This window comes from Emydura macquarii, unplaced genomic scaffold (genome assembly GCF_026122565.2).
Source record: "Emydura macquarii macquarii isolate MOO-44397 ecotype Brisbane River unplaced genomic scaffold, CSIRO-AGI_Emac_v2 contig_2768, whole genome shotgun sequence".
In the NCBI taxonomy this organism is placed as follows: Eukaryota; Metazoa; Chordata; order Testudines; family Chelidae; genus Emydura; species Emydura macquarii.
This window is the reverse complement of record NW_027132905.1, coordinates 21,631,240-21,775,418: the sequence shown is the minus strand read 5'-3', so window position 1 is coordinate 21,775,418 and position 144,179 is coordinate 21,631,240. Positions and strand designations below refer to the sequence as shown.

The following is a 144,179-nucleotide window of genomic DNA, read 5'->3' as shown; positions in this document are numbered from 1 at the left end:
GCTGAAACAACTGTAATATTGTCTGGTAATACATTATGGCTGGTACCATAATGTGTCTGCTTAATTGAACACACACAGTATCGGTTTTTCTCAGTTTTCTTTTCTTTGTTGCTTAATATTTTTATGGATCAGGAATTACTACTTGTGTTACTTTTCCTGGTTAATGTTATGATCGGCTTGATTTGGAGCTCTCCTTTCAATTGGATCATGTGAGTGGTTTTTAGTCCTGTTCCTTCTTTTAAAAGAATACATTTTATCTAAACCCACTAGCCATGAAGTAACTGCATGTTACAATTCAGCAATAATGAAAATATATAACTTTGCCACTGGGCCTTTTCACTATCATCATACAAAAAGTCAAGGAGAAAGATGATAATATATATTCAACAATTATGGTTATAGCCCAAAAACCTACACAGACAATTTTTAAAAATTCAAAATATTATTTCATTCTGACTTCCAGTGGTTGTGTCCAGTTTATGATACCATTTTTGTATTGATTCACTGTAGTGAGTAGAGATGGAAGGCTCATCCCACCTTGGTCAGGGATATAAAACAGTGACACCTACTGTTTTCTGGAGAACAGGTGGAAGGTTCACACTGAAGTTAGTATTGGTATGTTTCCACTGCAAGTATTCCTCAGGGGTAATGTTTGGAATAGTGGCATTTGTTTTTTACAGGGACTCCTGCCAGTAGAGGCTCTCTCAGGAATGCACTGCATCAGTGCATCTCCTGGCTGTTCTGATTTTTCTCCCTTCCTGGTCAACACCGTACATACTATTACTTATTTAGTGTCTTTGGGCCAGGAAATGTGGCCATTGGTTTTTGGATGCCCAAATTTCAGTATCTGAAAAAGGATGAATAACATAAACCCACAGCAATGAAGCAAATTACACTGACCCAATCCCACTCGTTCAAATTGCACTGGTTCAATTGTCTAGTGCAGAGAAAGCTACTACATCCCCTCCTCTCAGACGTGCTCTCACTGAACCAACTGTTCTTTTAGTGGCCATTGTCCTTGGGAGGCTTCCACAGTTAAAGGACCATCCTGAATATTCAATTATTAGGTATAATGTATGTCTTGAAAATATATAAAGACACCTTCCCACAAATTATAGTATACACCATCGTCATCAAACACCTGCTGATTGTCGCAGTGTTAAGGTGTCACCATTTCCCCCATTGAACATACATAGAGTAGATTGAACATGACCAGATAGTATACAATAGGCCCTGTAAAACTAATCACTTTTCCTATATGACTGATAATGGATCTTGCTGAGATCATTATTCATCTCCACTTCAATGGACAAAGAAAAACACATGTGTGTGCACAGGAACATATTAAGAGATGGAGAAAGAAGGAGAGCAGCATAATCATTCTAAGTCACTGTGAAAGTTTTAATGGACAGAAAAGCGTGCCAAAACTCCACAAGCACTAAAAAGGAATGAAGAAAAGGTTTTCACATCATTCACAGTATGGGTAATTGGAAAATATCAAGCAAGAATCACACACTACTTAGAGGCTCCAAGACCACAAATTAATGAACATGTACAACCCTCCCCTGTGAATGATTCCTGAATGATCATGAATTAAATGCTTAGAGAACACCCAAATACCATGACTTTCACTCCAGCATTTACTTAATGTCATTTCTTTAGTCCATAAAGGAGAGGAAGCATAATTCACTAAGCTATTTAGTCTTCTATAATGCACTTGAGTCAATTCTATATTTGGCTGCAGAGAAAGATGCCAAAGAATTAATCATCACCTGGGCTTCTAGTTAAAACTATAAAGGCCAGTTTTGCTCATTGTGAATATTCATTTAGCCTTAATTGAATCAGCACTTAAATACCACGGTAAAACAATTCTCTATCGGAATTCTCCCCCATTCCCAGCTTCTTACCCCTTCCATCCTCCATTAAACTGTTTTCTGATTTAAATTCAAAGTACAGCATAAATTTGTCATGCATTTTTACTGCTGTTACAATGAGTATAGGTGGAATGCAAGTGATACAGGAAGGACTGTTGGAAATGAAATGAGATTTTTGTCATTGCTCTCACTCTGTTAATCTGTTTTGAAATACAAAATGCATATCCCACAAGTGGCGCTTAATATAAAACAATGAAAAATAAATGAAATAAATTTTTCATAATGTTTTTGAAACTGGCATAATACATACAGCAGCTGACATTTATTAAAAAATAAATCAGAGGACTACTAGCAAATTACAATATCAAATAGAACAAATTTAGGTTCAGAAAATTTTTTAAAATGTAATTTAAAATCAAATATAGCCATTATTTTAAAACTGTAAACTAAGTACAGAAGATATTTTTTTAAAATGAATTAACTCTAGCTAAATAGATAAAGATTGTGTAATTGGAAGGAAGAAAAATAAGTAATGTCAACTGTTCACTTTCACCAAGAAATATCATGTATGAGTATGTCTAATACCATGACAATATCTAATTACAATGGTTGGGTATTATATGTTACTGTACTTTTCTTCATAGGTGTGTGGTTTTTTTTTTTTAAAGCAAGACTTTATTTTTGTGTGTTAAAAGTACTGAGTAACTCTGTGGGAGATGGGATAAGACCTATCCTCTAATCCCCAAAAGATCACAATTAGGGAGAATCACAAGCATGTTGTTTCCTAAAAGCCTATTCCAGCAGAAAATATCTATGAAATTCTGAGCTGTGCAAGATCCAAAAGGCCACAGATGCTTGTTTTGTAACAAGCTGACTTAGCCAGGATAAGAATCTGCTTACTGTAGAAGGACATACAAAAATCCTTGTACCTCTTCAGCTCTTTGATGACAACTTTGTTTCAGAACTGCACCCGAGAGAGCCAGCATTGGACCAGGCACTGTGCTATTTTCCATGACTAATGTCAGACAGAGAAGAGCCGTCCAGAGCAAATTCTGTTATAAATCATACCAGTGTAAATTCAAAGTAACCTCCCTCATTCCCCACTGAAGTTAATGAACCATATTGAGAAAATACACGGTTTTAATTAAGAGCAAAATATGGACCATCCCTTTTATTAGGAGGCAGGAATGTTCAATGAGCACATTTTCTTGTGTCCCTCCCTTTTAAATTCCATGAGAATGATTGTGATATCATCTCTGTCCCTCCGATCATAGGAATGTGGCAATATGCAGCTGGTTTTGAGGAAGACAGACAGACGTTTGCAGCTTCTGATTCTTGAAAGTTTACAGAACTTCTGAGAGCTAGTAGCCACAGAGGCTATTTTGACATAGGTAGGTCCTTAATTAAACTGTGGGCTTTCTCCACTCATAATACAAGATACATAATAGAACTGGCATGTTGTGCATTTTCCAGATATACCAGCAATGACATACATACAACTCTGCACAGATCAGATCTGGCACATCTGTCTTTAATTATGTATTTACTAGCTATCTAAGAAGCTAACAGTTTAGGGACTGGGGACTTGGCCTATACTGTTGATGCAGATAAAGGGAGAGAAGCCCACAGGCGTTTCTGCAGTTTCCAACTCATAGGATTTGATAGAAAGATAGATAAGACAGACAGACAGACTTGGACTTTATATTTTGGGACAGATTTTGCATAAGCAATTGCACATATAAGTGGAGCAATTTTGTCCACAAAACTGGGAGCAAGTGGTGAACAGGGAACTGGTTCCACAGAAGAGCTCAGATCCTCTCCCCCCAAAAGCCCACCCAATAGCACCATATTCTATTTTTCTACCATAAGCCTGAGTCTGTGCAGGCGTCCACTGAAGTGAATGTGTACATGGTGCCGTCTGAGTTTACAGCACTGTGCTCCAGCATTCTGTACTTCTCAAGTCTGTCCCCCTGTTGTGTTTCCCCTAATGTTGTGTACTCCCTAGTCCCTTAGTGCTTGGTATGCCCTTGTTCTGTGTCCACAAAACCCTTTGTCCCTGTGTTCACCCATTGCTCTAGGAGTCCCCCAGTGTTCTGTGAACACTCATACCCCTCCTCAGCTATATCTGTCCTCTGCCCTTTGGGTCCAGTCTCTCCAATAAAGAGTATTTGTCTACCCGCCTCTCAGCACCACCTTCCCTCCCCACCACACTGGAAGAAGGTTGGTGGGTGTTCTAAACCACCTTACATGTGTCTCAGACTTGCAAGAAGGTTTCCTCCCACTACTGTGAATGCAGCCATCAAAAAGGGCAGCAGGAGTCCTGGACTCTTCCCTCTGCCTTCCACTGCTGGCTGCCACTTTAAAATGGAGAGAGATGCTCTTCTCACAGCTTCTCTGGGAGGAGAGAATGCCCAATGATGCTGCTCCTGCTGTACCTAGCATCACTTTGGGTGGTGAGTGTGGGGCTTGGCAGGCTACCTCAATTCTTTCATGTCCTAACCTTCGACTGCTTGACTTAGCAACCTTAATGTTCTTTTAACATAGTTTTTTTTCATGTAATACATGCAAGGAACTGTGTAAGGTCTTGCATATAGAAGTACTTTAGAATGGAAACTGATTTACAATTGCAATGTATTAGCAATGCTGATTGATTGATTAATTTTTGTAACTTCATGCTGGCTGCTCCTGTCTTATTTAGTACCTATGTTTGTAATTTTGTATGCATTGCCCAAAAGTAAAAGAACAAGAAGCAGATTTGTTAACTCTCACACTGACTGATAGGTTTCTATTAACATACCATTCACATCTTTGAAATATTGGGATGTTTCTGGCATGTAAGGCAGTACTAAAGTGGAATATGGGGGAGGGAACCCTCACTGTACAGTAAATGAGAAACATTCTTCATCTCCACCTCCAGCTCTTCATAAAGTTTTCACTAGAGATAAACTGTCACCTATACTCCAAAAAGCTGTATTTTCTAATAGTCCTTACTCACATTTTATTCAGACCTTATTCTGTAGATGCCTTCTGAGAGGACAAAAATACAACAAAAAACTATGACCCAGGCGTTGACCATAATCCAGGCCTATAAGGGACTGACTACTCAGATTTCCCTCCTCTGTGGTTGAAGGTGGAGTCAAAATCTGCACAGAGTTGGGGCCAGAGAATGACACACATCCATACAGTGACTTTATGAAAAATACAGAAAAGTGGTAATACAGTTTAAGGAGTCTATTATTTGGCAACCATGACCAACAGAGATCCTGCAAAGGAATGGAAATGGGGTGGCAGGCCCCCAAGATGGTGTCATAGGCTTCTGTCTAGATTATTGGCCTCCTGATTTTCCAACAATGGCTAATTCTGCTTGGAATGATGTGTGGAACATTCCTATTAGGAGATCAGACCAGTCCTGAGCATATTACTATGGGGAAGGGCAATTAGAGCTGAGGAATAACATCAGGATTAGACCCCATGACATGCTGACATTTCTCAGCATGAAATGGGTATGAGCAAATTCACAGTTTTGCAAAGGAGAGACATTTTCTCTATTTTTACCCTCAAAAAGCTTTTGTAAGTATAATTTGTTCCTGGATCAAATTCAGTAATAAAAATATCAATTTTTACACATTAATATTTTAAGAGGAAAAAATTTGAATTGCTCAAAACAGAAGTTACTGTGTGATCTGCTACACAACTTAGTATGTTTGGAAGCAGCTAGAGAGATAAATGTGATCTAATTCTTATGCCTATCTTCCTACACTCAGAAAAAGACCTTTTGCAGAGGTCTCACATGGGCACAGAACTGAGTGGTTAGAAGATTTTGCCTTCCAACCCACCCAACCAATCTTTATGTAAAAGATTACATTTAAAGACGCAGTCTGTTTACATCCACAAGAGAAGATTGTTTTATACATAAACAAAGCAAAGTGAATACAGTATGTCCATCTCTACTTGTGCAGAGGTTTATACACAAGTCTCTGTTAGACAACAGAAGCTAAATCCAAGCTGATTGAACTGTAATTTTCATAGGAGTTGATTTGCTACATGGGTGCACACATATCAAACTACAATTTCAAAGAACATATATATTCGCTGTACCATACTCATGTACATTCCACTGTAACCAACAATAATTACACAAATGTATTCTGAAAATTTCACTATGGATTAAGCACACTGAACACATCTTCTCCTTTGTAAATATCTCCAGCAAAGGAGACACCCCAAGGGAAACACAAGGAAATAGTGAAAATTGTAGTGCTTGTGACAAACTATGGTCTGTATCATAATCATAGCCATAGAGTTTAACCATCAGTAGGACATTCTTCTATTTCAGAGTGAAAATAATAAAATTATTGTACCAATTTAATTTAAACTAATATGCATTAATATCATGTAGGAATTCAAGAACACTCAAAGCATGATCTTTCCAAGGCCATGGATGAGATTCTGGCTCCTCTGAAGTCAATGGCAAAACTCACATTAACTTTAATGGGTCCAGGATTCCACCCTATATACCAGTCAGTTAAAACAATGATCACAAACACAATCTTCAGACAAAACAACAAGTATAAAACAACTTGGCAACACCGCCATTAAAAACAATGGCACCTCTTGGACTATGTCATTGTAAGAACTCAGGATCTAAGAGATGTCCAGATCACCCATGTCATCAGAGGAGGCGACGATTGCTGGACTGACCATCACCAGGTGAGGTCAGTCGTGTCCATCAGGATTGCATCAAAACATAGAAAACAATCCAAAGTCACTCAGGGCTGGTTCATACTTACCGCATGATTCGGCGGCAGAGTAGTTTGCGTAACTGACATCGACTGCTCTGCTTCCCTTCTGTGCGCTGTTCTCACTGCGCTGAGCATTCCCGTCGGCTCAACGCTACGCTACTTGAGGGGGTGGACTTACTCAGTCGACTTCCGGATTGATTGAGCAGGTCTCACTGACCACTCAATCGATCAAGAAAGTTCAATCTGGCGGTGGTGATTTTGCCACCGTCTGTCTGAACATAGCCTCAGATGGCAATACAACATCCTAAGACTTTAATCCTCAGTACACCAAGAGAACTTCCAAGCACACCTCAATGTAAAGGTGATGATATTGTGAGATAGCGAGAGCAGAGGACAGCAGGAGAGTGCTGGAAGGGAGGTATGTGAGCCCGAGAATGCTCAGGGCTCTGTTCCCTGCGGACTGACTAAGTACCATCAGGGGGCAATTAGGGGCAGCTGGGGCCAATGAAGGACCAGCCAGGTGCTTCATAAAAGCTCTCCGCCCCAAACAGTCAGGACACAAGCTGGAGGAATGGGAGTGCTGTGCTGTGAAGTGAATAGGATAAGGGGTGCTGACTTGCGTGGAGGAACCGATCAGAGTGGAGAGTCCTGTGGACAGAAAAAGGTACCCTGCTCGAGGAGCCGGAAGGAGGGGGGAAGATTGGCCCAGGGGAAGACAGCGCAGCTGGGAAAACAGTGCCAGTAGCAGAAGCTGCTGCTCATAGGGCCTCTGGCCTGGGACCCAGAGGAGCGGGTCGCCCGGGTCCCTACCCACCTCCTCAGGGAAGGCGGATACTGGACACGCCCTGACCCACTACGAACAGTACAAGCATGGGACCCACTAGAGGGGAGCGGACTATTTGCCACAATATGCACACCTGGAAATGACAATACAAGTGTTGAAGAAGATTGGGAAGCCCTAAAACCATCCATGAGACTTTTGAGGAATCGATTGGTCTTGCTACCCACCACGATCAGGACTGGTTTGATAACAACATTGAAATCACAGCCCTCTTGGACCAGAAGAGAAATTTTTTCTGCAACTGACAAAACCATCCATCATCCAGTCAGAAGCAGAGCTCTGTCCTTCAGCTCAAAGCTGAGGTTCAAAGGAGAAACCAAGAAATCAAAAACATATGGTGGGACAGCAAAGCAAGAGAAATCCAAGCATTTGCTGACAGACATAATATGCAGAGCTTTTTCTGAGAGACAAAGACCCCTTACGGACCAAGCTCATGTGGCCTCACACTGCTGAGATCTGAAGATGATAGCACCCTTCTTAAAGGCAATGAATCCATCAAAAAGTGCTGGAAGAACATTACTGAAAGCTTCTAAATGAAGAATCGACTGTGACTGATGACATCATCGACTCCATCCCTCAGTGCCAGTCTGGGAAAATCTTGCCAAACCACCACCATCTGGGGAGGTCCACAAAACAATTAAACAAAGGAAGAACAATAAAGCATCAAGTCCTGATGGCATACCAGCTGACGTACTGAAAGTTGTGGGGAGAAACACTGACAAATGAGCTCAGTTTGCTGTTCCTCAAAATCTGGTGCACTGAAGAAATAAATGCCCACTGACTTATGAAATGCTAACATCATCACTATTTTCAAAAAGAGAAATAGGACCGACTGGGGCAATTATGAAGGCATTGCCCTCCTCTCCATCGCTGGGAAGATTCTTGCTAGAATCTTATTGAATTATCTACTCCCTCTTGCAGAGGAAGTACTCCCAGAGTCTCAGTGGGGCTTCAGACCATCATGATGCACCACTGATATGATTTTCTCAGTTGGGCAGATCCAGGAAAATGTCAACACCACTACCAAGAGCCGTATACGATCTTTATAAATCTGACCAAAGCCTTCGACTCTGTCAGCCATGATGCGTTGTGGAAAATCATGTCAAAGTTTGGTTGCCTAAGCAAATTTACCACCATTGTATGATTTCCCGCCGACCAGATGACTACCTCCATCCTGAGCAGTGGTTCTACCTCTGAGCCGTTTGTCATCTGAACTGGCGTAAAGCAAGGTTTTGGAAAAGCCAGAACACTCTGTGATGGGGCATCTGCCCCACACTGGCAATTAAGGGGTTAAAAGCAGCCCTAGGGAGGCTGCACAGGAGGCAGCTAATAGGAGAGGGGTTGGGAGGAACAGCCAATCGAAGGCCAGTAGGCCCATATAAAAGGAGCTGCAGGGCAGATCAGAGCAGTCTCTGCCTTAAGCGCAAGGAGTAAAGGCTGCGTCTCTTGCAGGCTGAGAGGCCTGCAGCACCTTAGACAGTGGTACTGCTGGGAGTGGGGAGTAGCAGGCTCTGAGGATGGGCAGAGAAGATGCTAGGGAGGGGGAAGTGTCCCAGGGATACAGCAGCAGGGAAAGAAGTTCAAGGCACAGCAGGAGGCTGTGATCCACAGGGTCCCTGGGCCGGGACCCAGAGTAGTAGGTGGGCTAAGGTTCCTCCCCCACCAGTACCCACTGGAGAAGTGGTGGAATAAGTGACTGCAGGCGCCACTGAATAAGTGGTGGGATTGAGAAACTACAGTGGCCACTGGGAAAGTGGCTGAACTCCTGAGGAGCCAAACCTCTCCCGGAAGAAGGGAACATGGATTGCGGCTTGTCCGGAGGGCTGAGTCATGAAGAGGACACTGTGGGTCCTAACAGCTGCAGGAAGGGCTACAAGCCAACTGCAGTCAGAGGGTGATGGTGCGCAGACTGCAGATGTGGGCATCATCTTGAGCTAATCCCCAGACAACCAGCAGGAGGTTCCAGTCCAGCAGCAGTGATGGTGCGAATCCGTCACATACCCATTCTCTTTTCCATTTTCCTAGAAGCTATGAAAATGCTAATCCAAGACCATCTTCCACAGGACATTGGCATCCAATATTGGACTGACCTCTTCAACCTCTCTCGCCTCTGTGCTAGAATTAAAGTAACATTGGCAACAATAACCAAACTCCAGTACACAGATGATTGTGCTGTAGTTGAACATTAAAGGAGGATCTACAAACAGCCTTCAACTGATTCTCTGAAGCTTACAAAAGCTTAAGGCTAACCCTGAACATCAGCAAAACAAAAGTTCACCACCAGCTTGCTCCTGGTCAATCATCAGACCCAGAAAGGAAGAGCGACACTGACAGAAAGTTACCGGAAAATGTAGAACACTTTGCCTACCTTGGCAGCCATCTCTTACGGAGGGTAAACATAGATGTCAAGATTCTGCAGACTCCTTTATGCCAGCCTTGCCTTTGGCAGACTGTCCTGCCGGGTGTTCAATAACTATGACATCCGAGCACAAATTAGACTTTTAGTTTATAAAGCAGTGGTAATTCTAACTTTTCTCTATGGCTGCAAGACTTGGGTGACCTACAAAAACATCTGAAAAACCTGGAATGCCAGCACCAGCACTTTCTTCGGAAGATCCTCACCATAAAGTGGGAGAATCTCTGTACTAACATTGGCCTCCGTGAGGACACTGACAACTTCAGTGTTGAGGCCCATTGATTATCCAGCACCAACTGAACTGGTGGATATGGCTGATGCATGCTTAACAAAACAATTGCTGTATGCTCAACTCACCAAAGGAGAAAGGAAATGCGGTGATAAAAGAAATGCTTTAAAGTTACCTTCAAGGCAAACATCTAGAGATACGGCATTGACATCACACACTGGGAGACAGTAGCCCAAGATAAGGCTAACTGGCAAAGACTTGTCAGAGAAGGAATGACAAATTTTGTGGAAAATCTCCTTGCCCTAGTCGCAGAAAAATGCCAGAAAAGAAAGGACAGACAACTTTCATGCAGTAATCGTGGCCCAACCCTGCCTTCCAACATGACCTGCAATGTCTGCCAACAAATCTGCAGCTCAAGGATCGGATTCCTCAGTCACCAAAGGAGCCATATAAAATAAAACCCATGAAAGAGATCATGCTTGACTCAAGAGATCGCTGGCAATGATGAAAGCAATGTAAAGCAACTTACATCTGCATTTCCATCTAAACCATATCCCTTCTCATATAAAAAAGGCCAAGGTCCAGTCTTTGGTGTTAAAAAATGAAGAGCTTACTCCATGATTTTGAAAAATATTCCATGCAGTCAGACCACTGTACCTGCTTGCAGGACCTTTGACTTCAATGGAATTCTGCATAGCACAGGGATCCATTAGGGATTAAATATATATTTACAAAGCTGGGGAAAATGGTCTGATTTTCAGAGCTGCTGGCCATCCACAGTCCTTGTTGAGGAAGGGTTCCAGATTGTGTTCTAGACTATACAGCCTTTGGTACTATCAGTATACATTGGCAGGTGTTTAATTAGTAGGACTAGATGAAATTTTTGGGAAAAAATAGATCAACATTTTTCCCAGCTCTAATAATTAGTCAGCATTGTTTCCTAAATGCAACAAAATGATATTTTAGAGTATAAGAGACACAAAATAATGTAAGGGTTTTGGATAGTTCATACTAACTGCATACCCTGATGCACAGAAAAGTCCATTTCGTACCAATCAGATTTAATTTATCGGAGTCTTCAACAAAAAGCATGAAGACAAGAAAAGAATCAGATTTTCCTGTTTGTTCGGGTTTTTAAACTATAATTTGCTCCATTAGCTGGACAGATACTAAGAATGTCCTTACAGAAAACAAGCTGGTAATAAAAGTTAATGAAAACTGCATCTTAATGGCAAAAGCTAGTTTGCACAATCTCTCTGAAATGAACACACAAAGTATTTTTAAATTTAGGACTTGTTGATACTAACTTTCGTTGCAGTTTAAACGGCTGCCTCAGCATCTAGCTGAAGAAACTGGATTCCTTTTTTCAGTACATAGTAGATTGACTTGACTGATCATAGCAGACTGAATTGTGTTTTTGTAAGGCTCTTCAACAGGCAGCCAAATAAATAGCTTTTCCCCTGCTGCATGGTTTACTGTTTGCTTAAGCAAAAATCCAATTTCTGGAGAAGACTCCACAAGGGCTAAATTCCCTGCCATTTACAAGTGTCCCATTAGAGTAGCTTTCTATATGGAAATACATTCCAAAACAAGGAGAGAAACACTAGGTCTGAGGTCCACTGTTCCTGATGTGTTTTATTATTTCTTTTTCATTTGAAGAGTAGAGCTGTGCTCCCATGAGAAACAGAGGGAAGGAGAGAGTAATATTTGAATACAAATGTCTCAAGAAACTGGAGCATCTTTAAAATAAAATTCCTCTCTTTCTCTTTATATGTATCAGGGACAAGCGGAGAACTGACAGATTCAGACTTACACTGCCTTTCATTAAAAGGCTTTTAATTAGGAATTCAAAATACACACACATACACCCTTTCTACTAGAAAAGTATATATTAGAGATGTTGGACTTGATTACTGTTTCCTTTGGTGGAAGCTTTTATTTGAAAACAATTGCAATTAAAGGATATGAGGAGGTAGACTATGTGCAAGGCTTATTAGCGGCAGTATGCTGAACTACTAGTTACTAGAGTTATCACATATCAAGAGAGAGAAAAGAACAAATCAAAAGCTTTTAATAAAAGTCCACAAACATGCATTTAATTCAGATCTAATAAGACAGGTGTTCTATGTTAGCAGAATTATAATTGACGATTGAAAACATACTTATTGAGGTTTAACAGCTATATAATGGGCACCGACATTCATCTACTACATAATTAATACTCAAACATGTTTTAATAATCAATTGATATTTATTTAACATTATTGTCTACTTAACTCTTCAAGTTATATTTAATTGAATTTTTTCTTCTTTTGAGTTCAAAGAATTGTATTAAAAATAAATGTTAAGCACCACACACAGTGCTACATGCAATTCTAAGATGACCTACACAGAGAGAAAAGATGGCTATTCAGGGGGCTAATCCTGTAGTCCTCATTTTGGCAAAACCCAACTGAATTTAATACTCTGGGATAACAGAGAATTCTCTAGTAGCATGAGTACATCAAGGGACTAGGAAGCATGTGGTCTTCAGAGAGGGCTGCCAGCTCAGTGGCGAATCCCAAAAGGATACGTATGGATCTTTATAGTGACTACGTTGGGTTGGAGTTCAACTACCTGTCCCTTAGATGTCTTTCCATGAACTCAAAAGAAGAAAAAATTCAATTAAATTTAAATTGCAGCATTAAGTAGACAGTAATGTAAAATCAATATCAATTGATTATTAAAACATGTTTGAGTATCAATTATGTAGCAACAGAGAGAGCATAAGCACTGGGGCATCTATGGTGAGAGATCAAAATGGTTGTTCTTTCAATTTGTTGTGTCTGGGGTTTGAATGGCCATGACCATGGTTTATGCAAAACATCAAGTTAAGCCAAATTTGCTGGGTGTTTGTGTCTGCTCTCTCTCACAGAAGGGCATATAATCAATAATAATCTGAGGTCTTCAAAGATTTACTAAACAGGCCTGGGTGTCCTTAGTCACCTTGAGATGGAAGGGAGACTGAAAACTCTTGGATGAAGCAATCATGAGCAGGCCGAGGAGCAATTCCAGGCCCCAGGGCAGAACAGGGTCAATGACCAATCTAGAAAGGGATGGCTGAGGTCGGAGCGAGCTTCCGCTGGAAGTTTTTTACTGATTTATTAAGCACCATACAGGTTCCCAGGTGGCTGAGGCAGCAGTATCGGCTCTCAGTCTCCCGGTTCCCTTGGACTCCCCAGGGAAATTACTGATGAACCCAGGAAGCTGAGTAGCAGATACTACCTCCTTAGCCACCCGGTAACCTGATTGACTCATAATAAATAAGCTTGGCTCAGGGGAGGGAGGAGACCATGAGCGGTGGGGGCCCCTGGGGAAGGGGGTGTGTGGAGGGGAGGAGGATATGTATCTATCCTCCCATCTGCTCAGGCCCTTTTAAATTGCTGGGCCCCTGGGCAACTGGCTCCCTACCCTCCATTGGCGGGCCTGATTATGAGTACTGGGAGAGTGTGTTTATTTTGTTTGACGACACTTATGGGCACCAGCATACTGGACCTCAAAATTCATTTTAGAGCTCAAGAAGGAAGCCTTTAACTGATCATTATTAAAGCTGTATTTTGTTCCTTGCTCAGTCACCTTTGGTAATTAGAAAGCAAGCTCAAAACTGTGCCCCCTGACTCAGCAGTCCAGTTCTTTTCAGCAAAGTCTGTGCTTAATTTTACATATAAACATGTCTGGAGCATATGCTTAACGTTAAGCAGACGTTTAAATGCACTGTTGAAGAGAAAGAGATTTAAGCAGGTATTTAAATGTTTTGCTGATCTGGGAACTTTGGGGTATGAGTGGGGATCTGCTATGTATACAATATCCTTCCCCCAAAATATCATAAACCACTTGAAAATACCATTTATCTATATCACCATCATTTATAGGAGATATTAGTCTGTTTGACCTGAGTCAGAAGATGAAGCATGAGTTGTAGCTAAGTCAAGGTCAAAGTTCCTAAAATTCCTGTTTGGATACGGTCATTTAAACTATTTGATTTATAGGGCCAAAAATTGGATGTCATGTGATGAGCAATTGGAAATTTCACATCATATATCCAAAGCATCTAGAAACATATTCAGAGCTCTTTGAGAAGAGAATGTGGGCTGGGAAACTCACCAGAACAGGATGCACTTTGTGCCTCAAATTATGTAAGAGTAGCCATTCTTGCAGATTGTTCTGGTTTGGCCAAAATGAAGAGGGATAGAAAGGTATCTGTGTATGTGTAGAAATTAACTGAACTTTTCAAGCCTCAAAAATGGTTTGACTTGATTTAAATCAGTCACTGTCTTATCCAAACTGATATTCTCCCTGGTAATGGAAACAATAACCACCACCATGCATATGTTCATGAAGTTCATGTTCATCTCGAGGTAGAAACAGTGACCTGTATAAGATCTTTTATCTTTGGAAAATTATGTAAACCTGAACTCTTGATCTCATTCAAGATACCCTGCAACATTGGGTCAAATCCTGCTTACTTTACCTGCTTGCTCAAGACACTTTGACTGCACATGACAATAAAGTAAACAGATTTGCCCCTAGAAATATTATATTCTATCTGACGGATGTCCTTGCCAAATTTATATCAGGCTAATTAGTTTCTACCTGTCAAAGAAGTCATCTGCTATTTCATCTGGTTATAGTGTTGTTTTTCACTTCCTATTCTAATCTATGTGTTGTCAAAGAGCTATTATTTATGGAATGGTTAAACTTTATATATATATATATAAAGGCAGGAAAGCACTTTGGGACCCTTCAACATGAAAGTTACTAAAATTATGATGAGTTATGATAAATTATTATATTAATATAAGATGATGCTGAGGTTAGTCTCTGAGTTCTCACAGAAATAACAAGTCTTTTCCAGTCAGACCAATACAAAAAGATCATTTTCTAGGAAAGTGTGCATGGGTTCTGGAGTGCAAGGCTTGAGGTCTCAGTTCAGTGACACATGTGAGCACATATTTAGCTCATCTTTCATGGAGTTTAATAATATTTGGAAGAATTCGACCCTTTCTAACCAGTTTGGCTCATCTTTACTAGGAAATGATTTTTTTTTTTTAAGTCTTTTACTTTTGAATCAGATTCAGAGTTTAATCATTTTATTTTTAAAACTTTGAAATAATTCTTGAAGTAGATGCTAAAAAATCAGTGCTCGGAGATGGTACATACCACTACAGAGTCCTCAAACTTATGGTTAAGGCAGTAATAATAAACACTGAATTACATTAATCTTGTTCAAAGAACTTATCACAGCATCTCCTTCTCTGCAGTTACATTCTGTAAAAGAGCTAAATTTGATTCAAAAGGATTTTTTTTTCAAATTTTAACAAGTTTTACAAATGTAAAGTCTCTTAGGTACCTTGAAATCTATTTGAAGTATAGGAGGAAAAATAATTCTATTTTAAAATGTTACAAAAACTTAAATGGGCATAGTTTTTTTTCTAGAAAATATCATTAATAAAAATAACCTAAACCACCTCTCCTGAAAGGGTTCAACCATGATGTACTTAATACTAGAATTTCCTGGGAAGCCTAATGAATTGATATAAAGTTACTCGATATAATTACACACCTCAGTAGCACTCTTATTCAATAAAGAGTTCAAATTGCCTTTGGATATCACTAGGTGTATCAGCTTACCGTAGTTAAAGTAACAAGTGAACTATCTTATTTGGAAAAATACCAATAACTCCTGGCAACAGTGGGTTGCTAGTATTAGACACCACCTGCTAAGTCTTCATTCTGAGCTACATTAACTCCCAGTACCTGAAACAAATTTGATACGTTTTAAAGGACTTTTAATGGATTTTTCTGCCCATGTACAATATTCTTGATTTGTTTAACTGCAAAATAGATAGTTTTGAGCCATGTATATATAATCATTGTTGTTAACATTTGAATGATCAATTGCCAGAATAAAGCAAGAGAATAACTTAATTTTTTGGACAATCAATGTTAGTACAATTTAAAGTGTTGGAAATTGTTTTTATTTATTTATTTTTGAGCAATGATTGTAGTAGGAACATGTGAGCATCAAAATGTATGAATAACTGTGGATTATGCTGCATAATTAAATATCTATGATCATTTTCACCAGCATAATCTTGCAGAACTTTGGTGGTTAATAACTATGGACTAGATTAAATCTTCAACTACAGCTCATGTAACTCCATTAAATCAAAATGACCCAATTGTTTCCTTGTGGGGAGACAACCACTGAAGTCAATGGAATTACAACATCAATGAATTTGGCTTAGTGGGGGATGAACCGGGTGTCTAACAGGGGACAATTTACCCTGAAGTTAGTTAGTGCTATTTTTGTTCTATTAAAATTTATGATGGTATGGTTGGATGTCAACAGCCCAACATGCTATAGTGTAATAAGAAAAGTGGAAAAGAGACATTTATTATAACAATTTTCAGGATTTGGACCTGTTTTGCTCAAACAAACAATACAACTCTTGATGTGCTGTCCCCAGAAACTGGTAGAAACAGAACACACTTAGGATGATATTCACACAATTCCAGAAGGCAATTTAAACCTCATGATTCCCTTCCACTTGGTGGTAAAAGTGGGAAGCACTATGCCATTGAACCACATGAGTACTGCAGGAGGATTCTTTCCCAGTCTTGAATAGACTAAATACAGAGGTGTACATAAAGAAGAGCTACTAGGTGATATCCTGTGCCCACTGAAGTTGATGGCAAAACTTCCATTGACTTTCATGGGGCCATGTTTTTGAGTATCTACTGATCCAAAACCACCACCACTGAAGGTGAAGAGAGGTAGTAGTCACTACTGCCTCCTAACAGCTGGCATGGCATCCATGGGAGGTCTGTGCTCACATGCTAATGGGGTAATTTCCATCCCTGCTTAGTCACCTGCACAAATTCCAAAGGTAATGAACAAGTTGGGTTATTATAAGTTAGATACTTACACCTTAAGAGACTCCCTTCCCCTCAGTTAGATCTCCTTAGCCCTACCTATACTCACTAACATGAGTGTGTAGAAGAGGGGTCTACATTCATGCAACTTACATGATGAGGAGCTAAAAATGTATTAGAAAGTGGAAATTAAAGTAGAGTTAGGGTTGTGCTCCTTTCTTCTAGGCCCTCAGCTTAAGAGCTACACCATTAAAAATGACCAAAAACATGGGGGAGGGATTGACAAATTTTTCACAATTTCAGGATGTCAAAATCTAAAACTGACTCAAACTGGGCAGGAGGGAGGAAAAGATCTATGGCTTTGTTTGAAAAACATGAAAAATGTGAAAATTTTGACAGAAAATTGAATTTTGGAAAATTTTAACTGGGCCTATACACCATTTTAGATTCTTACATCAGTGATGTGGCTGATAAAATTTAGGAAAGACAACTTCACTAGTTTGGATACATACAGAGGAAGAATGAAGAGGATCCAGTAAAGATAGTATTGCAGGAGAGGGTGATAAGAAAAAAACCCTGCCAAAAGCTGACTGACTGCATCAAAGAAGATGATTAGCAGGTGGATCTTGGTGCTGCCTTGGACAAATGAAGATGGAGGCTACTTGCCTGACAACCCAACCCCAGATGATGGGATAAATGCCTAAATGCTTGGATACTTATGTGAAGCTCATCCAAAATTATCCAGGCCTCTGAGAAGTTTGGCTGGTAGTCTCATGAGATAAATACTTTTGGTGGTATTTCTAGTTTTGGATCATGTGGGTGAACTTTTTGTTTAACAAACTACTTGCTCGGTAGTTTGCGTTCTCCATGTTAATCTAACCTGAAGATAAAACTAGCACTTTTCCAAAGAGAAAAAAAGATAGTAGCTAAAATCTTATATTCTTGTGTTAGGTCTCTTCAGCTTAAAGCAACTGATATTTAGAAGCTAGTGAAGTTTATTTACTTTCTCCAGTATGACAATACTTCAGTAAAAGAACTTTGGACTGAATGCTGATCCTACTGAAGTCAGTGAGAGTTTTGCTTTTGACTTTAATAGAACTAGGTTACCTTCATCCTTTTTTTTGGAACCGGAATGTGACTTTGAATGGATATAGACATATGTATCTACGTGAATACAGTTGTAGATATACTTGAATAGTCATATGACTGGAAGTCTTAAGACTGTCAAACAAAAAATGAATTTTGGGCATTCTATTTTAGGGCAACTGGAAGTGTTTGTGTTCTGTACACTGTAAAATGGAATGGCATGTGTTCCTCACTCCAAAGCATGGCAGAAGTTACTTTCATATTAAAATTTGCAGCCTTTTAAAGTTTCCATAAAATGAAGCGAAACTAAGCAGACCTTTGTGTTAGAATAGCCTGTTGTCTAAGGTTTATATCTCAGGTTTGAAAACATTGTTCAGATGGTAACTAGGCATACAAAATCTCAGCCTGATATGATGATGTTTTTATTATGATAGGAATGATAGTCTTGTGTCTAAATCACGACACTGGGAATTAAAAAAAAAAAAAATCTGTTTTTAATTCCCAACTATGCTAAAAACTTCCTTTGTGACTCTGGACATGTTACTTGACCATTCGATGACTCAGTTTCCTCCCATAGTATGGTGATAACAAGACTTCCCCTGTCTCACAGGAGTATTGTGGTATTTACATTTTTAACATCTGAAAAGTGCTTTGAGATCCCTGGATAGACACGTTGCCTATAGCACAAAGCGCAATGTTATATTAATAATAATAATAAAACTAAAATTAACATTTTCAAATGTATTTTAATCAGAGTAACTAAAATTATCATGATTTTTTACACTCAAAAGCTGTTATTTCATATTAAACAAAATTCTCAGTTGCTTAACTCATTACATGAATAAATCTTTGTTTTGATATTATAACAATATGTTTTGAAACTGACTTGTTTCCAGTGTATTGGTTTATATGCGTATTATACACTCACTATGAACAAATTCTAATTGATTAAACAAACAACAGGGTATCACTTAATCAGCTTTTTTATTGTGGTTCATAATTTCTTACTATTCAAGGACATGGTATATTATATTTTTGACCATAAATCTCCTGTCCTTTGCCACTTAGTTTCAACCTTTAATGATCTCAGAGTGTACATGGTGTACATGGAATTGGAAATGAACGAAAGGAGGAAAATCCCACTGCCCATTCTTGACACCTACTCTCAAGGTCACAGTTGGTAAAATCCCATTTATTATAGGTAAGACTCTGAGACCAGTACTCTACTGCGTATTTTAAGAATGCTTTGTGATGTATAACATACAGCCAGTGCACCCATATGACCATCTAGAAAATCCACAGGAAAAAAATAAAAAGAAGGAAGGATGACAGTAAAAGCTATATGCACGCAAGTCAGCTATTTTTGAACAGGTTCACAAGTGCTTTCCTGATCAAACTGAACCATAAAGTCATATACTATAATGTTCCTGTCATTGACGTATAAAGCTCCTTGTCTCCCAAGAAAATTCAAAAGTGGTTTTTAATTGTGTATGTATAAGAAGAAAGATAGTAGGTGGTTAAGTTGTTTGATTTTGTCAGGAGATGAATTCAAAATATTTTCAAAGAACCTACTGTTACTTTTTAATACCATTTTTCTTGGCTGATTAATGAAGAACTTCTGAAACAATTTAATCTAACTAGGGATGTGAACGTTCGTTTATATTTTTCAAGGCTGATTACTGAAGAACTTCTAAAGCAGTTTAATCTGTTCAGGGATGTTAAACAAATACATCAACATTCATTTGTATATGAATGTTTTGTGTCTGCCACAGCTAAACTAGAGGAATGCTGAAATAAATAGGATTCAGAAGTCTCTCTCTATTTGCTCAAGAGCTAAAAAAATGTCAATATGTTTCATATTATATGGAAGCTTCAAACTGCTTACTAAGATAAATGTGTTTCAGATTGAAGTTTTTAGTAGCTTTAGAATGCAGTTTATGCTCTGGCATTTTGCCATGTAGTGATCTATACCCTCATAGCTCACTATTATGCAAGTATCAATTTGGCAAGGAGACCGGAGTGCTTAGTTTTTCTCTAAGGACAATCATATGTCTCAAATTTTTTTACACCAAATTATATTTGACATTTAATTTGAACACAACTTAGCTTGAAAAATATTTTTAAAAACCTCTTGCGTAATGCTGCTGCTAAGGTAAATGTGTTTCATTTTAATTTTGAATTTTTTCATTTAGTTTCATATGGAGTTGTATACAAAGCATATATATAATTTGGATAGAGAAAAATACAAATAGATATGGAATGGTAAGAGCATCAAGGTAAGCTTTGCCGTATATAAAATTAAATAAAGATGGTAATCAGTTGTAAAAATGTTAAAATTCATACATGCATCTCTCATTAATTAATTCTTACAAAACAAGACTGACAAGTACACATGCATTCAACCATGTTGTACAGGGAATAAATACTGGAGAATGACATATGAAACATAATCAAGTTTGGAAGTTGGTAATTAATCTGGGAAAGGTCAGTTCTAAACTTCATGCTTCTTTTCAGACCCCTTAAATTTAGCAAACAGAGGTCAGAACCACATTTATGACAGAGCACATTTAACTTTCAGTCCAGCCATATCTAGGATTTCATTTAACATAGACCTATTTTATACTGATAGAGCAATCCCTCATTTCAGAAGCAGCCTGCATTGTCTCCCTAACTTTGTGTTCATTACTCAGATTCTGTTAAACATGAGTGGTATTTTGTTACCCACGTAGTTTTGAAATCCTTTAAAACAAAAGTACCTAATCCAAAACTCTGACCAAAGACTTCCACTGATTTCACAGGGCTTTGGATTAGGGTTTATATTAGTTTATTCAGTACCATATTGATAAATTATATAATGAAGCATTGCTGGATAGTCCATTTAGTTTATAATGTAACAAAATGAGATGCCGAGATGGATAGCATGAGAAAATGTCAATGACTTGGGGAGCATGTTACCTTTATCTGAAAATGTTTGCTTTTCATTAGTAAGAGAGAGAATTTAGGAGAAGGCGTTTTGCTCTTTGCCTCCTTGAATCTCATATTAGTGTTGAGAATTGAAAAGCTGTACAAAAAAAGTGTGCAGGCTGTAAAGATATGCTCAGATATATTCAGAAGAAGTTTGGTATCTACACACCCAGGGCCCGCACCTTTTTCCACTGCAAACAATGCCAGAGGACTGGGCTACCAGGTACCGGGTTTTGACTTTGATTGTGAAAGGGTAATGATTTTGACTGACCATCAGGAAACTGCTGTTACTGAAAGTTAAGGAATGTCTGAGAGATAATATTTCTTGTGCAGCTGTGTGAAAAGCACTGGCATACAAAGCAAGACAGGCAAAACTTTTGAATTAAAAAATAAATAAATGATTTTTAGTGTGTAATTCAATAGCTTGGTGAACTAAGTGGTCTTCTTATCCTCAGAACAGTTACACTGCAGGGAGAAGTGGTAAAGGATTCCAGAGACATCTCTGACAGTCTCTCTCAACCCTGATCTGTGGGATCTTTTCTGGGAATAAGAAGATAGTTCATTCAATCCTCAACCATTCTGATGAGATTACTAACAAAGGATTGTAGTGCTTTGGTGTAAAGAACACCAGTCCACTGGGAATTGGACAAAAATAATCAGATTAATTTAACATAGGCCACAGAATAGCATAAAGGTGATTGTATTTTTATAGTCTACAGTGTTGGATTTGAATTGGGAGCCACAATCTAAAGATTTCATTATCCCTTTCATCAGTGTACTTGTACTTTCACCATAAACAAAAAAAAGTTTTCACAAGCCAAACTGCTTATGGCTTAGTGAAGAGGAAATGTGTAGTCCAGTAGAACAAAGAGATATAGAACAAAGAGTAAATACTGTTTACTGCAGAATGCTTTTGGCCAGCTGAATCAATTCTGGAGATATTGAATTTAAGACTGTAAACTCCTCAAAGCAGGGACTATGTTCTATTATGTATTTATACAGTGCCCAGCACAATGGAGTCCCAATTTTGATAACTTCTCTACCAGCTTGGATCTCTCAGATTTGAGAATAGCAGCAACAACTTGGTTAAATAATCCTCCCACACACACAGCCATGATTCCTTCGCTCTGAGAGAAATTCTCTCTCAGCACCAGCATGGGGACCGAAAGGCATGTTTTTTGCCTCCCCTTTCCGGGGCTGCCATGTTCAGTTTCTGGGTCAGGTTAGCACACACCTACAGACTGCCCTAACTTGTGACCAACCTGCAAAAGCCACAATGAGCCCTTGACAACTAATGGCCATTATTATAATTCACTGTCAGTAAAACACTGAGAATGACTCTCGGTCACATTACCACTCCTGGCAGGGACTAAAAGCATACCAACAACACCTCATGATCCACATTATCGAAGGCAGCCAATAGACATAGTAATATTACAATGATCAACTGCTTTGTATTCAAACAATATGACAAGTGTTAACTCTGTGCCATACCTAGGTCAGAACTCTGATGGACAATGACATCAACATTTTTTGAGATTTACCTTACCACAACCTTTTCCATTATGTCTATCAAAAATGGAAGATGGCATATCAAGTAACAATTAGATGGACTGTCAGGGTCAGGAGATGGCTTCTTGTGTGGAGACTGAACATAGTTCCCTTTAAAGCACAGGATACCCTGCCTTCTTCAAAAAGGAGTGTGACCATCTCTGCCAGCAAAGCACCCATTGATTTCCCACTGGCCTTCATCAGTCAGGAAAGTCAAAGATACAAACTGGTATGCAGTATAGTTGTAACCATGTTGGTCTTACTGAAGACAATTATCAGAGAGACAAGATGAATGAGGCAGTATCTTTTATTGGACCAACTTCTGTATGTGAGAGACAAGTTTTCAAGCTTACACAGAGCTCTTCTTCAGCTCCTGAAACCAGTGGGTATGTACTTGGCCCTGCTCAGCCAGGTCTCCACTGCTGCTACCCATGCTACTACGGTTACATTGCTATTTATGCTCGTGTTAGCTCAAGAACTGCAAGAGTACGTGTACATGAGCAGGGGAAGTACACCCCTAGTTCACAGTGTAGACGTAAGCCTTCTTTGCCTTCAGCACCATCACAACTTGAATTAAAATAAAATTTCACTATTATCAGATTTTCCATGAAACTTCCGCCACTAGTCTTCCAACTGTCTTCCCTTTCTCTTCATCTATCACAGATCATCTGCATGTAACTTATGCAGACCAAGCAGGGAAAGAATGCTTAGGGCCATTCTATTGATAGCGGATGACAAAAGTTCATTATAAAGTCCTAATAAGCAATTGATAGTGTGGTATTTTGACAATGGAGCATTCACCTTCTGATTTCGCTGCAAAGTCTTAGGTTCTATTAACCTCCCAGGGAAGATAATCAATATTTGACTTAAAGTTCTATGAAAAGATAGGTAAAATAGTTTAGCTCTCTGGCCAAACTTGGAAAGTCCTCTCCTTCCAGAGAAACAAAAAATCCAACAAAAGAAAAGTCCAAGGAATGTCCAACTTTTAAATCTGTGGTTCAGGGCTCACCTCATGGGTTCACAACCAGTCCTTTATGATTGGGCCTCTTGCACAGTAACCCACCCTAGCTCTAGTAGAGACCCATGAGCAGTTCCAGGTCTCCCGCAAACTCTGGCTTTCTAGCCATAACACCGATTTCTTGGAGTACTTCCCCAGCCCGTTGGCTGTCCCTCCAAGGCTCTTCTAAAAATACTGCCAAGACTCACGCTTTGATTAGACAGATCAAATAACATGCACTATTATTCCATTCAACTTTCTCATTGTTCCCACTGTTGCCAGGGCATACGCAGCAGCATTTCCTTAGAACTTTTGCAGCATTCCTCATTGTTCCAGCCTCCAACTCCCAGGCTCCTTCTTGACTATGGTCCCCCTGTATTATTTTGTTCTGAGTTGGAACTTGGAACAGAAATGCACTGGAACCTAGGTCTGCATTTGAAGAGACAGAACACCCGGCCTTTTCACAAAACAAGCTTTGGTTTAATTATTTTAGTTTTTATAAAAGGACAAGACTATCCCGCGTCAGAAACCTTTTTAATGAGAAAAATGGTATTTATCTCACAAGTTCCCATATCCTACTAGTTGAGGAGTATAGTATCTTAGCTGCTATCAGTTCTCCAGGAGATACTGTAGCTTTGCATATTGTTACCAGCACAAAATTTGCCTTGTCTATTTTGTGCTTCTCCACATATTCTGTTGTTGCAGGAGTATTTAAGCATATAATATATTGAATTCCAATGATCTGGAACCTCCCGCTTCAGCTGATTTTCAGCAAATTGTTTTCCAGCTGCATTATTGGTAGGAATTTTTCCTAGTCTTGAAGGAGGACTGTAGCAGCCACACATTGTATATGTCAACTCTAAAATAATGTTAATTGGTTAAGCTATTTTCCATTAAGTCAGTGATGAGCAAGTCAAAAGTGGGCTGAAATCACCCTACAAGCACAGCAACTTTTATAATTCTATTTCCTCAGCACAAAGCCTATGAATAAATACAATATCTCTCCCTCCCTCTCTCTCTCTCTCACACACACACACACACACACACACACACACACACACACACACACACACACACACCCCTCTATCTCTTATGTTAAAAGAATGTTAAGATTCCAAAGTCAAGGACTCAAATGCTAGGACATGCCAGAATTAATATTGCCTGTGTGACCTTAATTCACCACCCACTTTTGAGTATGCATTGTGTTACAGTCTTCAGCTTTCTCCACTAGACTGCTGCATATGTGAAATGAGAATTTCACTCAGACGAAGTTAAATTCATGGGCATATATCAGGTGTGAGCACTTTCAGGGACATTACACAAACATCAGCTATTAGAAACCCAGGAAACAAACAGCTCTGGTTGCACTTCTCAACAAGGCCTCCAAACTAGTGTAATCCTGCCTCCCTAAGAATTTCCTCAGAAATATCGAACTCATACTATTTTATATACCCTGTTAAAGACATTTTATTACTGCTCATAGAGACTAACAGGCCTTACTCTTAAGTGTATGTTGATTGTAGGGAAACCTATAGGTCAAGGATGGGTTTTGTTTGGGTGGCAGTGGGAGTAGATATGTAGGGGACGAGTGGGTATGTAGAAGAGCAGGCAGAGTGAATGGAGTTTGGGAAGACTGGGAATTGAGCAGTGATGTGCAAGAGACCTAGTGTGCAATCACAAAAGACTGGTGCTGTGAAGGAGCCTGTGGTGAGGAAGAGCCATTGCCTCTGTGATAAAGTATTGGCACATTGAGAGCATCCCACATCACTGCTTTCTTGGCTTGCTGTCACACTGCCTTAGCAGTACTGTGGCTAGTCATTGATATGCTAATGCTTTGGCCTCAGAACATCTGGCTTCTCCAACACTGCTATTTTGGTGCAGTAACATGCTGAAGATTTGCACAAGACACACCCACACCTCCTCTTTGACTCCTTCCATCCCAATCGTTCCCAGACAAATTTACTAAATAACTATTGACGGGTGAGTTTACTGTACAGAATCATGGCCCTGGCCATTAGATCTCTGATAGAGAAAGAAAATGAAGTAAGTTTTATCTTTTTCCCTCTTTCAGGTTTTTTTTTTGGCTAGAAACTGGCAAAAAAAAAAATTGATCTATAGTCACCAGCTGTATTTTGAAGGTGTCATAAGGAAAGAACCCTCATTTGATTCACTTCAGATTTTGTACTAAAATTTGACTCAGTCCAAATCTAAGTGTATTTCAGAGGAAAAGTGACAAAATTAGGATTACATTGGAAAGTTAGTCCCCATTAGAGGGAGCCAAAATCTTCCAGTCAAATCTTTATTTCTGTGAAAAATGCAGATTTGGCAACACCAACACGTTTCATGAATTTGCATTGATTTTGCCTAATTGGTCGTTTTCAATCCCAAACCAGCTCCCGAAAAATCAAAATGAAGTGTTTTGTTTCAAAATGAAACCTTTCAATTTTAATTTGAAACAACTGCTCATCAACACTTACAAATGGTCATTCATTTTTTTGTTGTTGTTGTTGAAACAAAATGTTTTGTTCAACTGAAAATTATTTTTTTCTTTTTGATTTAGTGAAATCTTTTTTAAAAATAATTTTTAGTAAGACCTGAAAGATAATTTTTTACCTTTTGAAATTGCCAACAAACTAAAAAGAAACCTTTATTTGCCCAGCTCTAAATTCCAGTTTTAACTATGGAGTGACTGGTGATTCGCTATATTGCATTTGAAAAGCCCAATTATAAAAGAATAGCGAGTGAGGTATGTGGGTTTTGGAACAACTAATACGTTTTGAAATAATTTTTTTTTTAATTTAAAGGAAGATCATACAAGCATTAACTGACCTACAAACACTTCAAAACTCCAGTGACTGGCCATCTGAATAATCATGAGTATTTTAATGGGGCACTTTCAGTAAGTGCCAGTTGACTTTCCTCAGGCAATAATCTGGCATAAGCACACTGCATGTTTACTTTAAATATCAGCTTTCTTTCACTTTCCCCATGTATGAAGCTGGTTCTTTAGACACTTTCATATTAATATTAATGTGGGCAAGAATAATGAGTAGTCAAGAATAAGAAGAAACTTGTGATGATTTATGAAAGGTGTTAAAGGTATTCCCTCCAAGGGCTTGATATTGTGAAGTGCTGTAGAGGAGTGCTGCACTCATATACCCAAGTTAAAAAGAGCTGAGCAGCACAGGGGAACACAGCCCTGTATTAACGAGAGTGCAGCTTTATGGCTTATATATTTCTCTTCTCTAGGAGGAGACTTAAGGCCAAAGAGGGGAGGGTATAGCTAAGAACCTCATTTGCATGTAGAAGATCACACTTAAATCTATGTATGAGACATATCCATGCTTTTTTCAACAGCTTGCCTATTTCTGTTACCCTGAAATTCTGAGAATAGAAGAATGGGCACACAGGGACCTTGAGACAGATGTTTAACACAAAACCTTACTTGTGGCATAGTGCATCAGCTCTGCACTTATTGCTCTGCATGGAGGAAGGAGTTATAGGTCCAAGTTTAAATTTCTTATCCCCCCACTCCATCCCCACCACATTTTTTAAAATTTCTGTATTCTAAAAGACCTAAATATTATTATGAATTATTAAGCAGTAATGAACCCCAACATTGCAGTAACTGTACTGTAAACTATAGTATGCTGAGTCCATTATTGTAGAAAACTAGTAATTTTGTGTAAGAGTTAATTTCACCACTTCCAGATCATCTTTTCAATCACTCAACCTTTCTGTTTACTTTGTCAATCCCTTTTATCTCTGGAGGTGTTTTCCTTCTGAAAGATACACAAGACCACCCAGCAACCATCCATCTATCTTGTCTTGAGTGACGTTTGTGTATCAGGCAATGCAAATTGTGTAGATTGTTACAGTCTGTAGGGTTTCAACACTTCACCTCCGATGATTTGGGTAATAGGGAAGATGTAAATGCCAGATTTCATGTTCAATTTATGGTGCTTTTGTTTAAACCTATATGGGCTGTTCAGATGATAACAACACTTCTATTATAGCTATCATTGACTTTGAAGTAAACTGGAGCCAGGAGACCCAATAGACTCATACTGCAGGTGTGAGTTTTCAATTATGGCAAATACATTCTTGGCTTACTGCTAGAATCTTTACAGTAATGCATAACTTTTTAATACTAGAAAATCTTTTATTATGGCAGCACTTGCTAATGCCATTGTAACTAAGATCTGTCAGCACTTCTGTTATAAAGTCCATTTTTCAAAGGTTTATAACTTGACTATAAAATTCACTCTTGGCTGAAACTTGGCACACCAACTCTCCACCTGGAAGTAAGTTTTGTTTTATAAAATAGTCATACTTAGGATATTGGGATGTAGCTTATACGATCCTCCAGGAAATTATATATTTTAGAAAACAATGTGCATGTTACTGCCTCCAAAATACAATTTTAAAAACAATTAACATGCAGTTTTGCAAGACAAAATTAATTCTCCCTGCTTCATTTTGATCTAACAGACAGGTTGGTCAGGTGGAATTTTAAGCAGTTTACAAACTGCTGAGTGACTTCCATGAGACTAGCTGTTTCATTACAGCATACAACACTTGCAGCCAATTGGGTACATATTTCACATCATAAACATAGGAAAATTCATATTTCTGGGAGTTTTAAATGCAAAAACAAAAATTGAAGGCCAATGAGTATTATTTTGTGTGAAAACACAAAAATCAGCAACAATTTTCCTGTGAAATTCCATGAAACAAAAATTGTGTATTTCCCCAGTATTTAAAAAAATTTTTAAATATGGACTGCACTCTATGATAACAGAGAAGGTACATTTCCTTAGTCAGCAGACCTGGCCCAGGAGGGAGAAGGCACATGGAGCAGGACAGCTAACACTGTTATTTTGGGTAAGACTGAAAATTAGTGATGGTAGAATTAAGATTCAGTTATAGGTTCTGTATTATCACTGATAATACCTAAAAAAAAAAATAAGTTAGACAGCCAAAGGCACAAAGGCATCACTCCTTAAAAATAAAGTTATTGTAAAACTTGGTGAGAAGTTTAAATTTAATTTTCTCATCAAACACCCAAAGTAATAGCACATGCTGAATGATACTACTTGTGAAATGTGTGGTCACTTTTTCATCTAACTTATTTCATGGCTTCTGTACTTTGGTGAAGGATTCTAGGGAATTATCCCTGTTTTCTTCCCATGTCAGAGATTGCCCCACAAACAGTACTTGTGTAAATTGGTTTTCATTATTTACTAATTTTGCATATCTTCAAGTACAACAAAAATGTTTGAAAGCATCCTCACAAAATATATTGAAGCACATGCCAAAGACTGGCTCGTAGCTGGTATTAAAACAACTGGAGAAATATTTTGTGAGGGATCTTTTCTGTCTTTTAACAGGGTGACAAGGTGCTGTAGTCCCCAAAAATGGATGATCCAAAATGTGACGGAAAAATCACACAATCTGCTGCATCTGCCACTCTCCCTTGGCTTATTGCTAGTGGACATGACTGCATCAGGACATGTGGAGTTATGCTGTGGCTATAGAAACCACTGCTGGTGTTGTGAAGAAAGGGAGGATGCAGGAGTATCATATCAATGCCAGTCCTCTAAGACATTCTACCTGTTCAGGGGATAAGGAAAGGATAAGATAGACTCTTGGGAGGTGCTGAGGAGCAGCCCCTACAGCTCCTTTTTGGAATGGCAAATTGTGCTTACCCCAGTCCAATACCATGTCCCAGATGGTGTGGAAAGTAGAGCTTGCCTTTAACGCAACCCATCATGACATACCCTTTAACCAGACTGACACCACCTAGTGCTTAATTCTCTAGTACTAGTGAGTGGGATTTAAATCATTCCTTCCCTCAAAACAATTCTTGACAAACAAAATTATATCATAACAAACAATGCAGGGAGTATTAAAGGGATAGTACTAGGAAAGAATGATGCTTGGCTTCTAGAAAAGCTACAGTAACACTCTGGCAAATAAAAAAATCTTCATAGATTCCACTGGACCCCAAAAAGGGATTGTTCCCCAAGGATGCATGGCAGTGTAGTGTGGTGGCAAAGAAATACAATCCATAGTTTAGGCTTTTGCAATAAATTGGCTACTTGTTACCAGATAATGACTAATATAGTATCTGATATTCTGAGTCATAGTAATCAGTGGCCACCACTGATGGACATTTTGTGTAATTCTGGAGAGCATCTAAAGTTTCTAAAGTTAGTTGGTAGTGGCTCATTGTAAATATTTCATTATAAAATACTATAAATCAATAGAATCACCTATAGTGCTTGTACTGAGAGAGCATCATATCAGTAGATTATTCACTAAGGCCCAAAACCAGGACATATCTCAAGTAATTAGCTAGTTATATATTGGAGAAATCCCTGAGGGTGATGGCAAAGAACAGCAACAAAATACATTGAATTAGAAGGGGAAGTTCCCACCACACCAGTCATGGAGGAGAAGAAACTGTGTGGGAGGGCTGCTCAAGCAAGACAAAAGGAGAGAAGCATTCCTCCTCATCCTTCCTCCCTTTAACCCCTGAAGCACAACATGGCAGTAAAGTCACTCCATCACCACTACTGAAGCCTCAGGGACACAGTAGCCCTTGCTCCATGGTGGTCACGGAGTATCCAAGGAAATCTGCAACTATACCTCCCTATGGTATACCTCTCCTCCTCCTTCTGGATAGGACACAGAAAAATCCTATGAAGCAGAACTGTGTAGACCCTCTATATGTTGTTTTGCCAACCTCTCCTTGTACCAGTGAAAGTACATTGGTTCGTCTCTAGATCAGAGAGGAGCAGGATTTGTCCCCAAATGGCAAAAAACAGTAATGTAATTGTCTGTGGGCTGGGCTTTTTCCTCATCTTAGGCAATGGGATGGCCACGTGTCCATCTCCATAATATAGATCTGCTAAGGTAAAGCTCAGAAAAGAAACCTACAGTAATATTCCAAACCCATAAGGAGAATGGTGAGCCTTACCACTGGCTTAGGAAGATTCACAATTCAATTCACTGCCCTTGGACAGAGAGCTACCTGTCACCCGTAAACAATAAACAAGACTTATTCAGCCTTCAGTTCTCTCTTTCCTTTTTTAGGTTGGAACTGTATTTAGGTGGTTTAATTTACCTTGGCTTCTAATATATAGTAGAGAAATAGAAGCCTTCAATAATTATCAGGAAATGTTCTCTCTATATTCTCTCTTACTTCTGTAAAACAAGTTGAAAATTAAAGTGGGGAATAAAGGAAAGAAAGAGATGATTACTCATATTAATATCACTCTCATGGGGTAGTTTCTATCAGTTTACTCAAATTTTCTCAACCATGGTTTTGTACTAATACTACTTCCTTTTCTATTATGAGATGTTTGATGGTGATATATAGTGGCCACCAGCCACTACAAGGTGAATGAAAGGATATCATAACTCACTAAATTACAGAAGTGGAAAAAACCCCTTATGCCCTTAGCATTCAGAACTAAAGAGCTACCTCTTCAGCCTTCTGCAGTGGCATATACATAAATTTGGCATAAAACACCTAGCACTGTTTGCAGCGTTTATTACTGCTTGCTAACTCATTATTCTCATGCTGATATTGCCTCAAGCTTCTCACTTTTGTAAGATACTGAAGTGTCCCAGGAAGCAATCATATTTGTGGTAAAATAGTCAGTTGAATATCCACTAAAATTGGGGCATTTAAAAACAAAATTCTAGAAAATAATTCAGAACCGTGTATGTTTAAAACCAACATATTTCTAATCATCATAGAGCTATAACACTGCTAGCAATGACTTAGGACCATAATCCTTTTTTTATCTGTATAGTTTTACCAGCTTCAGTGGTATTACCCAAGTATATAAATGGAGCAGAAACCAGGAGGAACAATAAACCAGTGGTTAGGATACTAGCCAGAGACCTAGGTTCAATTCTTTACTCCACACAGATTTCTTGAGTGACATTAGTCAAGTCACTTAGGGCCTGGTTTATAAAGGCATTTAGGTTTTCAAGGATGCAGATCACCGAACTTCCACTGATTTCAGGGCCCACAAAGTGCCTAAATACCCTCAAAATCTGGGCCTTTGTCATCCTGTGCCTCAGTCCCCCATAGCACTTACCTGCTTCACATGGGTGTTGTGAAGATAAACACATTAAAGATTGTGAGGAGCTCAGATATCTGACATGCATCTACCTTAGATAGGAAGACAGGATTGGTACTAACAAAGGTCACTAAATACAGAGGTAGATTCTCAGCTTGTGAAAAAACTTACACAATGTGGCAAAATGGTATTGGATTCAGGTCAACTTCATGAAATATGAAAGTGGTTATTGATAAAGAGGTATAAAATTGTATGCTCTCAAAAAGATACATCACATTTTAAATCAAGGTAGGGCAGTAACTTAGTGTGATACAGATGCCATGTCCAATCTGATTTATTATTTAGATTTTAAAACTCTTTTGCAGTTAGAGATGTATAAGAAATACTAATGTTAAATATAGCTATCTAACCAAGTGTCTAACCAAGCATGACTCTAGAAAGAGGAAAGCAGTGTATTAAAAATTGGAGATAAATACTGGAATATTTGGGATAATGGGATAATACTGTTGCAAGAGAAATGTGTATAAAATGGAAAAATGAACCACTTGGAAGAAATGCTGAGCAGACTTGTATTGCATGCAAACTGTTTTCACTCTGTCTCAATCAAAAGAGAGCGATCAAGATAACAATAGCCAAGAAAAGAATAATTAGGAGGAAATAAATAATTAGGGATAAACTAAGTACCATTTATTGATCCAGGTCATCAACTTTATCAGCTATAAAGACATGGGATGATTAAAGTTTTATTAACCACTGGGAAATTCTGCTTAAAACTCTAAAATTAAAACATCCCCCTCCTTGTGTCAAGAATGAATCAAATTTTATGCTGAGAGTTATTTAGGAAGAGAGTCAGGGTTCATACTTCAGACAGACATTCCTGTAGCATGATCTATAAATTTCCCAGTAGCCTGAACCACAGGTCTATATTAAAGCATGAACCATGACCCCTTTCAACAATGAAGTTCAGTTATCTTTAGATTTGGGTACATCATATGAAAAAGTGTGAATTATTTCGCTCCAACCTCCAGTTTGGGATTAGGAAATTGTCTCTCTTTTTTGTTGTTTTTTGTTGAGGGGCGGGGGAAAAGAAGGATTGTAATGGCATAATTTCCTTTGACAAGCAGCTAAATGAAAACTATATAAGTTTTGTTTGTGATGGAACAAACTGCTACTGTAAAACCTGCAATATATTTACATCTTTAAAACCATTGCTTATGACCAGACTAAGTTCTATCCATGCATGGAGAAACTCACTTATGAAATAGACTATAATAGAACATGAGACAATTAAAAGTTTATATTGAAAGCAGCCTAACTTCTGTTTTGAGGGCACAGTCATGAAACAGTACTTCAATGGGTCTAGGATGACCACTTACATTTGAAGGAAAGAAAAAGTGAGTTTTAGAAAAATAAAGGACAAAGCTTCTTTTTTAGGGATAGCAATGTTTTATCTGTAGCATGAACGCTTACATTTGAACCAAAGTCATTGATTGCTCATTGAGGGAAATATGGGCCAAAGAGAACCCTATATTTACCTGATATGTAGACATTAAGAATCAAATAAAGTGTTCCCTGAAAATAAGGGCGGATGATCACTCAAAATGTACCCCCCCACACACACCACATTTGAAGTGGTCTGATTCCTGCCCACTACTCCCTTCATCCTAATCCACACATTATTTCCTCATTGCATTTCCTATAACCATCTTCCTTCACATCTACATACACGCCATTTTTCACCCGATGGCTCCACACCTAACCCTAACTAGGGATTTTTGAATAATTGAATTTATTTATTTATTTATTTAAGTGGCCAAACCAATAGTAAACAAAAAATATCTCGTACTGACCAAATTTTTCATTTGGCCTGAAACCAAATATTTTGTTTGAGGTCTTTTTGCTTTTCACAAAATAAAACTGAAGATAAATTTGAAACAAAAAGTGACTTCAAAATGAAAAATCAAAATGTTTTGTTTTAAAAGTGACCAAATGAAATGTTTTGATTTATTTTGATTTTTTTCCTACCAAGATAATTTGGGGATTTCAACACAAATTTGCAAAATGTTTCAACCAACCTGAATCTGCTTTTTACAGTGAATAATATATTTTGTCCAAAAATTTCACTCAGAACTAGTCTCCCTGCATTTCCCCCCAAACTACTTTCTTCTTGGTAGTTCAATCCCTCTTGAAACAGTCTATCACACCAAGTCCTCCCTTTTTGTTCACATCTCCCAACTGATCAGAGGTATCTGTGCTGCTCCAGAAGAGTGGTATCTGCATGTGGCTGTTACCTTTGAAAAGGAACATGCAGGATTCCAACTTTGGGTTTTCTGACTGCAAAAGAAACGAGCCTGTGTAAGAGAACAGGCATTTTTCCTGCCTTCTGCTGATCTTCCATTTCTCGCACTCTTCTGCTTCTCTCTCGCACCCTCTCCTCTTCACAGGCAAATCAGGGGAAAAGAGGATGGGCAGCCCTAAGAGCTTTTTAGCTTCTCTTTTTTCAGCAGCATTGCATCTGGGGGACATTATGCCAGAGAACATAGTTGCAAGGGGATTACTGTTTTGGGTCAGATCAGGGTCCTTCCAGTCCAGTATCCTGTCTCTTACAATGCACAGTAACAGCTGCTTCCAGAGATAGTGAACATAAAGATCAGCAGCAAATTTAACTTCCTTACTCTCTCCTATCTATGTATATCATGTGTTTATCTCTGCACATATTTAAAAAAAAATACTCCTTACAAATCAGTCTCTTTCACACATAGCCACAACCAAAACTGAAGAAAATATCAAATGGGTGAAGAAAATAAAATGGAAGAGGAATGAAAAAAAAATGAGCTGAAGAATGTATAATTTAAAAAATGAAGAACTCCTCAAATGAATTATTCAGCACATTTTTCAACCAGCTCAAATTGAAAGCAACAATGATTAAAAATGGATATTAGAATCACCTTGATAGTCCAGTACCCTGGTAAATGAGGTATTCAAATGAATAATCATTTTGTGCACATGTTGTCAGTAAATATATTATCATTATTATTATTATTAAGATTCATTATTCAAGTAGAAGTTGTAGAATTATGCACAAACAGTATGGGACCATTTCTTCATGAAGTAACGCAATTAGAATCACTAGATACATAAGAATCATAAAGGGGAATGGAGAGGTTGAGAGAGTGTGTGTGTTGGAAGTTGGGGTAAGAAAGAACAAACATATATATATATAAATTCAAAATCACAGCCAAAATACCAGATAATATGATTTGTAAATCAGGAATTCTGCATTAATATACATATTTGTATTTCCATACATGTCAGGGACTTACTTACCAAAACAAGCTAATCAATTTATCAACTCTCTCTAATTAATAAGAATACAACTATCTTGGATATGCTGTTGCTTTATCAAAAATGTGACATTAATGGCAATGTAAGATGACAGTGATCTTGAAATTACAACATTAACCAGTGTTGAGTAAATAAAACCTCAAGTACTGTCCTTTTTGATGCAGACAGAGAATACCTGAGACAGAATTGAATATTTCAGATCCAAGATTAAACTTTAAATCACACAGAACTGGAAACATACAATTTCAACACAAAAATGTGCAGTATTTATGGGAACATCCTCAATGGTGTAGCGAGCAATAAACAGCATAAAGAAGTTGATATACTAAAAATCTTATTGCATTCAAATTATTTTAAAATAATCTAACCTTTATCAAGGTGCAATGCATTGTATTAGATATGGCAGGAGCACAGACTTCCTTGCCAATGTGAAAGTGTTTTTGTATATTACACATAAATTATTCAAACATCTCATGTCTGGATTAGTTGGTTTTATTTGATGATAGTACTTTGGTGATATTTAGTTTTCAACCAGAATTTAAACTAAGTCTTTCTCTAGAGCTACAACAGTGTTTGACTGCCTTTATTTTCCATTTTCACCAGGAACAGGTTAAATCCTATTCCGCAATTTCCAAATCCTTGATCCTGCAAAGTGCTGGGCTCTGATCTTGCAGAACACCTAAATGCATGCTTAACTTTAAGCACATGAGTAGTCCTGTAAAAGTCATGAGATTACACACTTGCCTAAAATTAAGTTTAGGCTGAATGGGAGTCTTAATTATTATAATTTAATAATTTCAATCCTCTACACTGATAAAATATTCTGAGGCAAAAAAGGACACATCTTGAGCTAAAAATTCAAAACAAAAATGTGCAAAACAAAATGCAAATGTTCAGGATAGCTTTGTTGCAGAAAGTTATTAGATTAGTCTATTCTACCATGTGTCTCTTTTCTATGCCATTTTCATCTGTATGCCAGACAGAAGAATGCATCTAATTCTGCTAACTGTGCAAACTGAGTGACATCAATTTGAGTACAGAATGGTCATCAGTAGAGCTAGTCAGAAAATGGGGAAATATTTTGCAGGTTTTTTTTCAACCAACATTTTAAAAACTCAAAAATGTTTGGGACAGCTCGCAATATAGCTGGTGTGTGGGGAATGGGATGAAATTTTCACATAAAAAGTTGTCCCTTTTTTTCATCCAAATATTTTGAGGGGGTTTGTTTGTTTTCTTGGTTTTGACCTGCTCTCACTATCAATACATCTGCCATGTACATTTTTCATGTACCTGCCTTGGTCATTTGATTTTCCCAATAATTTCAGCCTTTGTCGCTGAATATGATTAAATATTCACCCTCAAACATTAAGGAACAAAAATGATGCTTGCTGATGCTCAAGAACATTAAAGACTTTCAAAAAATGGGCTAGGCAAATTTATTCAGTCTACATAAATAAGTGGAACAACAACACTTCACTACACACATGATGACTACTCCTTCCATGTGCCAAAGCAGATTCAAATCATCCTCCCAAAGGCAAAACTATCCCCCTTCATACCAACTGACTGCTGCTGGGTTGCAGGCTGGGGACTAAATCTCCAAGAGCTCCTGTTGAGGTGATGGTGACTGCTCAACTGAGTTACATTGGACTGTGACTTAAAGACACAATATGGTCCATTAGATAGTCTCTTAAGAAATATGGGGCACCTAAAAATCTCAGTATGAGCCCCAAACTTGTGTTACACACACGGAATGTTTGTACGACTGAAAATAAAATTGTTTCTTTTATGAGCACTGAATTTGCCACAGTACACCAGCTCACTGATCTGTGAAATCCACTGCACTGAGTTTGGTTGGGGCCAATATGGGTCACTTCTGAAAAGAAGCAAGAGACCAATTTTACAAAATTGAGCTTGGAAGGATTCATTGCTGACCTCTTTTTGTGCTCAGATTTCACCCTGAAGAGGTTAATTATTCTCATTTTACTATGTATTTCTTTAAAAAAAAAAATAAAAACACTGAAATGGGGCATTTCTTACCCCACTTAAATTTTTCCTTAGTTTTCTTTCCTATTCTTCCCAGTACCAACCAAACAAAAAATTCCATGTTTCACAGGATGAAAAATATCTATATTGGCCTCCTTGACCTATCTCATCATGTTGCAATATTCAAGACTTTCTCAAGGAAGGGTCCTCTTTCAATTTCACTTGTATGTGGAGATATACATCGTTCATTCTTAAAGGATAAAGGCTTTACGAAAATCTATTGAGCCAGCAACAATGTCCCTCTTTTACTAAACTAACTTCTCCCCTAGCCTGATGTAGCTACAATAAAAGTGTATTAGAAACTCAATTATGCTTTAAGTAGCTAACAAAAAAAGAGCACTGAGACCCCGTTTAGAAAGTCCACTGACAGATAAATCTGAAACCACATTACCCCTCACTGTTGTAAAATTAACCTTAACAAAAGCCACACTTAACCAGAATTTTAGACATTTCTATATAATATGCAAAGCCAGCACTGTTCTAATGGGGCATTAAAACTGGCAGGCTGAGATCCAAGAGTCTTAGGCAGGACAATGGCCCTCTCACAACTGCTCCAATTTAAAACGACTCAGGTGCTAAGTTCAGAGATTTTGGAGAGACGAACAGGCTTTTGAAATATTTTTAATAATATCCCTGCACAAGCATGAACTGTGTCCCTCATCATGGAAATATCCATTATCTCTGATCCTCTTGGAAGCTCGTCTTCAGTCTGATGTTGATAGTGCTCTCTAGGATGAAATCAATATGCCTTTATGAATATGAAAAGTCATATCAAGTTACCAAGCTGGTAAGCAACATGGCCAGATGGCTTTACTAATGAGTGTTATAAAATGCTTATCCAGTCCTTAGTGGACTCTGCATACTAGCCAAGTTCAATGGTTTTGTTTAATAATTATTTTGTTAAACTACATTTTTTTTCCAAATAGTTCTGCATGCCCAAGTTACATTAACTGTTGAAAACAAAGAGGCAGAAGTTCTGAGTTCTATGGCTCATTGTAAACTATATCTGTAATAAAACAAAGATATTAGAATTTTGGTCTAGGTCCTAGAATGTCACACACAGACAATCCTTAATGTAAATCAAGACAGATATGTTAGTATCAGAGTCTCCCACAATAAAGCATGAAGGTTAATGCATATGATTCATGCTTCCCAGGATTATGGCACCTCCTCTTTTGTTAATTTAATTGATGCAGAGAATGAATATAATTTTTATAATGAAGAATAATAGTGTGTGTGAGAGGTAGGAGCCAGATATTGGAGACTGAAAATTTAACTGACAGAGCTGTTACACATTCTACAAGCCTCTCTGGTTAAGGTCATCAATGAACTGTTCTCCCCTTGGTAAAGGCACTTGTCAAGATTGAATCAAGTCCTTGTTCCTATTTTTCTCTTATAGAACAGTTCTTTGTAATAGACATAGGATGAAATTACTGACTTGATGTAATTTCTGTAGATATATGAGATACCTGAAACCACATGACAGTGACATGTTAATTTCCCCTACAGAGCTCAGTAATTCTGTAGTACTGTGTATTCCAGTTGTAATCATTAAAGAAGTTATGAATTGGGTTTCTTATTCTTAAGAGTAAATCATTGGTTCTAAAGTCTTGGCAAAACTCCAACTTTGGAACTAACATTCTGCAGTGTCTAAACGTTCTTTCTTCTCCCCCTTTTTCTTTTTCCAAGTTGCTTTGTTTTATTAATTCTACTCTTTTTTAATCACAATAAACATTTCTTGAAAAACAACCTTGCTCAACACACAACCATGATACATTTAGCTTTTAGAATCCTGTAAATACTACAGCTTGGAGGCAGGTCAGTAGTTTTAACCTTTTTAGTGCAGAGCCTCTTGCTACTAAATTCTTGCCTGAAGTATGGCACATTCATAATGTCTTTCTTTACTTACTCACTTAAAAATATATTGTGTATGCGTGCACACACACACACACACACACACACACACACACACACACACACACACACTGATGCTTTCATAGATTAGTCACTTTGTGTATAGCCTTGGAGGCAACTGCATTTCAGTGCTGTTCAAGTGACAATATAACTATATACACTTATAAATGTAGCAAATATGTAACCCTTCTGCCAGGTGATGTTAGCAGCTACAAGGGGAGGGTTTAATACCTAGGGGTTCCTCCTAACATACAAAACAGAAAAGGCTTAAGCCCACGTGACACTCTGTGCCTCAAAATAGCACCCTGGAACCCCATATTCAACACTGTCACATAACTATGACTTTTTTTTTAAAACAAAGTATGCCTTGTGAGGTATTATTTTAAAAGTCTTGATCTGATAAACATTAATATCCTGTTGGATTGTATGTGCTATCATTGTATGTGAAGTGTTTGAATATTTCTGTATATGTTACTGAAACATTTTGTGAACACTCAGGTTGGGAACACTCACAATCAGCCTTTCAGGTAGAACAATGGAGTAGCCAAACAGTGTTAATGGCTCAACAACACCCGACAAGGAAAGCAGCCACTATCTCAGAAACTGTTTGCAATGAGGACTCACAGAGAAAGTATGCACACAATGGACAGTGCTTAACCAATGGGGGTGGACCCCCACATCATAGCATAGATCTTTTCAGCAAACTTGAAAAGCTATAAAAGAGGGGAAGTAACATTATTACTTGGCATCACTCCCCCCACAACTCAACACCTGGAAACATATCTAGAAAACAAAGGATTCTGAACTCCAGAGAGGGTCCCAGGCTGAAGAAATGTTCCATCCTGTGTACTGAAGACATGATCTGTTTGTACTATCAAGGTGAGACAATGCTTGACGTAAATCCTGTTGTTTGGAGAAGTTACACAGAAAATGTACTTTTATTTCTTAAAGTAACCAACTCTGATCTTTTATGCCTACCACTTATAATCACTTAAAATCTCTCTTTCTGTAGTTAATAAATCCCCTCTATATTTTACCTAAAACAGTGTGTTTTGGTTAAAGTGTTTGGAAAATCTCAGCTCAGTTAACAAAGGTGTTTGTATATCCTTTCCAAACTGAGGGAAGAGTGAACTAAATAATGAACTTATTATGGCCAGATTTCTGACTAGTGCAAGATGGTAGAGGTCTAGGAGACAGGGCTGGAAAGCAGGGGGGAATTGGCTGATGCCTTTTTCTAATTGTTGGTTCATGAGTGACTAAAGAAAGCCTTTATGTAACTCAGCTGGGTGTGTCCCTGCCTGTGGATGTCTGTGTAAGTGCAGTGCCTGCCATGAGTTTGCAGTTGGCTATCAGCATCACAGTGTGAAAGGAAACCCAGGTAAACATTCATGTAATCTAGCAGGATGTGGTCCTCCACATGCTGTTGGGTTAGGTGATAACAGCTCCCCAAGGGATTTGCTGCTTGTTACTAGAAAGCATTGTAAGGGACAATCCAGGCTGGAAGGTTAATGTGGTTCCACAGTTTCCAGGTTGCATCCCAGGGGATGTCATCACACACACTCATAAATTTAGGAAAACTAAACATCACCAGGGGGTACCTCAAAGAGGCCATATTTCCCCCTCACAAGCACTGAGCCTATTTATGACAAAATGAAACTTTTAGTAAGAGGAGAAGAAAACACATTAATTTGGTGAACACTGCAACAATGACTCAGAAGTATGCAAACTGTAGGTAAAACATCTAACCAACAGTATCTTGGGCAATAATCCTTTGCCTTAGTTTTTCACTTTATGCTTTGAAGTCAGACAGAACAATGCCCCTTTTAAAATGTCTCATCCCTTTTTCCTCCACTGCTTGCTACTCACAATTTGTTATCCAGGGTCAGGCCAAGTCCCAGAGTCCAGGGGTATATTTGGGTGCGTATAGCTCCCACTCATGGGGAGAGAAAGGGCAGCCCTGTGATGCCTCCATCTCTGCTGCTGCTGTCACTGTCACCTCTGTTTGACTTGGTCATTGCTGCCTCTGCCACTGCTCAATGCTGCCACTTCCTGTCTGAGTAGCTCCCACTGCTGCCTCTGCCTTTAGCTGTGATGCCGTGTTCTGAGGGTCCTCCACCAGCCCAGACCTTAGTGATTCCAACTCCTATTGATTCACTGCGTAGTGGGAAACATCACTGCTTCTGCCTCCTCTCTGTTGTCTTTCACTGCAACACTGTCCACTGCCAAGTCTAAGGCGTAGCCCCTAAGCCCGCTTCTTAGTCATTTCAGCACTAGCAATCACTGAGGAGAAACCAAGACTCTCAGTTGACACTAGTCAGCTCTATCTTTAAACACTTAAGGGGGAGGGTCAAATGGCTTTTAGGACCCTTTATATGAGTCCACATTACCAGGTAGGAATACCTTTCACTTGGATATCTCCTATTTAATGACTGAGGTCAAAGTTGGGTGAGCACCCCTCAATTAGGGCATACTAAGTACAGTTCTGCTGCCCTTTAGTCATACAGTAAAGATAACATTTCATTACCCCTGCATCCAAGTCAAATGTGAATTTTAACCCAAAACAGCCAAAATTGAGTACTTTGACTGAGCAAGTCAGTCTGCTAATATGTGTCTATGAAAATATGATCCACTCCCAAGGTCTTTTACCTCAGTTCATCAGTAGATGGCAGGAATTAGCTCCATCAGATCCTGGCTTACAAATATAGATAAATACCTTTGGGGTTGCTCTAATTTGCTCCTGGCTGCCAACTTCTCTAAGGGGCTATTCTGGAGCAGGAATCATTAGTATCCCAGTGCTTGGGCCACATGTGACAGGGTCGCATAGAGCCTCCCTATTACCTTGGGATTCCTCTATGATGGAAGAATCCTGGATGGCCTCAGCTACCTAGATGGCACAGAGAACATATTATGGTCAAGAATCTAGTCTAATATTAAATGGCTTGTCTGATTTGTCCTTTCATTTTTTTCTGAGGATCTCCCAATACTTACTATATTCCTGTCTTAAAACATTTATCTTTAAAACTGCACATTGTTGTCCAGAGACATATTTACTAAATGTACACCAACTATAATGACTGGAGACAAGTAGATATATATATGCAGAAACTAGATGGCACATATTGTGTATCTTCCTGTCTAATTAACAATTTTTCTGTGCAAGAACAAATGACTTCATCCATGCTTTTGGTTGTCAACATCCTCTGAATGTTGGCTCCAGTATATATTTTTGTCATGCTCTGTGCAAAGATCCCCTCCCAACTTTTAGCAATATTTTTAGGAAAATCACAAACTTTTCTCTGACTTACAGATTCTTCCATTCTAAACAGGACTGATTAAAATCTTTAAATCAAATGAGTGACAGCTTTGACACTCCTTTTAAAATGTAATGAACAAACCTTGTTAGTTTTGGGTGATGTATGGCAAGATACAAAGTATCCCTCAAAGTATACTAACTGAAGGTACCCCACATCTCCACTCACGTGGCCTTGCAACAGAAATGCATTATTAGAAGATGAATTGAATACTAACAAATGATTTAAAAGTCTTACTTTCTTTGGTGAAGGGCATTAAGTTTCTGGATTTGCCTTGAAAGTAGAGCTAATTGTAAAATGTGAGGTGGGCGGAGAAAGCCTATGAAAGATATTTTCCCTCTCCCAGAGAAATGATGATCCTTTCAAAAATTTCCAATAAGCTCTCTTTGTAGGAACTAAATGAAATAACATCACCCAGAAAAACAGATTTTTATGGCTGCTTGTTAGTTTCATTTTCAAAATTAAAATATCAATAATAAACCGTATTCAAACATTTTTCTGTAGGGGGGAGAGGTAGATGAATGGACAATCCATCAGATGTTAACAAATGCTTTCAAAATCCCTGAACCTTGATCATGATTGGATTAAAAAAAAAAAAAAAAAAGATAAAAATGACCACCTTAGCACCTGACCAAGATAGTGTTATACCCTGGACTGATTTCAACAGAACTTTCATTGTTAGGGCAATTCAAAAGAATGTTTAAATACAGGCCTGATATGAGCCAGGTTAGGCAGAGGAGAGTATATTCCAGTATTTTTAATTTTTAAAAGATGTAGCAATTGTGCTGTCCTTATTAGTTAATAACTGAAATCCTCTGTTTATAAAACAAACAAACAAAAAAAACCACAACACACATTAGCAGAAGCACCTGCACTGACTTGCCAGTATTCCTCAGCTCTGGCCTACAGGGTATACTTCAAAGGGCAAGAGGATAGTTTAGCTACCAAATCTATTGCATGATAGTTTTTCTCTCTTTTATTTTGCTTTGCAATTAACCAGAATTTCTTTCGGTGATCTAGTAATCTAGTGCTGGAAACTTGCCACAAAAATAAAATAAAATAATAAATAGCCCTAAGTACTGCCAACAGCACTGTAACTGTTAAGAAAGTGGCAAAACACTTTAAAAATAAATTTTCATGCCAAATATATATGGTTTCATCTCAAGCTTTTTGATCTTCCCCCCTCCATTTTCCATGAAAACACAAATGAAGTTTAAGGGGGAAAAAACTACCACCACTGAGTGAAAAGCTGGTTTGCTTTAAAGAAAAAAAAATTCTCTGATTAATAATTTAAAGACCCACATTCTATAGTCTATCTGAGGGTGGCATTTGGTCCTTTTCATTACACAACTGAGCTTATAGATAAGAATTCACAGATTTGTTGTTCTTACTAAAATCTCAGCTTTCTTCTGTGAAAATTTACAATGTGGCATAGTCAGTCCGCTCTGTGTGGTGACCAAGGGCCATCTCTGAAGGCTGTACTCATATGAATACAAATATGAATCCTTTGGACCTTATCAGAACTTACATTTTTTGCTGACTCTAAATTAAATATACCACATCCATGGGGAAAAAAAGCTTTCTTCAATTTCATTACATTAGGTCTATTTTACCACGGTCTTTTCCCAGTCTTAGGAACATGTAGGCCCATTGAAATTAATAAGTAACTTCCAATTGGTAAAATTCTTTCATTTGAACTGATCAGTGTCAGGTCTCCTTTTATGAACAAAGGTAATAAGCCCAATTTTCCATTGGCTTGAACCTCACGCTTAATTCTCATTTACACCAACAACCCTTTCACACCCTCAATTTTAAGAGAAAAAAATCCCAGAACAGCATAACTAAGAATCATTCTCTTTATGTCCCCCTTTATACTGTTAGTGTGTGGAAAGGGGTCAATGTGAAAGAGAACCATGACTGGCCATTCTGACTGGGTAGCTTTCTACACCTAGGTCACACTCATATTGACTGGTTTTAATAAACCGTAATGGAGAATTAGGCCCAGGAAAATGTAGGCATTCCTCAATCCTTTCATCTAGGCTACTTCAAACTGGTGCATGAACTCTTTGAATAACTGATTATTTAAAAAACACGCTGACTGTCACTCACTAAGTAAAATGTGTGAATTCAAGCCTGGAATTTACAAAAGTCATTCACCTCTGGTTGGATAATACTTGATGGTTGCAAAAAGAATTTGAACTCTATACAATCACTCTCTGCTTATGACATCTTTCAAATGTAGGTGGCATTTAGGAACCTCCCCTCACATTAATCTGAAATGTAGAGTTTAAAAATTGCACAAACCATATGTAATGACTGCTGTTTGCAAACCTTTGAAACTAAGCACTTAGACACAATAAGCTTTTCAAGAACAAAGTTTTCTTAAAATATTATAGCTATAATTTCCAAAAGAGATGGTTCTTTTTTTTCCTTCCTATGACTTGTCATTTTATCATGTATTATTTCATGTTATACTGTCCTTGTTCCATGAAATACATGAAAGATGACCAGGAAAGATATTTAGAATTTCTTCATGGAACCTTTCCAGCAATAACTTGGCCCAACACTGCAAGTGTTTAACATCCACATCTGCTTACAATTTATCTGTGTAAATTATGGGTAATTTATCCCTTGGAAGTTATGGAAATCGCATGAATGAGTTAATATGCATGACCAGAATCACTGAATATTAATTGATAGAAACTCTAGACACTGCATTTCTGAGTTATTATTGCAAGCTTCAGGTGTGCTGGGAAACAGGAGGCTGAAGGCTGTGTGACTTCAACCATTCGAGAACTTCAATAGTCCCCCAGAAATGTACTGTCCAGAGTGTCATATTGTTATTATAAAATGGAAATTATTTTAGGAAGTGAAAAGATCATACCTATGCATTAAATAGGGATTATTGAATTGAGGATGACATCTCTGGCAGACAATCAGAAAGCTCCATTTGTGTCAAAAGTTCTAAAACTACTTCTGAAAGTTTACCATTAAACAATACTGGGGTCTACAGCCACAGCATTTTTGCTAACTGACTATAGCTCCAATAATATGGAAAATGTACTGATACATGCCCTGGAATTATTGATGCACGATAGCTTTTGTTAGAACAAGGTGCTCTTTTGCTTAGACATAGTCACAAAAAAATAAGGAACTGGTGGTCTTCAAGGTGACCTCAAGATTTAGACTTTTACCACTGGACAATGAATATCTCCAATTAATTTTTCAAAGAGGTGCCAAATTCAGACTTACCCAGGGCACTGTTTGTCCAAATTACAGAAAATTGGACAAAACTGGAACTGTTATGAAAAACACTAAGATAGTAGAGACAAGCCTTGTCTTTCTAATATCCTGGGACTGACACAGCTAACTACACTGAATACACCAAGATAGGAGGATAGTACCAGATTTACCTTCTGCCACCACAATTTTCTGAAATCCAGAATATAGATAAAGTACTGTAATTAAAAAAAAGTAACTACTGAATGAGGTAGTAAAGCAGAGCAAAGGAGCACAGTTGTGTGTATTCAGATTGAGACCCAGCTCATGCAAAGCAGGCAGACCACTATCTCACTAAATAAGATGTGCAGATACACATGCATTTTTCTGTGATCAATTGTGTGCGCACACTTCAGAAAATTAGGGCCATATTTCTAAGCCACATGAGGATTTAGATGCACAATTCCCATTGTAATTCATAACAGCTCTGCACCTAAATCCCAGAGATGTTTTCGAGAATCTCAAACATACTGTATAAAATAGTACTAAACAAGCAGAAGAAACCTAGTTTTCAAAATGATCTCTGTTCAGTCAATACAAAAATCAACTCCTCTGGCTCTGTTAGTAACATACTTTCATGTACTGTCTCTGTATAGACACTAACTCCAAAACAATACAGTTTATTCTTTCTGATTTGATTAAGATTGTTATTACTTATTAAAGACTTGAGACTATTCTTATTGTGGTGGCACTATTCCCTGTGAACCAGAATTTTGTATATCCAAACACCACCCAAGGATTCTGAACAGTTCTTAGGCTGAGACATAGTGACAACACCACAGTGAAATGCTAAAAAGTTGCTGCAATATTAAAAGTGCCATCTTTTGAATCAGACATTAAATGTATGCTCCTTCTGCCCATGTCTAGAGGATGCCAAAACTTCTTTGTCATTGTTTAAAAAGAATGAAGGAAAAAAACATGCTGTCCTGCCCAGCGTTGCTTCTTCTGAAACAACATAATGTAGGGGGCTGAACTACGGTAAAATGAACTAGTGCTGATTATTTGCAGTATGCTTCTGCATATATAACGACTGCAGTAGACTGTCTAATTCATTGCTTTCTAAAGTTGTTTGGGATAATGCTGTAATGGAAAACCAAATTCTATTCCATTTTGTTATGTCACAAGAATTGTATATTGCCCATATCCCCAGGCAACACGTATAAGAATATTTCCGACTATTATGAAGTACATAGTTTGCTGATTGTACTCCAGACAGCCAGATTCAATAACTATACTATTCTATGTACTGCTACTGATGCCCTTACCAGTATTATAACAGAGAAATAACATAAGAGAAAATTAGTTCAGAATTCTGGTCACTCTCGTTTCCTAAGGGAACAATGGTCTTCAGATTATCCATAAAACAGCACGAGAAATTGTGCAAAAATCACATGCCACATTGCACTAACCAAGAAAATGATGTGTATGCTATCTCAATGGATATTGCAATTAGACAGACACTGAGATAGAGCTGATAGTTTATGGTCCAAATATGTTCAGAAATATCTGAACAGAAAAACAAATTCTGGTAAGTATAGGATATAGCCAAGACTGAAATGCATTCATTTAACAACATGTGTATTCCAATGCATCCTTCTGCATTTTACTATGGAAAAGATTAATGGAAGGCCTAAACATTGTCTGCTCTGTAAAGTTAAATGATGGGAATCCTAAAAGAAAAGTCAAAACTTATTTGGACGTAGCCCTTCCAGTTCACAAACGCTGCCAGTAAAGCAGAGTTTTCCCTCTCTTAATATTGGCAGTGGTGGTGGTGGTACATTAATATTATACTTAGCAACCAACATGGAGATTGCAATTGTTTATGGTGCAGGGGACATAGACAATGCAGCAAAAGAAATCCAGTTTTTCTGATCAATAATCATATATACAAACACATTCCCAAGTAAGTCTAGTGAAGTCAGAACATATTCACGTTATGAAACCCGGTATTTGGTTGAGCTCATTCCCAATGCTGTCTAGTTTTCGACCACTGACTCCTTTAAACTGATCTTTTTTTTTTCCTGGAAAAACATATTTATCAATAAAAAAAAAAAAACCAACCAACCAAATACCGCACAATAAATCAGACAGATTTTTTTGTTGTCTCCCCCCAGTCAGTGTTATTGTGCAAATATAAAATACATTTTTCCCATTGATTTAAGCATAAACTTAACTTCCTCTTTAAATAAAACATTACTTTATGCAAATGTAATGAAAAACTAATTATGGTTTCCCACTAAGCCGTGCAAACAGTGCATTTAGACAAACAGTAATTGTATTGGTCTTTCTTCTGTTCTGATATTGCTCGGAAACTTGGGTCCCTCAAATGAATAATTACCTACAAAATAATTAAATGTTGCTGATATGCCCTACTCATCCCCCTTGTACACAGAAACAGCAAAGTCTGTCTTCCCTGAAATCTATCTCTGTCATGTTGGATAAGCTTACTGTCCATCACAGAGCTGGCATCGATCCCTAGTCAATTACAGAAGAACATAGCACCATATTAAAAGACAAATAAGGTTTAATTTTAATCACAGGCAGCCTGTAAGTCCATGTTCCATTATAGATTAAAAGAACCAATTATTTTTAAAAGTAAAGATTTAATGAAAGGTCTTACTAATATATAGACATGTTGCCCCCCCCCCAGCATTCTAAATCAGACTCTCCAGTAATGGCTGAAAGAGCTGCAAATAAGCTCAGCATGTCATGAAGATGCTTCCCACAGATTACTAGTTTTCCTAAAATTGCTAAGCAATATAACGTGTCTCATGAAATTTGCACTGTAAGGTTTCAGATAGTAGAAAATGTCACTTTTTAAAAAACTATTTAAAAGTACGTCTTTATTAGCCAACAAGTACACATTATTGTCCAGATTTTTCTGTTACTTACACCAAAGCAATTCAAATTCCACTGACTCCACTAGAATTACCTCACATTTAGGACCCTATTCAACTCCCATTGGAGTCTGTCTTTCCACTGACATCAGCAGGAACTGGCGCACACCAGTGTAACTGACAGAAGAATATAGCATGATTAGTATACAAAATTGAACATTATTTTATTTTAACACCCCAGGAAAACAACTCTTCCAAACAGTTCCTTCTCTTTCAGGAATGAGGTACAATTAGAATTTAGGCCCTGATCCTACAAAGTCTTAAGTGCACATGTAACTTCATTCTGATAAAAAGTTCAGTGAAGACTATGAGACTACTCATGTGTGAAAAGTTTTGCACAGCTTAAGTTTTTGCACTGTCAGGGCCTTAAAGGCGGTATTTGTAAGAATCCCTGAATAAAACAGCGAGAGTCCTGTGACACCTTAAAGACTAACACATTTATTTGGGCATAAGCTTTCATGGGCAGAAACCCACTTCGTCAGATGCATGAAGTGGAAACTTCAGTTTGGTAGGTTTATATACACTGCATGGATGGGTGAGTTACATCACAGTGAGGAGGGCAAATGTTAACTAGGTAAATTCAATCAGGGTGGATGAGGCCATTCACAACAGTTGATGAGAAGGTGTGACTGTCAAAAGAGGGAACATTATTTTTTGTAATCATATTCCAGGATGGGTTGTAGATTCTTGATGATGTGTTGGGGAGGTTTTAGCTGGGGGCTGTAGGTGATCGCCAGTGGTGTTCAGTTGTTTTCCTTGTTGGGTCTGTCCTGTAGTAGGTGACTTCTGGGTACCCGTCTGGCTCTGTCAATCTGTTTCTTCAATTCTCCAACACATCATCAAGGATCTACAACCTATCCTGGAAGATGATTATTCACTCTCACAAACCCTGGGAGGCAGGCCAGTCCTTGCTTACAGACAGCCCCGCAACCTGAAGCAAGTACTTACCAGCAACTGCACACCATGCAGTAGAAACACTAAACCAGGAACGTATCTTTGCAACAAACCCCGTTGCCAACTCTGCCCGCATATCTACTCAAGTGACACCATCACAGTCCTAACCACATCAGCCACACCATCAGGAGCTCGTTCACCTGCAAATCTACTAATGTGATATACGCCATCATGTGCCAACAATGCCCCTCTGCCATGTACATTGGCCAGACTGGACTGTCTGTATGCGAAAGAATAAATGGACACAAATCAGACATCAGGAATGGCAACATTCAAAAACCAGTAGGAGAGCACTTCAATCTCCCTGGACACTCAAGTAACAGACTTGAAAGTTGCCATACTTCAACAAAAAAACTTCAGAAACAAACTCCAGCGCGAAACTGCGGAGCTGAAACTCATATGCAACCTTGACACTATCGGACTAGGTCTGAATAGAGACTGGGATTGGTTAGCCCACTACAAAAAATAATGTTCCCTCTTTCGACATTCACACCTTCTCATCAACTGTTGTGAATGGCCTCATCCACCCTGATTGAATTTACCTCGTTAACACTTGCCCTCCTCACTGTGATGTAACACACCCATCTGTGCAGGTGTGTATATACCTACCAAACTGAAGTTTTCACTTCATGCATCTGACAAAGTGGGTTTCTGCCCACAAAAACTTATGCCCAAATAAATGTGTTAGTCATTAAGGTGCCACAGGACTCTCGCTGTTTTACTGAATAAAACCTATCTCCTAGAGTTACATAATGGAGACACTAGTCTGATTTAATGAGTAGTAGCAACCATGAGAAGATTCTTGAGGGAAAACTACATTTTTATTCTCACTGGCCACCAAAACCCTTACACACTGGACTTCACTCCAAATGGGCATTGAGAATTTTACTGATCATTTCACAGAAACATGGGGAAATCGTCTCAAACTCTTTACAGTCAGATTGTATTGGTCTCATGTTCATGGAATCCTTTGTTTTCTTCTATACAAAACCCTGACAAAACCATGTCAAGCTACTGGATGCATACAGTAATAATGCACACCACACTGTGCTGATTGCAAATATGTATCCTTTCCATGTCAAAGGATTCCAAAGTGCTTTACAAATTAAACATTTATTTCATTACTGAAATCCAGCAACAGCTAAAAGTCGGCAGCCTTGGGAGTCAAACTGGGAAGAAAGAAAAGATGTTCATTTTTTTTGGAATGCTATTCAATTTCTACTCATCTTAAAGACACACAGAAAGTCATAATACTGTTCATGGAAACCAATTCATCTTCATCTTATGGGTGAAGGAATAAACAAACTGGCAAGATTCATCATACTCCTTAATAACAGATTCTTAGCACATTATGCCATGCCTCCCGTCACCTCCAGGTTTTAGGTAGACCTCTTACAAATGTTGGGGATTTTCTGATAATACATAGTTTCAGGCATAAATGAGACTCATGCATTACCAGTGAACTTGCTTCATTTCTAGCATAGAAAATCTACTGCTTATAATATTTCAAAAAACAAGACAAAGCATGCTCCATACTGGAACTCCTCAGACCATGTCCTTAATTGGCAACCTGAGGATATAGTAATTTGTTGAACCAAAGTAATATATCAAAGAAAAAAAACATATAGATCACTCTTTCACTCCTAATATCAGGTAAAGAACAGGATTACTGGACCAAGTGAGTCTTAAAAAGCAATAAATTTAAATTCAGCAGAATAAAATACAGTGTAGAAAATATATTGTTGATTGATTTTAAACTGACTGAAAACTGAGATAATCCATACATTGAGTTAATTATCATTTGATTGTACAAGTTTTGTAATTAATTGCCATCCATTTAAAATGGTGTTAGAGACTTCTATAAACAGGAAGTATTTTGTATGGAGAGATACTCAGTGATTGCAGCAAGCAGCATGAACAAACTCTTCTAAATAAATACATAGTTTCAATGTAATAGGATTGTAAAATACTAAATATGAATAATCTGACCAATACCTAAGTGTGCTTTCAAAGTTTCTGTTGATAGCTCCAAGTAATAATTTGACTGACTATATTCTTATTACATGAGAAAAATTATTTAGTGTCATGTTCACTGTTACAGAATATAAAGATTCAACAAAAGGGTTTTTGGCTTGAAACAACAAGCTCCATCCTCCTTCCACCCTTCCAAGAAGTGGCGAAAGCAGAGTGGTTTGGACGGACTGTTGACCGTACTCTACAAAATGCTTGTATATTTCACTCTTAAAAGAAAAGTCTTTTTCAAAATCTGTCCATTAATAAATTATGTCAAACTGTCAGAAAATACACGTTTCACATGCTGAACTACTTTCACAAACATGGTACTCTGTCCACCAAGCTTGAGATGTTGAGAACTAAGACACATGGGGGGAGTGAAGTATGTTTTAGTCTTTGCTCATTTCTACTTTCAATAGTGTCATTTCATATCAGGTGATAATAGCTATGATACTACTTATGAGGATGTAATAACAACAGATCTCAGCATGGAAATAACAGTCCATCACATTGGCAGAGATTGTCAAAGCACAAATGACAGTTAAGTGCCTAACTCCCCATAACTCTCAAAGGGTGATAGGCATCTCTCATTTGTGCCTCTGAAGATCTCTCCCAATGAGTGAATGTGAATGCATGGCTATATTAGTATACACATGCTTTAGCTATATACAGATAATGAATATACAAAATACTCACATACATATATATAAGGTATGTATCTGTGTGTGTGTGTGTGTGCGTATGTATGTGTGTGTATATATATATATATATATAACATAATTTCTCCAACTCTGTTTCAACAATAGTGAATTACAAATTAAAATGTACTCAAAGATCAAAATACTTAATAAAATTGCCAGTTTTTATAATCATTTTAAAATTTACTGAGTCATTTTGGCTGCATAATCATACCCCTGAAGGGATGCAATAAAGTATAAATTTAATCAAATACATTTTTAGAACAGGCTTCAAGGTAGTTCATGCACAATTTCTGACCCAAATATCTAGTCATAAGTATAATATCAGACCTTTAATTATGATTTTCATTATAACGGTTCTATTGAAGAAAATGTTACCAGTGCACTTACCTGCAATTACCCACACAGAGTCTTCAGCAGGTGCAGATAAAGGCTCTCCTGTGAACGGTCACTGGCTGAGACAGATCCCAGAACTGTTAATCTCTTTTGCCCTCAGTCAATCATTAGTGATTGTATCTGTATGAAGGGAAAAGACAACAAAATACCAAAGATATAAAATCAAATTTGCTCTTTAAATTTTCAATTTGATTTTTGCATTATTAATCAGAGAGTTAAGTCACAGATGGCTTGTTGCAAGAACAGTGAAGAATAAAGCATTTTGGGCTGAAGTTTGCTTGACTGAACACTTTATCAAATGTTAGCATGGTCACATTTCTAAGAGGTTTTAAGGTGTGGCTTGACAAAGCCCTGGCTGGGATGATTTTTTGTTGGGGATGGTCCTGCTTTGACCAGGGGGTTGGACTAGATGACCTCCCGACCTTCCAACCCTAATCTTCTATGATTCTATGACACAGGGCTGGATCCTGCACCCATTGAAGCCAAGAGCAAGGCCCCTATTAACTTGTATGGTACAGAACCACATAGTTTAGTGTTAGGATATAGTGGCTTGCAATCCCATAAAGAGCACACTTCTGGTGAAGATTTATTAGTGGAGCACCAACTGCTCTTCACAGCACTTGGACTACTGCTGCTTTTCTGTACAGCACCACTGCCTTTAATGGCACTGCTGAGGACTTTACAGGAGGAAACTGCCTTTACTGTACTACATCTGTGGAGTGAGGAATTCACTTTGGAGGTGTCAATCTATTATAATATATGACCCCTAATTTCACACTCTTCTGAAAAGTGAGGCATTATAGATATTCATAGAAATTCCAGAAGGAAGTATTTCTGGCAGGTGACCAAAATAAAGTAGTATTTTTTAAATTCATAGTTACTTTGCTAGTGAAACACAATTCACTGACTTTGTCACGCCTTATTGAGTTGTTTCACATCAGATAAAATGTAACTTAATAGGAAATTACATGATACAGCTCAACACAACATAAAACATTCAAAAATGTACTTTTAATGAATATCCAGGTGTACAATGTATTTTAAATTAAGATACACTGTCAATTATTTATTTATTTTCAATGCAAATCTAGAACAGACCTAAAAATCTATTTTATCTAGGCATTAGAAGCTAAAGAATGGATAAATTAGTCTCTGTTACAGCAACAGTAACGTTAAATATTTATGTTCCATGTCTGAAGTTCACTGTTGGTGAGGAACATTTTGAAGTTGGAGGAAGTGAAGTATTGGTACACCAACCTTTGGAAATAAAAGCATAGAAAGGCTATGTACAAAGAATGGTGTCATAGGCAAAACAGATTATCTGCTCAGATTACAATGAAAAGAAATGCCTCTGAGCTGAAGATAGTCTTTCCTATATTGGTGCAATGTCACACAGTGGAACTAACACGTCCTTTACTTTTTAAGATCAGTGATTTCAAGGGGACTACGCACACGAAGTTAAGATCATGCATAAATCTTTCCAGCACCAGGGCTTGAGTGTGTAAAACAAAATATATTCCGTAACCCATCAGTTCCCTTTTGCCTTAAATCTGAGTAAATTATTAATATCGATAATATATTCACAATAATGACAACTACTTGTCCAACTCCATAAATTGTGGAATAATGAAAAGAATTGTAAAATAATCTATTTGAAAAATGTTGTGAAATTCAGTAATTAATATTATTCAACAAGCTCTATTTGCTCTATTGTGACTATCATCTTGTTCAACATAATACAAACTGCTATCAGGTGGAATCATTTTAGAGTCACTTCTCACAGATGTTAACTGCTGGCCTACATGTGAAAGGGTTTGAATCTTATTACCATGCCCTGAACCATCCAATCCCCTCTATGATTTTTTTTATGATAGTGCAACACTGATTGCCGTTGTTCAGGGATTTGTTTTAAAATGATTATACCATCTTGTCATTTATTCACAAAACAAGAACTCTAGTAAAAAGGTATGTTTCTGTTATGCTAATCTGATCATCAGAAGTAAATTAGATGAATGGGGTAGTTGTTTCTCTGTATGTTTGCTTAGAAAGCTGCTCACTTCACTGAAAAATTCAAGTACAACATTGAAATCATACTGTGAATTCCTAGTAGCTATTTTCCAAACCTAAGTACTGCACTTTTTAGAACAACCTTGTCGTTCCTAATTTATCAAAAATAAATTATTCAAAATAAACGAGACATTTTCAGTGTTTTGTGAATTACATTTGGTAAAACATGGTATAAATTGATAAAAGCAATTAATTTATTAAATATGTTAATATATGAAAAATGACATGAAAAGGAAGGGACATGCTCAACCATGCAAACTCTTGAAAGCTAGTTTTAAAAGAGTTTCATAAACCGTATAAGGCCCACGAAATCATTTGTTCTGGACCTGGCAGCGGGGGGGAATTCGGCGGCGGGGAGAATTCGGCGGCGGCGGGGGGCAATTCCCGCCGCTGAAACCCTGCCGCCAAAAACCCTGCCGCCGTTTGTCCCTTTTCAGCGGCGGGGGGACTTTGTCCCTGCCCCCCGCCCCCCACGGAACCCCGCCACCGCTGTGAAACCGCGCCACCGCCGAATTCTCCCCCGCCGCCAGGGCCACCATCAGGCCCTTGACATAAAAAAGGTTCCCCACCCCTGTCATAAACAGAGTCAAAATAGGATCAGTGTGTATATTCATCACAGAATATGATGCATGAAGGTGACTGTTCATATGAACACAGTATTCTTGGGAGAAAATCTTTTTTTTACTGATTTCTCACCCTTTAACCAAACTTTGCCCTTTTATATTTTTTAAATCTAGGTATAAATTCTGAAGCATGAGACCAACTGCCTGAGTTTTGTTTTTTTGATTTTCCTAGCTGAGTCAGAGAACTGAACTGTAGCAATGACCGGGTTGGATCACCAGCAGGGAGTGAACCCACAATTTAGTCTGAATTTTAAAAGCACAAGCTTTTACTGCTTCAGCTAAGGGATGTGGCTCATTAGGCTGAAGGCAGTAGCAGTCTCTATATGTTCCATTCACTCATGGGGGACAAACACACGGAGACAGCATGTTGCACAACTAAATATTTTCTGAAACCAAATGAAAGTGACTTCTGAACTGAACCGGCCAACTTAGGCTATGTCTTTCTTTGATTCGACTTTCAGCAGCTGATTTTTAGAAATTGCAGCAGTGTGTACAGACTACGTTGCGTTTACACTGACCAGCCTTAATTCAAATTGCAAAGCAGTGCAATGTGGGTAGCTATCCCACAGTGCAACTAGCTACAGTGGCTGTTGGGACAAGTGTCATCGTCCCAGGATGCAACGCTGCTTCCCTTCCCCTACTCTCCCCCAACCAAACAAGAAAAGTATTTTTGCACTTTTTTAAATCCCCATGATCGCCATTGCTGCAGAGACATGGAGCAAGCTCAACTCTGCACTATAATTGTGAGCGTGACAAATGCATCGCGGCTTATCATCGATTATTTTAGAAATAGAGCAAGAAGCTGAAGCAGAGACAACACCGAGGCTGCCCTGCTACAAGACATTGAGCAGAACAATTCCCAATTGCTGCAGGCTGTAACGAGTCATCTGCAGTCCATGGAGCACTGGTTCTGGTGCAGGGAAACAAGCACAGACTGGTGGGACCGCATTATTACGCGGCTGTGGGATGATGATCAGTGGCTGCAAAACTTTTGTATGTGAAAGGCAACTTTCCTCAAACTGTGCTCAGAGCTGGTCCCATCCCTGAAGCACGTGAACACTCGCTTGAGACAAGCTATGATGGTGGAGAAGAGAGTCACCATCGCTCTCTGGAAGTTGGCAACCCCCGACTGTTACCGCTCTGTTGGGAATCAATTCGGAGTCGGTAAATCTACAGTGGGCACTGCTGTGAATCAAGTGTGCAGTGCCATAAATAGACTTCTGCTACAAAGGCTATAACTTTGGGAAATGTGCAGGACATAGTGGAGGGGTTTGCCATGATGGGGTTCCCAAACTGCGGGCAGGGGGGCATTGATGGGATGCACATCCCTATCTTAGCCCCTGCCCACCTAGCGACCGAATACATAAACTGCAAGGGGTACTTTTCCATGATCCTGCAGGACCTTGTGGATCACAGGGGTCGTTTCACTGACATCTATGTGCGGTGGTCTGGGAAGATGCATGACGCTCATGTATTTCGTAACTTGGGGCTGCTCTCTAAGATGCAGGTGGGCACTTTCTTCCCTGACCAAAAAATTCACATCTTGGGTGTGGAAATGCCAATAGTGATCCTGGGGGACCCTGCTTACCCTTTGCTCCCTTGACTAATGAAGCCATACACCGGTCACCTTGACAGTGAAAAGGAGTGTTTTAATAAGAGGCTAAGCAGTTGCAGAATGGTTGTAAAATGTGCCTTTGGGCATTTAGAGGGTGGATGGAGGAGTCTCCTCACTAGGCCGGACATGAGTGAGAAGAATCTCCCTTCTGTGATATCTGCTTGCTGTGTTCTTCTTAATGTGTGTGAAGCAAAGGGTGAAAGGTTCCCCCAGCGTTGGGCTGTGGAGGCAGAAAGACTGGCTGCCAATTATGAGCAGCCAGATGCCAGCATTATGCTGAGAGCTAACCGCGGAGCGCTTTGCATTAGAGAAGCTTTGAAAACCAGGTTCTGTAATGAGATGCAGGACTGATTTCTGTTCCTGTATGTTGTTTGCCTTTGTTGAACCCCCCGCACCTTCCCCTTGTCCTTCCTGAACAAGATACGATTTAATAAAGAAACATGTTGAAATGATGAAAAACTTTATTTCTTAACATTCAAGTAATGGGGGAGTAGAGGGGGGAGTGTTCATTCACTGTCTCAAGGGGTAAGTTGGTAGCTTGCTGGCCAGCTATCAGCGTGTCCACCGCTGCTTTTTGCTCGCCTCCATTCTCCTCCAAAACCTCTTTGGGGCGGGGGAAGGGGAAGGCAGCAAAGCCCTCAGTTGAGGAGCATTATGGAGGGGCTGCAGTGGGACTTTGTCCTGCCTCCACTCCTCCTGAAGCTCCACAAGCCACCGGAGCACGTCAGCCTAGTCCCGCATGATTTGTAGCATTTCCTGCATGGTACTGCGATCATGCTCCATCATTTCTCAGTGACTCTCCCTGTCCACGTCCATATCCATACCCTGGGACAAGGTCAACCTCCACGCTCTTTGCTCTGTCTCTGCAGCAGCTGAGGCGTTCATGAGCTCACCAAACATGTCAGCTCTGCTTTTTCTTTTTCCCCTCCCTCTTTCGAATCTGAGACAATCTTTCCGCAGCATTTCTTAAGGGTCTGTCCAGTGCCGAGGTGTCTACAGAATGAAAGAAAAATAACAAGGTAGCCACAGTTAGCATAGTGAAGAAAATGATACAAATGTAACAATTTAGATAGTGATCTCCTGATAACAATAAAGACAACGATCTCCTGAAAAAAATGTAGCAAATGATTCCCATGATACAATGTAGAAAATGATCCCCTGCTACAATAATCTCCATGCAGTCCACAGGGCAAACGCAGAGGCTCAATCCGTTCCTGACATCCCAAAATGGTCTGCTCGCTGTGCCATTTCAGAGAGGATCTGAGGACAATGTGGTATGGTGGAGGGAAGGTGGGGGACAAGCTTTGCTTGTATTTTAAACACTTACAGAGAGGAACTGCGGCTAGTGTGGGGGAGAGGATATGTTTAAAACACAGATTTGCTGGACACAGCGGGGTACCAGCAGTGTTCCGCCATGAAGCTGGCTACCTTGATTGCAGTGAAGTATCCTACCATGGATAGAGGAACAAGGGAGCCTCCCCAGAAAAGGTTTTCAAAGGATAACAGATTACATATATGAAATTTTCTGAGAGATATCAACTGATTATAAAAGTAGCATTTCTCATCACACAAAAAAAAACTGATCCTTGGGTAACCCCCCAGTACAGTCACGGAAACGGCTGAGATCCCCTTCGTGCCGCCCAACCCAATTTAAAGGGACAGAAATGCTAAAAAGAAGAAAAAAAACTCACCAGACGTGCCTTCCTCGGGATCATTTGTACCGTTCTGTGTGCTGCTGGATTGCTCTGGGGTCAGGAATAAGTCCTGACTTCCGGGGAGAACGGACACCCCGTTCTCCTGCACCCTACTATCCACAGCTTCCTCCTCCTCCTCGTCCATGGAGTCCTCATCATTGATCATGGACTGTGACCTAGCGGAGGTATCAATGCTGCGGGGAGGCACTGTGGTGGGATCCCCACCGAGAATTGCGTGCACCTCATCATAGAATCTGCATTTTTTGGGTGAGTGGCCAGAGTGGCTGTTAGCTTCCCTGGCTTTCTGATAAGACTGGCGCAGCTCCTTAATCTTCATGCGGCACAGCTGAGCATCTCTCTGGGTTCCCTCCTCGAGCATGCCCTGGGATATCTTCCCATAAATGTCCAGGTTCCTTTTGCTAGCTCTGAGCTGACCCAGAATGGACTCCTCACCCCACAGCCCAATGAGATCTAAGACCTCTGGTTGACGCCATGCTGGAACACGTTTGGGCTTTGCAGTAGCCATGCGGAGAACAGTGACAAAGCTCTCTCCATGCTGGCAGCACAGGAAATGAAAAGTCAAATCTTCCCGGGGCTTGAAGGAAGGGTACTTTTCCTGCTAGCGTGACTACTGACCAGCACAGTGCGACTGTGCAGAGAGGTCAAAACGGGGCATTATGGGATACAATCCGGAGGTCAATTAATTAGATTTATATTTCGTTGTCTCTACACTGACACTAAATCAATTTAACAAATTGGAATTAGGTGCTACGCCACTTGCAGAGGTGGTCTTATTAAGTCGATTTTAGAGACACCTTAATTCGAATTAACAGTGGTGCCAGTGTAGACATGGGTGTAATTAAGTCGACTTAAATGACTTTAAGTTGATCTAAGTTGCAAGTGTAGAGCAGGCCCAAATCACATGGATCGGGGATAAGCAAGTCAAGGACCTGTGAAATATAATGCCACTTCCCCCATGTAACTGTCCTAAGTGACCTAGTCCCAAAGAACCCAACTACATTAAAAGGCACCATGGATAGCTTTTTGATAAATTGCTAACATACCCAGACACAGTAGGGTGGGGCAGGAGGAGATGGGGCAGAAGAGAAGTGTGTTAATAGCAGTTAGCAACCATAAAAATAATCCAATGAATCACTGCTGGTCCACAGATTTAGGTCAAATTTCAACAAAGTCCGATTTAAAATACTTCTGCAGTTTGCGTCAGACATTTCACATAACTGTGATTCATTGTAAAATGAGGGTGTGAAACAAAATAGTTGTGTAAATCTGAGTTTCATTCAAAGCACAAGAGGGGAAAATAATCAGTGCTTCTCTAATACAGGAGGACACAAAGAGCATATTTAAAGCTTCATTTCAAGATAACATTCACAGAAATCAATGGGATTATGATGTATTTTTTCCTTTTGTTACAGAGAAGACCTACAAAAATCACTCAGTGACTCGCCAAGTAAATTTAGGGCAAGATTTTCTAAAGGAATCAGATTTCTAAAGGGCCACATTTCTACCCTCTGCTGCCAAATTTAAATGTTCCTTTCTTTATGCAACTGTTTGCACACACAAACACTGTTGCACATTCTTTATCTGTGAGCAAATATCCATTTGAACATGCCATGCAGGTATTTGGGCTGTCAGCTGTCCACTCTTCACATTCAAGTAACTGGTGGCTTGTATAGATGTACTTTTGATGATGCAATCAGTGGCATATACAAAACTGGGTAAACAAAATCAGAGAACAGGTTTACAAATTTAACTCCGAAGGTCTAACTGCTTACATAATTTCAATTTTAAAAACTGAAGTCAAAATATTAAAAAGAAACCCCAAACTGTGCACTAGAGGGAAAAAAAAAAAAAAAAAAAGACTATAAAGAGTAATGCATCCTTTGCTTCCTCCCAAGACTGATTCTTCTTTGGTGTTACACAAACTTTCCATAACTGACACTTGTGCAAAATGTTGGTTTGCAATAACAGTAAAAAAGACGACAAATACTCAGGCACACCAGAAAATATCCACTAAGTGTTATACAGTGCTTTTTTTAGACCACCTGAGAGGATAAAATTAACACCTAGTACAAAGTAAATACCTTGGTCTTATTCAGAAGATGACATATAGACAGCTAAAATGTTGGTGTATTTACTTTCTCTGAAGCATTCACCTTTTTCATCATGCAGTGAGAAAAAAGAAAATTACTTATAGTTTACATGTTCTGGTGTGTCTGTCCTCCTTTTATTCTTGTTGTCTTTAGTACAGCTTTGAGATCTTGGGGAAAACTACCAGGTGCCTATTTTAAAATAGTCTCAAAGCTTAGGAACCCAGGGAGAGATTAAATACAAATTGGAGAACTAAAAAGTAAGAGTATATTAGACCAGCTGTATTCCAGATACATGCAATATGTTTAATGAGCTGGAGGAAGAACTGAAACACATCTTAATGGAAGTATTGAAGAGCAACCATACTTCCTAATTAAGAAACCAAACCAGTATGCAAAAAAGCAAACAAAGGTTATTTACCTTATAGTGAATGGAGTTCTTTGAGATGTTTGGTCCCTATGGGTACTCACTGAGTGTGCATGTGCTTCATACCTCAGGACCAGATAATCTTCTATAGCTTTGTCCACTGGTCTACATCAGTGCCTTGCACCTCCCTCATGCTTTCAACCAAGGTCATAAAAGGCAGCATGGACCAACCACCTCTGCACTTCCAATTCCACTGCAAATCAAATGATGACCAAAGCAAAGAGGAAGGAGGGCAGATCATGAATACTCACAGGGACTATGCATCTCAAAGAACTCCAAGGTTCCTCTAAGGTAAGTAAACCTTTCCTCCTTCTTCGAGTGTTGGTCCCTTTTGATATTCAAGATGGTTGACTTAAGCCATGCTCACTGAAGAAGGTGCAAGGAGATATGCTATACCACAGAGTGGCAGATCACCGAACTGATTGAAGCATCTACAGCAGATACTTGGACCAGATCATAATGCCTGGTGAAAGTGGGTAAAAAAAGCACCAAGCTGCTCTACATATCTACAAAAGGGCGATTCCCTGTAAGTAGGCTACTGATGCCACTTGGGCTCTCATAGAATGACTCCTACTGTTTGAGAAGGATGGGCTTTCATAAGATCATAAAGAATAATGCAGGAGGAAATCCACATACAGAACCATTGGAAAGCTAGCTTTCCTCCTCATTTTTTCAGCAATAGTAAGAAACAAATTTGGGAGATTGTGAAAGGACTCTGTTCTGTGATGTTAGAAGGCTAGAACCCTATTGCACATCCAAGGAATGGAGTCTTGTCTCCTCCATGCCATGGTGAGGTTTAGGGTAAGACACTGGAAGGTGAACAGTCAGGTTGAGGTAAAACTCAGGAGGCACTTTAAATATGAACTTTGGATGTAGTTGTAAAGAAATTTTGCCCCTTTGGAAAAAAAAATGTATAAAGCAGGTCTACTATAAGGGCCTTGAGCTCTCCAACCTTCCTAGAGGTAATTTCAAAGAAAGGTGCAGGAGGCCAAGGGTTCAAACAGTGGTCTCATGAGAGCAGAGAGGACAAAGTTCATATTCCAGGCAAGGGACTGCTTTTCAACTGGAGGAAATGTTGCTATGATACCCTTCAGGAATTTTGTAATAATCATGTGAGTAAAGACTAGTAGCCTTCCACCAGAGAAGGGTGGGAGAAAGGAAAGTACTGATACTGCTAGATATTCCCATAGGGAGTGGATAGACAAGCCAGATATCTTTAGTGAGAGAAGATACTCCAGAATGAGAGGAATGCCTGACACCTCAGAAGGTATGCAATGCTGCTGGCACCCAAGGGAGATCATTTCCATTTTGCAGAGTAGCATTTCCACATAGAGGTTTCCTTATTGAGGATGGACTGAACTCCCTGAGACCATGCTCTCTCTATGCTTCTGGCTATCTAAAAATCATGCTGTCAGATGTAGGGATGCTGGGCGGGGTGTTTCGTCCTGCCCTCATTCTGGAATAGCAGAGTCCAGAATAGTTGAAGCTGGATACATTGTTCAGAGGCTAGGTATAGTATGATGGTGAACCACATTGTCCTTAGCCACCAAGGTGCCGAGGATTACTGCCACTCTGTCGAGTTTGATCTTTTTGAGTACATAAGAAAGTACAAACATGGAAGGGAAGGCATACATCTGTGATTCTGACCATTGCCTCGTCTGGAGTTGAGGCTTTAGTGGGAGCAGTATGCTTGTTGCTTTTTGTTGTGCTGGATTACAAAGAGATCCCAAGATGGAATCTTAGAACAGCACATCTTCCAACAGATTCCATTGACACGTAGATTTCTGATTCATGATCTGCATATAAATGCCTGCTGAGGCTGTCTGCCAAGGAATTCATCACCCATGAGAGGTGTATTGCTGAGAGGGTGATTCCATTCCAATGTACCAGTGCCAGAGGTGACTGCTTCTCTGCGAATGGTGTGTGGGGATCTCAAACATTCCTGCTTGTTTATGTTGTAGACCAGGGTCATATTGTCTGACCTGACTTGTATGTGAGTGGACTGAATAAGGGGTAGGAACTGCTTGCACGCTTTGAGAAATGCTTGAAACTCAAGTAAGTCGATATGTAGCCTCAGTTCCTGAGGGGACCAAGAGCCTTAGGCTATCGGGTCACCAAGATGGGCTCTCTATCCCAGCAAGGAGGCACTCATGATGTCTGTCTTTGTGGTGGTGGTCAGAATGTCTCAACAAGAAGATCTGTCATCTTTGGAAGAGTCACTTTTCAAGTCATAGACTGACCATAGGGCAGATCTGAAGGCAATGCAGGTGCAATCGTGCAAACAGAATGAGCAAACACCTTGAATAAAATCCCTTCCTTACTTAAGGGGGTAGAACAGACTGTATTACCCTCAAGGCCGGCCCTAGACCAAATGGCACCCCAGGCAAGGAGTGTCTTCCGCACCCCCCCCCCCTCCATTTGTTAAACTTTCTTATTGCGTTTGTGGCCCATTTCACAACTTTGATGCACAATTTGCATGCATGATTTATCCCTGTCACATTAGACAAGAAATTTGCATTCTAGGCTCTGTAAACAACAAAAACAATTCCTCCAGACAGGCGCCTCCCAATCCCAGTACCCCAGGCAGGTCTGCCTGTCCCAAAATCCAGCCCTGATCCAGTTAAACAACTTCCTAAGATGCAGCTGAGGCTGCAAAGTAGAGAACGGTGGTTCAAGGTGTTTATTCCATTTGGTCTTGAGAGGTTCATATGTCCTCTGTTGGAAGGAGGACAAAGGTAGTGGTAAATGATGAGGTAGAGGAGGATGAGACGGAGTATTTTCTACAGGATACAGGAGTATAAATACTCAGAGCAGTGGGTAGCTCATGAGCCTTTGGGGGTATGTAGTGACTTGTCAGCTTTGTCGCTAAAGAGGTTGCTACCCTCAAAGGAAAGGTCCTCGATGATGGTTTGGACCTCTCTGGGAGAACCACAAGGCCTGTATCCATTAAGCTCATCTCATGGCTACCAAGATAGCCATGGACTATGATGCTGTGTCTGCTGCATCAACGGAAGGAAGATATAGCAATTGGCTTTCCCTCTTCCAGGATAGCCTGGAACTGAGGTCTGCATTCATATGGGGTTTTTTTCCACCAACTCCAAAAACTTGTTATAATTCAAGAAGTCATATTTCAACCTCAAAGCTTGGTAGGTCACACTTTGAAATGGTAAGCTAGCTAAAGAGACTATCTTCCATCCGAAGAGGTCAAGTCATTTGACATCCTTATCTGATATAGTGGATTTGGGCTGGTGTAGCCAACTTCTTTCTGTAACCACCTTTAATACCAGGGATTAAGATGAGAAATAGGAATTCTCGTCCCTTGGGGAGAAGAAAGTAGCGTTGCTCAGCTTTCTTCAGGATCAGATACAGGTGACAACAGTGATCCAAAACACTCTCATGAGGCCCTTATGGAACCTGCCAATCAGGAGTGCCACTTTAGATGGAACTGTAGGCTAAAGGATGTCCAGGGGAGCTTGTGTGTCAGATATTAGACCTCTTTAAGTGGAATCTGGAGAGTGTCCGCAATTCTGAGGAGGTTCTGGAACTGTTTAAAATTATCTGAGGTTGCAGTGGGGAGGCTGCTGATATTGTCTCATCAGTAGATGATGAAGGGAGTGCTACCGGTGGTTCCAGTTGATCCTGCTCCATCAGCTGCTTATTTGGGGAGCACAGTTCTTTACATGTTGGAATAACCACTGTTAGTTGCAGTGGTCATCACATTCTAGTGCTCAAAAGTAGTGGTTCCCCCTGATGCCCCAATAGGCATGATGGGATGGGATACAGAAGTGAGCCCATGATGGATGCCATTAGTCCCTGGGCTAGAATTGTTGATGGTGATAACGTGAAGGCAGAAGAGAGGATCTGGAAGCCATGTCTGGGTTGACGACTCTGGAGGGATGGTCAATACTGTCATGTTTATGTCTGATTAATAGAATTCCCCATGTCCCAATGGTGGGGTCAGTAGTGCAGCAGGATCCAGTTCCAGTCAATTGGTGACAAGTGGGAAACAAAAAGAATGAAGCTGGTGTCTGGTTCTTAGCTGGGTCACTGGGGTGGGGATCTCCCTTACAAGGATCAGTTCCAAGAGAATCAGAGACAGCAGGTCTGCATATATAGCTAACTCTTCCAAGACAGAATGGAGAGGACCCTTCTGACGTGTGCGCGCCGTGTCTTCGGGCTTTGTCTGGACATTAGTGCCGCCTTGGAGATGGTGGATCTTGAACAGGTGGTACCATCAGAGCAGGGTGAAAATAAGCCCTTCTGACCTTACGCAGTGTTGGCATTATTAATTGTTCTTCAATGTGCAGTTTCAGAGCACCAGAAGGTTCCAGTACTGTCAGTGCCATCTTTATTCAACAAGCTTCAGATGCACCCATTCTGGGGCAGAGTGTTTCAGGCAGAGAAATGGACGATGCAGACCTCTTTTTGTCAAGGATGTATATGGGGATTGAACCACTTCTTGCGTTTGCCCTTGACCTCCTTATGCTCCTCCTGTGTTTGGTGAAGGATTCTGAAATGTTGGTACCAGATGCTAATGAAGTGCTGCCCAGAGGCTCTGGATGAGTGAAAGGGGAGCGAGAGAGCCCAGGATCTGAGCAGGGTCTCACATGACTGCTCAGTATGTGGAGGGAAAGCATGATAGATGTTCCACCTCGAAGGGATGTGAACCTCCCTGATGCAGTGCAAGCAGGGGTTGTGCAAGTTGTTCACCAGGAAGACCTTGGGGAAGTCCAGGCAACATGTAAAGCTTGGTACTTTGAGCATACCCACAACAAAGGGAAGATAACTGTGATTGCAGGGAGGGAGGGGGAGCGAAGGGAACCCACCAAGCCAACTAACTAAAAACTAAACTAAACTAACTATCCTACGTAAAGTGTTATTTACAAATTCTATGCAGGATAAGAAGGGACATAGGAGGTTCCAACCTAGACCACAAGAGGTAGGAAAGGAATAGGAGAGGCTGTTGGTCTGCGTTGGCCTTTAAGTCCTCAGTTGAAAAGTATAAGATGGCATAAGGCACATACACAGACCCACTGACACTGCTAGTGAAGAGTTTCTGATCCTAGGTGTACAGAACTCATGCACACCCACAGTGAATGCCCATAGGGACCAGCACTTGAAGAAGAACAATAAAACTTACAATATATTCCCATAAAGTCCATCATCCTGAAGAATCAAAATGCATCTAACACACCAACAGTTTAAATTAAGATGGAGTGCAGGGAACTATATGTGCTAGCAAGCAAAATATAATGACTCACATTGAAAACTGGCAAGGGTACTAGGGTTAAAACTCTGACTTTTGAAAGATTAATAAGGGGACCTTTGATGACCAAAAGTCATCAAGACTACTTCTAGTTCTTAGTCTAAAAACAGTACCCTTGATATCACAACATCAGCCATCATCATATCTGAACATTACTTCCAAAATGACTCAGACTCAAGTGTGTCAACTAATGAGTCATCCATACTTATGGAATAAGGACAGTTTTGAGAAGATGAATCCTTTCTGTCACAGGATTCTTTTATGTTAGTGTTCTGGATTCTTTTATGTTAGTGTTCTGGATTTTTTTTTAATTTTTGTAACCATTATATATTGATAAAAGTCACATGACTTAAAATAGAGCTTGTAAATGTTATCTAATAAACTTGAGTTATGGTTTATTAGGGGAATATAGGATTTGTTTTAGCAGATCAGACACTAGTATATCAAGACCAGTATCCCAGCCTCCAACAGTGGTGAACAGATTATTTTACAGGGGAAGATGAAAATAATAAGATACTTAAATAATTGTATAATATGTCACACAGTAGGGTGTCGGGGAGAAGCCCTTTGTATAACATGCTGGAAAATAGCAATACTATTTGGTGTGTATATTCAAATAAAAAAGATGAATCTTACAGTAACAGTCACTATCAAATCCAAAATATTCTGTCATGAAGACTAGGTGTGGCTTCAGATTTTCTACAGTAAGAATTGGGCAAACTTTCTATCCCTGCACAACAGTGGATATTATTAAAAGTTGTTGTTGCTCTTTCACAAAGCACGGACTCTTGTTGTTCTTACAAACCAAATACACCTCACAGCCACCACATCTCATATCTAACCTCAAGAAAGCTTATGAAAAGATACTAAAAGTTCTTTGAGAACTGTATCTTTCAATTACAAAAACGGTTACAAAATCTTACAATTACAAAATTACAAAATATTATATATAATATTTTATATATTACAAAATTAATTACAAAAAAGATTATAAAATCTTTCAGTTACAAAGATTACAAATAGTTGATAGTACTTCAATTATCAGAGCAACTGAATGCAGCATATTATAAAGCTACTGTCATGGCAAAAGAAAGCGAATATCAAGGCAGAATCAGTCTATATTTCCTTAATTTTAATGGGAGAATACTCACATATCCCATTAAAGGAATGCAGAGCTTTCTTTGTACAGAGTTGAAAGATGTAACATGCACCTAAATAAAACTGGATCTATCCCAATTATTTCATTGGCAGAGAAAACTTGATGTGAGCAGAAGTTCAAGTATTTCAGATAACAATGAAACTATATACTGTACTGTGCCTTACATGATACATATAACATAGGGTAAGAAGGACACAAGACCGCATTAGGATTTGAAATATTAGAAATCACTGACAGTATTACAAACTACGATGTCTTAGGGCATATGGAAGAAGCTGACCCTACTCTGTTTCACAATCAACAAATATGCCTCTCTTGGATTTAAAGGAAGGAATTATGTTATTGAAGTGCTGGAGGGCAGCAGCTAAACCAGATCAAGCCAGCAATGACTTGCATTTCATTCATAATGCTTAATAAGGGAAGTGCTTTCTATTTCTTAGGAAATGACAAACAAACATGCTTGATATGCCAAGAGAACAGAATAAAAAAATTTAAGTACATACTTAGTACAGGAAGAACTCCCCAATATAGGAAGTACAGAGTATCTGATTTTCTTAAATGTGACTATCAAGAATATTTGCTTTCTCCTCTTTCTTTAGCTTATTGAGGCTTCCCAGCTAGTACCAGCAAACTGATTAAAGCTTGTTCCCCATTTTCATGCACAGTTTCTCAAAAAGATCCCATTGCCATAGTTAGATATTAAACATCCTCCAAGTAACTTCTTTCCTTTGTTCTTAATTTTTTCTTAAATTGAGCAAAAGCTTGGTTTTCTGCATAAAGCCAAGGTTATGTGCAGGGGATCAATGAAAATAAATACAGAAATGTCTCCCCACAACCTGGAGGCTGGGTGAATGGCACTTGAACGTTAAGACTGTAGGCATTCTTAATGCCAGTGCATTGTAGTTACACATGGACTTTCTAACCAGTGGATTCACTGGTCACATACTCATTTGCCTTGCCTCATGCAATTCTGCTAGTCTACCCACAGCATCTCACTCCATCACAGTGGCAGAAGAAGAAAGTTTCCCTGTGAAACCTTCCATCAGAGATGTGATGCAGGCACAAATAAGGAGTATGGTTACCACACAGGATAACTATGGAATGTAATGACTTAAAAGAGACACACAAGAGTCAGCTGTACTTTCACAGGTGTAATGATACTTAGAAGATTGCATTTTAAAGTTCCTTCCAGCCTCCTTCTGCTTCTTGGCCCTCAGTGTGATGGATCAGATGTTTTTGTACTTTGGCTGCAGTTGATTTGAAAGTATTAATCCAAAATAATTTAGCACTGGTGAAATATCAGGTTGACAGCCTTGGTGACATAGGTCCTCTATTTATGCAAAGCACAGGCAAAGTCCAGGCACTGATAGTGCAAACTTCCTTACACTGCCGGGCAAGTGTCTCTGAAGCCCAAGCTGGAAGGACCACCAAAATCTGTGAAAGGAAAGCTCAGTCTCCATGAATAGTGAAGTCTCAGCTTGTCTTCTAAGGCTACCTGTCAGGCTGACAACTAGCATCAATAATTCTGATGCCTTTTCTATGTGGACAAAAATCACAAACTCATTTCTGAAAGGTCAATACACAACCTTCAGGTAGCAATGATACACGTGCATTTTGTCTTATTTTTGATCCTTTATGGCTGCATAGGAAATGGATGAAATCCATAGATTTCAATTTCAGTGTTGGATTGGCTCCACAATAAACGTTCAAGCACATTTAGTTCCTGATTATCCTCTCATTTGCACTAGCACAATGCCATGGACCTCTTTGGAGTTTACACCTGATTTACACCTGTATAAGTGAGAGGAAAATCATGCCATTGTTCTCTGGTTTCTGTTTTGAGGAATGGTCATTGGTAGTTTGGAAATCCAAAGTAAACACTAGAGATTGCTGGTAACCAGAATTTTCATTCTGCAGTAAATTCGGACATGTTGAAAAGGGATTTTGTTCGACATCAGAATGAAAAACTGAAATTTAGAAATTTCCCATGGAACTAACATTCTGATTAGAAGATCATAGAAATGTTTTATTTCAATAAAGTTGAAATGTTTTGTTTCAATAATATTGATTTCATTTTACTTTTACATTACATTAAAATATTAAGTATATTATGTTACATGTTAAATACAATATATGAGGAATGTTCACTCTAACGTATTTATTACAAAGGAAATGTAACACTTCTACTACACTGTAGGACGGGCCCCTGCCCAGTCCAGTCCTGGCAGCCCTTCCACGGGCCCCGGCTCGGCGGAAGGCCACTGCGCCTTCCTAATCAATAGGGGAAAGTTAGCTTTTCAGTCTTTCGCCCCGGCCCTCAGGCAGGGCGGGCGAGCAAGGAGTCTTTCGCCCCGGCCCTCAGGCAGGGCGGGCGAGCAGCAGGAGCCCCAGCCCTCAGGCAGGGCGGGCGAGCAAGGAGCAGTGAGCTCGAGTCCAGCGGGCGGTATAGGCTAATCACTCTTCGGGGGTTGGCAAGGATCAGGGGGGAGGGGAGGGGGACGCAGGCTCACCCAACTCCACTGCGTCCCAGCCCAGGGCCCTGGCAGTGGCACGGGTGTTGCCACTCCGTCAGCGGGGTTCCTGCTGCAACACGCCGGCGGGCATTACCCCTAATACAGCCACGCTTCTGGCTGTCCCTGGGCTCCTTCCTCCCCTGGTTCCCCGGTACCTGAGTCCGTCGGTTCCTCTGGGTCGTCGGGGTACACCGCACGGGGTAGGCCAGTCAGTCCTTCTGCATCCACGGGGGGCAGGCTGGGAAGCTCCTCAGCGAGGGGCAGCTCCTCCAGATCACAGGGCTGGGGGTACGATTCAGCCTCCGGCAACTCCTCCAGGTCAGATCCTGCCTCCAGGGGTTGGGCGTCGGGCAGCTCCTCCAGGTCCGGACCGGCTTCTGGGCGGAACTCCCAGCTCTCTGGTTCAGGGGGCTCGTCCCAGCCGCTGCGGGCCTGAGGCTGGGCCCAGCGCTTTGGGCCTGTAGGCCTCGGCCAGTCCAGAGGGCCCGGAGGCCCAACCCAGGCCTTAGAGGCGGGTCGCCGGGGTCGCCAGGCCGGGAGAGGGTTACCTGAGGCGGAGGTCTGGCGTGGTTTGGCCCCTGGCTGCAGCCGGCGAGGCAGTGCGTCTGTCTCCGCCGGCAGCCTTTTTCTTTCTGAGCTGCAGGGCCTGCTCTTTACAGCTGCCGCCCTCCCTGAGGCTCCGCCCCCCTGCTGCCGGGTTGGCCGTCCGGCAGGACCTATCGGGGCCCAGCTGCCTGGTTGCCAGGCAGACTGGGCTGCCGGCGAGTCTAGCGTCTGATTGGGTGCCTGTGGCCCTTCCACGGGCCCAGGCTCAGAGGAAGGCCACTGCGCCTTCCTACATACACATTTCTACTTTCTCTGATGTGATTCTCTCTGCATTGAATCTCTCTTTTACCAATGAAAATGAATATTAAAAATATGCATATATCAAAATGAACCCCTATCACTTCAAATGACAAACTGGTTTGACTTACTGGCTTGTAGATAAAGTAAAACACGGAGACCGTAATGATGGTGGTGATTAAAATACTAGCTTTGACAGGGCAATAACTATAAAGTCTTGCTTCTAGTTATAACCCATAAAGTCAACAGCAATACCCAAGTGCCATGTGTCAACTTATAGTGATCCATCTGTAGTATTGACAGTTATTTACACAGGTTTCAGAGGAATCTATGATCATTTTTAAGAAAAAAATAATGTCTACAGAATCCTTTACTCTACTCTGTGTTTCTTTGTGCTTCTTTACCATGCTTACTATATGGTGTGGGTTTTGTTTTTTTTTTGTTAGTTTTTTTTTTTTTTAGGGGGAGTCATACATAATGATGACTATATTTCCAAAATAGAGCTTACTGAGTATACCAACAAAATGTTGGTGAGCCCTGAAAAGCCTATATTTGCCCACTGTTTGGGTTGGGAAAGTGGGTTATAGAGACACACAGTTTTGCACTCTCCTCATGTTGGAAAACAATGTCATAAAAAGAATGGATCAAATATTCTCTCTGAGGACCAAACCCATCCCAGAACCATCCTCACTTTATCAGAATTCTCTGTACAGTTATAGTTAATTTGAATGGCAAATGTTTGGTGGCGTTATTGTGTTGGCTCAGTATAAGTTCTTTGAAATACATGCACAGTCCCAATAGCATGAAGAGCTTTAGGTATCCCCAAAAAGTAGCAGCAAAGGAAAAAAGAAACCGTTCCAGTTGATAATCTGGCACTGTTCCAGTTGATAATCATGCTTTACACTAGGAAACAAGGGGTGAGAAATGGAGGGAGAGGAGTGGTGGAAGTGGGGAATGGGACAGGACAGTCACTTTGTTCTTTAAAACAAAGTTGTCTTCTGTATGTACATGTATTTTAAAAAGAAATTATGTATTATTATAGGCCTAATTCACCTTTGCAGAAACTAAGATTAGATAAAAAACTGAAGACCTGAAAGAAACCAAAATAAATCTGTTAGATAGTTCACTCCTCATTATAATAGAATGTAGAGGCAGATAAGTTTGGATATTGTTAGGGAGTGACTCACCAGTGACATACTCCCTCATGGTAAGCATAGCATAGCACTCTTCCTCCTCTGATGTCCCCTTGAGATAGTTACTTCAGACCTGTGGGGATCTGCTTTTTGTCATGACTCAGCCCTCTGCCAGGTCATATTCAATTCCACTCATTCCAGGATAACTAAGAATCTAACCAAACAATAGTTGAATGATCTTATGACACCAGGTTCTTCAGCCTGGATCTGGGCTCAATGGTCCTTACACTCTTTATATTGTGGGGCTTTCATGCCACCTTCCCTAGTGGTCAGTAGGGGAACCCAGGCTCCTCCTCCGTGTTCCAGAACCAAGAACTCTATAAGCAACAGCTAAGTTCTGGCCCTTCAGACTCTTTGCTGTCTCCCTAGATCACTTCCTACATCTGCCTATTTCTAGACCTTCACCCCTCACCCCCAAGCCCTCATTCCTCAGGTCACTCCTTTGCAGGCTGTTCAGAGTTCTTTCCTGCTCTTGTACAGAGTTACACCTCCCAAAGCTTTCCCTCGGGAGGTCTGGCTCCTTGTCCTCTCCCCAGACACACTTTCAATTGTCCCCAGAATCCTGACACCTTCCTGGTGTCTAGTCCTTTTGTCAGTCTCTCTCCTGGCCCTTTGCCAATGCTTACTTCTCAGGAGATGATCCCAAAGCCTATTCTCTCCCTAGGCCTCCTTTCTACTGCCTTGAAATCCTTCCTTTCTTAGTCACACTGCTCCCCTCAGCTGACTCATCCCTAATTCAGCACCCAGCTCCTCCATAGTTGAGCCTATTTGTAAATTGGACCTGGAGTATCCTTCAGGTGCAAATGGGTACATTCATTGCTTTCTGGCTCCAATCTCTGTCAATATGTTGTTCGCATCCCATCACAGATTTGCTTTCAAACTCTTGGATGCTTATGCTAATTGAATCAAATCTTTTTAGAATCTTTTTGAGATCAGTAACCTAAATCCTGTCTCAACTGTTATGTTTTTCATAAAAAAGAGCACCATATGTTTTTACTACGTTGTCTTAAAAAAATAAATTAAGGAAAAGGACAAAACAAGACAAAACAAAGGTAAGAGCTTTATGAGAAAACACTGTGTGCACGTGTACGTCTAACAGGCTGTACTTGAATTGAGCACAAAATGGCATCACTTGAAGAAACAACTGTGCAGCACACAGAAAACAAAAATCAAAATATTTGTGTCACTACATATATACAACCCATATTATGCTGTCCTAGGGGACGGTTTTAAATATTGTGGAGCTAATTGTGGAGCTAGCGTACACACACAGAAAAACTGTGCTTACCACAGACAACTTAAATGTTGCTGATTACACTGTGCTAAATGAAGTACACGGAGATGACAAGCTGCAAATGAGGCACACCAATTGGAATTAAAATTCTTAAGAAATTGCTTGTTTCCTCACATACCTAATCCAGTAACTAGGAGGTGTTTCAAATTAGCCAGTAGATGATGCAGATATAAGGACAGCTTGCAAGAAGCAGGACAAGGCTAATTATCCCATCGTGCCTGCCCCTTTTCTTTTGTGCATTAATTCCCTGACCGTTTCGCCCCCACCTTCCTCCATATAACTTTTCCAGCCTCCCGTTGGTTAGAAAATCATATAGACCTCAGCAATGCTCTTTTGCAGCAACATGCAGTGCAGAACTCCAGCAGAATAAGCAAGAGATTTTAACTAAATGGAAAATCTGTGGGAAACTTTTGCCTTCTTGGCAGGTGTGCTACACTTTTCAGTGGCTGTAAGGGCAACTGTTCTTTTGCTTCAATATTCTTCACTCTTAAAGATAAAAATCACCTGGAAATACCTTATGAATATTTATGCAGACTGACTACTGGGTTTGTTTGGAATCGCTGTCCAGAGTTAAAAGCATGTAAATATATAGGATCAAATCAAAGTGAATATTTTTCACTGATCTAACAACTTTGGACTTGATCTCCCATGAAGCAACATCTGTAGTGCTATAGTGTAAGCGTAAGGGGAATCTACACATGGGAACAAGTAAAGTAGTTCTTTGACCACAGCAACAGTACAGATCAAGCCCTCTGCATAGCTGCTCCTTTGCTCTCAAGTGCACAGATTTTATGGGTTTGGGGTGGGGGGGACTTAAACTCTGTCTTCTTCATACTAATGATGTGCTTAGCTATGCCATCCCTTCTTAGGCAGGAGTTAGAGTAGGTAGAAGTGCAGCAATACTCAGTCCACAATCAAATTTCCTTGCTCCCACTGTGCTGCTCCATCAAATTTTACCTTAGGATTTATAAGCACAGCAGTTTGCCCCTACAGTGTGCACGATTAAGCCTTTTGCACAGGGATGGGTAAGGTTACTGTCTGTCTGATTGCTAAAAATTGCAAGTCTGGCATGAGAGGAGAGAAAATACCTAACCTTCCTTAATAAACACATGAGCAAGCAAATGATCATCACCATCAAAATCCCTTATATACCTTAAATCTGCAAGGGAACTGCATTACACATTATAATCAAACCTCCCGGTCTTTGCTTTATGCCCATTGATAAAAGCCACTGGTAATAAAAGATTAACATCTGCATTTATTAAAAGATTCATTGGGGCTACTTTTCATTCATACATTATAGGATGTTATACACACTGGAAATTACTTCAGATCTAATGTAACAGAATACCGAGTATAAAGCTTACAACAGCCTATTATTTTGTTCCTTTGCTTAAATGATTTCAAACAGACATGATACTTCTGCTTCTTTTATATCAAGGTCTCTGTAAGAGAAAAAAAAGTTTATACTCACTAGCAGTCCTAAAATATGTGATCTTTACAGCACAATGGGCACCTAACACTAGACCAGCAAGCCACATAGGTGGAAGAGCAATATGAAGGTCATTGACCACTGAGAGTTTCTTCAGTGGAATCAATTACAGTCATATCTGTGCTGAGATACTGTGAGAATTTGCACCTTTCAGTAGCCCTGAAAATGTTCTCATTTCTTAGCTGTGTTGGCAGGGGGTGGGAGAGGTCTAGTGGATACACATTACAGTAAGCTGAAGCATCAAGCATGAGGGAACATTGGTTGAATAAATCTGAAGGGTAGTTTTATGAATATTACACACACACACACACACACACACACACACACACACACACACTTTCATACCAACTGCATCATACAATTTTGCAGGCATAAATATGTTCTCAGTTACCCTGCTGTAAATATGGAGTAACTCCACTGATATGAATGGAACAACTTCAGATTTACACCAAGGTAATAGAGACATTCTGCTATCAATGTATATTTATTTCTGACTTTCTATTTAAACAGAGTTAAGTAGGCTTTAAAGATACTCTTGATACAACATTAAGTGACTACAGAAGTCATATGAGGAGTTGATGAAAAATGTAAAACATTAATATTAAGATAAAAAGATTATTTCTGAAAAGCTCCTAAGACTCTCTCTGAATCCACATCCACAGAACACAAGAAATAAATGAATTTATTCCTTATGTGCAGAAAGAATAACGAAGCTGGCAGGTGACCGGCTTGGCTAAATAGAGAAATCTTCTGTGAGCTTAAACACAAAAAGGAAGCTTTCAAGAAGTGGAAGCTTGGACAGATGACTAGGGAAGAGTATAAAAATATTGCTTGAGCATGCAGGAGTGAAATCAGGAAGAACAAAGCACAATTGGAGTTGCAGTTAGCAAGGTATGTGAAGGGTAACAAGAAGGGTTTCTACAGGTATGTGAGCAACAAGAAAATCAGGGAAAGCATGGGTCCCTTACTGAATGGGGGAGGAAATCTAGTGACAAATGATGTGGAAAAAGCTAAAGTACTTTTGCCTCTGTCTTCACAGACAAGATCAGCTCCCAGACTACTGCACTGGGCAGTGCAGTATGGGGAGGAGGTGAGCAGCCCTCAGTGGTGAAAGAAGAGCTTCAGGAATATTTAGAAAAGCTAGACATGCATAAGTCCATGGTGCCAGATACTATGCATCTAAGGGTGCTGAGGGAGTTGGCTGATGTGATTGCACAGCCATTGGCCATTATCTTTGAAAACTCATAGCGATTGGGGGAGGTCCCAGATGATTGGAAAAAGGAAAATATAGTGCCCATCTTTAAAAAAAGAGAAGAAAGAGGATCTGGGGAACTACAGACCAGTCAGACTCACCTCAGTCCCTGGAAAAAAACATGCAGCAGGTCCTCAAGGAATTCATTTTGAAGCACTTGGAGGAGAGGAAGGTGATTGGGAACAGTCAGCATGGATTCATCAAGGGCACGTCATGCCTGACTAACCTGATTATCTTCTATGATTAAATGATTGGCTCTGTGGATGTGTGGAAAGTGGTGGATGTGATATATCTTGACTTTAGCAAAGCTTTTGATACAGTCTCCCACAGTATTCCTGCCAGCAAGTTAGAGAAGCATGGGTTGTGTGAATGGATTAAAAAATGGATTGAAAGCTGGCTAGATCATCGGGCTCAACAGGTAGTGGTCAATGGCTCCATGTCTAGTTGGCAGCCACTATCAAGCTGAGTGCCCCAGTGGTTGGTCCTGGGGCTGGTTTTGTTCAACATATTCATTAATGATCTGGAGGATGGGATGGATTGAACCCTCAGCAAGTTTGTGGATGACACTAAGCTAGTGGGAGTGGTAGATAGGTTAGAGGTTAGGGATAGGATACAGAGTGACCTAGGCAAATTGGAGGATTGGGGCAAAAAAAATCTGATGAGGTTCAACAAGGATGAGTGCAGAATCCTGTATTTAGGATGAAGAATCCCATGCACTGCTACAGACTGGGGATCGACTGACTAAGCAGCAGTTCTGCAGAAAAGGACCTGGGGGTTACAGTGGACAAGAACCTGAATATAAGTCAACAGTATGCCCTTATTGCCAAGAAATCTAATGGTATATAGGCTCCATTAGAAGGAGCATTGCCAGCAGATTGAGGGAAGTGATTATTCCCCTCTATCTAGCATTGGTGAGGCCGCATTTGAAGTATGTGTCCAGTTTTGGGCCCCCACTACAGGATGGATGTGTACAAATTGGATACAGCATAGCGGAGGACAATGAAAATGATTAGGGGGCTGGAGCACATGACTTATGAGGAGAGGCTGAGGGAACTAGGCTTGTTTAGTTTTCAGAAGAGAAGAGTGAAGTGGGATTTGATAGCAGCCTTCAACTACCTGAAGAGGAGTTCCAGGAGGATGGAGCTAGACTGTTCAAACTGTTCTCAGTGGTGGCAGATGACAGAACAAGGAGCACTGGTCTCAAGTTGCAGTGGAGGAGATCTAGGTTGGATATTAGGAAAAACTTTTTCACTATGAGAATGGTGAAGCATTGGAATGGTTATTAGGGAGGTGGTAGAACCTCCATCCTTTGAGATTTTTAAGGCCTGTCTTCACAAAGGCCTGGCTGGGATAATTTAGTTGTGGTTGGTCCTGCTTTGAGCAGGGCTTGGACTAGATGACCTTCTGAGGTCCCTTCCTACCCTAATCTTCTATGATTATGATTAAAAGAAAAGCAGCAATAATAAAACAAAAACAGGCACTATGCCCACATGACACAAATGTGTATGCTAATTATAAAGGTGGAATGGGATTGTGATGGAACTTCTGCATCTCCAATGAATACAAATCTTGTTTAGGAAGCATGTATAATCCATTGTTTTGAACAGATAATTGGGAGTGAGAATTCTCTCATTCTTTTACAGACGCTAATGCTACTTTACTGTGCAACAGGGGACAAGTCGTGTAGGGTGGGATTTTCAAACGAACAGAGCACCAGCACTACTGACTTTTAATGAGACTGTGCTACTAAGTCACTTTGGTGGTTTTGAAAATCCCATCCTTAATCTTACCATACGGCAGATTACTCCCCTAAAGAGTGGGCAGAATACTACTTACAGACTACACCCTAGGCAAAACTCAATTTTATGGGGACTCGGGCAATGCATTTCATGTTGATTTCTCCTAACTTCACACCCTCCGGATTCCACATTTCAGTTTTAGTTTGAAACAAGCCCAAAATCTCAAAGCAAAACTCAGTTGAAATGGCTGCTCAGTTTTGCATGGTTTGGGATTTTGTCACAAAACTTTTTACATGGGTCTATTGACAACCTCCTAGAAGTCCGGAGTGTCTTCATTCTTTCACAAACCAAACATACGCTGGATTAATAGACCATAAAAAGATATATAATCACAAGGTGTTATCAGATAGCATCTCATGTAAGATTGTTGAGCATTTTGTGACAAAGTATATGTATTCATTTACAGAAACTTTTCAGACACTGAGGACTCAATCCTCAGCTCCTGAGCCAGCCACTTTTCACTGATTTAGCAGCATGAGGCAGTTGAGGATTCTTTCTACACAAAGAAATCCTAAGGTGGCAAAAGCCAGCTCTGTATCACTTGTCCTACATCACACTCCCCCCCCCCCCTCTCTCTCTCCAACATGTCTTATTTCATTTAAAAAAGCAACGCTCCCCTCCACCCCCCACGCTCAATGGAAGACAGACAAACAAAAGCTTCAATATCTGGCCCAAGAAGATATTCAAAGCAGCTCCTGACACAGTAATACTTAATATTAAATATGCATAAAGAAGTATTGTGGCAGCTCTTCCATTGAATTTCCTGATTTTTGTCATGTAAAATCTCAGCCATCATATGCAATGAATATGTTAATTATTTATTATATTATATTATTATAACATTTATATTGGGGTAGTACCTAGAGTTCTCACTCAGGTCAAGGCACCATTGTGCTAGGCACTGTGCAAGCATCTGATAAAATGACAAAAAAGCGTAGATGTTCTCTGTCCAGCAATTCATGAACTGGCAAGTTACAGAAAAGAAAAGGATTCCTAAAACAATTTAGACAGGCAAAGTGTGAAAATGATTATTTAAATGGAATGAATGCTGTACAATACTACTGTAAATATCCTTTTGAAGTAAGGGAAGCCTACAATACAATAATTTGAAGTTGAAGGGTTTTAATCATACTATTGGGGATGCGGAACTAACTAGCGGAAGGGTGTTCCTATTAGTGTCTCTAACAGTAATTGTTATTTTAATTGGCTGAAATAAACCATAGTGCCCTCAGGCCTGTGATAAAACTGTGCGGGTGTGGAGCTTCTTTCCCTTTGGAAAGGAAAACTGTAATGTGAAACTTGCTCTCTGACTTAAAAACAATCATATTGTTATTCATTTTCATCATGACTGAACGGTGGAAAAAACGGATGAAGCAGGTTCATGTAATTTCTCCTGGATGATAAAGATTTCTTCTATGGCACAACTTTCTAATCTTGCATTTTGTTTAAAAGCTCATGGAAAGATGACAGGTTTACAAATGCTCCAGCTCCTAGCACTTCTGACAGGAGTTAGTGTAACTGAATCTTTAAATGAGTACATTATTACTCATTATTTTTACAAGGTTCACGCCATTTTGCTACTCCTCATTGCCTATTGAAAATTCAGTTAAGTTTTGTCACCTTTTCCAGCAGAGCATGTGTGGAATGATCCTGCCTCCATTTGGATTCTGCACTTCTTAGGTAGGAAGCCAATCAATTTTATGGTTACTCTTATGTCTGACACAGCCTGCCTATTGCCTTCCTCATTCTCCACTTGTTTTGAACAAGGGGATTTATTCAGAAGACACTTCGACACACGCAGTTGGCACATGCTTGTTCACTCAGGCTTGAAGGGCTCAGGATAAGGTGCTGTTTAAATGCAATGTAGACATTCAGGCTTGGGATGCAGCCTGAGCTCTGAGACTCTCCCACCTCCCAGGCTCCGGCCCAAGCCCAAATGCCTGCCCTGCAATTAAACAGCCCTTTAGCCCAAGCCCCGCAAGCTGAAGTCAGCAGGCACAGGACAGCTGCTGGTTTTTAATTGCAGTGTAGACATAACCTTATTGTCACTATTAGATGCTCAGTCATTCTGCTCCTAGACAGAATCATATTGGTCAAAGGCAGCGGAAGAATAAATATTATTTTTAAAACATTCTAATTAAATGACAAACATTTAGGACAATTTTTACAATCGCTATCATTTTTCCCTTTGTAAACTCCATTAACATTTTCATTTCACATTTACACTACAATAGCCCCAAGAGGACAAAATCAGGCCTAGACTCTGCACATAGCAAGAAAGAACGTGTCTCAGGGACCTTACAATATAAGGAGACAACGAGCATACAGAAGATGTGAGGGAAGCGTGGAATGAGAGAGAAACAAATACATTCATTTTCTAGCAAGATTTAAAGGAGCACAGAGAGGTCTCTGATGTTCACCTAGGGTAAAATTCACCCAGGATGTACATGGCCAGTGCAAGGTGTTCCTCATCATGTAACCTCTGCCTTACAGCTATACATGTGGAGCACACAGCTACTACACAACAAAAATTGGGTCTCTGTGCTAGTCTATCATAAGCAGCCTTGGAAGTCTCCAAGATGTCTGTGCAGGGAGTTTATTTCACTGTTACAGTCTCTAGGTGCTATACTAGGTTAGTTATATGGGCTTAGTTCAGATAGCATGCATTTCACCGTATGGATCATGCTTTAATTGTCTTTATATTGAAAACATTTGGCATAGCTTAACAGTGGGTATGTATGGATGTATGGTGTGCATGGGGTTAAATAATTAATTTCTTACTCATTAAAGACTCAGAATTTCAATGCTTTTCCCATTTCTACTCACATGATGAGCCTATTACTAAAAATTAACAGTAAACAGAAAGACCTACATTTAACACCAGCTTGGTTTTTCTCTGTATTTAGGGGGAAAATATTAAAAGAAAATGCTTCTGTGAAGGGTGTGTTTATTATACCCGGAGAGAACTTTGAGTTGATGGACCTACCTGTTGTGAGTAAAAGCTTTTACTGTAGGAGACTGTAGCCACACAAGATTTCCTGCAGACTGAACTCTTCTGAAGCACTTCAGTAATGTCTGCTATTTTCTTATCTGGTATCTTCACCTCCCTACGCTTAATAGCAGTATTTTAAGGACCTGAAAAGAGAGGGGAAAGTCATTTTACAAAAAGCAGGCTACATTTTAGCAATGTCACCATGCTCCTGATTGTACTTACTGTGTTTTAAGGGAAAGAAGAGACAGACTGTGTTATGGAAGTCAATAAGCTAGAAAATTGGGATTTGTTGAAGTTTAAGGGTGGGTGCTTGTCACAGTAAAAATAAAGAAACATTCTCCTTTAAGAAATTTGAAGACCCAGATTTGAACTAGGGATCGTTGAACTTCTCAGAAGTTTAGTTAACCTCTTAAACCATATTATGGATTTGCAAAACAAGCAGAGTTGACATTTGCTAGCTGTGAGCAAACAGTTATGTCCCAAAACTACACAACCAACCTTTCATTTGAAGTTCTTCACGCAGTCTCATCCCTGGCCCTTTTTCTAGGAGTACCTCTATGTTCTGGAAACTTTCCTTATGAGGTATGTTTCTCTCCCACCACTCCTCCTCCGAATCCCTCCTTAAAACACACTTCTCCCAAGATGTTTATATACCTTCTTTAAACCATCTTTTTCCTCCTGTCAACTATGAGACAATTAAAAATTAGACAGAGGACCAGAGCCTCAGATACTGTAAACTAGTAGACTACTGAAATCATTGGAACTACGACAGTTCATACCACCGGAGGATCTGCCCTAAAGTGTTCCTCTGACTAAGAAAGCTTGTACTGTGCTTCAGGGATAGAAGATACCTTCCTCTTCTCTTCCCATCTGGATTGCAGGAAGTGCTAAGCTACTGCATCTAATTTTTTTCCCCTCATTCTCTACTTATTTTTCAGTGTCTAGTATTTTCTGTATTGGATTTTCACTTTGACCATTTTGTCCTCCCACTCCTATATTTCATTGATTCCCCCCCCCAGCATCTTTTGTTACAGTCTTTCCTACGTGAAATACAAATTCAGTAACATTTGAGTTTGAGTCAATTTTTTTAACTTGTTTTTTGAACAAGTGGATTCAAAATTAAGTGGGACAAGCTACCCATCCCTGCACTGAGCCTGGTGACTTGGGAGAAATACTTTGTTGGATCTCTTTATACTGGTACTTCTGGAAATTATTTATTTTGAATCTTAGTATTCTGAGGCATTTTTAAGCATTATTTTAATTATGTTAAACACAGAGGGCCTTAATCATGGCACTAGGTCTACTGAAATCAATGAGGTTATTTTATAAGTAAGGTTATAATGGCAAGAAAGATTTTGGTATAGACTATTAATACATAATATTTGACACTACTTGCTTAAATAATTACAAAACTCATATTTTGAAGCATAACATATTAAACAACATATATTTGCACTCATGGTTGGACAGACTTGGTTTACTTTCCAGTCGTTGAATACCTTTCATGAACCAACTCTTGCCAAATAACTTAGGTACAAATTAATGATTTGTTCGGTCTTCAAAACCATTCTAGAAGTTACTTCCCTTAAATCAATAATTCTGTGAACAAAATCCCTGTCATTGAGACACATGCAATGTCATGAGTTTGTCTTGTAAGCGTCAGCTGTTAGAAGAACTTGTACTTGCAAAAATAAGAAAATAGGTTTGGTGAAAGGAAATGCATTAGTTCTGACCAAGGGATTTGATAGTCAGATTCATTGGGATTCAGATCTGCACTCATGTTCCTACCCAACTTATTTTTGTGGGGGGTTTTGTTGTTATTGTTAGGGCTCTTTTGTTTTTAAGAAATACAGGAATACTTTGGAAATGTGATATGTATATGTGGCTTAAGTGTCTAATCATAGCAAATGATGAATACCAAATACGCAAAACAGTTGCAGTGAATAAGTTGAAAGCATAAACCTTTCTTTCAATAACTTCAAATAATTAACTAATTAATAACAATGACTTTATTTATTGATGGATAATTCATTAACAGACAAAGGAGATGCAATAACTGAATAGACTGCTACAAATCGTTTGCCAGTTTCTGCCTATGTCACATATGCATCTCTGATGGGTTGATTCAGTTCTCCTGTATGCTCTTGTATATCACCATATGGCAAATTGCAGAACCATTAAAATACCACTTTCCTAGATCACTATTAAGAAATGTGAGGACTAATGAAAATTATGAATTTTCATAGTGTATTACCACTAAGTTATTTAACACAAGAATGTCTCAAAGTGTGCTTCTGTGGGAATATTCAGTATTCTGTGATCCAAGAACTGACCCTTACACTTGTATGAAGTATAGGTCTAAAATAAACACATCGGGCTCTAAATTACCAAGACATTTTCTCTATGCATAATACTACTCACTTGTAAATAGATTAGTTTAAGCTGCAGAGGTTGGAAACAAAACTTATTATGGAGGTGTTAAAATTGGGCTTTAGATATATCAGACTAAAAGAGCTTACAAGCTGCAGGTCAACAATATAATTTCCTCTATTATTGTTGGAGTTATCCACAGAACACCCAGAATTAAGATGGCTTCTGCATCTCATATTTTTAAGGTAGATTGTTTACTTTATGGAAAGCCAACAAGAATACCAAAATACAAGAGGAGTCAGTCTTTTGTTTTTGTTTAGCCTATTGCAGGGTTGCAATCTGGCTGTGAAATTTGGATTCAGTTACAAAAATTCTCCTAAAGATTCTCTGGTATTTGTTAGAGGTTTTGGCTTGGGCCTATCTCTAGCTTTCACTCTAGCCCTCAGAATGCTTACCCGTACAAAATCTCTGTAATGCATGTAAATGATATTACTCTTTTGCATATATTTTTAAATTGAAGTACACAGAGGTTAAAACCCAAATGTTTAGATTTTGGAGCAAATATTTTTGAGTTCTTTAGAGTGAAAAGCTTTAGATTTGAGTCAAGGGAAGCTGTAGTTCTTTTGAAAACCAAGCCATATATTTTATTTCTAAATAAGAATTTAGTTCCTAGCTTTAGGATCCCATCTTTGAAAATTTTGGCGTAAGGGACTTGCCCAGTTAGGTCATTGTAGAGCTGAAAATATAACCCAGATATTCTGTTCCCAAATCATCATCTGGATTTTAAAACAGTGAATAGTATTCTGATTTGGAAAAATTATCTAAATGACTGAGGGTTGTTATTAAAATCCATGTCTCTTGCCTTAGCCCTTTTCTATCAGGACTTATGCTAATATTTAATTGGGATATAAATTCATGTTCTAGCCTAGAATTCCTTCCCGTCCCCTTCATACTCTGGTATACAAAAGCACAACATGAGAGTTTGTGATCACGGGTATGTAAATTATTTCCCTAACTCCTGCAGAAAAATTTTTGAGAGAGTCACAGACCATCTGTGTAACTCATTATTGAATAAAAGCCATAAGCTCTTTATGTGCAGTTCTAAGATTATGATCACTGTTTTATTGTTGATAGTATTAATGTTTGAGTGCTGGTATTGATAGATATGATGTTGCTGCAGATTTACTGTGGAGAAATCTTTATTAATAGTGTATCCAACCATAATGAAAAATCATAAACTTTGCTTTTCATGCTGTTTGCTTTCATCTAAGTCTCTGCAAAGCTTGAGCAAAGTTTTATGCTCGAGCAAACAAAGTTCTCTCAGAACAGGCTTTTTTCTGAGGGTGAAGCAGCAGCTCAGGAAAAGACCTTTTCATTTAATGATGAACTCTCCTTTTCAGGCTCGCCGACATATGCTTTCTTCTAATAAAATGCTCCACATCTTGTTTGGTGACTTCAAAATGGATTTTTGTTATAACAAGAACCTTGTTGTAGAATGAAAGTCCTTTAGTTTCTATGAAAAACATCAGTAGTGGAGCCAGAGGCTGACATTTGAGGGGTACTCTAATAATAAAATGAATTAAGATAGTTTGCCCCTAGGATATTTCATCACATGCATGTGCAAATTACAGGCATCATATTTGTTTGGGTTAGAGGCAGCATAAGATCTTTCTCCTTGGAGCTGTTTAGCTTTTAAGTTTTACAAGTTTGGATTTTCTCATTTCAAAACATCTGCATTGAAAAGGAAAGTGGTGACCAATAAAGTTCCCACCCCCAAGTTATTTTTTTTCCTTGAAACCTAGTGCTCTTCTGCATTGGGAGAACTAAACTGGCCCCCTTGTTCTAGGGTTTAGAAAGACGTGTGAAGAATGAGGAATGACTCATCACCCCTGTGCGGAGGACCAGTACAAAACATATGCAACGCTTGGGCAATGGGGCTTTTGATAAGGTAAGAAAATAGCCAACACCTGCCCTGTGCTGCCCTTTTGATCTGAATGTAGCACACTATCTTGATATACATAGTAATCGGAGACATCCTAAAATGCTATACAAGAAACAGTCAAGTTTTAACACATCATGACTCTTTTGCTTAATTGTTAATTACCGAAAGTAATGGTTTACACTGGACACACATGCTGCATCTGTACATTTCCTTTAATGCTGATGGGGGAGGGAGGGAAGAATTTGTTCTTGCTCATGATATTGAAAGATTTTTATTTATTTTTAAATGTAAATGATTCAGATTTCAATGGGGTTTAGACCGAGGGCATAGTGTCCATGCAAAGTTAGGTCTAGGACATTTAGTAAACACGAGCTCCTTTATGCAAACATTTATGGTACTTTGTCACTTCATATGCAATTTCAATGGAATTGCTCACATCGGTAAAAGTTACTGACTGGCATAACTGGTTGCAGGATCATTCATGACCTCAGTGTCCTCGTCAGAGCCACCAACACAATTGAGACTCTTGTTGGAAGACTCAGCGTAGAGGGCAAGGGGTGAATGGATGACAGAATGGAACTATCATCTCACTTTTAGTGGTATTCCTTTCAGATCAGCACTGAGACACACTAGGGAAAACACACCTGATACTGAAAACTGGTTTCTTCATAGCATATTTACAGCATGGGTGGTATATCTAGTATCTTTCGCACACATTAAAACTGCTTTACTAAATAAATTAGAAGAAATGTGGGAGGGAGAACCAACGGGGTATACTCTCAACATTTTTTTCATTCCAATAAAATAAGAAATCAACAAGTAGAAAAGGGCAAAAGAGAACTAAAGGCATATACCAAACAAAAGCAATCTTTATATATATATATTAATAAAACCTGTGGAGCATGATTCCTTTAAAGCAAGTGTCTAAAACTGTCCTAACGTATCAACAACCACTGAAATCAAAATCTGTCATTTTATCGCTGAAATTGTTTGTTGATTTCATAATTGGCTTGGCCTAGGATCTCACTTCAACACCTGTAGGGTTTTACCACTAGCCTCTCTTATCAATTTTTTAATAAATCCCACAGATTGAGTTCAGTAAATAATAAATGACAGTGTTTGGTAAGTCAATATTTAATTTAATATAGACTCAGGGAAACTAACATTTTACATGTACATATTACTATGGCTCTTGTTTAAATGGAATAAAAGCTAGGTTTTGTTTTCAAACGGTGGGGAAAGGAAAGGATATTGGTGCACAAAGGATTTGTGGGATGGTCCTGGAGGAGTTTAATTGTGTTAATGCAACTGATTGGCTATGCAAATAACCAGTTTTTTGGTTCAGTGGCCAAAACAAACATATCTTAAAAAAATAAAAAAGATTGGTGGCTTTTTTTCAGATTGATCAGAAACAAACATTTTTCATGTATAAGGTGGTTTAAATATGCATAATAGCTTACAAACTAACAGCCCAATCCAAATACATGCCACTGAGTACATTTTTTTTCAACACCCCTGCCCCCCAAAGCAACCAAACCCAAAATTTATTAAGTTTATGTTGTAGATAATGGGGGAATATTCACTTGAATAAGCAGTACAGTCAGGAGCTAATTTGTGCAGGAATAGGCCCTTAAGATTCTAGTGCTGTAGTACTTGGCGATATCTACACAGCAAAAGCTGCGTACAGTCCAGCCTACCCAAGTTAGCTAGAATCCAGCTAGCACTGATAAAAACAACAGTGAAGGCAGTACAAGCCCAACACCAGACTCTGGGTACATACTCTGCTCACTAGCCCATTCTGAAACCCACATTGCTCTGTCTTCATTGCTATAGTGTATAGTTACTCATACTATCTGAATTCAGGCTAGCATAGGTAGGTTAGCTGATGCAGAGCTTTTGCTGTGAAGACACACAGTGAGGCAAAAGTTTCTGAAGTCAGTGTACCAAGGAACTGCAGGAGTGGAGCCAAAAAGAGGGAGATAATTTTAGATGTGAACTCAAAAATGGTGAATGAATTGGGAGGGGAAAAAAATTAGCAAGTTCATAGTAATAATCCTGATGAATTATTTATTGCTGTGATAACTTGTCTGTTGGTTTTATTTCAAAGTTATGGAACTTTAAACAATAATAATAATTAATAATAATAAATGTAACTGGCTTTTTAATGGTGGAGGTGTCAGATTATCAGTGTACTTCCGGTTAAATTAAACTTCCTAGCGAGATTCAGCAACCTATTACTGATTTTCCATGACTCTGAAGTGCTGTAGGCTGCATCTTAGTACACATTTTTTTTTAACAACACCAAGTATTCAATAGCTTTCTATGGCATCATTTCACACTTCCTCTTTCCATCATATTAGACATTGGCAATATTAATATTTTTCCACTCTCACAATTCCTGTCTCTTACTACACTGCCTTTCTGTCCATTAACAAAGCATGAGTACCTCTAATGAAGTTTACTATTCTGTGGTATATCACTCATACTTGGGGGGTGGGGGGAAGTCAGCTAAAATGTAAGATAAACTATATCAGTGCTACAGGCTGCAGAGTCGACATCTTGTATTAGAGAGATTTATGCGGTCTATCACAAAAATTTAGCTTTTCTACACAGTTATTAATCAGCCTGGTCTGATCCTAATATTCCAGAGTGACATTATTTTCTATACAACAAACAAGCTGTTCCAGATGAAAAAGGGAGGCTTACCTGTGGTCAAAAATGAATTCTCACTAGAAAGAGAGGGATATCTTGTACAGATTCAAGTTTGTCAAAAGCTATCAGGATAGTCATTCGCTATATTATTTCAGTTATTTGCTGAGACGCATACTGAGCCTACCATCTTCCTCAAAATAGAGTATTGGGATATGTTTACATAATTATTTACCACAGTGAATAAACCAAATATTGTCAATCAGGTTAGAGGTTTTTTAAAAAATAGATACTTTTGGGGTCCTTATCCTGCAATCCAGTCCACATGATAGATGCTTCTGACCATACCAATCAAAGGGGCTGGTCATGTGAACAGGGACCTCCCTGTGTGGATCATATTACTGGATCTAAGCTTGGGTGCCTTATCTAATACTTACTGAAATTCATTTACTTCCATGGACATTGACTCAAGTCCTAGATAAGCAAAACAGGTCTGCAAGTATAATACATTAGAAATGTAATCTCTCAAGATTAGAAAGATAAGGTGGGTGAAGTAATATCTTTCATTGACCAACTTCTGTTAGTGAGAGAAACAAGTTTTTGAGCTTTTCTTCTGAGCTGTGTGTAGCTTGAAAGTTTGTCTCTCTCACCAACAGAATTTGGTCTCATAAAAGATATTACTTCACCAACCTTGTCTCTCTAATGTCCAGGGTACAGCACAGCTTCAACAACACTGCAAACATCTCTCAAAAATGTCTCTCAAAGGGGTGGGGAGGGGGTGTCTTCTTTAAGGAACTTTCAAAGTTCACTTGTCCAGTTGAGCTTTCCCCTTTGTTCTGCATGGGTTTTGGTTTTTGGTTTATTTTGCCTCAGGAAAGTGACTAGTTTTTTAAAAAAGTTATTTTGTTTATTTCAAGAGTGGTCTCAATGGAATTAATCCCTGACAATCTTTCCTTTTATTATTATGAAAAATAATCATCTTTAGTATTTATAGAGCATAATCATTTTTATCTTCAAAGCACTGTAGAAATATTTACTCTCTTAATTCCCATTTGTGTTCATTTTTCTCTTCCCTCTTTGTAGTGCTGTTGTGTTTTCTTTCTCTGGCATCTGTGTTTGATGAAAAAGCTTCTGTGACATCATTTCAGTGTAAAATATGTTAGATATTTCTTCTATTTCCAGGTTTAAACATAGACTAAACAATGTCGATGATATGAATAGAGTATATTAGGTTATGGATTAGTACATTTTAAATCAGTGTGTGTTCTCCTGGATCAAATACATTACTATGAATGACAAGTACTGCCAGCAAGCTAGAATTCCACTCACAGAAGCCAGATCCAGCTGAGCACTTAAGCACATGCACAAGTTTCAATGTCTGATTAGGACTAAATTATTTTAGCTGAAATGATGCCAAAGAATTGAGCTAGAGGCACACACCCAGCATGGAAAGTTTCAGCCGGAAGGGGTCGAGATTGGTAAAGTTATAAGTAACTGAAAACAGGGTCTTATAAAAGAAAGTGCTGGGCATGGGCAATGTCAAGTAAATGCATTGCTGTCTGCACTTCCTATTACATACAAGAGAATGAAAAGCACATAGCTACATAAACTGAAAAAATCAGACACTTTGGCTGTTTTTAAAAAAAAAGTTTGGCACAAAGGTAGGAAAATAATTCCATTTTGTTTTGATGGAGTATTGGGAATATAGCATCCTTGAATGGGTCTGGCATAACTATAACGACTTGCAGAAAGATCAGAAGTGATTCTCTTATAAACATAGCTCCTATTTATGTCTTAAATTATATTATATATTCATTTTCTAGGGCTATGTGAATAAGGCGCACAACGTTAAAGAACTGATTTCCAAAGTGATGCCATAAGTGTGTCAGTCTTCCATGAATGTAAAATGTAAATAATTATATTTACCAACCTTATAGGGGTCTTGTGAAAATTAGTTAATGTTTTGTGATGTATTTCGATAACAAGTGTTCTATTGCTACCAAATGTTCATATCATACATGTATTTGACAGGATTCTCACTCACCCTACTGTAATATAAAGAACCCTAAGTGATAAACTGCTAATGACAACATGATCAAGTTTGCTAATTCCATCATCCTTCTCCACACTCCCTATATAGCAGATTTGTAAGAGAACTATAGTTACCATGCAAGGGCTGATGATTGCTCTGTTTTGTGTGATACTGTGCCTCTGGCAAGACCCTAGATCAGGTGCTTCAGGGGGAGGCCCATTCTCTCTCTTTAATCAGTTAGAGTTGTTCTTAACCAAATGTGCAAAGCTGTATTGAAGGGCAGTGTTAGCCCATAGACAGAGCCATCCCCCAAGCAAGCAAATGGTCTGCACATGCTGTGAAGTGTGATTTTTCTCTCTCTCATTATCTGTTTTTTATCTAACATTCTAGCTTACTAGATAGCTATATAGGCTGTACTTGTAAATGTGGAGAGCCCCTTTTAAATCTCTTTAAGCTGTTTGGCTCAGTGATTTCCTGTGGCTGTCAACTTCATGGATTTTCTACAAGCTGCAAAAAGCTGTATCTTTTTATCAGTTTTAAATTTGCTTTCAACCAGTTTCACTGCGCGCCCCCTTGTTCTCATATTATGAGTCTGGATGGAGAGAAACAGTAGCTCAGTGTTTAACACGCCATCTGTTATTAATATACATCCATCACATCTCATCTCTGAGGACAACCCTCTGAAACACCTTCCTCTGGTTTAGTAGCACCTTTCTTTACAAGCAATTCCATTGATTTCAGTAGAACTAATATTAGAGTAAGTTACTGAGCCTCATTGCAAGAGTATCAGAATCTGGCCCTAAACCATCAATCCAAGTTTCTATAGTTTCTCTTGTGTATGGCCTCCCAAACAGTGGATTCCTTGAATTCCTTTTTTTTTTTTTTTTTTTAAAGTACAGCTATGCCCTTTTGGGGTGAGATGATGAGACAAGTTTCAGTATTTGGGGTATATCCACACCACTGACTGATCTAAAGCCTGCAATGTTATTAAAGAGAAATGCACTTGTTGACAGTTCAAGTTATTCTCTTTACATAGGCAGCAAAAGAGAATGTCAGATACAACACAGAATCCTGTTAGCCTTTGACTGCCACTGAAAATTCAACAGATATCTTAATTGAACTGTCTACAATTACCACTAGATCTTTTTACAGGAAAAGTGTCAACTAATTTGAAACACAGAAGTGTGCATGTAAAATTAAAATTAGTTCTCCTGATGTTTCATTATTTTGCATTCACCCAATTTAAGTTCCATCTGCCATTTAATTGCCCAGGTGCCAAATCTAGATAAGAATTTTTGGAGCTGCACAAAAAAATCTCATATTTCCTGGACTATTTTAACAACAAATGATACCAATTAATAAATGCTGACAGGGAGCTCTGTGCTACACAAGACATAACTCTGAGGACCTCACTCTGAGGATGGACCTCACTCTGAGGATCTTAAACTCTAAGAAATATCCTACAGTTATGTCCTACGTTACTCTGATCAGTAACTACCCCCATGTTATCTTCCTGATCTTTAATTAATGGTTTCATATTTGATCTCATCTACAACCCACACATTTGGCCTCCACTCCTTTGAAGATTCTGAGTCTTTCCACAGTTGAAGCAGTCACTCATTTTCACTGATCCATCCTTTTTTATTTACTCCTGTTCAACAAAATTTTCCAAACACAAAGGGAAGTATATACTCTACCCTAAAGTGCTTACATTTTAAGTAAGACAAATCATGTGACAGAATTGGAGAGCAGAGGAAAGGGAACAAATGTAAGGAAACTGGAAGTATTCTCTCTTCCTTTGATCCACAGTCACTTCCCTGCAAGGCATTATGTGATGCTTTATATGAAGAACATATGAATGAAAACCTGTCTAGTCTCATGATGACCCATTAACTGAGCTTTCTACTGGGTATTCTGTGGCAACTGGTCCAAACAGAATTCACCCTCTCAACTCAACCACCAAACACCTGAAGGGCTTCATTACAACCAATGCTCACCCCCTACAAATATTTCAGCATTAGGCTACTAGCAATACTAGTTGTGCAGATTTAAGTGGTTCCTCCTCTCACTTGTACCCAATAACCCAGCCTCACTGACTTTTTAGGGCCGATAGCCTCCCTTCTGTGATATACAACCGTGCAGAGGCAGCCCCCATTCCTCTCTCAATACAAATTATGCAAATAAAGATATTTTGGGATTAGAGGGACTTCATTTAATGCACTGTGCTTTGAGCTAAACCCAACGGTATAAACCAGAAGAAAGAGTGGCAACATATTATCCCATATTTCTGATGCAAGCTGCTTGCAATTGACTCAAGACATAAATCGGACATAGATCAATTTTAATAACTTTTTTTTTTATTTTTCCTTTACCTTAGTGCATCCATTTTTGCTGCTTTTTCCTTCACCCTTTTACAGAAACTGTTATTGCACCAAAGAAATATTTGTTCTCTTTGGTCAGATTCCTCCTAGCATTAGGAAGACAGAAAATTAAAGAGACTCTCAGGTTCTTTGGGGAGGTTGTGACTCAAACTCTCATTTTGAATTTCTTTTTGAGTAAACATGTCCTTAACATAACACAGGATTTGTAACTTTCTTGGTTGAATGTGTATTGCTGTGCTTTTCTTTACACTGCTTCTGGGAAACACAGAATAAAGCTGCTGCGGCTGCTGGACATCATTTTAGACCCTCTGTCTGATTGGCAGATCACAGAAAAGAAACATATCCCATGAGTCTCTATGTAAGATTGTTACCAACTGATTGAGTATTCACTTTCATGCCCTAAATCTCTGAAACCCAGGTGTGTTGTAGATTAGCAAAACTTACAAGCAGTGTGTGGAGATTTATTATGATAATTGTTGCTTTTATTTTTTATTTCCCTGAACTCAAAGATAATTAATGCCAGTATGTGTCCTGGTGTCTGACTCCCTTAATTGGCCCTATGGTGCCTTGGGTGTTTGAAAATCCACTCACTTAAAGGCTTTTTTTTTTTTTTTCTTTTGACTTGTTTTCCTGGAGCTGTTCATTAGTGCCTAAAATATTTGATTACATTTAATTGTGATGTCTTCAATTCCATGCACCTGCTGCAATTTAGATTGGGGGGGGGGGGAAGGGGCTTGCAGGAGCTAAAAGAGGAAGATGGGGAATTAAATGTAAAAAGAATTCCCCAGCAAAGGGTAATTGGGGTTAAATACGGAAACAAAATAAACATATTATGCAGTTTAGATATTTCTAACTACTATGGTAGCACCGAAAGGATTTATATCACAATGGCTTCATCTTTCAATCTTTCTAAAATGTTTCCACTTTCTCTTCAGAGGCTTTCATCTCCAGTTGGACATCTGCAGTTAGTTTAAACCTAATCTCTAGTATTAGAAAGTCCACATGTTGTTCTTCCTGACAGTCTGGCAGCACTGAGTCCCAATCCTACTTGAAGATATTTTGCTCTGGTATAAATCTTTCAGGCTCCTGCCAGTTTTCTTCCTGTTTCAGCAAGTGACGTATGTTTCATCACCAGTATTCTGTTAGGAATCCTGAAGTGGTCACAACATTCTTGGCCAAAGTCTGAGGTTAGTTTTCAAAACACAGCTTACAACAAATGTACAAAGCAGCCCAATGGTACCAGTAAGAATCAGCAGATTGACAAAAAGATATTGGCCTGAATATTCCATTTCAGAAAGACCTCCACAAGGCTGAAGGAGGAAACTGGAAATCTCTTGCATTTTCAAACAGCAGAAATAAATCAGACCTTCCGTCTTTTCTGTTAAACTCTACCATTTCTTTTCATTTATCTCCAAGGAGCAGTGTAAACCTTTACAACTGCCTCTAAAACATGTTTTCAGAAGAAAAGTAATTACAGTAGTTTTAACAGTTCTATAATGTCAGTACTGCCTAATAAATCCCATTTTCAAGCAATGCAGTGGAGAAATAAAGGAGTGCATATTATTATCTATTGCAGGATATAGTAATTTACAGGATAAAACTTATCGTGGCCCATTAAATGCTTGCTGTCAGGAAAATCTCAGTCTTGTACACAACAGCACTCTCTATATGTTATGAAAGAAACAGCACTTTCCTTTCATTTTTTCTGTGCTGAGATTTTATTCCCCAATTTTGCTGTTGACTCACTATAAAACACAAATACTCCATGATTTAAATTTCCCCATCTGGAAATGGAATTAATAAATGCTTATTCCCACCCTTCTAGAACATGGAATACCCTAAGATGAAAAAGGCAGTTCTTTATTAATTATTACTATTATTTAATTAAAAGTATATCATGGAGCTCAAGACCAGTTGTAGTTCCAAATCCAAATATCCTCAAAATGTCAGAGTCTACAGATTCAATGCTCTGATTCAACTATTATAAAGAATGGCCCAAACCACAAAGTTTGGATTTGGAGCTGAACTTTCTCAAAGTTCATGGGGATGGAGATGTTCACAGGAATTTCTGAGTATGGATCATCTCTACTTTTTTTTCTTTTCTTCATTTCTCTGGTTTTATTGTTTTTGACGTAGGATTGTGCGTGTTTGTCTGTTTTTTGTAATTGGAAATTATAAGCAAAACACTTCCATTGTTGCTATCCATATCTATTATGACAAAGTCCCATTGTGATGGTTCAGCCTTCCTTCCAGCTAGGCAGGGTGAAAAGAAAACGTGAGCATAACTTTTCTGTAGCATGTGGGAGCCAATCAGTTCCCCTCTAACATAACAGAGTTGAGATCAGAGGTTACATCCAAAAACAGGATTCATGCAGGGAAAATGGACCAGCCATAAATTTACCTACCTACATACCATAGGATTTTATATTGCTGCCCATTACTGCAGTATTTGAACACCTTTCACATAAAACCAATAACAATAGTAGACAATGATATTTCTGGCACTTCTTCCTTCCAAACACCTCAGAGCTAATGAACATTTTTTTCTAACTGTAATAAGGTCTCCAGTCTTTGTTGCATTTGGATGTCAGATTCAGTACAGTAATCATAGAACATCACCACCACCCAAGATATTATGCTTCAACCTAATTTCTTAGTGATTGTTTTGTACAAAGATTAGGGGAGTCAAGAGAAAGATTTCATATGAGAACAGGAAATAGACCAGCTAGTTACAGTGAAAGCCCAGGATTGTGTTTAACAGCTTCATTGCATTTACACTGGCAACCATAATCTATGATCACCTATCATCCATGTCTCTTAAACCCACCAAGATAATATGTAGCATACCTTCGCATAGAGTAGTGTCATTCACAAAACAATGACAATATTTTCTGAAAGTTTGTCATGGGCACAAAAGTAGAAAGAAATGTGCCAACTTAAACTATTAGTGTGAAAGCAGTTGATATTTTAGACAAAGGATATCTTAAAGCAAGTTTAGTAAGACAAGAAGAAGAACCCTAAAACATTTAGGACATGATTTTCAAAAAGACAAGAGAAAAACTGTGCATGCAAAATGTATTTTGCCTGGTTTACCTGATTTGCACATAGTTACTAAGGTTGTGGTCACAGAATGGATATTTCTATGAACAAATGACAAATTAGATTCACAATTTGACATTCCTGCCCCAAATGCCTAGACAATGTAAATACACAGACAAAGTAAGTTTGCAGCAGTACCCATTGGCTATGATAGCTAAAACTACAGAATATAAATATGTTGCTGAATTCTTAAAGCAAGCCTATCACCAAGGTATCTATATTACAGTGACTATAGAAGGATTTCTGCATCTCTCCTTCCTAACATATCCTAAAGGGAGATTCTTATTTATTTATTTAAAGTGTGGCTTTGGTTTGCTTATTGATGGATGGCTAAGTCAGAGAAATGGATTTTACATGTTGTTCTGAAGACACTGAGGTTTGTGGTCTTTCTGATCTCTTCTGGGCTGTCGAGAAAAGTCTATCTCCAACAGATGGGATAGTTGAATTAGTTCAATGTAGTAGCCTTAGAACCTTTAGGCGTTTTTCTAGCATTTGGTTTAGTTTTCCTTTCAGGCACAAATCAGTATTTTGTGAGTAGAGAATTTGTGCAGGCAACCCCCTGCATTCATATGGATGTGATGTCAATGGGATGTCTACTCATGTCAGTGAGGCCAATGAGGAGCTTTTTGTAGGATCAGGGCTTACAAGAATGTTCGGCCACCTCTTATCTAAAGTGTAACAAAAGAGAAAAGGACAAGAGGACAATTTTTTGACTTTGGCATCAGACTTTTTGAATTCTGAGTTCCAGTTATGGTTTTTGCCTCCAATTCTCTGATTCAAAATTACAAAATCAGCCAACTACCATTTGTTTACAAAATGAGTTAAACGCATACACACTAGTCAGTAACCATCAATTTACACACACACACAAAAAATCTATATATGCGATCTTGAAATTTGGGATTTTGAGCGAGAGTGGTATATAACAACATTCTAATTCGATTCTCTTTCCAAAACATAAACCAATGTTTTTCAAAGGCTAACAGGGATCTTGTAACAAGTTGCATCTAACCTTTGCAAAATATTCGTATAATATAATTTCACAATAACATTTTAAAGTGACTAATGCATTTCTGAATATTGAATATGATTTATGAATATTTTGAGACAGAAAACCAGAAAGTTTCTGTATTCCTCCCTTGCAACAGATTCAAAGCAAACATTTATAAACCAAGCAACATGTTAAATCCAAAAATAATCCTAAAAGGGGTCAGATTAGGGTATGGTTAGTCTCTGATTTGGCTCCATTTAATTCTGTTCTTTATGGGAAAACTTGCTAGATATTTCTGATATTTGTCTCAAGAATATTTTTTCCACTTAAAAGATTTAAACAAAAATAAATAAAAAGGAAAGGAAAGAAAATGTAGGCTTCTCATTTCCTGATGCTTTTTTGTCTAAGAAGCAGTATTTTTCAAACTCAGACACTCCAGTCTTTGTTGTGAGCCTGCTTTATACATCAGTGTTTATAGTTCCAACTGAAAACAGTTGAGATCTTCAGTTGCAACCTAAAATGATCAGATTAGGACCAGTCTAAGGTAATTATATGACCCCCATTGCTGTAGTATCTGAGTTCAATCTTTAACATAGTTGTCCTACGGGCACCACTGTAAGATATCGTGGTACCATTATTGCCATTTACAGATGGTCAACTGAGGCACAGAGAGACTAAGTGACATCCCCAAGGTCACACAGGAAGTCTGTGGCAGAGCAAGACTAGCTCCCTTAGAACTGGGACAATTCTCTCTCTCCTCCATGCAGGCAGCAAAGTCAAGAATATCTTCTGCTATTGCTCTGTTGAGCTTCCCAACTGCTGCTCTTCTGAATTACAAAATCAAGGCAGAAGACAACTCAACTTCTCTTTAGAGAACAGCATCTGTCAGTGGATGTCATGAATGCACAGGGGAAAGTGGTAACTGAAGCCAATCTCATGGAGATATTTAAGATTGAGAGTCCTGTCCTCAAATATTGCTGTGTTACTATGCTTGTTTTCCAGCCTTTTATAATTATAGAGTGATATGGAACTTTCCATTCTTCTCTTCAAAAGACAGCTTTTAAATATCTTCTAGTTTTGCCAAAGAGATTTGTCTTTGCCATAATGAGAAGGTATCCCTCGAAAATGCACCTTTTTTGAGGCTAGATAATTAAAAGAAAGAGGCTGTGGTATGGAGCAGTGAACATCAAGGACAGTTTATGCTATACCCTATGGATGAACGTTCCAGCACATTTATACAAACAGGCTTCTCTTGAGATGGTTTGAATGGAAATAATGTAATTGCACAAATAAGGTAAGCTGGGTTTGTGTGTGTGTAGGAGAAAGAAAAGGCAAGAAACAGGCAGCAGTCATGCTTCTCTTAGTTGGTGGCATGTTGTGAATAATTGATCATTCCATCCTTCTGTCTGATGAGTTCACTAATTCTCTCAGTGCCACCTTTCTACAAGTGTCACGGTCACTATTAAACCAGCAGAGGAACTCAACAACCCTTTGAGAATTCCTACTGGCTCAGATGCCTTTTAAAGCACCAAATGAAAAATTAAATGTGAAAAGCAAGAAAATGACTCTGAAGTCTTCTTCACCTTTACTGTGTGCTGTAATGCTACATTCAGCAGGCACCGTTGCACATCCAATCACAAGGCTAAAGGTGCTTGCAATTTGTAACAAAAAGAAGGGAATGCTGATAGATGCATTGGGAATGAGAAATAAATATTTCATCTCTGCTTTTATTGTACTCACAGTGAATTAGCAGCATAATTTACAGCTTTTAAAAAGATCTGTGAGTCAATTAGTGTTCATGAATGTGAGGGACAAATAGGATTGCCAAAAGCTGTGTTTGATCTGGGCACACACTTGATAAATATCCTCAATGAATTAGTATCCCCACTGTACGGTTTTAATCCTGATGTAGTTCCGTCTTGATTTTCCAGGCTTGCTGCTCTCTGGAGACTGCCAAATGTGTCAAATTCTGTTGTGTGTTTTGTGACTTGCAGAAAGGAGAGTGAGAAAAAGATGGCTAAATACATTTTAATTCATTTCCTACTGCAAAGTATAAAATTTAATATTGTAGGGGTGATCCAGCTCCTGAACCTCATGATTCCCAACGTTACGCATGTCAAACCCAACATCGTGAGTTTGTAAGGCAGGTGTTCAGACCTCAGAATGGGAAATATGACATTTTAAATTGTTCTGTTTTATTCCCCGAGAGGCAGTCAAATGAACCGTAATGAAGGAGAGTGTGCTAGCTTGTCTGGATAACCAAAATGTGCCCTTTGATGCATATATGAACCTCCGAATGGAAACTCATGCACATATACCATAGATAAGGACAGATTTTGCCCCAAAATGTTTTGATCAAACCAACACCACCTTTTGACAAATAGACTACTGCCATCATTGATCAGTAATGTTATATGCTGTAACTCAATGCCTTGAGCAACAAACAAAAAGAGTTAGATTATTAGAAAGGAGACTAAAGAACCTGGCTCATTTAGCTTAGCAAAATGAAGTCTGAGAAGGGATACGATTACTCTCTATATATACATTAAGGGTGTAAGTATCAGAGAAAGAGAAGAGTTATTTAAACTAAAAGGACAATGTTGGCACAAGAACAAATGAGTATAAATTGGCATAACCAATTTAGGCCTCCCAATAGAAGGAGTGGGGACAAACCACCAAAGTCTTTTGATAAGTTTATGAATAGGATTGTATGATGGGATTGCCTGTGACAGAGGGGCTTGACCCAGGAGGGCCTTTCCAGTCCTATGTCTTTATTTTCCTATTACTTTTATTTGTATTACCATAGCACCTACAAATCACAGCTGAGACTGGGAGACCATTGTGCTAGGCTCTGTATATGCATACAATAAAAGGCAATCCGTGCCCTTAAGATTTTACAATCCAAATAGACAACTCACACAAAAGATGGGAGAAACAGAATACTATCCCCATTTTAAAATGGGAAACTGAGGCACAGTGAGTGTAAGCAAGTTGCCCAAGTCCACATCTAGAATCTGTGGCAGAGCTAGGAACTGAACTCAGATCTCCTGCGTAACAGTCCTAAAACATAAGACCATCGTTTCTTTCTGAGGAAGAGTAAACTAGAGTAGTCCAAAGGACAACAGGAGTCCTATCAGCATTTGGGATTGTAGCTCACAATTTAATTACATTAAAAACTGGAGGCCAGATGCTAGAAGTTATGTTAAATGACACTGCTACCTGATTGGAATATACCACTTTCTGAAAGTAACTGTGCAATATTCCATCAGGGAGTTAGGGGTTACAAAAAGGGTGAAGAACATGAAGCAATGTAAGAACGTCAGACGAGGAGTGAGATGGACAAATAAGACAACTCTCCCCAGAGAAGACTTTTTTTTTTTTTTTTTTTTTTTTTAATCTTCAGCTTTTTTTCTTGTGGGAAGGAAAATTCATGAGCAGAAAATGACTTTTCTCTTGTTAAAACTATGAGCGTCTAGGGCAAAAATGCCAGAAACTGTTGACCCGCACTGGCATACAGCCCCCAAGTTCCTCTGTTTCACTTGTATGACTCATTTCACACAGACTGTGCCTTTCATGGAAAAGTTAGGCTCCCCATTAAGAAAGCAGTAACTCCTACAGCAGCTCTTTGTTGAAGTAGACAAATCTTCTAGGAGTTGTATTTTTGATAAGTATTTCTGCAACAGTAGTCTGAAGGTTTAACTGTGGGCAGTGTTTCAGTTTAATAGTTAGAGTAGGATAGTAAGCTCTAAGAAATGTACTTAAGTAGCCCTATGCTGCCTTGCAACTCCTGGTTCCTGAAGGGCACACTCTTTTAAAGTAAATAGCACTGAACACATTACTAAAAAAGTAATCATTGAAGACTAATTGTGTTGATTGCCAGCTTATGTTTTCCACTGTCTTCCTGGCTCAGTGGCCTTTTCCTGGCTGTGTGTCTCACTGAATGCAACTTATCTGTGTGAGGTACAGCAAATACTGCAATACAAAACTGAACATAGTATGAACTTCATGTTTAACATGGAGCACAAAACAGTCAACACCCCATCTTGGCAAGCAGGGTACAGGTTTCATTTTATTAAACATCACAAGCCTAATGAACGCTAAACTGATACAAATTGCATATATATAAGCATTTCAGAGTTGCTGCTTGAGTGTATAAATCAGGATTGTTTGTTTTTTCTGACCAGTCCCCCACTGTATTCATAAGTTTCTCTTGTGACATTCTACAGTTTACTGAGTTACTGTGCAGAGATCCCCAAAGAAAGCCCACAATGTAGTTAGCAAACATTTCCGCAGACAAGAGTGTCTATATGCTATGCAGAATAAAAAACATAGGGAGTGGGACAGGCTAGAATATCTTCTGCATCTTCGGTGTGGAATACCACCGAAACCTATGGGTGGTGCTCAGCACTTCTGAAAGTCAGGTTTTTCAAGGTCTAAATGCTGCAAAAACTGGCTTAAACTATCATAATTAGATTATGGAAAAATATTCCACGGTATATTAGGAAGGGTATTGATCATGTATTAGTAATTACAAGTCACTAAAAATATGTCCTTAAAAATAAAGAGATATATTCAAAGTGATTATCCTCTTTTTCCCCATCTCACCAGCTCTTGAATCTTCCCCTTTTTATTTTTTAAAAATCATTCTATTGCATTCTATTCAATTTAGACAGAAGCCTATTCCAATCCTAGACACTCTGTTTTTGTTTTAATTTTAAATAGGTTAATTTCCATAGGTATTAATAAGGCAGCATTTGAAATCAGTGTTTCCCAGTCTGGCCTGAAGTAGGCCTTCTGAGCATGGGATGAAACTAGTCCAAGTATGCAAAGGCAAAGATCAGTGGATGCACAAGAAGCTTCTGGACCTTGATCATCAAACGCCACTGTCATCCAACCTTATTCTGACACTGAACCCTAATGAAACAGGCCAAAGAAACTGCTGGCAAGTAGAAGGCTGCAGGCTCAGACAGCATCTCCTCACTCCAAGATCATTTTCTCTAACTTTTTTTTTCTTTTAATTGTATTAATTCCCTATCCCTCACTCCCATAAGGGGAAAACACAAAACAAAGAGAGAGACTGGAATCTTGGTTTCCATTAACTAATTATTAAGATTTTCTTAAAAGTTGGACCAAATCTTTTCAAATTTGCATGGTCCCTCTTCTCTGAAAGATTGCCCACTCGTTAGCTGCCAGGTCAGGCACATTGCACACAAGGCCAAGCACACTGAGCTCTCAAAAGATGCTTCCACTCAAAGCAAAATGTAATGGAGCAGAGGAGCCACAATAAAACAAAGGGGGGGGAAAGAAAAAGAAAGAGAAGAAATAATCATAATAAATAAGAGGGGAAAAAACAACCACAGAGAGAAATTAACAAAGATGAGCAGGGAATAAAGGAACAGAGGCAAAAAAGGACAAAAGAGAAAAAATGGGAGCACACACACATACTGGGCATCATGTGAGATGCACCTATCTGCCAATCACAAATACAGTCTCTACTGGAAAAAGATTGGGAACCACTATCATAACAGCTATCCTGCATAACCACCATAGCAGCTTGTGCCCATTGGAGGGCAGGTGTGAAATAGGATTCTCTGAGTGTTACTGTTCAGCAGTATCCAGTTCTCACTGATTACTAACAGTAAACATTCTTTCATTAAATGAAGGAGTATGGCACATACTACAGGAAGTGGAGACATACACAGCAAAAAATGGCAGTGAGTACACAAGAACTGCAATTAGGAAGGGCACGTTGTAATATTGGCAAGTGCAGTATGCCTATGCACGTCTTATGCAGATGGATCAGATCTAGTTTCAAACTGGTAATAGAACCAGAAATAGAAAGAACACCGCACACCATCATAAGCACACAGAAAGGACTTTCAGCAAAGAATACAGTTTCTGCCCTGGACTGACCAGCTTGGTTAAGAATGTAAAATCTTAATGCCATACAAAGGAGTACAGAGTGTGGAAACTAGCACAGGTGAGTTGGCAGCTGACAGACTGCAGCATCGAGCATCAGCAACCCAAGAGAAGGATAGAAGAAGGAGAATGAACTGAAATACTCTCCTTTTTTGTTTGTTTTGTTATTAGTCACAAGACAGTAATGACCTGGGGTCCAACACTGGGTTGACAGCTATCATCACAACTGGCAATCAATGACACTAAAAGAGATAAGTCAACAAAAGTCACACATAACTAAGCTTAAAGCCAGCCCACCAATCAGCTGGAATGTTCTCATGAGACTGACATCTCACTCCAATCCCTTTTTGGCATGTCGTTACCCAGATACACAGAAACAGAACACTGGCGAGGTAATTCTGGCAAAATTTAGCTGGTCAAATATGGTCAATATCCATTATATCCTACAAATTAATTGCCTGATTCACTCATCACTAGCACAAGGTTGGGTGGAGGTAGCAATCCTAATGCTTTTTAAAAAGATTTGAAGGCACTCTCGGGCTGGTGAGAGTCTCTCATTTTTATTGAAACCATTTAGAAATTCCTCAGTCACTGCATAATCATTTAAAATTGAAATGTAGATTTGCAGATAGTTATTAACTGTAGCTAACTGCTGTATTGCCGGACCTCTTCAATGTGGCATAAGGAATATTATTATTATTATTAAATTCTTAAAGCAGTTTGCAATTTAAAAGCTATGAAAAATAATAGTGCTCCCAATGGTTGTTTACTGCAACAAATTCCCATTTGGCCAAAAATGAAGTGATACACAATGAAGCATTTGTTGCACAGTAAAATAATTATAGTTTTAAAATGTTGTTCCTCCTTACTGAAAAAGGGAACGTAAGGTACCAAACAAGTCTGATGAAGAAAAATTTGTACTTTTTGCTAAAACTATTAGCTGGTGAATTAAACAGCAGATAGTCTAAGCTAAATAAACAAGAGAAAACGCTGGGACTTGAAAAGTGTGTGACAGCATGAAATATAATTACAGCATTTTTACATATTGGTAAGCATCCACATGCAAAGGCACCTGGTGATTGATCAATAATATAAAGGTGCAGCAGAAATGAGGGTTCTTGTTCCCTTGATGCTGATATTGCAAACAGCAGATGAGGAAAATAAAACAAAATTAAAATATATTTATGCATTTTGATTTCTAGTCCCCTTATAGAGTCAGAAAAAAGGTGAGCAAAAAGACTGGAAAAAAATTCTATGGCTATTTGTTCACATTTTTAAACTGTTTTTTTCAGACTGCCTTCATACTAACTCTCCCCATACATTCTAGTGAACAAGCATTACAAGCATGAATATTTGTTTAAAAAAAAAAAAAAAAATCCTCAAAACCAAAGTTCAAGCTTGAATGCTCAACTATGCACCAAAAGCAATTTCACATTATAGAGCTAACCCACAGCAGTGCAAATTACAAAATGCATATTGCAAATTTTATGGTCTAATATGTGATTCCATATTCACACTGCTTGTGGTTAGTTGCATAAGATATCCAAATCAGAGAACTGAAGCAACATGTTATTGATGAGAGTAGCAACAGCACACATTTTAACAAACAACTTTTATGAGTCACCTCCATGCAGAAAACAGTACTGAAGGAATCTGTAAATAATTTCAAATAAAAACTGCATTAAAAATGTTTCCATTTGTTCACAAATAATTTGCAAAGAGGCAATATGCATCAGCTACATTGTTCATTGTGATTTACTGGTTGAGTCCTAATCTGAGATTTAAACCATAACTGTGTGAGAAACCCAGCAACTATTGTATCCCTTCTCTGATCAGACCACTTACTACATTAGTTTATAACACTATTTATCATGCTTAAATGGCACTGATGTAATCATTCACATGCCAGTGCTATCATATCAATGCAAAACATTGAAATTAAGGGAAATCCTTGCACAGTAAAGTACTATTTAATGTAAGGATGGAAGAATTGAGCCCTAAATAAAAGACCCAATTAATGTATATAACCACCTGAAGCAGATGATCTGGCACAAGAGCCAATCAATAACTCTCAAGTGGTCCTGTTACAAGACAAAAAGGATAAATTCCCAATTAATTAAAAGGAGAGGTGAAAAGAAGAAGAGAGTACATAATAAAACGTAGAAGACCCGAAAGGCAGACAAAGACAAACCTATCTAAATACATGGGACTTGCACTGTACCCTAAAGACAACCAGCCAGGGGCTTAGGCAGAATTCTCTCAAGATAAAGTTGCTTCACAATAAACCCTCAAATGAGACAGTTCTCCCTTGCCTGGTCCTAACTGAATCTAGAGACCAAGAATAGAACTACCCTTGCCGGTCGTAACTGCCAAACAAGGACACAGGAAGAGGCAATATTTCTCAGATACTTAGGTCCTAGATTATGAAGAGCTTTACATGTTATGCTAAGACCTTAACTATTTTCTTTTTAGAATAATACACATTTTGATAGACAATGACAAAATTTAGTTGTTCAGCTCAGAGATGCAGTGTTGTTTGGGACAAAAATCGAAACGGGCAAACTGACAACAGAGGCATGATAATTTTCATGGTGACTGAATTTCTTATGGTTCTCAGTGCAAATAGCCATGATTAAATGACACTGATCTTAAATTACATGGACTCAATTAATGCCTCAACTGTAATCTTAACATGTTTATTATTTAGTGATCTAACCTGAATGCTTAAAAAATGTACAGTAGCCCCTATGGCAAGTACTATGCAGAGACTTGATGCAGTGATGTTAAGGCCAAGACAGAAATACAATTCCTGTACAATTAACACTGATGAAAGGACGTGTTTTTCCTGACCACTGTGAAGAAATATAAACTAGTAACTGACCTAATAAAGTTTCCACAAAGCAATTTCATGATAATACTGTATAAATATTATTTATTTTCAGGCATCATTTTCTACACTAGAATTAAACCTACAGTTACTCATTAGTAGGACAAGAATAGATTCTTTTGGTAGGCAGGTTTTGGTGGAAGAAGTCAATCTGAGTAATTAACATTAACAAGTAACAGAGCATTGGGCTCCCATTGGAGAATGGAGTCATCTTGAGATTTATTGTGCATTCATGGTCAGATTCTCAGTTGGTGTAAGTCCGTGTGTAGATGCATTGACTTGAATGCAGCTACAACAATTAACACCAGATGAGGATCTAGTCCTCAGAATCAGGCTCAGGACTTTCCTGTGCAACAGTGTGGGTGTCCTGTCTGCGTACAGCTTATGAATTCTGTATCAAATTAGCAGCCCTCTGTATGTATCTATATCAAACTAGCAGACTCCATTTTGTTTTCTGAGCATGGTTTTCATTGGAAGACTATTCTGTACCTTCACTTTAGCTCTGTAGCCCTCAGATTGAGTTGGAACACCCAGCAGGTCGCAGGAGAAAGTCCCTTTGGACAAAGAGCTTGGACAAAGTCCCTTTGGACAAGAGGGTGAAACAGTTTTTCAAATCTGGACTGACCAAACAACAGACGTGTGACTTTGAGATTGATAAGAGGATCATCTGAAAAAGGGAACTGGAAATCTAGAAAAGGAAGGTTTTCTCACTGGCCATTCTGTAGAGGGAGAAGATAGAAGAAAGCCAGGCTGTATAGGAAGAGAAAAGATCTGGTCTCCAGAGAGGACTCTGATCAAATCCCAAATAATGCTCAAGAGTGGTGAGGAAACTGAGGCAGAGAATTCTATAAAGTTATTATTTTACCTAGATCTGTATATCTCATGTGGTGTCTAAAGTAAAGAGTGGTTGTCCAAGACATCCTTTTGTAAAGGATTTATTTTGTAAAGGATCTATTTGCTACAACTATCATGTGTCCCTGAAGAGTTAAACTATAAACCAGAGTGCCTATAAGGAGGGAAATCTGGGAAAGGGTGTCCTTAAGTTATTAACTTGTTTGTGGAGATTCAGCACTGGTCCTGGGGGCCTAGGAAGCTAGACTGCTGGTCTCCGCTTCCAGGTGAGAAATACCAGAGTTCAGAGCCAGAGATGCTTTCTGAAGCCTATCCAGAGACAAAGGAGAGCTTGAACGCACACAAGACACTGGATTTATGGCTCATTACAAGAAATCTATAACCCACTACCCCTCCTTTGTCCTACTGCTGCGGAGGTATTAACTGCCGACTATTAGTGTTTGTCTAACCTGTTCTTACAATCCACCAACAATGGGGATTCCACACCAACCCTTGAAAGCCTATTCCATTAAGCATTCTTATAGCAAGAAAGTTTTTCCTAGTATCTAACCTAAACCTCCCTTGCTGCAAATTAAGATGGTTACTTCTGGTCCTACCTTCCTTGGACTTCACTGTCCTCTTTTAACATCCCCTAACATATCTGAAGACTGTTATCGGGTCCCACTTCAGTTTTCATTTCTCAATATCCAACATATCCAGTATTTTAACCATTCCTCATAGGTCAGAGTCTCTGACCCTTTTATCATTTTTGTTGCTCTCCTCTGAACTTTCTCCAGTTTCTCTCCATCTTTCTTGAAGTCTAGTGCCCAAAATGGGACACAGTACTCCAGCTGAGGCTTCATCCCTGCCAATTAGTGGGGGGCAATTACCTCCTGTGCTTTACATATGATGCTCCTGCTAAAACAACCCCCACTGATATTAGTCTTTTTCTCAACTAAATCATACTGTTAACACATTCAATTTATGATTCACTAGAACCCCCAGAGACTTTCCAGCAAGACTACCCCTGAGCCAACTATTCCTCATTTTGTATTTGTGCATTTGATTTTTCTTCCTTAAGTGTAGTACTTTTCACTGAATTTCATCTTGTTGATTTCAGACCAATTCTACAATTTGTCAAGGTCATTTTGAATTCTAATTCTCTCCTTGAAAGTTCTTGCAACTCCTCCCAGCTTGGTGACATCTACAAATTTTAAAATAATACTTTCCACTCCATTATCCAAGTCATTAATGAAAAAATTGAATAGTACTGGACCTAAGACAGACCCCTGCAGGACCCACAGGACATGTCACCCCTGTTTCACAGTGCACCATTTAAAACTACTCTGAGTACATTGTTTCAACCAGTTTTGCACGCACTTTATAGTAATTTAATTTAGCTCTGTGACACAGGTAGCCATTTCTATGGAAATCCATTTTTCCATCTAGCCTAAGAGAGAGAACTCAGTGGAACCGAGTTACTTTCAACTTTGTCATATTTCCTTAAATAAAAGGTCTGAACACAAGAACTGGGGCTTAAACACGGGGACACAATCTGCACCAGAGGGTTAATACCTCAAAATGGACTATCAATACTCTTTTTGTGGCTGATTTCTATAAAGTCTTGCTAGCACAGGCCTTCCCAACCAGTAGGTTCCCATCCACTGGTAAATTACAAGGGAGCATCCGCTGGACACACCTTTCTAACTGAGGAAAAAAATCCATCGAAATCTTGTGGTCAGAAGGACCCAGGAGGAGCCAGGGCAGTGGAGAGAAGGAGCAGGGCGGTGCTCATCTCATAGGGACAGGAAAGTCTGCTCAAAGAGGGTGTGTAGCTGACTCCACAGCCTCTTGAACAGGTACTGTTCCCAGAATTGAGCAATGTGCAAACAGGCTGGGATCAGAGCAGTGGGGGAGAAGGAGAGAAGAACCCACATAAGCATTCCCCCACCAAGCACCAGTGTTTTAGTACATTCCAGAAAATGATAATCTGATCACAGATTACATTTCACAAGTATACACAGAAACTAAATTCACTGACTAACTATCGATTTTTCACTCTGCTCTGTCTGTAAGAAAAGGAGACACTATGGGCCAAATTGTTAGCTAGTGTAATAAGCGGAGCTCCACAGTTGTCAACCTAACTAGTCTATTCTGCCGACATTAGAACAATTTTGATTTAAACATACTCGAGATCTGGCCTGGTATCCTCAGTATAATTAAAATATTCATTGCAGTTGTGCCTTGTTATAATCAAGGCAGAACAGGAATATTATCATCATCACTCTATGGCAATACATGCTTATTTGGCTGTGTTTGTAAATGTTACTTACATTGTGACTACCATAACCAATTGTCTGCATCAATTAATTATTCTCAGCATCTCAGTGTTCAGTTTCATTGGATTATGCACTGAAGTTATTACATGTAGAGAATTATTACTGCCTTATTCAATGTTTTATAAGGATTTGAAACCAATCCACTCCCATGAACGTATAGCCTCCCTTATACTGTTTATGTTGTGTGATATGCAGTAGTTAGAAGAGTAACACAAGCATTTTGGCTGAATCATATTAAAAACAAATTTAAGATTCTGTTTGCTTATGTATAGTCATTGGAGCGCCTGCTGAAAAAACAAGCAGTTGAGTTTGTTTGTTAGATCATAAAAAATGAAATGGCAATAGTTAAGCTTGTGATCTATTATTCTCTTTACACGAAATACGGAAGCCTGGATTGTTCATTGAGTTGCAGATTATAAACAACAAACAAACAATGTAAAAATAATGATTTTTCAAATAAAAATCTACCATTGTATTTTACCATGACAGTTCATAGTGTATTAATTTGTTCTGGGCTGAAGAATAATGTAAAATTAAGAGAAATACTGTGGTTAAATGATGCTCCATTTTAAAACCAAAACTAAACCAAATTAAAAAACAACCCTCCTCCCACATTTTTAAAACAAAACAGAATAGACTAGCCGTAATTCCTTTGTAATATTTTTCCAGTATGTTAATATATTCATAAATATATGTAAACAGTCAGATATCATGCACTATTTATAATATGCTAATAATTTACAAAGGAAATATGATCCTGATTATATTGCTATAAAAAGGTAGTCTGATTAACTTATTTACTTAATCTCTCTAGTAGTCAGGTGCTTCAATTACAGTAATTAAAAACACAAAACAAAACTAAAATAGTTAATCAAAGGCTAAACAAAATAAATGAGTCCTGAACTGTGCTCTAAAGGTTGCTACACTCTAGCTCTGGTGTATTGTCAAGGGGAGTGAATTCCAAAAGCAGGAATCCTCAAACAAAAAGGGCGAATTACCAGACACCTTCTTCTCAAACATATGTAATGAGAGCAAACCGCTAGCAGGGGATATTAACGGATATGATGGTAAACAGAGTGAAAGGCAGTATGTCACAAAACCAGGTCTCAGGCCATTCCCAAACTGTAGCTGTTATTGCAGACACTCCGATATGCAGAAGTAAAAATAAGCCACAGTAGAGACATGAACACACTTGTCTTTTTATGTTGATGTGCATAAATGAGATATCGGACATCTGTGTATTTGTAGCTTTCATCTAGGCTTCAGAGATTACCCAAAAGAGAATGAATTACAATAGTCAAACCTGTTTACAATAAAGGCATGGATGACTATTGTGAGGTTTGCACCTAAGAGATATGGCCACAGTCTTTTGGCCAACCATAGTATACAGTTAAAGGCACTTCCGGCCACCATTACTACCTGGGGAATCAGGAGGCATGAACGATTTTGATAAGAGTCAGATTCCGGCCTGCAAGAGATTGTGAAGATACATCCTCTGTTCACTATCTAAATGCTTTTCCTCTACCAACAAGCATTACTTCTATCTTGCTTTAGTATGGATGCAGCCATCCTCTCTCTACCTCTCAGACAGTAGCCATATAAGAATATTGTAAAATTTGAGTTTAATGATATTGAGACTTAGAGCCAAATATCTTCAGTATATTGATTGTGATAAACCCCAAACACACCAAAATTTCCAAACAGCTTCAATCACATACACTGTTCTTGAGCAAAGATTGCTGAAGGATGTTCTCTGGGTTGGCGGCAGCATTTAAAATTCCATCTTACATTCATGATTCCCCTATCTTATTTGGGGTCACCCCCTTTTTACCTAAAATAATGTATCCTGCAGGCTTAACACATATATATATATATATATATCTGAAAAAACCCATTTTTTTTAAAGTTGCCTTTGGAATGCATCAGGTTGCATTAAATGTTAGATAATCTTGTACCTACCTATACATTTGTATGTTACCTAGAGCTGGGAAAAAGTACTTGGACAACTAGTTTGTTGGATAAAAAAAGGCTGCTTCAGTTGATCCAAAATTATTGGTGAATTTGACACAAATTACCCAAATAGTTTAAGCAAATTTTGTTTCTTCAAGATTTAGATGGTCAGTGGTTGCCTTACTTTCACTGGTCAACCTGGTGGTTAGAGCTCTCACCCAGGATGTGTCATACCTGGATTCAATTCCCCTCTCTGTTTGATGTGGAAAAGGACATTGAACTTAGGTCTCCCACATTGCAGGAATATGCTCTAGCTACAGAACTATGGGATACTCTGGGAGGGCACTCTCAATCTTTTCTGTTGAAGCTGTTCCACTGTGTTTAAATAATTAAATAGTCATTAGAGTAAGTACTTGAACTTGAGTCTCCCTCATCCTTGCTGAGTACCCTAGCCACCAGACTGTAGAGTCTTTCTGACTCTTTTTCTAGCCCAAAGACTATTTGTTGTCATTCATACTGACAATTCATAGCCATTAATCAATCAACCTGAAAAGATTTCTTTTAAGTTGACAAAGTTTTTCTCAGTTTTTGGATTTGGTTAACCCCTCCTTCCCCCTTTTATTTCCAATGTTTACGAGCGCTGCCTGTGAACTGAAAAATCAGTTATTAGCCCAGTTCTAGTCTCACTTCAATTTCATATTACAGAAATTAAACACCATGCTATACTAATAATATATTCTTTACCTGTTGGGGGAAGTAAATACAATAGTTTCATTGAAATTTACTTAAGAGGAGTTGATTCGTCCATTGGCATCAGCTTCCTCTTTGGCTTTGAAAAAAACATATTGTTTAAATGGGAAAACAAATGGACAGAGTCCTGAAAGAATGCTACTCTCACTACTGAACCACTCTATCCACTCTCTCAAGATCCCACAAGGGTCAAAATTCGCTTTACAAATTCAGCCTGGCCAAACTGACCTGATTCATCAGTAGTGAAACCATCTCATTTCCACATACATATGAAGAAAACACACATTTTAATTCTAGCTTTATAGTTTAGGACTCACTGTGATGAAAGGAGGACTGGGCCAAAAATGTTTTAAAATTCAAAATATCAAGTAACTACCTTTCCATTTTACAGTTATTCATAATCTGAAATGAACCAGGATCTGTGACTGATGCTCAGAAGTACTAAAACTCATAAGAGTATATATTTGTACTTGAACATGTTCTTGGCATAATGGTAGCAATTGGTACTTCATCTTCAATTCATTAACTAAGCCGTGCTCCACTAAATCATGTAAAAGGAATAATGGAATACAGTCCTCTCACTAAGCATTTCAATTTATAGATCTGTTAAGATTTTAACATCTGATGGACTGGAAACATTTTCAAGCAGCTGTTTTGCCTCAAACTGATTTTGGTAAATATAAATAAACGAAGAAAACTTAATTTTTTGTAAACAACATTCATGGCAACTGCGTGATATCAAATATATATATATATATATATATATATCAAATATTACCCAATTAAAGAAAAGCATGTCCAATCACTTAATCAATTAATGTCCAATCACTATTTTAGTGTCTTAGGGCATATAGCACATGTCCTCAGATGTGTTACGTATTACATGATAGATCTAAAATCACATGCTCTGTTTTTCCTGTTTTCATTTGAGACAATATAGAATTTTAATGGGTATCTATACCTTTAAGACATGTGACTGAACAAATGCAGAGATTTGTTCATCCTATCATTGGTTCTGCAAGGGCCCTAGAGCTGGACAAACGCAACATTTTCTGTTTATTTTTTCCCTGGGGAAAAGAGAGAATCAAAATTCAGGAAATTGCAACTTGATATGTTTTCTGCTTTATAAAGTAGCTATTACCATGGGATTGCAGGATAATGACATAGAACATACTTTGAATAAAATTCTTTAGTTAGATCCACGAGTGCTTAAACCATAAGTGACTTAACCTGTTCACTTCCTATGGATTTCAATAGGTACATAATTGTACTTCCAAGACCTGATCCAGTGACTAAGGTAGCCAATGGAAATCCTTCTACTGACTTCAGTAAACACTGGATCAAGTCCTAAGTGTGGTTAAATGCAGCATCACATGTCATGTGTGTATTACATAGTGCAGCTGCACAGGGAAGTGTGGATTTGTGAAAGGAATTATTTTATCCATAAGAAGATACATTCAGCACACTAACCAATTGATGTGAATTGTTTTGTCCAAATATCTACTACAATGAGATCCAGGGAAGACACTGAATGTAAGAAACATGACACACAGAGTAGTTTATCTCCCAGTGTTTGGCTAGCTGCTGACATATTTTAATAAATACCTGTACAGTTGCAAATGGAAACAATCTAATCCAAAATGCTGCATCCCACAACTTCATGTGCATGCAATGTGGTAACTAGTGGAGTTTGAGTCCATTAAATTGAACAAACAAACATAACCATGTAACACACACAACCCTGTTCAAGGTACAATGTATGTCTTTGCTTTACACTAGCACCATGAAAAAACATTAACCCTAGTCAGTTTGTTAATAGTTGGTCAAATTAATAATAAAACCCTACAGGAATACATAAAACAAATACCAAATATAATTTGTTTAGTATTAGCAGACTATTCATTTGGACTCTGATATTTCAACAGAAGCAGAAATGTGCACCAATTACCACTAGTCTAAGTTAGAACAATGAGCTGTATGGCACTTGGTACCAAAACAAATATGCAGTATACTAATATCTTATTGAAAAACCAAAAAATGAAGAATATTATTATTCAAACTTGATTTAGGATAGCCAAAGAAATGGAGTTCTTTGACATATACATTGAACCCCAACACCATATCGCAAAGGAAAGTGTGTTCTGCAAGTCACTCCCAAAGCCTGGTAAGCACACTGAGAATATGCATCTTTTTAACAAAGGCACTGAGAATCACAGTTAAAAAATCTGAAAGCCCTTAGACCCTTTCGGAAAAAAAACACTTAGGAAAACAGATCTCTAATGGGACAGTTTCATCCCTTGTATTTGGTCCTGAGCCTACCACCCTTTCTTCTGACTCGAGCATTACCTTGTTCTAAGTACAATTAGTATAGCAGAATTAGGGTTTCTGTGCCTATTAAGGTGTAAGCATTAGATTCCAGGTATCATGTCATCCTACCTGTTACAAATGAAATGGTCAAAAGCTGCCCTGCAAATAAAGAGTAACCATTTTAGTGATTGTAAAAATACAAACTGCATTCTTCTTACCATATCCTTTATAAAAATTCTGCCATTCTTCAGTATTGTTTGACCCAGACACAACCAGTAACGACTTGGTACACTAGTGTTTTGGACCATTACCACATAGTCATCTTATTTTAATGAATCACAAATAGAGAAGCAACTCCTTGTCAGCATTTGGTACTGAGTGTCAAGCAGTTTTCTGGCAAGCAAGCTGACATTAAAGATCAGTGATTGCTTATTAGTGAGAAATGGAAAAGCCATTAAAATAAAGTATATTGATGAATCATCTGCAAAGGCTATACAAAATAAGCACTTATTCAAGCCACTATCAAGACTGGTACTATCATGCGCTGCCAAATCGAATAAATATATTTCCTTGGATGGCTCTGGAAGTATTAGACCACAAATATGAAAACAAAATTACATGCATATCACCCACATTCCCTAATTCTCATGTAGCTAACATACAAACCTGATAATAAAAAATAATCCTGAGATGTCTCCTACTATTAAGACTTCATAACTGTGCAAGATATGCGCTAATCCTCTACAAGCACATGATGAAGCAACAAATTACATTTAAACTACGCTGGTCAAAATTTAAAAAATTAAAAAAAAAAAATTTAAGAACTTGGCTGTTTGCTCGCTCACTCACTCAGTCCATGAAGACCTTAATTCAGCAAGGTGCATGTGCACTGCTTAACTTTAAGCATGTGAAGAGTCCATTTAAAGTCAATTGGATTGCTCACATGCTTAACCATCTTGCTGAATCAGGGCCAACATACAATAATCTATAACGGGTCTCCCAATCACTAGTTTGAATTAATGAGATTCTACTGTTTCAGAATGCCATGTATGTAATGCTGTTGTTTTTTGTTACAAACTGGTTCAGACCACAGGACAAAGACACCCTTAGAAAATGGAACAGCCAGCGAACAGAATTTTTCTTCCTCACACACTCTTTACCGTTCTGGGTTGAAACTATGAGTCTTGTACATTTCATTAACTTTTAAACACTTCACTACATCAGTAACCATCCCTCTGAGATGGTTCTGTCATGACTATAACATTAAGAAAAGTAGAGTTGTGTAAAGGTGATTTTCATTAAGTTCATTTTCATTAGACTTGATTTTTTTTTGGGGGGGGGGGGAAGGGGAAGAGAAGGATTTAATTGATCTCTCTAAAATACTCAGAGAAAACATGACTGTATAATTCTCTTGTATAGGAAAGCAAAGATTCAGAAATCAGCATGGACTGTTTCTGAATTTTCAGTTTACATTGAGATTTTCAATTTTAATTTTCAATTTCATGATCTTTGAAATTCAGTGAGAGCTGAGCACCTAACTTCCTTAGACATGTTTGAAAATCCCAGCCATAACTGTTACCTGGTAACAGGTGTCCCTTTTCCAAATGTAAAACACTTTTGTGTGGTTGAAGATTTTAGTACATCCTGTTACCTCTGAAAGAAAATAGCTTCTTGAAGCTCACTTCTATCCGCTAAAATTAGATGCCCTGCAATCCACTATTATGGTATATTTGATTTTACAAATAACAACATACATTTTGGTGGTAAAAGAACAGTCATGTTTTACAGAACATGGTGAATACTTAAATTCAATTCACTGACAAAATAAACATATTTCCAATATTAAAAAGAGGTAATCTGACCCGTAATGAAATTTAACAGATGAAAGCCTCCAGTAAATTTTGTTTAGAAAGTGTTGTTCTAGATTTAATAGTAAATTCCTACAGATATCATTTGTAGAAAGGCAGAAATATGACAGGACAGCAGTGCAATAGAGTGTGCCTAATTCATTCCAATTCACAGAGTAATGCATTTCAATTCACACAGTGATGCATTCTAGTCTCCAACATGCGAATCCAATCTAGTTCACGTTTAGTAGAGTTTAAACAAAAACACAGCAGCAGAAAACTGACATTGTCTATTTAGCTAAATAGACAAGTACTTTAAAAATGGCTTTTCTGTGTTTTCTAAGCTGGCTCAGCTTTATTTATCAAAATATATATTATGACAGTAGGTCTAAACTAGTCACGAGAAATGTCAATATTTGGTTGTAGCTTTCTCATTTTATTTGACAAGCGTAGTTTAGCACGTGATATACTTGCACCTGTGGAACGTGATTTCTCTTGATATCTATGGATCTGTCACTGACTTTTTTATATCAGATTTTAATGCTTACCTGTTTGCTGTGTCCTAGACCAGTTAATCAATATTCATTTCTGAGGAAATAATTGCCTTACATTGCTTTGAAATGCTGTACTCTCCTTCCACGGGCCAAATTCTGACTTAACTGATGTCTATGCACCCCCACTGAAACTAATAATAATAAAAGAAGGCTTGGGTACCACTCTGACCCTCTAACTCTCTGAATATTGGACTTTTAGACTGACATTTTCAATGCTTTGTGTTTGCTTGAAGATGATTTTTTTTAAAGTGAAAACTATGCTTTTCAGTAACAAGAAAGTACAAAAAATTACGCTTATATACATCAACTACATTTGGCAGCCCTGCTGCTGCAATGGCATAGTCTAGATGTTTCAGTTGGTCAGTTATGAGTTTTCAGTGAGGAAACAGATTCAAAACTTGACCAAGGTATGGAGTATGGGAACAAGGTCAGCAAAAGACCATGCACAGAACATTAGTGATAAAGTGTGTAAATTTTGAGAGTGTCAAAGTGACTTAGAAGCTGAAGTCCCATTGATTTCACTGAAAAGCTTACTCAAAGTAATTGTGTGCCTTACCAGGAAGACACTATGGTACATGATAAACAACAGCTTACTTTATAACTTGGATAAATATGAAGCTAACTTAGTTTGACACTGAACCATCTAGTCTAGAGTACAGTATAATAGGTCTCCAAACAAACATACACAATATTCCAAATGGTTTAGGAAACTCTCATCCTTCTGCTTATTTAGCTGCCAAAATGACTTACTCATCTACAGGAAAATAATTCTGTGATATAATTTTGTATTATTTGAGAACTACTGTGTGATCCTGTATTAAATAGTATATCATAATGCATACACACAAAGGAGCCATTTCCTAACTGCTGAGAACTAAGCATGCAATTTTAATGTCTCATAGGGCCTGCTCCAGCTCCCAATGAAGTCAATGGTGCAAGATATGGCCCTTAACATAGTTTTTTGTATAAGCAATTTAGAAAGGCTTTATCATATATCTGTAAATACATACCCACATAAGAGTCGAGAGGAAATTTTGTTTTGGTAAATAAATATATAAGGAGAATACTGAGAACGCCATAAAATGAGCTTGGAATTAATTTGTTTTAGCTAAAAGGCATAGCCATGTCAATGACTAACTCAAGGATGAAAAAAGTTATAATATTTCTGGATATGCCAATGTAAAGTCATTTGGATGTGCTATGAGGCAGGGGTTGAACCAAATGAACCTATGGTTCCTTCTATCCACTATTTCTAGGGTTTTTTTTTCCCCTCCTCTCTCTATATACGAAATGTTGCTCCTCCACTTATTTTAAAGGGTATTAAGCTTTCTCCTGTGCTGCAAGGGAGAAGTCAATGGGGTGGATTTACTGTGTCGACTTTCCGATCGATTGAGCAGGTCTACACTCAATCGATCCAGAAAGATCGATCTGACAGCAGTGACTTTGCTACCATCTGTATAGACATACCCTAGATAAAATAAGATAAATGATAAAAACATTTAACTACAGTTTCAGAATTCATTCATTAGATTCTATATGTATTCAGGACACAATCTCATTCTGAAGTAAACCCAACACAGCCCACATACCATACCATTCGCATGCCAATCCACCCAGAATACGTTGCAATTATAACATTGAACTTGCCTGATCTTAAACTATCCCATCTTGGGTCACAAGAGTGCCTGAAATACTGAAATTCACCTTGAATATTACTGTATTACTAGCCCTTTTTATGACCTGACATTTTAGCAGTACAATCTAAATGCTATCAGTAAGTATTGGTGAAAGTATATCCTTGATCTGCACTTATTTTAGTTCACAAAAAGGTCCCATTTGTTTTTATTGAGGTTAATGGATCTGTATTCACAGATCCATTAACCTCAGAATTTTTAAATGTTAAATCAGCAGCTTTAAATAAATGTTAATGTGAGGCAGCAATTACTGATACTGTAATACCAACTACAGGGCAAAGTCTGGAGCATTGCCTAGTAAGAATGTTGAAAACACTGAACTTCTTTATATTGATTTTATCTCACTAATAAAGAAATGCATATTGTCTAGTGCAACCAGCAACAAAAACGAATTAATTTACTTTTTAAACATGTAACATTTAATTGAAAGGCTATATATTTTGTGAATCACATTATTGTTATGGTTATGACCAATTGCTTTAATGTAATAACTGCTTCTGCAAGGCAGTGGTATTACCTTCCAGTCACAATCAGTGCCTAGCTAACGAAGTTTGTTATCCCCAGGATGGCGCTTGTATATAGACTGGATAAGTTCACATTCAGATTTTATCACAGGCCAGACTATTTAATGTCCACAGCAGGAATGTGAAATGCCCTCCCTGCGCTCAGGGAAGTTTGTGGCAGTTTTGCCATTAACTTCAGCAGGAGCAGCATTGTGCAGCAAAACCAGCTGTTATACAGCTTCCTCATTTTGTTTTTTACTGTATTTTGTATGAGTCTCCAATCACAGATTTTCCCTGGCCCCATCTGATCCCAGTTAGAAAGCCTGCCAGAGAAAATATGTTCATATGATCAGACCAGGGTATTTTAATTCCACAGGAGAGCATGTTTTAAATGTAACACCTGATTTTCAGTTACTGTAGATTGTGCTTTTTACCTCTGTTTTCCTGCTGTGGTGATTTGATAACAAGCATAAGGAGATTAATGGCCTTTCCCAAGACACATACTGAGTCAATAGTTTGGCTCAGATCAGATTAGGTTTGTGAAACTCACTGAACTGCTGTTTTAATTACCATGGTCCATGGGCCAGGCTACAAAATTTGGGCCACATACTATCTTCAACAAACAACAGATGTCCCACTGATGACAAAAGAAATTTGCAGAAAAGAAGATAGTAGAATAAGAGCCTTCTGCATCACTCAGGGCACTTTTAGGACCACTGCTATTTCTGCCATTTTTTATATGGCATCTGTGCGTAATTGCATATAAAAAATTAGGTTTGGCCTAATTTTTAAAGTGCTGGGGGAACAAATCTAATCCAGTCTGATATTTTCTTATCCTAATTTTATGGGACTATTGCAGGTCATCTTGCTTCTTATAGCAAAGAAGAGACAGAAAGGCGTTTTCTGTAGGAGTGTGGCTGGCTGAGAGTTTTATGAAACTATTTCTTAAATGTTGCTGGAAGCTCACTGTATTTATTGTACTCCTAATGATTTTTTAAGGCACCTAGAGTTTTGGATAGATCTGGTCACGGGTCACAGGCTCAATGCTCTTGAACCACTCTGAATGAAGTTGACCCTCTTGTAGTGTGACATCCCTCAGGGCACACTCTCACTAGGGCAAGCCTCCTTGACTTCAGCACCTCCTTGGGTCTCACCTCAGCATTCCATGAGCATGCCGTGAGCATTCGGTGAGCCCCCCCACTGAGTACTGAATGGGACACCCGAGGAAGCCTTACACGCTCCCCCCCCAAAGGGCCATGAATCCCAACTTCACTCAGCAGTGACTCAGCCAGTGTTGTGAAAACAGAAGGGTTTATTAGTCGACTGGAACACAGCATAGAATAGTTCTTGTTAGCATAGAAAGCAGCAACATTCAGCGAAGTCCATCTTGGGGGGATCCAGAGCACAGAGCCCTAAGCTTTCCCCCGAGTCCCAAACCAGGAGACTGCCTCTCTTCCAGCAGCCCACCCTCAGTCACACCCAGTTGCCCCTCCTCCATTGTTTGTCTCTTTCCCAGGCAAACTGGTCACCTGGCCTCCATCTTTCTCTTCGTTCTCCAACTCTTTTGGCTGGCTCCTGGCAGAGGATGGGCCCTAGCCATCAGTTGCCAGGATACAGAGTGTGTAGCTACTGTCTGAGTCCTCTAGGTGTCTCTGCAGTGATCATACAACCTCGTGCCACCACCTATGTATTTGTGCAACACATAATGGAAACGGAGGCACTCTGAGTAGTCAGACAAAACATTAAGAGAATTCCCACTTCACCACAGATATATTTTCAATCTAAATACATAAAATCTTGCATTTGAAACTGGAACTGCTTGTGACATCGGTAGCAGGATAAGACAAATGGCTTCTCAGGCTTTGTGGGGCATTATTAACTTTATGTTTGTGGTGATGTTTACATTTTAAATCATTATGTAATCAGTGACGACACAAATAATGGGGACTATATTAGGTGATACACACACTATAATTTCTAAGGTTTTATGACTTGCCAGACAAAAGAAACACTCTCTCAGGCTAGCTCAAATGTTTTCAGGTCCAGTATATTTTCTAAACCTTGGTCCTGAACCAAAGATCAGAAAGGAGGTTGGGGGGGGAGGGGGAGGGGGGGGGACAGGGAGGAGGAAAATCACCCACTTGTCCCTAGAACAATTTAGCAGATTTTAGGACCAGCACTTGAAATCTGGACTAGGATTTTTCTGGACTAGGAAGGATGGGGAGGAGGCATGGGTGTTGTGACAAGGTCTTGTAGCATAACTTGGTCTTTGACCCCCCTCCGTCTGTCATCACTTTTTTCCAGCCTGAGGAGTGAGTGTGCTGTGTCTCATATACAACAACGTTGTGACATTTAGCCCAATCATTCAATCAGGCCAGTGCTATTTTATTTTATACTATAGTCTTCAAGTCATGTAACTTTGTCTAAAGCTTTGCCAAGGTTATCCTTTCAAAAACCGTTCTCCACTATCCTCAAAGATCTCCCACTGTGCTAGCTTTGATTTCATTTTGGTGCTGAGCATACAGTCCAGTTGCCAGCTGTGTGCAGCCTGACAAGCTGTTTTTACATGTTTTACACACATTCTACATTGTCTAGCAACAATTGGATCAAACATGTATTTCTTTGAACCAAGTAACCCTTCAAGAATTGAAATTCTGCTGCAAAAATTTTCTAATGTCCAGAAGTAAAACATTTACCATTTAAACCTGGACATATAACTTCACACATTTAACAAGCTCTCAAAACACAATAAATAAGAGATTACCATAAACTGGGGATATGTGAATGGACTCCTGTATTCACACCCTACACACTATTATAATCTTTGTAAAAGATGTGCCTTGTGAGGTATCATTTGAAAACTCATAACTGGATGATCAGTAAAATTGTGGTAAAATGTAGGTAGCAATATTATGCGTAAAGTTATGAACATAAGTTGAAGTCATGACTAAAGTGTATTTCCCAGATAAATCTGGGGAGTGGCTAAACCAGTTTTTCAAAGACAAATGGCAAGCTGACGCCCCAGCCAGATGTCAACAAAGCTGATGGGCCATCATCTATCAAGTGGCCATTCTTTGGCAAGAAAGCGGGGCAGGTACAAAGAGATCTGTATCTTAGCAAAGAAACAGCATGAGGTCTCTTTCCTCCAGAATACCCCTATCTCTCAGTTCTCAGCTGGAAATGCTTTTCAAAGAGGGACTGAAACTATAAAAAGAGGGGCAAATCCCCCAATAGATCCCTCCCCTCTCTCCCTATCCATCTCAGGGCTTGTCTACATTCGCACTTACGCTGGCAAAACTTTTGTCGCTCAGGGGTGTGAAAAAACACCCTGATGAGCAACAAATTTTGCTAGCATAAACGCAACTGTAGATAGCGCCATGTTGGTGGGAGACACTATCCCGCCAACATAGCAACTGCCTTCATGTAGGTGGTTTTATTATGTCGGCGGGAGAGCGACATAATATAATATAATGTTACTTTCTAAAGCCATGTAGAAATAGTTCTCTAGCACATCCCCCAACTTTGATAAATACATAGCAAGCACACAGTCAGGGTATAATGTACATTTTGAGTTGTGACTTTCTAGGGATAGATTGTGGGTCCCTGCACAGCAGCATAAAGGGTATACCAGGTATAGGAGGGAAATGAGCAATAAATCTCCTGTAAGGAACAGAAACAGCTATAGTTCCTATACTCTCCTGAGAATAGGAGCTCATTCTTGCTAACAATCTCTGCGATAAAGTGGTCCCTGAAATGGTGAGGAAGGGAAGGGAAGAAATGTGGCTATCACTCTACAAAGATCTGCTGGTTGTAGAGATAGCTGGCCATGGAGGGGAGCCCCTACAAATACATTATTTCTTAAGGGATGATAGCACTGAATGGACACACTCTGGCTGCATGTCAGTCTGGACCACAGATTCATATTTGAGTGTAACTCCTCTTTAACATGTTTAAAAAAAACCAAAACACTAGTCTGATTTTAATTCTCTCCCTATAAATTTTTAGTAAAATAATGGCCAACTAACACCTAGTGCAAGAGCTCATCAAGAGTATTACATTTATGCATTTTTCCACACTATTATTGTCTTGCACTTCACATATTTACCATCCTCCCTTGATCCCTGGTGAAATCCCTATTATTTTATATCAAACATACAACCAGTAATAATCAAGAACAAAGTCAAAGTTAAAACCATTTAATCCTATTAAAGTCTCATTAAATCAAGGCAGTATTTATAAGATAGGACTTTATTCCCCTGCTCACCAGCAAATCTGCAACTCAAGTCAATGTTCACGAATTAATTAGCAACTTGACTAAGTGCAGGTGGTTGACTGACACTTCTCTTGATCAGTTCCCTCAAGGTGCATGCTGTATAGTCACATGATTCTTTGCCATTAATCCCTAACCCCACAAGAACATTTGTTGACTTTACTGAAAAAAGCAGCCACTATAAAATAAATAAGCAGATTGCAGAGGAATGTTTTTAAAGTGGAAAGCAGAGAAACAATATTTAATAAATTGCCACTTAAATTTCTAGCTAAGAGAATCATTTTCTGCATTATATTATACATCCATTTAATCCCTCTAATGAAAATACCCAAATATTACTATGACAAAAAAGTCAAGGTAATAAACAAACAACTAAGGAATTCGTATACAAGGCCTACCTTATAAGAATATTTTCTCTGCTTAAATCATGCATGTAAATCCCACTAGAATGAAGAGAAGAGTGCTAGATGTTTAAACCTATATAACCAAAGTCATTCAGGTAGGATGTCATATAGTACTAATTATGCTACAATAATTAGCATCACACACACACAGTATTTGCAGCAGATATTGCAATTAGGGGTATGTCTTCACTGACAGCAGCAAATTCGTCACCGTCAAATCGATTCTTCAGGATCGATTGAGTGGAAGTGGAGACCTGCTCTATCGATCCAGAAGTCAATTTAATAAATCCACCCCTGGACAAAAAGTAATGCTGCACGGTAAGAAGAAGTTCAGAAACCAAATTTCCCAGTAAGTGTAGACAACTTGAGAAGACTTTCCCTCCTAAACCCATTTCATTTGCTCAAACATTATCCTATGGGGTCTCTAAACTTGGCATCAACACAAAGAGAATAATCTCAGTGAGATTGGTGCAGATGTTCCTGAGTTACATAGCTACGTGAATAAAATAATCTTTTCCCTCCAGCAAATCTGTTCAGCACCAAAAGGATTGTTTAAATTTCTCCCTGCACCTTTGCAAACAGGCTGACAATATATAGGACCTGACATCATTGTGTTACTACAGTTTTAAATCAGCATCAGTGAAATCAATGGAGTCACATGGACAAGAAACTGAAGTATACCAATGGTAGAGTAAAGTCCATGTTTGCAATTATGATCAAAGTCATCATTAAGGAAGGAAACACAAACTGTGGTTAGTAATTTTTTTTCTAAGGTTTAGAGCTAAAAGGGTTACCACATTCAGTATAAATCTTTTAATTTATACTTAATCAGGTTAAGGAAGGTTAATTACTTGCCCTATACCAGAATAGAACACTAGGGATGCATTGTCCTGCAATTGCAATTCATGCTTCAGAATATATCACCTGCTGCATGTTCAGCAAGGAATTTGTTCTGGGATTACTTACTTGGTAGGACACCATTCTTTGGCCATATTGAGGAGTCTGTGCCCAACAAACGGGAAGAACCATTCCATAACCAAAGGCCTCCAACTCCATTTTGGGGACAGAAAAGGAGCAGCTTCCCAATTAGTAGTGCCCACTTACCTGGTGGGAACATGTAAGGAGCCATTTCCCAACCAATGGTGCCACAGTCCAAATTAAGCACAAGGGTCAAATGGCCTGTGTCTAAACTCATAGATTTTAAGTCCAGGACCTTCATGATCAACTAGTCTGACTTCATTCACATTGCAGATCACAGACCACCACCCACCCAGACCTGTAATAGGCTCAATACCTCTGGCTGAGTTATTGAAGTCCTCCAAACTTGATTTAAAGACTTCAAATTACAGTGAATCCACCATTTTACTCTGGTTCAAACCAGCAAGTGACCCATGCCCAAAGCTGCAGAGGAAAGCAAAAAAACCCAGTATCTCTGCCAATCTGACCTAGGGGAAAGTTCATTTCTGACCCCAAATATGGCAATAAGTTAGACTCTGAGCGTGAAAGCAAGACCCACAAGCTAGGCACCAGGGAAAGAACTCTCCATAGCAGCTCAGAACCCTTCCCATCTAGCATCCCATTTCCAATCATTGGAGATATTTGCTAATAGCAGTTACAGATGTGCCACTGCTATTGGAATAGTAAAATATTAGGGTTGGAAGGGACCTCAGAAGGTTATCTAGTTCCATCCCCTGCTCAAAGCAGGACCAACCCCAACTAAATCTTCCCAGCCAGGGCTTTGTCAAGCTGCACCTTAAAAACCTGTAAGGATGCACATTCCACTACCTCCCTAGGTAACCAGAATTTCACCACCCTTCTAGTGAAAAAGTTTTTCCTAATATCCAACTTCAACCTCCCCACTGCAACTTGAGACCATTGCTTCTTCTTGTCATCTGCCACCACTAAGAATGGCCTAGCTCCATTCTCATTAGTATGTATAATCTCCCCTGCAGCCATGCTGTAAATTAAGTCTCTGTTGGTCTAAATCAGTCAGGACTATCCTCTCTGTTCTGGGGAGGCGTCTAGTGGGGTACGCACGTATTTGGATCAGGTCTGGTCTTATCTGGTAACTCCATTAATGTGGCAAGATGGGTAAATATGTTAGTGAAATGTGCTGCTGATATGAAGCTGCTTCTCAGTGAAACGTGCTGAAACTAAACAGAGGGATTTCAAACAGACAAATTCAAGAAATAAAGCCAATGGTCCTAAAGAGATTGGGGAAAATGCAGTGTAATACATCTGAAGGAAAATAACTGGCACTAACGATATTCAGCTCTGTAATAAGAACCCTTTGCAGCTGCCTTTTCTCCAGTCTGTATGCACTTAATCTCGTCAACCTCAAACCCTCCATCTGAATAAACCATCTTGCTGCCCTGCTCTGACAACTATGGTAGGCATGATGTGTGATTACAACAATTTAATAAATAATGGGGGAAAGGACCTTTTATACTTTGTCTCTCAAAGTATAGAACATGTAACGACAGGACACCTCTCTACGTTGCTCATCACTTGATACTTATGAGAAGTTCAATTAACCAACCTTTCATCTCTCCTTGTATAGACACCTTTACCTTCCTGTGGCTAACTGTCAAGTCAGAGTACTTTTCCTCTCTGTGATTCTAAAGCTTGGTCATTCACTTAGAATGAAGTTCAAACTTCCACAAAGAGTTGGCACAGAGAAAGAAGATGAGAAATGTTATTCAGGTTACCAGTTTCTTAACCTCCCTGTAGGATTTTTTTTATGTGCGTGCCCTGGAATAGGGAATGGGTCCACTAATTTATAAGACTCCCTGCCATGTGTGTGCTGAATGAAGTTAACATACTGTACTTAATCCTGAAAGCATGTGGGCACTACACTTTGTAACATGAATTATATTTAGAAATGTGCATGTTTGTTGCAGGGATAAGAGCTAGTCTTTAGTAGTAAACCAATTAAAATGTTGTCTTCGTTCTCACACGTTAACATTCTTGAACGGGGAAGTAGGCTACTTCTTTTAGTAGAAATAATGAACGGACAGCAGACAAAGGATTAATAAATTATCCTAATCTGTGTTTGTTTACAAATGTACTATTCATACAGATGGCTTTGAGTAGAAAGGGTTTTGGCAGCACAATTCAAGCATGCAAAGTGATTATCAGCCAAAACTTTAATCACTAGTTTCTTCTTAGACAATTCTCTATGCATCCTTGTTTGAGCACAGCACAAATTCTCTGCACAGCTCAGTTGATATTGCTCTGCTTGAGAGCATACCTATAGTTCACACACTGTGCTGAAACTTTACTCCAAACACATTAAAGTCTATGCCTTAAATTTTCTCCCATGCAGTGTACCCCTTGACCAAAAAGAGGTGGAAGAGGCCAACATATAATTATGACTTCCTGGTGCTCAATGTCTTGCCATATTTGGTGGTTTTCTGAAAGTCCAAGGCAAGTGATTCAGGAGGCAAGTGATTTCATGGGACTCTCTCATTGTAATTAAAAGTAAATTTCTAGCCTTCATGCTTTTACAAAATAGCCTGAAAACATGAGTCAGAAGGCTCAGAAATCAGAAAGCAAACAAACCCCGCCCCAACATTTATAACTTTTAAAAATCTCGATTGTGCGCGCGCCTGGGGTAGTAATACTGCAAGCTAATTTATATCACATAGTTCTAATTCCTAAGGGACCATATTCCAGTTGACAGCTGGTAGAATACAGGTTCACTTCACCTCACCCCATCTTCCACTGCTGTAACAGTCCTTTGCAAATGTGTGTCTGCTTTATTCCATAGGAAAGTTCCTCTATATTAGGAATACCTAGTCCTGCCTCAGTGCTTGTGGGATGGATAGATGACTTGTTGATGTCCCTTGCAGGCCTATATTTCTAGGATTCTTTGATTACCCTTAGCTGGCCAGTTAGGGTCACAAGGAAGACAGAGAATGTGGCCCCATGTGATTTAAAAGGCTATGCTAAACAAGGTTCAAAATAGGCTTTTCCCACCTAGAAGTCAGTTTGGCTAGAATTGCCTTGAAAAACAAAGGGGTCCACTTACTTTTCTCAGCAGCATCCATTTTATAGCAAAATGACCCATTCTCTTTCACATGCAATATAACAACTTATTTTTCAGCTGGGTATGTTTCCATAATGTCCTTAGTCATTTAAAAAAAAAAAAAAAAAAAAAAAAAAAACCACCCTACCCTTATATCATATATAAACATGCATGGTCTATGAGTGTACACTTGTATCTAATTTCTAGAACAATAAGGTTGATCAATTTAAAATGCATTCTTCCAAAGAAAAAAGTCATATGTTAAAAGTTACATATGTACTTGAACATAAATTGACACAAAGTAAGCAATGTATTTAATTTAATACAAAGTTTAATCCCAGGAACATATTAAAGCAACTAGAGTTAGTGTAAATCAGACACAAAAACACATACAGCAATGAGTGGTAAGATGCTCTAAAGTTCTGAAGTTTCAAGTTCAGAAAGCAACCAATAGATATTTATTTTTAGTTAAAACTTGGCAATCTGAATTCTTTTAGACAAAATTTAAACACACATTTATTTTGATATTTAAATCACTGTTAAGGCGAAATGTAAAGTGAATTATAACCTTAGACCCTGGAGTCCACATCATGGAAAAATCACTGTCAAGTTCATAAAAATCAGGTTATTTTTCATCAACTTGATGCACAAATCCTGACTCATTTCCCAAGTAAAAATTAGGTCAATGGCCTCATTTGAATTCATATAATTTACACAATTAGCTGTCTTTGCTTTAAAAAAAGTCACAGAACTGGAACGGTTTAGTGTATCACAGGGCAAAGGAAGAATATACCATCTGTGTCTGCCCTGTGCAAGCAGTGTGTAAAAAATTAACTCACTTTTTAAAAAAAGAATTGGTGCAGCAAGAGTCAAATTTATCTGAATTTATTTTCAAATACATGCTAGAATGTATACACTACACATGCTTCTCATTAGAGCATCTTCCAGAATAGCACAGTGACCAATGATGCATAAACTTTCTTTTTTCCATCCCAAATCTAAGTGACCTTATTTAATGTAAACTTTCTCTACCCATAGTGGAAGATTCATCTGTATCCCTTGACTGATTTGCAAATCTCTTCCTTGGCAAAAGACACAGAGAAAGGGAGGGAAAGTGTAATAGTGTCCTGATCTTGGCAGTGGTCTTTAGGTGCTATTGTATTACAAATAAATAATAATGAAGTGTGGTTACTGGAAAAGCATGTAACTTAGACTAAAAAATGTTTAAAAGCATATACATGCTCATAGGGGCCCCAACCAAGATTATGATACCATTGTACTAACACTGTAGAAAAACCACATTAAGAAAATCCCTGCCGCAAAGTTTACACAATCTAAGTAACAAGAAAGACAAAAGTATAAGACAGAAGTATTATTTTCACTTTGCAACTGGAGACCTAAAGCACAAAAACTTGCCCAAGGTCACAGATGACAACATAGCCAGAAATTTAACTTAGCTCTCTGGCATCCCAGTACAATTCCTTACTTTCTTTTCACCAAAGTTTCCTCGCTTAGAACCTTTGGCTTTCAAAATACTTTACGATATAAGTGTATATTTCTTGTTGGAAAGCTTCAGCTATTAGATATTGTTGCTAGACATCATTAGTACAAAAATACCCAAAATCATTAATATCTCTGATAGTGAAGTAGAATTTTAATCTTTTATTCTTGGCTGCTTGCTTCCCCATGTTATATTCATGGTTGTCTTCTTCATTCACTCACGCACCTGTGGTTAAAATGTACAACTGCTAACATGGCTTTCCATCATGCTTAACAACAGCAAAGCTCCCTTGAGAAGTCTGAGGATCTAGGGTATTGGGAGGAAAAGTACTAGTGGGATAGTTAAAATATCTGTTATATTGAAGGAGTGAAAAAAGAGAGGTCAGGACAGATACTGTTCCCATCCTAGAAGAAAAAGAAGAAGTGAAGAAAGAAGACAGCTATACTATATTCACTCTTACTAGTACTTTTAAAAAAACATTACAGGAGTATAGCCATATTAACCATAAAAAGGGATAGTACCATGGTAATGTGATCTAGCACTAAAAAGATTTAAATTATTTGTATGAAATGAATGACTGAGTATTCCTGTAAAATGTAAAGTTTCAGCTAGCATTTCTTGTTGTCATGGTAGCATCCCTCATTGCTTCCTGCTGCCTTCTATAGAAAAGGTGGAGGTGGGTTATTTCCTGTTTTGTTTTTTAATTGCCTAGAGCCATTAAAGTGACTTAGTTCTTTTACAATTAAATATCATAGCAATTATTAGCACAAATCCTCAATACCGCATGATCTTGTTTTAAGAATGACCTCCAACTTAGCAGATGCAATCGTAAGGCTACTTCCCTAGTGTCTGTAATTAGCTGAGCCCACAAATTAACAGGACAGATTGAGGCTATTTTCAGATATCAAGTGTAGTGTTGTTCCAAATCCTGGGCCACCCAAGTAATGGGATGATGTGCAGTGCTCTTCTCCACAGAGGGTGGAATGGGGAAGAAGCCTCCCCCTCCCCTTGCCAATCCACACGGTCACTCAGCTGAAGTACCCCCTTCGTTTATGGGAGGAATAACATGAACATAGGTCATCTAGCTCCCAAGCCCCATACACCACTTGCAATGCAAAAATCTCTTGGAATCCTGACACCCCTGACTCCATGCAGTTTCAACTACCATGGAAGCCTTTGTGCTTAGGGAGGTAGAGGCAATATTTACTCCTTCATGTGGAAGCTCTCTTGTTCCCTTTTTTAGTTGCATGTATGTAAGAAGTTATATAACCATTTCTTACAGATCCACATTTCACCAGTAGGTGCAACAGAAAGTCATCCTTGATGAAACTTGTACAACTGCTTTGTGCATGGAGATCGTTGACCAAAATTTCACCTGCTCACTATAAAGTGGCAACTTGCAACTCTTAAGGCCATATACCATACAGTCTTTGACCCACAAGCCAAACTCCCACTGTATGTGACTCATTTAATTAATGTATTTTTATGAAAGTATACAGTACAGACACAGCAATGGCACATGTCCATAAATTCCATTGTGACAAGGGTCACCAGATAGGACTTGTAAATCTGTGTGTAGGCCCTTTTTCTTGGCATGCAACCACTGCCCAGTCTTTGAAGAAATGCTATGTTGTGGTTAGCTTTGAAGTGCAACACTGTTGCAAGCAGCAGGAAAGTCAGTTCTCTGCCTTAATCTCCCTAAAGACAATTCTTGAGACACATTGGGAAGTGAACACTGGTGATGTGGCTGAGACTCCTGAAAAAAGGAATTTGCTTGAATGCCATTTGAACACCTCTGTTCAAAGATTAGTAATGATGGCATAAATACAAATTTACAATTAAAAAATACCCAGATTCCATGTCACTAATTTCTTATCCAGTAGGACACTGGCCAAACTAAAATACTACTGTTTTCATAGAGGAGCAACAATAATATAAACATCACAAAAAATCAGATGACTGATGTCAAGGTAGCTCTATGGAGACTGCATCCCACCATTAGCTAATAGCTATAAATAAAGCTATACTACTTACCATTATCCTATACTTTAGTGAAATACATGCTTACAGCTTGATGAATAATATTAATTCAATCTTTTCTTTAAAAATTAATTGCTATACTAGCCTAACTGTTGCTCCTTGGAACACTAAACTGTTCCCAGCCTTTATGTGGCTATGCATTTGATGATGGGGAAGTAGAGTAAGTCTCCCCTCCTTTTTCATGGCTCAGGATCAGAATGCAGGGAGTGCTACTGTGTTATTCCCCTTAGGAGCAAGTTGCCAAAAAAGCCATGAGTAGGCAGAAATATAGTCAACCCCCTACTAGAACTGGCCATCCATGGCCTGTGAAATCTGATGTTCTTAAGGGATATATGTAGCAAATTGCTCTTTCCAGAGCAGAATTCCCCCCACTCCAGGGCTTCCCAAGGGGGGCAACTCTGTAACACGTTTTATAGTTAGTTACTCCTAATAAGTAATGGGTGGCCTTGAATTCTGAGTGCTGCTCTACAGCTGTTTGATTAATAAGAACATTGTCACTGATTTTTAAACATTTCATGGAATTCTTTGAATTATTTGGGGGTAGTGGGAAATAGTTATTCACTTAAACTTGCACATTAGTAGAGCTATCACAATTCCACAAGTCACGATCCCAAAACAAAATCTGCTGAAGCATGTGACTCTTGCACAGACATTTTAGTTTGATCATGATAGAAAAAATGTATCATAAAATTAATTAGGCAATTAGCAAAATTCACAGCTGCACTCTGACAAATGATTCAGCGTTTCTGTATTAATGAGGCAGTCCATATACTTTCCATGAATAAAGGTTTATGGAAGCATTCATTTCTTTGATGTTTATCATGAAAGCCAAAAATGAACTTCTCTTCAGATAAACTAAGCTTCTGTTCATGGATTATGATCAAAGGCCAGTCTTTGCTCCCTTCTTCTATTTAACTAGTATATTATATTTAATAATAAAGTTGGGTTTACTCCAACTCCCATTCAAGTCAATGGCAAAACTCCCTGACTTCAATGACAGCAGAATTGGGCCCATTATCACTTCTGACTTTTATAATTGTATAATTCCAAAAACAACTGATCTGAAACTGAATAACTTGCAGACAAAAAGTGCAAAACAAGAATATGTATGGTAACTTCCTTGTTAGTGAAGTATGTCAAAAATGCTTAATGTTATAGATCTTCATGTCTTCAGAGTACAACCATTGGGCCAGATCACTAGCTGATGTAAATTGGTGTAGCTCTGTTGAGTCAATGGAATCATGTTGGTTTACACCAGCTGAGGGTCTGGGCCTCTTGTTAGCTAATTCCATAAGTTTAAAAATAAGCAAATCTGTCTAAAAACTTATATGCAGCTCCTTGATCATTTCATGCTTGTACAGCCCTACAATCCCACTTGTGGTGGTGGAGACCTTGTAGGGAGTTTGGTCAGACAATCACGGTTATATTGATTCATTAATTGGAAGGGGGTGAATGTGAGCATTTGGAGCACTGAATATAGAAGAAGCATTAAGTTTACACTGTACGTGTACAATTCATTAGTGATTTACCTGATTTGTGTCAAATTTATGAATGCATGTGTGTAAATTGGGATTTAAAATACATTTTCATTAGGAGCATAATTTAATATTTCAATCTACTGTACTTATTCATTCTAATATAAGCCTAAAATTCAAGTTAGTTTTCACATTTCTCCAAGCTGAGCAAGCAGTTTTATAATTTGAAGGCACCCATCAATGTATATCTTTCCAAACATTTACGTATCCAAATGTTGTCTTTAAAGAAGTGTCCAGCTAAACGGAGAGAGGGTTTGCAAGGAAACCCAGAACCAGGTGATTCTTGGCTGGCTTTGGGGTTTCATTACAACACTCAACATAGCCCAGGCTTGTCACAAAAAGTTTGGACATGTTCATGAACCTTTCAAGAAACCTGACATGATTCATGATTGGGTATCTTAACCATGGGAAACATATGGTTTCAATCAATAGTTCTTTGCACTGAGTTTTCCAGTTCTTTGGCATCGGAAACTCAAAACAAAACGTGAGGGGTCGTGGTGGTCAGGGCCGGGGGTGAGAGGTACCTTTGTGATTGCAATCAAAAGGTAAGTTCCACTTCTCTTCTGCGTGCGCACATGCGCGCGTGCGCACGCACACACACACACACCTCTCCACTGATATTTTACATAGCTTTATGCCCTAGTTGGTTGACATTAGGGTAATGTATATTAACAAAAAATCTGAACAAGAACTCCAGCCTTGCATCCTGCATAACAATTCTTCATTTCAGCTCCTCCAGAGAGGGGAGACTTTCACAATAACATGACACAACTAACATCTGTCACTTAATGCACTTCCAGAAGTCGTCCAGTAATTATGGTTATAAGGGTGATAAACTAGACTGAACAGAAGACACAAATGGGCCCTAAAGGTATAGTTACACAAAACTTCAAGGGCTCATGTAAATGGGAGAATTACATCACTGCTAGTTTATATCCATAACTAAAACTATTTCATGAACTGGTGTTAGAGTAAAAGTAAAGAGTGAGGGAGAAGTGCTTGAAAAGTAAAATAACTACCAGAACAGAGATGACAGACAAGAGCCCAGGGTTGACTTCAGAAAGTATTTTCCCCAAGGAAGCTATGCTATGCTTTATTAGTACTATTAACAAGGAGGAGATTGATGTGGGTGAAACTTACACTGTTGGGTTGACTAATGGCTAAACAAGGAATCTGGAATGTATAAAGTGGATAGCAGTAAGCATCGGAAGTCCACTGGCATGAGAGAACTCAGAGATTTTATTTATTTAACATAGACGTCCTGCTAGGCAGAGCCTTTGCAAATTCTCTCCGCTCTCCTCAGCAGTTTACATAATCTCCTTACTCATGGCTATACAAGCCTCCTCCGGCAAATTCTGAAAGCCGCTTTTAGATCTTGTACAAACAGTAAACCCTCCTAGATTTATTACTGGTTTTTTCTACGAGGAATGATCTGACTGTCTCGGCTAAATCCCTGCTGAGTTTTGTGGATATTCGTGAAGGATAAATACAGCACATGCAGGACAAAGCACATTTGCTCTTCCAGTCAGTAAGCTGGATTGCTCAAATACAACTAATGCAAGGAAGCAGAAAGGATACACGTCTTTGATTATGCCAAGCTCTCTAACCCCAAGCAAAGACTTGATAGGACAGTTACCATTTATTATTTTAATCACTTAGCAGCTCTCATGGAAAATAAATATTCCACAGAGGAAGGAGGCTTTTCCTTTTCTTGTTTTACATTTTGGTTCTCTATTCTTTATTGAATTCTCCCTCTGACCATGTTTGCAGCGGATATTCATAAATCCATAAAGCCTCTGGGAAGTATGGGATTTAGTTCCTGTTTCAAATTGTCTGATTCCTCAAACTACTGTAAATGTTTCTAAAAGTTTATTTTCATTGTGTTACCAGTATGCATAAAAGAAGCTGCTTTATCTTGTCAAATATACTTTGATATCAGGTCCCTGCATTCTACTTATTTTTAACTCCAGGCCTTACAGAAAATACTCCAGCTATACCAGAAAGAATATTTCCTCCTGCTCACTCTACATGGCTAGCCTGTTAGAAGAGACTAAGAAGCTGACCCTGTTTGTCAGTGGCTATCCCTCAGCCTATGTATATTTACACGGCAGCTGGGGCAAGCCTCTCAACCCAGGTAGGTTGACTCATGTTTCCAAGCTGCAGGGGAGACATACCCACAAAGGTTTGCCTTATCACCATGTGCATCAAGCACTCAAACAAGAGCTACCTTCAGAACTGGTCTGCTGTCTTGAGACGAGTTTTGGCAACCAGAAGCCATTACTTCATGGACACTATTAGCAAGGGAAAGCATGAGCTTCCCAAGCACTGCATTACCCACAGGAAACTTTTATAGTTCCTGATAAAATATGAAATATAACAGCTACTGCCATTAAAAATCTTATATTTTTGGTTAAATTAACTTGGCTGCTTTGCATACAATTACAAAGTACATCAGTGTTCACAGTTAGTAAGACCTAATTATTATAGAAAAGTATTTCATAAGTAGATTTCAAAGTACTTCACAAAGGAGGTCAGTCTCATTACTCCCATTTTACAGAGGGGAACTGAAACAAAAGTGAAATGACTTGCCAGTGTCACCCAGCCTGTCAGTGGTAGAAAACTGGAAAGAGAATGCAGATCTCTGAGTCCTAGTCCACTGTACTACCCATTAGACCACACTCATCCATCTCACCAAAACCGATATTCAGTCCTCACCTGCCAACCCTTCAATGTACCTCATCAGATCAACTCTTGGAAAACCAAAAGGATTGAAATGTACTGAAGGCCAACATGTTCAATCTTTGTTAGCAGGGAGCAAATTCTTGTCTTGAAGACCCCTCACTGGAAACCCCCATTACTACCACTGCCCTGTTTAAAGGAGATGTCAGTTTGAGTGCTACAGATGAGTTCAACTGCTGCTATATGACACAAGACCGGTGCTCTCTAAATAAGCCAGAGCCCAATCTGTCTCACAAGGCATCACGATATGCTTCATCAACTCTACTCTTTTCAAGGCCTTTTAATCTTCCTTTAAAAAGTCATTTATATGACTCAAATTGCAGAGTGAATTATCCACTTCATTTGCTATCCATCAGGTAACATGAAATTCAGAATAAATGTCTCTGCTCAGTATAAAAAACACTGAGTAGTTACCAGCTAAGAGATCTTGACTGTCCTAGTGTTATACTCCATCTGCCCTGTGTTGAACTAACTGCATAGCAATAAGGTTGTGGCTTCACTGACAAAACAGGTTTGTTTTTACAGTGCATAATTAATGTGCGTTAGTTACATTGCAGTAAAAATATAGTGGACACAAAGCACGTGTACTAAACTACACAATGTCAACAGAGACAGTGGTTATAGTGCTGATCTATCTACCCATCTTGTGGTAAGCACTACAAGTGTCCTGTCTCCACTTACAAAGAGTGTAAGGTAACATCTTTTATTGGACCAACTTTTGTTGTTGAAAGAGACAAGCTTTTAAGCTTACACAGAGCTCTTCTCCACTTAGGATTTTACAGTGAAAAAACTATTACACATTTGTTCTCACTGTAAAAGAAACCTGTGTGTGTCAGTGAGGACAAATCCCAAGACAATAAAGACAGTGAATATGGGTAGGCAATGAATGGGTAGACAACTGGTCATCATAAGAGTCAGGCAGGGAAAAGGGTGGAAGGGTAGCAGCAAAAGACAAGTAATAATACATCCGTCAGGGAGAACTTGGATAGAAGACCAGGAAACAAAATGTGATGTAAAAGACGACAAAACAACGCAACAAGCTTTTCCTCTGCTAGTCACAATTACATAGTGACTTTTTTATCTAAAGTATGTTTTATTTCCAAGGCATCCTTCACCATAGTATTTATCTGCCAATACGATGAGGATTGTGGTAATAGTACTCAATTGTTTCTATTTTTTTGCCACTAAATTCTTTCCTCTTTGCCTTTTATTATTGGAATTCACAGATGACCGAAGGGGTTCCATAAGCAAAAAGTAGAGTGATGTGTAGTATATGCAGGTACTGTGGAAGCTTCCAGACTTAGCATTTTACCTTCAGGCCTGCAACACTCCTCCTATTGCACTAATAAACCAGTATCCAACATCAAGGCTATTCAAATAGTGTGATCTAATGTGATTAACCTAAATTTTTGACTTTTGGTCCCTAGAAGTGAAAGAGTAACTCACTAAAAAACACTGGATCATTCCTTTCTAATGGGCTTCTAGTCTGAAACCTCAGGAGATAAAGGAATGGAAGCTTTTCTACCCTGCTTGTTGGCCATCACTGATCCATTTTAAAATTGAATCTCTAGGTTGGAAATAGAAACTTTTAAAAGACTTCTGCAACATAGCTTGTGTGGAACCCAAACACCCAGTTACCTCTCCCTCTCTTGAAGCAAAATGCTAGTCCTCAGGTATTAGGAGCTTATTCTTCCACCAGTTTTATTTATTTCTAACTAAGTTTGGTTTTGGCCTAACAGCCTAACCTTCTAACTCTCTACAGCCTTTTACTTCATCTTTGATCTCACTGGACAGCAATATCACTTCTCTGTTGCTGCTGAAGATTATAGGCAGAAATTCTTCAGACACTTCATGCTCTTAGCCTTGTTAAGAATTTTAGTATTTTTAATCCTTGATTACTCTGATCAGCCCAGCAATTCTACTGGTTGTCGAAGCTATGACTCCCTGGAGAAGATGGCAGCTATGATGCTGTCTCCAGGTGCAAGTCTCCTTGGTGATCAGTTTTTTTCATTGTTTTCTTTTGAGTGCTTTTTTTAATTTTTATCATCTTAACAGCATAGTCGCACCTTTCCAAAATCAATATTCAATTTAATCACTTCACTGCACATCAAGCCACACAATATAATGAAAATTTGTCTTATGCTCCTGAAATCCCTCCTTTTTGAATCACATCCATTCTCTGTTATTTCTTCCCTAGCCCTCAGCTTCCTATATTAAAATTATTTTTCCCTGATAGCATTATTAATAGCAGAGTTGCATCCTTTGTTGGTGAGATGAAAATTATATCTAGCTTGATATGCCTGTCCTGCTGCCATGTGTGTGACAAAAAATATGCTCAAATCCCAAAACTTGTGTGAAATAATGGACCTATGAATGATATGGAATAATGTCACAGAAAATTAACATGACTTATCAGGGAAGACTAATTTGGATGGACCAAGTTGTTTCTTTGCTACATGTTTGGAGGTAGTGACTGTTACTATAATGAAACTCTACATGTGATGAATTTTTATTTATAAAACAATAGTCACAGATACACATGGAATTTCACAGCTCAGCGATTGTCATCCATCCCTGTCTTATGAGACTGAATCACTCAGGATTAAATAAAACATCTGCCTCTGAATACATGGTAGCTGACGTTACTGTAATCTCAGACATATCAGTCAGTTCGTTTCACAAGGAAGAAGGAGGAAAATTAGCAAGTTCTGAAACAGTGAGCTTTAACTAACGCAGCTCTCAAATCTAGAGCATATATATATTTTCAGAGGTAAGAAGTGACCTTCCAAAACTAATAATTCACCACTCCACTAACCCCAAAATTGCATCTAGAAAATAAAGTCTGAATTCCTCTCCCCCTCCTCCAAATCAGGATTTTAAAACAGGTTCTCTTATTTGTATCTAAGAAATGGAAATGAACAACTTAACTGGGTATCTGAAACTGTAACTGAGCCTTCGTGCTCCTGCCTCTACTCCAGGACAAACTCCTCAGACACTCTTGTACTGGTTAAATACCTTGTGCAGTTTATTTACACAATGGGTTCCCACCACCTTCACAACAAACACAGCTCTGGCCCAGATTCACAAGGGGGTCCAGCTCCTGTAACCCATATGGAAAAGCAATCTCTCTTCTCTTTCTGATTTTCCACTGCCTTCCTGTGTTTTTTTTAGGCTCTGCCTAACGGCAGTATTAGCCTTCCAGCTCTGCCGCACCAACAAATTAGGCACTGCCTGCTTAATCAGCTCTATTCTGTCTTACTTGATTGGAGCTGCTGTGAATAGAATGCTGACTCAGGTTTTCTGACCTCCCACTCGGTCACACACCTTACTCCCCTCCCCTCACCACAAGGTTCTTCTATCCCATGCTCTCCCTCCGTTCCTGGAGGGAAAATCTACCTCTATCCCTTGACTCTCCATTGGGGGGGGGGTCTGCTCATGCCACACCCACAGAAAGCACAGCATGGGGGATGGGACAAAGAGGGAGCCAGTCACCCAGCCTAGAGTGTCCTATCCCATCCAGCACCCATGGCTACCCTCTCAAAAGTGCCAGGAATGCATCTAGGTCATCTGCAGGGCCCATTTTGCATAGTCCTATGCTCTGTTTCGGGGCACCATCCCCCACCATGGAACTCACCACCTTCTGTAGGAACTGCTACTACATGTTGGGCTATTCCCTTATGAAATCTGGCAGGCTTTGCTGCTGTCTGCCAGGTAAGCAAAGCCTGCCTCTTCAGATGGTAGGATTGTTGATAACCTTCTAGGGTCTGCTGCATTTCTTCTAGTTGTTTTACCAACCATTGCTGAGTCTCCTGCATTGCCTGGGCCTCAAAACCTTTCTGCTGGCTTCAGGTCCTGGACAAGCCCCCACCCGTGTAACAGGGCCTTCATGCTCCTGCTCCTGCTTCAGTCCACAAACTACTCAGACATCCTTGTGCTGGTTTAACACCTTGTGTCATTTATTTACAAAATGGTTCCTACCACTTTCACAATAAATCCCTAGGGGACCTTGCTCCCATAACAGGTAGGAAAAAGCAATCTCTCTTTCTCACCTGCTGCTTGCTTTTCCACTGACCACTGCCTTCCTGTGCCTGTTTGCCTAATAGCTTAATTAGCCTTCCAGTTCTACCCCACCCACAAATTAGGCACAGCCTGCTTAATCAACTCCATTCTGCCTTGCTTGATTGGAGCTGCTGTGAACAGAATGCTGACTCAGGCCTTTTAGCCTTCTATTCTGTCACAGGAACCAAAGAATTTTTTTTTTTTTTTTTAAATAAAGCAAAACTCTCCTACTTTTTTTTTGAGATCAGAGTGCACCTTAACCTTATGTCATTGGCAACACAACCACAGAATATTTAAATTTACTGCATGTGGTTCTTGCCATAGGCAATACAACAGTATTTTGTGTAGATTCATTCATGTAAACAATCACAAAACACTGTAGAGAACTAAATATTGTAGCCCCATTTTTTAAATGACTATGCAAAAATTGTGGCTATACCTGACCGTGCAAAGCACCTGTGTACATGTAAGTCTGGACAGCATGCACAGCAGTCTGCATCTGTACTTTTGCATACAGTTTTAAAAATCTGGATTCATAGCTGCAATGTTAGTATAGATAATAATAGAGACAGCTAAAAAGTAAGAAGTGTAATCATAGGAAAGAAGCTATGTTCTCAAACAGACTAAAAGACAGAGGCTTATGGTCGTCCCCTCTAACTATTGTATGGAGTCTTACAATAAAAGTTGTTACCTTCTCTATAGCTCTTGTCATCTGTATTTGCATCAATGGTGCTAATAATGTGATAGGAGAAAGGAAAACAACATGTAGCCAAGTAGGAAAAGAAACAAGATCTAGATTTAATTTATGATCCAGAGACAAAAAGAAATAGATGAAGCCTGCAGTTCATTAAGGCTTCCTATTACATGGTATATAATGGTAAAAATATTTCAAATAGATCAGCAATACTCATTTAAGTCAGTTTTCTTCCCTCCCTCTAGCTGTTGCATTCATGTCACTGTCAAATTTCACTGTGGGAAGTAATGAAGGAGGTGACTTAGCAAAGGGGACATATATGGGCCTGGTCTTCATCTTCTACTTTTAAACTAGTTTGTATTGACTTCAAAGACACAGTGCTGTAACTAGCAACAGTGAAAAATCAGGACACTTTTTTCAAGGGGATAAGTGTGTATATAAGTCAAGGCCCCTAATATCAGGGCATCTGGTCACCCTAGCTATAACTGAGACCAAAGCCTGGCCTATGCAGTGAAAGAGGTATTTAACCACTGGAGAAATACAAAACAAACACACACAACAGATAAACAAAACAAAAACAAAATGCTCCCCTTTGACAGCAATAGGACAAAAGTTATACTGCTAACAATATATCTACAAGGATTGCAAGGCTTTAAATTTGAAATATAAGAGACAACATAGTTGGAAAGAAATCATCAGTTAAAGATGATCCACAGTTTTAATTATTTAAAATCATTTCTAATCCCTTTTCTTTAGAGTTCCACAGGATGTGAAGCTCAATAAACTATCTTCAACTGAAGATGGGCTAGTAGGCTTTTTTCTCCTTATATGTATTGTTTTTAGCTCCTAACTTCCTGAAACCAAACAAGGACACAACACAACCTTTGTTCCAAATTCAAAAAATGTTAAGGCTTCTTTCAGTTTGCTTTTACAATCTCTGAATGTCAGTGTCTAGACTCATCTAATCTTCAAATTCTGCATTTCTCTTTCAGATCTAAACCTGAATACCTTATGAAATGTCAGTGCAAATAAAAGAATAGTCAGAGTTGATGATTTTATAGACCATTGAACAGTCCCTCTCAGTTCATTTTCAACTGTATTTCTTCAACCCTCAAATTAGACAAAAAATGTTCTCCAGTTCAACTGTAATTATTATACAAACTTTTAAACCAAGAGAGAAAATCCATAAACATTTAAAACTATTCTATCACAGATGTAACTACCAAACTATTACCAAAGATTCACTAAACCAAACCACAACTTCGACAGCACCATCTAGTGACATTAGCTGCAATCCAGCAAATCATAAATTTTAGACCCATGTTAACCTTCCAGAGGTAAGTATCCCACTGATTTTAATTGGATTATTCAAACACAAAATTAAGCACCTGATTAAGTGCTTTGCAGGACTAGGAGCACTGAGAGCTCCTCATTAGATCCAAGTTTCTAGCATCTTCACAGTAACACTTCTACAACAACATAAGTACCATTTGTATTCACGTAGCCCAGAGATAGATAAAGCAGTTTCAAGACTAATGCTATTCCACACTTCTGTTCATGTACACAGTAAAAACTCATTAATACAAAACAGGGGTATAACTAAAACTCTCAAAAATATTGTGTTAAAGTCCTTCATTTCCAGTACATTTAATCCAGATTCTTCAGTAAAAGGGAAAATCCCCAGTAAAACAGCCTCCTTCCCACACCTCAGAATTGAGTTAAACCAATAAAATTTCCTATGTCCCTAGCTGAAAGGTTTTAATCTTTCCCTGGCTAGCCCATGGAAAAAAGCACCTTTTCTAGATTCAACTTTAAGACCAAATCTTTGCTAGAAAATCTCTTTGCTAGAAAGAAAAAACAGCACTGGGGGAAGGAAAAAAAAAACTGTAAAAGGTTTTCTCCCCCCAATGAAGCTTTTATTGCAAGTACAGGCAGAGCCCAAATGCCCACAGTGGGCTATGTATTCCTACCTCACCACACATGGGCCCAACAAAATCACTTTTATAATCAGCCTTACTTCTTCTGCTCTTTCAGTTCCTTTAGCTCCTAGGTAGTTACTCAACCTCAACTCAAACAAAATATACCCTGAGTGTGTTTATTTATTAAAATGTATGAATCTTTGAGTCAAGTTGTATTAAGAGTTCATGGACAATAAGCAGAGTTTTTTAAATCTGAATGCCTCCACCCCACACACACACACTGAGATGCAACAGTAAAACAGATTCATTCATAGCAACAACACACAAAATCATGAAGGTGTGAAAAAACTTAGTCAATGCTGTAGCAAAGATGCATTGTGAAGGGTAATAGTGCTCTGCATTCCCCACCAACTGACTCAAGGGAGATAACTGGGATGAACAGGGGAGAAACCTACCAGAGAAAGCTTCTGGAGACCTGAGTTGTTTTCCTCACTGGAGCAACTCAGCCCAAACCTGTAGAGAATTCTCATAAAGAACAGCTCCCCAGGCTGAGACATTTAAGCTCCCACACTATGAAGATCATCCCAAGTACACAGATACTATATTGATGTGTGCTATGTATAGACAGCTTTCTAACCATCAATTGAAGACTCCCTCACACTGAGGTGTTCACCCTAATTTGGGACAGCGTTGACCCTAGAATAACTCTTCACCCTGCAAAATGTGTGATATATATGACTCTTGTTCTTCTGTTATGTAGTGACTTATCCATATCTTGGTACATGGGTTCTGTCCCTTTGTGACCACCAGCACAAATCTTGTCTGATTGCCTGAGAGGTTAGCCCAGTAGAACTATTCTTGCTCCACTGACAAAATGGATTGTGGTGTTGAAGACTATGGCTATCCTGGCATCCAACCTCTTTCTTAGAACTACCTCCTCTCAACATTGATAGTGAAAGCATAGAAAAGAGTGAAAAGTTTTGCCTATAAGAACTTTCCTTTGTTGAATTTCATAGTTTTAAAGAACTTAAAGTTTTTAACTAAAGTAAATAGCTAACTTCACAAATGACATAAGCTTTATTTCACATAGACAGTGTGACAGTTTTTCTCTCTAGAGATATGTGATTTTCTTATTACATAATTTTTTTCTCTTTACAATAATTCTGAAATATAAAATGTTGATACCCTGACAAAACCAAGCAGGGTCAGCTCTAAGTTGTGACTGAGCACTTGAATGATTTGTCTTAAAGCTCCACTAAGGGACTTCAACTCATGATCTCTAAAGTTTTGCACAAAAAACAGAAAAGAAGAGCTTATCCCATTTTTCTCAGGAGTCAAGATCAGAAAGTTAAAGGTCCAACGGCATCCCAGGTGAGACTCCACTGAATTCAGTGGTGTTTCATCAGGGAAGAATTTGGCCAAAGATCATTAAAAACTAGATACAGACAAATCAAAATGAAGGGTATTCTTTATAACTATTCCAGTGATAACACATAGTGAGTTTGCTCCAGGGCTTGACATTCATGTAGAGGATTCATTTCTTATCCCATGCTGCTACAAAAACATTTTTGAAGCATTTAACACATGACTATATACACATAGTATACAATCAGACATTCCTAAGCCTCATAGCACAATATATGCTGTTCAGTTCAGTTTTAAACACGGTAGTCTTAATAGAACCTACAAGCCCTATGTTTGGACACCATATAATACAGGAATTAAACAGTGCTTGGTTAACATGGGGTTAACTATTATTTCATTTTAGATTCCCTTTCAGAGTCTCCTTACGCAGGTGCTCAAGTGAAGGACTAAGAATGGCGCTAGGGAAACAGAGGACAAAATGATTTTCAGAAGAAGTACTAGAACATTTTCTAGTTCCTTCTCTGTTATATTAATTTGTTTTGTTTTCCTTTCATAAATACCATCCCTTGAGATAAATACCTTGCTGGGTACAGCTAGTTTTTTCCCCCTGATGAGTCATTTTACCAATTTACATGGATTATAATTTATAAACATTAATATGTTGATTTATTCATCAACTATCCCTATGTATACACAATGTAATATGCTAATTTATATGCTACATTTCTACATCCATTTAGAAAACTGAAAGGGCAGGATTAATTTTCACTGTCTTCACAATGTCAAGTTCTGCTTTAGCAACAAAGTTAAGATAAAGATTAGATACCCAAATAATATTTATTAATTTTAATAAACGTATATACAGTAGAACCTTGATTTTATGAAAACCAATCTTAAGAATAAATGACCAGTTATACAAACCATTTTTCAAAACCGAAAAAAAAAGACCCACAACAAAACTGATGTTGTTGAAGAACAAATTGACATTCCTCCATATTCTGATGCCTTAAATGAATGGGAAATCAGTTTGCACTGGTTTCAAGGACAAGAAAAATTTGATGCAGGGCACCATACTGAAACTTCTGGACTGTGCCTACTATAACTTTGAGATGTACAGTTTTATTAACTGGTTAATTTTATCAACTTCTCAGCCCCCAATTAGTTCATAAAAGAGGGGTTTTACTGTAGTGTTATAACTCTGTGTGACACTTCACAGAGATTTTTAAAAAACAGGATTCCTGCTCCAAAGATCTTTCAAAGATAGTACATAAAGGTAACCTAAACAGGAAGGAGGTGGAGATATAAGAGATAATGTGTGAAATGTTTCAGACAAATAGTGTATCCAACAAAAATTTTATCTAGTTTATCCTCAACCAAAATTATGCAAAATTTTACACAAGTTTTTTGGACACGATGTTTTTCATGCTAGATTCATAAGTAGATTTAGATGCCCTTCACAAAATAATGATAGTCAATGTGGTGGCTTCCCTACCCCCACCTGTAATTCTCAACAGCCTAGTGATTGGGGAACTCACTAGAAATGTGGAAGACATAGGTTGAAATCTCCACGTGAATAGCCCTTAGGCTAGAGAGAGAAAGTGAGAATGACTCTATAGTCTGGTAGTTATAGCATGCATTTGGGATTTGGAGGAACCAAGTGAAAGTCTCTGCTGCTATGAT

At 38.7% G+C, this 144,179-nt stretch overlaps 1 long non-coding RNA gene across 6 annotated transcripts; it reads right to left on the bottom strand.

Moving 5' to 3' along the window:
• Window positions 1–37,707: 37,707 nt before the first annotated feature.
• Window positions 37,708–138,584, bottom strand: LOC137165530 (uncharacterized). Of its 6 annotated transcripts, none has more exons than XR_010923410.1 (4): window positions 138,512–138,584; window positions 80,896–81,044; window positions 52,559–52,684; window positions 37,708–37,830 (listed from the first exon to the last, which is right to left on the bottom strand). It is a non-coding gene; the product is annotated as an uncharacterized lncRNA (long non-coding RNA). The 6 variants fall into 6 exon arrangements; XR_010923411.1 differs by lacking the exon at window positions 138,512–138,584 and adding an exon at window positions 138,254–138,382; XR_010923408.1 differs by lacking the exon at window positions 138,512–138,584 and adding an exon at window positions 138,258–138,381.
• Between the last annotated feature and the right edge of the window lie 5,595 nt (window positions 138,585–144,179).